A 144,179-nucleotide genomic window follows, 5' to 3' on the forward strand; every position below is an offset into this window, starting at 1 on the left:
GTTAAACCATTAAGTTCAGGGTCAGAATTAGTTAACACATTAAGTTCAGGGTCAGACTTCGTTAACACATTAAGTTGAGGGTCAGAATTAGTTAACACGTTAAGTTCAGGGTCATACTTCGTTAACACTTTAAGTTCAGGGTCAGAATAAGTTAACATGTTAAATTTCAGGGTCAGAATTAGTTAACACATTAAGTTCAGGGTCAGAATTAGTTAACATATTAAGTTCAGGGTCAGACTTCATTAACGCATTAAGTTAAGGGGCAGACTTCGTTAACACATTAAGTTCAGGGTCAGAATTGTTTAACACATTAAGTTCCGGGTCAGAATTCGTTAACACATTAAGTTCAGAGTCAAAATTAGTTAACACATTAAGTTCAGGGTAAGAATTAGCACATTAAGTTCAGGGTCAGAATTATTTAACACATTAAATTCAGAGTCAGAATTAGTTAACACGTTAAATTCCGGGTCAGATTTAGTTAACACATTAAGTTCAGAGTCAGACTTAGTTAACACATTAAGTTCAGGGTCAGAATTGTTTAACACATTAAGTTCAGGGTCAGAATTAGTTAACACATTAAGTTCAGGGTCAGAAATAGTTAACATGTTAATTTCAGGGTCAGAATTAATTAACATGTCAAGTTTGGTGTTTCAGGCCATTCAATAAAAGATAAAGGGGGAGTGAAAATACGGCTGGCCAAGAAAACAAGGCTGCCATTTTTTACTATACACTTTGTCACTGTATTCTTACAATGACATTCATCCTCTGCATGTAGCCCATCCTATTTGTATAGGAGCAGTGGGCAGCTGTAGCAACCGGGGACCAACTTCAGGTCTTCTTTCCATTGCCTTGCTCAGGGGTACAGACAAGAGTGTTAATCCTAACCTCCATGTCTTTTTGATGGTGGAGGAAAACGGAGCACCCGGAGGAAACCCAGGAAGAACATGCAAACTCCACACAGAAAGGACCTGGGACAGCCTGGGTTTCAAACCCAGGACCTTCTTGCTGTGAGGGAACAGTGCTAACCGCTGGGCCACCGTGCTGCTCTCCTCTAATTATATGTTACCTGTTACCTCTGAAACCAGATACTTTGAGAAGTGTATGCCAGAAGTCAGCATGTCCTGGTTAGGCTAGTGTTTTACAATTAGGCCAACGTCCATTCTGAAGTTCTTTAGCATGACTGAACAAGCAATTCAGGCAACGACCTTATGACCACAGCTCCTGCCTGCCGCATCTGCAATAGAGGCTTTGAACATGGCCCACTCAGACTCCATGTCCCCATCCTCCCTCGGGATACACGAGAACTTCTTCCGGAGGTGGGAGTTGAAGACCTCACGGACAGCGACCCCCGCCAGACATTCCCAGTTCACCCTCACTACACGTTTGGGTTTGCCAGGTTTGTCTGGCAGCCTTCCCCACCATCTGATCCAACTCACCACCAGGTGGTGATCAGTTGACAGCTCTGCTCCTCTCTTCACCCGAATGTCCAAACAAACGGCTGCAGATCTGATGATACGACCACAAAATATATCATCGATCTTCAGCCTAAGGTGTTCTGGTACCAAGTACACTTATGAACTACCTTATGTTGAACATAGTGTTTATTATGGCCAATCCATGACTCGCACTGAAGTCTAATAACAAGGCATCGCTCGGGTTCAGATTGGTGAGTTCCTCCCAATCACGCCTCTCCAGGTTTCTCCATTGTTGCCCACATGAGCATTGAAGTCCCCCAGTAGTCCTGAGGCAGAGCCCTATCCAGGACACCATCCAGAGACTCCAAGAAGGCTGGATACTCCAAACTGCTCTTCGGTGCATAAGTACACACAACAGTCATAGCCTTTCCCCTTTGCCCTTAGTGTGGCCCCTCCCCTGGGGCCAATTTGCCTTGGGCGACCCTACCCAAGCACAGCTCCCAGGATCACTGGCACATTCACGCATTTTAATGCCAGGTCTACGCGGGACCAAAGAAAAACCCTACATAAATGAAATGGAATCCACACGTATCTGGTGATGTGTAAAGGCTGATTCAACAATCTGTTGATGAATTTAACAACGTTCACAAATGTTTTAGATGTAGTATGAACATTAAGCACTAGAAAGAATTCGTAGGGATTTTTCCCATTTATACGATATGAGAAATATTTGTGTGCATCTGATACATATTTGCGAACACATACACATGTTTGACTTTTGTGCATTTGTGAATATTGAGACTATTTTGCTTCCATAATTACATGCCCTTTATAGACTGGTGAGTTATCACGTGTTCTTCTCCTGTCTGTCGAACTCAGGTACAAAAAGGCCACATAACTTCGTATCTTTTACATATTTTTACATTCAATAAAGTTTTGGGGAAAAAAACCAGCTGATGGGCGTTTCTCAAACCTCTCCCAGTCCTCCTTCACCTCCTCCTTTCTTTGAACGCTGTTGTGGCACACGCACATGTCGGAGTCTTCACAATGCTCAGTTTTGGATCAAAACTACAAATACTTTTTCTCTTGGCCTTTCCCTGTGGATTGGTTTCCGTTGGTAAGTCAGTTTTTTTTCTTTCTTCTATCCAGGACTCGAGGCAGACCTGTCACGACTTGTTAGGCTGCAGCACCTACATGAGCAGCCTGCCTGACTGACGTGGCATTCAACTTTCCCTCGTCCCGTCACTTTTCCTCAACCGCGACTGTGTTGCTGACTCGCGTCTTTCATTATATAGCTTCATGATAAGTTCATGATATCTTCATGATAAGTTCATGACATCTTCATGATAAGTTCATGATATCTTCATGATAAGTTCATGATAAGTTCATGATATCTTCATGATAAGTTCATGATACATCTTCATGATAAGGTCATGATATCTTCATGACACACCCTCATGATAAGTTCATGATATCTTCATGATACACCCTCATGACAAGTTCATGGTATCTTCATGATACATCTTCATGATAAGTTCATGATATCTTCATGATACGTTCATGATATCCTCAGTAAAGTTGTTCTATGACAGTTTGCCTCTGAGATGAATGAAATTCATTTAATGTCGCCACCTAACTCGTGTCGTTAAAGGTGAGGTTAGTTTGGCATGTTTAATTCATTTAATTTGATCTTCCTCGTGAAATTAACATTATGATCATTGTATTGAGGTTTTAAATATTTGGCCAAAGACATGAAGGTCAATTTGCGAAGCATGAACGCTGGAGTGTGCCGGACTGATGCGGACACGTCACCACGGATTCCAGTTGCCTCAGAGATCTCGGTCATATGGTACCACCTCCGCTGTCTGGTGGGATAGGAAGTCAAATCACATTTCAGTGGAAGTAGAAAACAGAATGCGCTGCTTCCAGAGGATAAAACCCGCACGAGAAGACATCCCAGTGGGATGAGCATTTCACAAGGACGTTTTTATAGAAGAAAAAGCCAAACTGAAGCTGACGTGGAGCTGAGACTTTATTTGGACTGCATGATGAGTGGAAATTAGACATAAGGATTATTATGGGGGAAAAGTGTGTTCCATTGTAAAATAAACGTGTTGACCACAACTACAACAACCCCAGAGAAGTACGTATGAAAGCAAGCCTCGAATTTGCCCACTTTAAGGGACATTCTGGTACATACAGACAAGTCTACTTGCCAATGACTTGACAGAAAGTTGGACCTCAACACACTTGCCCAAGTTGAGAATGCAAGTGATACATTAGGGCACATTTTGTTAAAATCCATTTTAAGCGAGGCTGACGCTTGAAAATGCAAATAACTGGGTTTGCACATAAATTTTAGGGATCCTTAAGTAACCACGGCGGTCATTTTGACGGTTTTCGGATTTTCAAAGTTTTTGTGGAAAAAAAGATATAGACCTGCCGCTCCGTGAGTGCTCCTAAAATTGCATATATTTACATTAAAGTGAGTTTTAGATCAATCGCACACAAAAATTCATGATAAGATCTACCACGAGCCGTCAAAATGACCGCACGTAATTTGTGCGTGATCGTGCACGATCGTGCATCGAATTTCCTTCGTGAAGTTCGTTGCTTTGTCCTAAAAACACTCTAGCGTCCTCCGGTGCAGAGAAATGATCTAAACTTGATTTTTGATTATGTCCAACATGTCTGGTTACGGACGCTCCATGTCTACCACCGACGCGTTGCAGTACTTACAGGCGTTGGACAGCGGCCATTTTAAATTGTTCGAAAAATAGTATTAAAGTTGTTAAAATGCTAATTTTGGTGTCGGTTGATTCTTAACAGACATACTAACACGTGTAATGGATTAATATCTCAATTGGGTCTTTATCTTGACAGAATAGACCGTGGGCCACGGTCGTTGTTGTACTTTTTAAGTTCCGGCCGTTGTTTGGGGCTGTTTAAATGGTTATTTTCAGTTCCTTTTTTTACATTTCACATTTTATAGACCTTGTTACGTTGGTTGGATTAGCAATATGTGTTTTCAGTTTTGTTTTTCAGGTAATATTTTCACTTTTTCAATTTTGCTATTCAAGTTCGACCATGTTCTGTGAAGTGTTAATTGGTCTAAGTTCTTTTAAAGAGGATTTTAGATCATGTTCACAGCGCTTACTCTAGTATTTACCAGAGAATGAAATGGTACCTGCCTGGGCTGTCTTACACTGACTCTTCTGATAGGGAAACTTCAGTCTAATGTAAAACTTCCAGTGAAGAAGACATCATAGTAAGGTCCCCCCCCCCCCTCCAGCTAAGGTTTCTGCAGATGACAGACGCTCGGATGCTGCTGTTGATGAGGATGAAGAGGAAGATGACAATGAGGTGCTTGTCAAAAAAGATCAGACTTCAACTTCGGTACGTGAGTTTGTCCAGACAGCCAAACAACCAAGGTTTTACATATAGACAAGTAACTTGCAGCATTCTTTTGTATTCACCCTCAGGAGACAGATTGGGTTTCAGATGAAGACTCTGAACCTGCCGATGTAACCTCTCACCCCGATGCTGATTTGACCATCATTTTTGTGACTGGAGAAGGTTGGTTGTCTTTTATCAGTGATCATTTCTTAAGACCTGCCATTTAGTAACATCACCTTTTGCAGAAGGAAAATAGGAAAATCTTTTTTGTTCAGTCTGGTGATGAAGTATAAAATATTGATGATATTCTCAGATACTTCTTGGGGACCGGGTGTGAGGTGCATCTGTGGCTATGACATTATATCATTACATCTTTTATCTGTGAAATGTATTTTTGTCAATACAGAGTTTCCAGCAAATGAAATTGTGAAGTTCCTTGTGGGTTTCACAAACAAGGGGAGCCAGGATTTCACCGTTGAGTCGCTGGAGGCCTCCTTTCGATATCCACAGGACTTCCAGTTCTATATCCAGAATGTAAGGGGGTTCTGATGTGTGATAGCCTACAAATACTAAGGGTGTTTTCACATATAGTTCTTTTAAAAGAAACTGAACTCCATTCTTTATAAGTGAACCAGCAACAAAAGAACATTGTCCTCTTAGTATTCACAATGTAAGTGGAGTCAAGAGAGGGTGCAGGTCTCTTTCTGGTCCACTTCAGGACTGATGGGATCTCACACCACTTCTTGTTCATACCAAATCTGCTTTAGAACAATTGACCTTTCGCAAAGTACCACCCCAGAACGGGGCTTGTCCAATCCTACCTTAGCAAGGGTCTGTCAAGCTTTCAAACACAGCAAAATGCTGAAACGGTGTGCCTATGGGATCTGCAAATCAGATACTATATCTAGTGTGAAAAGTTTGGAGGGGGTGTGATTTTTTTTATTTCTCTTCCCGAAACCCAGAACGCAAGAAGTGCAATGTGGGCAATAGATTTGGCAGTATAGCAGACCCCGAGGCCAGCTTAATCCATCCACAATCAACAAAAATACCTGTCTGCACCAAGCTAAGCTTGCTACTAGCTATTATTGATAGCTAATACAGCTAACGTATTGTTACTGTTACCCACACAATGTGCTGATTTCTTCCTTCATGTTTTGGTGTTTTCCGGCTACTTGCCAGGATAGTTCTGAAATGCTTGACGGGCATAGCAACAGTAACTAAGGGGGGCGGGACTTTGCAAAAGGTCAATTAAGCACCCCAGTTCAATTAAAATGTCTCTCTTCTCGGGCTGGAGGTTAGAAAATGAACTGTTTCAAGAATCTATGCATATCATCTCAAATCGAAACCTGCATAAAAGTCCACCAAATACTTGAGCAAAAAAACCCAAAAAAACTAATTTTGTCAAAATGTCTTGATGCACGCTCAGTAATCCAGGTAAGAAAATCAAAGAAGGTTGAATCAGTTCATCTGGACACAACGTTTATTGACAGACACATTTCATCATCATCTAAATGACCTCTTCAGTCTCACCTGACTGCAGGTATCCCACCCTTATAAACAATACAGTACAATACAGTGGCATAACGACCCAAACCAACCAACATACTGATCAGTACTTAAGGTTTGACTCTCATCATCCACTGGCGCACAAACTAGGAGTCATCAGGACGCTGGACCACCGAGCTGACAACATCCCCCCTGACAAAGTGGCCAGGGAACAGGAGAAATCCCACATTAAACAGGCCCTGGTTAAGTGTGGTTACCCTAACTGGGCGTTTGTCAAAGCCAGGAAGATGCCCGGACAGTGCACCAGCCGATGGAAGAGAGGAGAAGGACAACAGCTGCCTAAGTGTAAACCAGTGGTGATTCCATATGTGGCAGGAGGGTCCAAACAGTTGAGACGCATATTTTCCAAACACCGTGTCTCAGTTGCTTTCAAACCCCAAAACGTTAGATAGATAGATAGATAGATAGATAGATAGATAGATAGATAGATAGATAGAAATAACACAGTTTTGGTGTCCGCACAAGACCTCCAGGACATACTGGAGGTCTTTGCCAAGGCATGCAGAGTCCTGCGTCTAGCATTAAACATCAAGAGGACCCAGGTCCTATATCAGCCTCCACCCAACCAGCCATCTACCCAGCCCACCATAACAGTGGACAGCAACATTCTTGAAAACGTTGATCACTTCCCCTGCCTCAGCAGCTTTCGCCCCTCAAAAGCTGACATCAACTATGAGGTCAACCATCACCTGAGTTGTACCAGTGGCGCTTACGCTAGACTCGGGAAAAGAGTCTTTGAAGACCGAGACCTAAAGGCCCAAACAAAACTCCTGGTCTACAGAGCTGTTGTCTTGTCCACCTTGCTGTATGGAGAAGAATCATGGACCACCTACAGCAGGCACCTGAGAGCCCTGGAACAATACCACCAAAGATCCTTACAAAAGATGCCGAGGATCAGCTGGAAGGACAGACGCACCAACATCAGCATTCTGGAAGAAGCCAACATGACTAGCATCATCACCACAATAATGCAGCACCAACTCTGATGGACAGGCCATGTCATCCGCATGTCCAACACATGTCTCCCCAAACAGATCCTGTCTCCCATCTGAAGGAAGGTCAGCGAGCTCCTGGCAGGCAAAAGAAACGTTTCAAGGACAATATCAAGACCATTCTGAAGAAATTCAACATGACATCGAGCAACCGGGGACACACTGCACTGGATAGGTGCAGCAAGCAATCTGTGCAGGAAGGAGCTGCACGTCGTGAAATGGAGCTCCACTGTGCCACAGAGAAAATCACCACCACCACCACCAACCTCCACCACTTTCACCACAGAAGTAGTGAAGCAAGCTGCCTGTTCATTAGCTACTGTGACAGTGTTGTCCGTCTCTCTGTCTCTCTGTGTCTCTCTCTGTCTCTCTCGCTGTCTTTCTGTGTCTCTCTGTGTGTCTCTCTCGCTGTCTTTCTGTCTCTCTCTGTGTCTCTCTGTGTCTCTCTCGCTGTCTTACTGTGTCTCTCTGTGTCTCTCTCGCTGTCTTACTGTGTCTCTCTTGCTGTCTTACTGTGTCTCTCTGTGTCTCTCTCGCTGTCTTACTGTGTCTCTATGCGTCTCTCTGTGTCTCTCTGTGTCTCTCTGTGTCTCTCTCGCTGTCTTACTGTGTCTCTCTGTGTCTCTCTCACTGTCTTTCTGTGTCTCTCTGTGTCTCTCGCTGTCTTTCTGTGTCTCTCTGTCTCTCGCTGTCTTTCTGTGTCTCTCTCGCTGTCTTACTGTGTCTCTCTGTGTCTCTCTGTGTCTCTGTGTGTCTCTCTGTGTCTCTCTGTCTCTCTGTGTCTCTCTGTGTCTCTCTCTCGCTGTCTTTCTGTGTCTCTGTGTCTCTCTGTGTCTCTTGCTGTCTCTCTGTGTCTCTGTGTCTCTTTCTGTGTCTCTCTCTGTGTCTCTCTGTCAATTCAATTCAATTCAATTCAGTATGTGCTTTATTGGCATGACATACGTTTGTGTACATATTGCCAAAGCATGTAAAACATCAACAACACAACACAACAGTGATTATAATAATAACAGCAACAACAACAATGATTATGATAACAGCAATAACAACAATGATTATAATAATAACAGCAACAACAACAATGATTATGATATCCAACAGCAACAGTAGCAGGAGGTGCCGTCACCCACTGTCTCTCAGGTTGTGGCAGGAAAATATAAATCTTGCTGCAATGCGCCGCCGCTGGCCCCCTCCCAGGACCACCCGCAGCTTACCTGCGTCCTCCATGTCCTGCTACTCTGGAGTCACATGTTCCAGCTCCTGGACTAAAGCCCGGTGCTGCTTTCAAATTTGTCACATTTAAGGAAGAAGTGTACCTTTCTGTCTCTGTGTCTCTTTGTGTCCCTCAATTTTTTTTCTATTCAGTATGTGCTTTATTGGGATGACATACGTTTGTGTACGTAATGCCAAAGCTTGTCATATTTTACAGTCGTTGTCAAACCATTTTTCATGTTTAGGTTGTTTCTTTTTGTTGTTGTGGGTCCTTGGTAGGACCACGTTTGCTGCCGTCTGAAAGATATAATTGATTTCATTGACAGCTTGCTTGGTACTGTCCTTATTAGTTTCAAACGGTTTGTTAATGAAGTTAGTAATCATATTAAGTAATTTGGATGAATTCAGGGTATTGATACATTTTTCTGCTCTGTCTGGAGCCTATCTGTAGGTCTTATTAATTTTGAACAGCTTGCTGGGCTCCTCTATAGGCATTTGAGTCAGGTTAATAGTTTTGAGGAAAATCATAATTTGGTTCTGGTCAGAAAGAGGAGTTTGTTGTCTGACAGTGAATGCGTTGAAGGAGGTGGGGTCCATGTCAGTTATTGCATAGTCAACTACACTAGCTCCGAGACCTGAACAACATGTGAACCTTCCAAAAGAGTCTCCTCTGATCCTCCCATTAACCGTGTACAGACCAGAGGCGCGACAGAGGTGTATTTGGTGAGGGTCTGTCGCTGCTTCCTGTCTCTGACAGTTAAGAGGTGTTCTTCCAAATCATTGTTTGTTTTTAGGGCCCGATAGACTTCTAGTTTGTTTTGAGTTTTGATTTCAGCATTCCAATGCTTCAGATAATTGTTCTTGCTTTGTTTTATAGCTGATTTATCCTCATGTTTGTTTGTTTTATAGTCTGATTTATCCTCATGTTTGTCTGTTTTATAGCTGATTTATCCTCATGTTGGTTCGTTTTATAGTCTGATTTATCCTCATGTTTGTCTGTTTTATAGCTGATTTATCCTCATGTTTGTATATTTTATATTCTGATTTATCCTTATGTTTGTTTGTTTTATAGTCTGATTTATCCTCATGTTGGTTTATTTTATATTCTTAATCATCCTCATGTTTGTTTGTTTTATAGTCTGATTTATCCTCATGTTTGTTTGTTTTATAGCTGATTTATCCTCATATTTGTTTGTGTTATAGCTGATTGATCCTCATGTTTGTTTGTTTTATAGCTGATTTATCCTCATGTTTGTTTGTTTTATAGCGGATTTATCCTCATGTTGGTTTGTTTTATATTCTGATTCATCCTCATGTTGGTTTGTTTTATAGCTGATTTATCCTCATGTTTGTCTGTTTCATAGCTGAATTATCCTCATGTTGGTTTGTTTTATATTCTGATTTATCCTCATGTTTGTTTGTTTTATAGTCTGATTTATCCTCATGTTTGTTTGTTTTATAGTCTGATTTATCCTCATATTTGTTTGTTTTATAACTGATTTATCCTCATGTTGGTTTGTTTTATAGGTGATTTATCCTCATATTTGTATATTTTATATTCTGATTTATCCTCATGTTTGTTTTATAGGTGATTTATCCTCATGTTGGTTTGTTTTATATTCTGATTTATCCTCATGTTTGTTTGTTTTATATTCTGATTTATCCTCATGTTTGTTTGTTTTATAGCTGATTTATCCTCATATTTGTTTGTTTTATAGCTGATTTATCTTCATGTTTGTTTGTTTTATAGCTGATTTATCCTTGTGTGTTTTTTTATAGCTGATTTATCCTCATGTTTGTTTGTTTTATAGCTGATTTATCCTCATGTTGGTTTGTTTTATAGCTGATTTATCCTCATGTTGGTTTGTTTTATAGGTGATTTTTGTTTGTTTTATAGTCTGATTTATCCTCATGTTTGTCTGTTTTATAGCTGATTTATCCTCATGTTTGTTTGTTTTATAGTCTGATTTATCCTCATGTTTGTTTGTTTTATAGCTGATTTATCCTCATATTTGTTTGTTCTATAGCTGATTTATCCCCATGTTGGTTTGTTTTATAGGTGATTTATCCTCATGTTTGTTTGTTTTATAGTCTGATTTATCCTCATGTTGGTTTGTTTTATATTCTGATTCATCCTCATGTTTGTTTGTTTTATAGCTGATTTATCCTCATGTTTGTTTGTTTTATAGCTGATTTATCCTCATGTTGGTTTGTTTTATAGGTGATTTATCCTCATATTTGTTTGTTTTATAGGTGATTTATCCTCATGTTTGTTTGTTTTATATTCTGATTCATCCTCATGTTTGTTTGTTTTATAGCTGATTTATCCTCATGTTTTTTTGTTCTATAGCTGATTTATCCTCATGTTTGTTTGTTTTATAGTCTGATTTATCCTCATGTTTGCATATTTTATATTATGATTTATCCTCATGTTTGTTTGTTTGTTTGTTTTGTTTTATAGCTGATTTATCCTCATGTTGGTTCGTTTTATAGTCTGATTTATCCTCATGTTTGTCTGTTTTATAGCTGATTTATCCTCATGTTGGTTTGTTTTATATTCTGATTCATCCTCATGTTTGTTTGTGTTATAGCTGATTTATCCTCATGTTTGTTTGTTTTATAGCTTATGTATCCTCATGTTTGTTTGTTTTATAGTCTGATTTATCCTCATGTTTGTTTGTTTTGTAGGTGATTTATGCTCATGTTTGTTTGTTTTATAGTCTGATTTATCCCCATGTTTGTTTGTTTTATATTCTGATTTATCCTCATGTTTGTTTGTTTTATAGGTGATTTATCCTCATATTTGTTTGTTTTATAGCTGATTTATCCTCATGTTGGTTTGTTTTATATTCTGATTCATCCTCATGTTTGTTTGTTTTATAGGTGATTTATCCTCATATTTGTTTGTTTTATAGCTGATTTATCCTCATGTTGGTTTGTTTTATAGGTGATTTATCCTCATGTTGGTTTGTTTTATAGGTGATTTATCCTCATATTTGTTTGTTTTATAGGTGATTTATCCTCATGTTTGTTTGTTTTATATTCTGATTCATACTCATGTTTGTTTGTTTTATAGCTGATTTATCCTCATGTTTTTTTGTTCTATAGCTGATTTATCCTCATGTTTGTTTGTTTTATAGTCTGATTATCCTCATGTTTGTCTGTTTTATAAATGATTTATCCTCATGTTTGTTTGTTTTATATTCTGATTTATCCTCATGTTTGTATATTTTATATTCTGATTCATCCTCATGTTTGTTTGTTTTATAGCTGATTTATCCTCATTTTTGTTTGTTTTATAGTCTGATTTATCCTAATGTTTGTTTCTTTTATGGGTGATTTATGCTCATGTTTTTTTTTTTTATGGTCTGATTTATCCCCATGTTTGTTTGTTTTATATTCTGATTTATCCTAATGTTTGTTTGTTCTATAGCGGATTTATCCCCATGTTTGTTTGTTTTATAGGTGATTTATCCTCATGTTTGTTTGTTTTATAGTCTGATTTATCCTCATGTTGGTTTGTTTTATATTCTGATTCATCCTCATGTTTGTTTGTTTTATAGCTGATTTATCCTCGTGTTTGTTTGTTTTATAGCTGATTTATCCTCATGTTGGTTTGTTTTATAGGTGATTTATCTTCATGTTTGTTTGTTTTATAGGTGATTTATCCTCATGTTTGTTTGTCTTATAGTCTGATTTATCCTCATATTTGTCTATTTTATAGCTGATTTATCCTCATGTTGGTTTGTTTTACATTCTGATTTATCCTCATGTTTGTTTGTTTTATAGTCTGATTTATCCTCATGTTTGTTTGTTTTATAGTCTGATTTATCCTCATATTTGTTTGTTTTATAGCTGATTTATCCTCATGTTGGTTTGTTTTATAGGTGATTTATCCTCATGTTTGTATATTTTATATTCTGATTTATACTCATATTTGTTTTATAGGTGATTTATCCCCATGTTTGTTTGTTTTATAGCTGATTTATCCTCATGTTTGTTCGTTTTATAGTCTGATTTATCCTCATGTTTGTGTATTTTATATTCTGATATATCCTCATGTTTGTTTGTTTTATTGCTGATTTATCCTCATGTTTGTTTGTTTTATAGCTGATTTACCCTCACGTTTGTTTGTTTTATAGCTGATTTATCCTCATGTTGGTTCGTTTTGTAGTCTGATTTATCCTCATGTTTGTCTGTTTTATAGCTGATTTATCCTCATGTTGGTTTGTTTTATATTCTGATTTTTTCTCATGTTTGTATATTTTATATTCTGATTCATCCTCATGTTTGTTTGTGTTATAGTCTGATTTATCCTCATGTTGGTTTGTTTTATAGCTGATTTATCCTCATATTTGTTTGTGTTATAGCTGATTTATCCTCATGTTTGTTTGTTTTATAGCTAATTTATCCTCATGTTTGTTTGTTTTATAGCGGATTTATCCGCATGTTGGTTTGTTTTATATTCTGATTCATCCTCATGTTGGTTTGTTTTATAGCTGATTTATCCTCATGTTGGTTTGTTTTATAGGTGATTTATCCTCATGTTTGTTTGTTTTATAGGTGATTTATCCTCATGTTTGTTTGTCTTATAGTCTGATTTATCCTCATGTTTGTCTGTTTCATAGCTGAATTATCCTCATATTTGTTTGTTTTATATTCTGATTTATCCTCATGTTTGTTTGTTTTATAGTCTGATTTATCCTCATGTTTGTTTGTTTTATAGTCTGATTTATCCTCATATTTGTTTGTTTTATAACTGATTTATCCTCATGTTGGTTTGTTTTATAGGTGATTTATCCTCATGTTTGTATATTTTATATTCTGATTTATCCTCATGTTTGTTTTATAGGTGATTTATCCTCATATTGGTTTGTTTTATATTCTGATTTATCCTCATGCTTGTTTGTTTTATATTCTGATTTATCCTCATGTTTGTTTGTTTTATAGCTGATTTATCCTCATATTTGTTTGTTTTATAGCTGATTTATCCTCGTGTGTATTTTTTTATAGCTGATTTATCCTCATGTATGTATATTTTATATTCTGATTTATCCTCATGTTTGTTTGTTTTATAGCTGATTTATCCTCATGTTGGTTTGTTTTATAGCTGATTTATCCTCATGTTGGTTTGTTTTATAGGTGATTTTTGATTGTTTTATAGTCTGATTTATCCTCATGTTTGTCTGTTTTATAGCTGATTTATCCTCATGTTTGTTTGTTTTATAGTCTGATTTATCCTCATGTTTGTTTGTTTTATAGCTGATTTATCCTCATATTTGTTTGTTCTATAGCTGATTTATCCCCATGTTGGTTTGTTTTATAGGTGATTTATCCTCATGTTTGTTTGTTTTATAGGTGATTTTTGTTTGTTTTATAGGTGATTTATCCTCATGTTTGTTTGTCTTATAGTCTGATTTATCCTCATGTTTGTCTGTTTTATAGCTGATTTATCCTCATGTTGGTTTGTTTTATATTCTGATTTATCCTCATGTTGGTTTGTTGTATAGTCTGATTTATCCTCATGTTTGTTTGTTTTATGGTCTGATTTATCCTCATATTTGTTTGTTTTATAGCTGATTTATCCTCATGTTGGTTTGTTTTATAGGTGATTTATCCTCATGTTTGTATATTTTATATTCTGATTTATCCTCATGTTTGTTTTATAGGTGATTTATCCTCATGTTTGTTTGTTTTATAGCTGATTTATCCTCATGTTTGTTTGTTTTATATTCTGATTCATCCTCATGTTTGTTTGTTTTGTAGCTGATTTATCCTCAAGGTTTTTTGTTCTATAGCTGATTTACCCTCATGTTTGTTTGTTTTATAGTCTGATTTATCCTCATGTTTGCATATTTTATATTATGATTTATCCTCATGTTTGTTTGTTTGTTTGTTTTGTTTTATAGCTGATTTATCCTCATGTTGGTTCGTTTTATAGTCTGATTTATCCTCATGTTTGTCTGTTTTATAGCTGATTTATCCTCATGTTGGTTTGTTTTATATTCTGATTTATCCTCATATTTGTTTGTTTTATAGGTGATTTATCCTCATGTTTGTTTGTCTTATAGTCTGATTTATCCTCATGTTTGTCTGTTTTATAGCTGATTTATCCTCATGTTGGTTTGTTTTATATTCTGATTTATCCTCATGTTTGTTTGTTTTATAGTCTGATTTATCCTCATGTTTGTTTGTTTTATGGTCTGATTTATCCTCATATTTGTTTGTTTTATAGCTGATTTATCTTCATGTTTGTTTGTTTTATAGCTGATTTATCCTCATGTTGGTTTGTTTTATAGGTGATTTATCCTCATGTTGGTTTGTTTTATAGGTGATTTATCCTCATGTTTGTTTGTTTTATAGTCTGATTTATCCTCATGTTGGTTTGTTTTATATTCTGATTCATCCTCATGTTTGTTTGTTTTATAGCTGATTTATCCTCGTGTTTGTTTGTTTTATAGCTGATTTATCCTCATGTTGGTTCTTTTTATAGGTGATTTATCTTCATGTTTGTTTGTTTTATAGGTGATTTATCCTCATGTTTGTTTGTCTTATAGTCTGATTTATCCTCATATTTGTCTATTTTATAGCTGATTTATCCTCATGTTGGTTTGTTTTACATTCTGATTTATCCTCATGTTTGTTTGTTTTATAGTCTGATTTATCCTCATGTTTGTTTGTTTTATAGTCTGATTTATCCTCATATTTGTTTGTTTTATAGCTGATTTATCCTCATGTTGGTTTGTTTTATAGGTGATTTATCCTCATGTTTGTATATTTTATATTCTGATTTATACTCATATTTGTTTTATAGGTGATTTATCCCCATGTTTGTTTGTTTTATAGCTGATTTATCCTCATGTTTGTTCGTTTTATAGTCTGATTTATCCTCATGTTTGTGTATTTTATATTCTGATATATCCTCATGTTTGTTTGTTTTATTGCTGATTTATCCTCATGTTTGTTTGTTTTATAGCTGATTTACCCTCACGTTTGTTTGTTTTATAGCTGATTTATCCTCATGTTGGTTCGTTTTGTAGTCTGATTTATCCTCATGTTTGTCTGTTTTATAGCTGATTTATCCTCATGTTGGTTTGTTTTATATTCTGATTTTTTCTCATGTTTGTATATTTTATATTCTGATTCATCCTCATGTTTGTTTGTGTTATAGTCTGATTTATCCTCATGTTGGTTTGTTTTATAGCTGATTTATCCTCATATTTGTTTGTGTTATAGCTGATTTATCCTCATGTTTGTTTGTTTTATAGCTAATTTATCCTCATGTTTGTTTGTTTTATAGCGGATTTATCCGCATGTTGGTTTGTTTTATATTCTGATTCATCCTCATGTTGGTTTGTTTTATAGCTGATTTATCCTCATGTTGGTTTGTTTTATAGGTGATTTATCCTCATGTTTGTTTGTTTTATAGGTGATTTATCCTCATGTTTGTTTGTCTTATAGTCTGATTTATCCTCATGTTTGTCTGTTTCATAGCTGAATTATCCTCATATTTGTTTGTTTTATATTCTGATTTATCCTCATGTTTGTTTGTTTTATAGTCTGATTTATCCTCATGTTTGTTTGTTTTATAGTCTGATTTATCCTCATATTTGTTTGTTTTATAACTGATTTATCCTCATGTTGGTTTGTTTTATAGGTGATTTATCCTCATGTTTGTATATTTTATATTCTGATTTATCCTCATGTTTGTTTTATAGGTGATTTATCCTCATATTGGTTTGTTTTATATTCTGATTTATCCTCATGCTTGTTTGTTTTATATTCTGATTTATCCTCATGTTTGTTTGTTTTATAGGTGATTTTTGATTGTTTTATAGTCTGATTTATCCTCATGTTTGTCTGTTTTATAGCTGATTTATCCTCATGTTTGTTTGTTTTATAGTCTGATTTATCCTCATGTTTGTTTGTTTTATAGCTGATTTATCCTCATATTTGTTTGTTCTATAGCTGATTTATCCCCATGTTGGTTTGTTTTATAGGTGATTTATCCTCATGTTTGTTTGTTTTATAGGTGATTTTTGTTTGTTTTATAGGTGATTTATCCTCATGTTTGTTTGTCTTATAGTCTGATTTATCCTCATGTTTGTCTGTTTTATAGCTGATTTATCCTCATGTTGGTTTGTTTTATATTCTGATTTATCCTCATGTTGGTTTGTTGTATAGTCTGATTTATCCTCATGTTTGTTTGTTTTATGGTCTGATTTATCCTCATATTTGTTTGTTTTATAGCTGATTTATCCTCATGTTGGTTTGTTTTATAGGTGATTTATCCTCATGTTTGTATATTTTATATTCTGATTTATCCTCATGTTTGTTTTATAGGTGATTTATCCTCATGTTTGTTTGTTTTATAGCTGATTTATCCTCATGTTTGTTTGTTTTATATTCTGATTCATCCTCATGTTTGTTTGTTTTGTAGCTGATTTATCCTCAAGGTTTTTTGTTCTATAGCTGATTTACCCTCATGTTTGTTTGTTTTATAGTCTGATTTATCCTCATGTTTGCATATTTTATATTATGATTTATCCTCATGTTTGTTTGTTTGTTTGTTTTGTTTTATAGCTGATTTATCCTCATGTTGGTTCGTTTTATAGTCTGATTTATCCTCATGTTTGTCTGTTTTATAGCTGATTTATCCTCATGTTGGTTTGTTTTATATTCTGATTTATCCTCATATTTGTTTGTTTTATAGGTGATTTATCCTCATGTTTGTTTGTCTTATAGTCTGATTTATCCTCATGTTTGTCTGTTTTATAGCTGATTTATCCTCATGTTGGTTTGTTTTATATTCTGATTTATCCTCATGTTTGTTTGTTTTATAGTCTGATTTATCCTCATGTTTGTTTGTTTTATGGTCTGATTTATCCTCATATTTGTTTGTTTTATAGCTGATTTATCCTCATGTTGGTTTGTTTTATAGGTGATTTATCCTCATGTTTGTATATTTTATATTCTGATTTATCCTCATGTTTGTTTTATAGGTGATTTATCCTCATGTTTGTTTGTTTTATAGCTGATTTATCCTCATGTTTGTTTGTTTGTTTGTTTTGTTTTATAGCTGATTTATCCTCATGTTGGTTCGTTTCATAGTCTGATTTATCCTCATGTTTGTCTGTTTTATAGCTGATTTATCCTCATGTTGGTTTGTTTTATATTCTGATTTATCCTCATGTTTGTATATTTTATATTCTGATTCATCCTCATGTTTGTTTGTGTTATAGCTGATTTATCCTCATGTTTGCTTGTTTTATAGCTTATGTATCCTCATGTTTGTTTGTTTTATAGTCTCATTTATCCTCATGTTTGTTTGTTTTATAGCTTATGTATCCTCATGTTTGTTTGTTTTATAGTCTCATTTATCCTCATGTTGGTTTGTTTTATAGGTGATTTATCCTCATGTTTGTTTGTTTTATAGGTGATTTATCCTCATGTTTGTTTGTCTTATAGTCTGATTTATCCTCATGTTTGTCTGTTTCATAGCTGAATTATCCTCATGTTGGTTTGTTTTATATTCTGATTTATCCTCGCGTTTGTTTGTTTTATAGTCTGATTTATCCTCATGTTTGTTTGTTTTATAGCTGATTTATCCTCATATTTGTTTGTTTTATAGCTGATTTATCTTCATGTTTGTTTGTTTTATAGCTGATTTATCCTCGTGTGTTTTTTTATAGCTGTTTTATCCTCATGTTTGTATATTTTATATTCTGATTTATCCTCATGTGTGTTTGTTTTATAGCTGATTTATCCTCATGTTGGTTTGTTTTATAGCTGATTTATCCTCATGTTGGTTTGTTTTATAGGTGATTTTTGTTTGTTTTATAGTCTGATTTATCCTCATGTTTGTCGGTTTTATAGCTGATTTATCCTCATGTTTGTTTGTTTTATAGTCTGATTTATCCTCATGTTTGTTTGTTTTATAGCTGATTTATCCTCATATTTGTTTGTTCTATAGCTGGTTTATCCCCATGTTGGTTTGTTTTATAGGTGATTTATCCTCATGTTTGTTTGTTTTATAGTCTGATTTATCCTCATGTTGGTTTGTTTTATATTCTGATTCATCCTCATGTTTGTTTGTTTTATAGCTGATTTATCCTCATGTTTGTTTGTTTTATAGCTGATTTATCCTCATGTTGGTTTGTTTTATAGCTGATTTATCCTCATATTTGTTTGTTTTATAGCTGATTTATCCTCATGTTGGTTTGTTTTATTTTCTGATTTATCCTCATGTTTGTTTGTTTTATAGTCTGATTTATCCTTATGTTTGTTTGTTTTATGGGCTGATTTATCCTCATATTTGTTTGTTTTATAGCTGATTTATCCTCATGTTGGTTTGTTTTATAGGTGATTTATCCTCATGTTTGTATATTTTATATTCTGATTTATCCTCATGTTTGTGTTATAGGTGATTTATCCTCATGTTTGTTTGTTTTATAGCTGATTTATCCTCATGTTGGTTCGTTTTATAGTCTGATTTATCCTCATGTTTGTCTGTTTTATAGCTGATTTATCCTCATGTTGGTTTGTTTTATATTCTGATTTATCCTCATGTTTGTATATTTTATATTTTGATTCATCCTCATGTTTGTTTGTGTTATAGCTGATTTATCCTCATGTTTGTTTGTTTTATAGCTTATGTATCATCATTTTTGTTTGTTTTATAGTCTGATTTATCCTCATGTTTGTTTGTTTTGTAGGTGATTTATGCTCATGTTTGTTTGTTTTATAGTCTGATTTATCCCCATGTTTGTTTGTTTTATATTCTGATTTATCCTAATGTTTGTTTGTTCTATAGCTGATTTATCCCCATGTTGGTTTGTTGTATAGGTGATTTATCCTCATGTTTGTATATTTTATATTCTGATTTATACTCATATTTGTTTTATAGGTGATTTATCCCCATGTTTGTTTGTGTTATAGCTGATTTATCCTCATGTTTGTCTGTTTTATAGCTGATTTATCCTCATGTTGGTTTGTTTTATATTCTGATTTATCCTCATGTTTGTATATTTTATATTTTGATTCATCCTCATGTTTGTTTGTGTTATAGCTGATTTATCCTCATGTTTGTTTGTTTTATATTCTGATTTATACTCATATTTGTTTTATAGGTGATTTATCCCCATGTTTGTTTGTGTTATAGCTGATTTATCCTCATGTTTGTCTGTTTTATAGCTGATTTATCCTCATGTTGGTTTGTTTTATATTCTGATTTATCCTCATGTTTGTATATTTTATATTTTGATTCATCCTCATGTTTGTTTGTGTTATAGCTGATTTATCCTCATGTTTGTTTGTTTTATAGCTTATGTATCCTCATGTTTGTTTGTTTTATAGTCTGATTTATCCTCATGTTTGTTTGTTTTATAGCTGATTTATCCTCATGTTGGTTTGTTTTATAGCTGATTTATCCTCATGTTGGTTTGTTTTATAGGTGATTTTTGTTTGTTTTATAGTCTGATTTATCCTCATGTTTGTCTGTTTTATAGCTGATTTATCCTCATGTTTGTTTGTTTTATAGTCTGATTTATCCTCATGTTTGTTTGTTTTATAGCTGATTTATCCTCATATTTGTTTGTTCTATAGCTGATTTATCCCCATGTTGGTTTGTTTTATAGGTGATTTATCCTCATGTTTGTTTGTTTTATAGTCTGATTTATCCTCATGTTGGTTTGTTTTATATTCTGATTCATCCTCATGTTTGTTTGTTTTATAGCTGATTTATCCTCATGTTTGTTTGTTTTATAGCTGATTTATCCTCATGTTGGTTTGTTTTATAGGTGATTTATCCTCATATTTGTTTGTTTTATAGGTGATTTATCCTCATGTTTGTTTGTTTTATATTCTGATTCATCCTCATGTTTGTTTGTTTTATAGCTGATTTATCCTCATGTTTTTTTGTTCTATAGCTGATTTATCCTCATGTTTGTTTGTTTTATAGTCTGATTTATCCTCATGTTTGCATATTTTATATTATGATTTATCCTCATGTTTGTTTGTTTGTTTGTTTTGTTTTATAGCTGATTTATCCTCATGTTGGTTCGTTTTATAGTCTGATTTATCCTCATGTTTGTCTGTTTTATAGCTGATTTATCCTCATGTTGGTTTGTTTTATATTCTGATTCATCCTCATGTTTGTTTGTGTTATAGCTGATTTATCCTCATGTTTGTTTGTTTTATAGCTTATGTATCCTCATGTTTGTTTGTTTTATAGTCTGATTTATCCTCATGTTTGTTTGTTTTGTAGGTGATTTATGCTCATGTTTGTTTGTTTTATAGTCTGATTTATCCCCATGTTTGTTTGTTTTATATTCTGATTTATCCTCATGTTTGTTTGTTTTATAGGTGATTTATCCTCATATTTGTTTGTTTTATAGCTGATTTATCCTCATGTTGGTTTGTTTTATATTCTGATTCATCCTCATGTTTGTTTGTTTTATAGGTGATTTATCCTCATATTTTGTTTGTTTTATAGCTGATTTATCCCCATGTTGGTTTGTTTTATAGGTGATTTATCCTCATGTTGGTTTGTTTTATAGGTGATTTATCCTCATATTTGTTTGTTTTATAGGTGATTTATCCTCATGTTTGTTTGTTTTATATTCTGATTCATACTCATGTTTGTTTGTTTTATAGCTGATTTATCTTCATGTTTGTTTGTTTTATAGGTGATTTATCCTCATGTTTGTTTGTCTTATAGTCTGATTTATCCTCATATTTGTCTATTTTATAGCTGATTTATCCTCATGTTGGTTTGTTTTACATTCTGATTTATCCTCATGTTTGTTTGTTTTATAGTCTGATTTATCCTCATGTTTGTTTGTTTTATAGTCTGATTTATCCTCATATTTGTTTGTTTTATAGCTGATTTATCCTCATGTTGGTTTGTTTTATAGGTGATTTATCCTCATGTTTGTATATTTTATATTCTGATTTATACTCATATTTGTTTTATAGGTGATTTATCCCCATGTTTGTTTGTTTTATAGCTGATTTATCCTCATGTTTGTTCGTTTTATAGTCTGATTTATCCTCATGTTTGTGTATTTTATATTCTGATATATCCTCATGTTTGTTTGTTTTATTGCTGATTTATCCTCATGTTTGTTTGTTTTATAGCTGATTTACCCTCACGTTTGTTTGTTTTATAGCTGATTTATCCTCATGTTGGTTCGTTTTGTAGTCTGATTTATCCTCATGTTTGTCTGTTTTATAGCTGATTTATCCTCATGTTGGTTTGTTTTATATTCTGATTTTTTCTCATGTTTGTATATTTTATATTCTGATTCATCCTCATGTTTGTTTGTGTTATAGTCTGATTTATCCTCATGTTGGTTTGTTTTATAGCTGATTTATCCTCATATTTGTTTGTGTTATAGCTGATTTATCCTCATGTTTGTTTGTTTTATAGCTAATTTATCCTCATGTTTGTTTGTTTTATAGCGGATTTATCCGCATGTTGGTTTGTTTTATATTCTGATTCATCATCATGTTGGTTTGTTTTATAGCTGATTTATCCTCATGTTGGTTTGTTTTATAGGTGATTTATCCTCATGTTTGTTTGTTTTATAGGTGATTTATCCTCATGTTTGTTTGTCTTATAGTCTGATTTATCCTCATGTTTGTCTGTTTCATAGCTGAATTATCCTCATATTTGTTTGTTTTATATTCTGATTTATCCTCATGTTTGTTTGTTTTATAGTCTGATTTATCCTCATGTTTGTTTGTTTTATAGTCTGATTTATCCTCATATTTGTTTGTTTTATAACTGATTTATCCTCATGTTGGTTTGTTTTATAGGTGATTTATCCTCATGTTTGTATATTTTATATTCTGATTTATCCTCATGTTTGTTTTATAGGTGATTTATCCTCATATTGGTTTGTTTTATATTCTGATTTATCCTCATGCTTGTTTGTTTTATATTCTGATTTATCCTCATGTTTGTTTGTTTTATAGCTGATTTATCCTCATATTTGTTTGTTTTATAGCTGATTTATCCTCGTGTGTATTTTTTTATAGCTGATTTATCCTCATGTATGTATATTTTATATTCTGATTTATCCTCATGTTTGTTTGTTTATAGCTGATTTATCCTCATGTTGGTTTGTTTTATAGCTGATTTATCCTCATGTTGGTTTGTTTTATAGGTGATTTTTGATTATTTTATAGTCTGATTTATCCTCATGTTTGTCTGTTTTATAGCTGATTTATCCTCATGTTTGTTTGTTTTATAGTCTGATTTATCCTCATGTTTGTTTGTTTTATAGCTGATTTATCCTCATATTTGTTTGTTCTATAGCTGATTTATCCCCATGTTGGTTTGTTTTATAGGTGATTTATCCTCATGTTTGTTTGTTTTATAGTCTGATTTATCCTCATGTTTGTTTGTTTTATAGCTGATTTATCCTCATGTTTGTTTGTTTTATAGTCTGATTTATCCTCATGTTGGTTTGTTTTATATTCTGATTCATCCTCATGTTTGTTTGTTTTATAGCTGATTTATCCTCATGTTTGTTTGTTTTATAGCTGATTTATCCTCATGTTGGTTTGTTTTATAGGTGATTTATCCTCATATTTGTTTGTTTTATAGCTGATTTATCCTCATATTTGTTTGTTCTATAGCTGATTTATCCCCATGTTGGTTTGTTTTATAGGTGATTTATCCTCATGTTTGTTTGTTTTATAGTCTGATTTATCCTCATGTTGGTTTGTTTTATATTCTGATTCATCCTCATGTTTGTTTGTTTTATAGCTGATTTATCCTCATGTTTGTTTGTTTTATAGCTGATTTATCCTCATGTTGGTTTGTTTTATAGGTGATTTATCCTCATATTTGTTTGTTTTATAGGTGATTTATCCTCATGTTTGTTTGTTTTATATTCTGATTCATCCTCATGTTTGTTTGTTTTATAGCTGATTTATCCTCATGTTTTTTTGTTCTATAGCTGATTTATCCTCATGTTTGTTTGTTTTATAGTCTGATTTATCCTCATGTTTGCATATTTTATATTATGATTTATCCTCATGTTTGTTTGTTTGTTTGTTTTGTTTTATGGCTGATTTATCCTCATGTTGGTTCGTTTTATAGTCTGATTTATCCTCATGTTTGTCTGTTTTATAGCTGATTTATCCTCATGTTGGTTTGTTTTATATTCTGATTCATCCTCATGTTTGTTTGTGTTATAGCTGATTTATCCTCATGTTTGTTTGTTTTATAGCTTATGTATCCTCATGTTTGTTTGTTTTATAGTCTGATTTATCCTCATGTTTGTTTGTTTTGTAGGTGATTTATGCTCATGTTTGTTTGTTTTATAGTCTGATTTATCCCCATGTTTGTTTGTTTTATATTCTGATTTATCCTCATGTTTGTTTGTTTTATAGGTGATTTATCCTCATATTTGTTTGTTTTATAGCTGATTTATCCTCATGTTGGTTTGTTTTATATTCTGATTCATCCTCATGTTTGTTTGTTTTATAGGTGATTTATCCTCATATTTGTTTGTTTTATAGCTGATTTATCCTCATGTTGGTTTGTTTTATAGGTGATTTATCCTCATGTTGGTTTGTTTTATAGGTGATTTATCCTCATATTTGTTTGTTTTATAGGTGATTTATCCTCATGTTTGTTTGTTTTATATTCTGATTCATACTCATGTTTGTTTGTTTTATAGCTGATTTATCTTCATGTTTGTTTGTTTTATAGGTGATTTATCCTCATGTTTGTTTGTCTTATAGTCTGATTTATCCTCATATTTGTCTTTTTTATAGCTGATTTATCCTCATGTTGGTTTGTTTTACATTCTGATTTATCCTCATGTTTGTTTGTTTTATAGTCTGATTTATCCTCATGTTTGTTTGTTTTATAGTCTGATTTATCCTCATATTTGTTTGTTTTATAGCTGATTTATCCTCATGTTGGTTTGTTTTATAGGTGATTTATCCTCATGTTTGTATATTTTATATTCTGATTTATACTCATATTTGTTTTATAGGTGATTTATCCCCATGTTTGTTTGTTTTATAGCTGATTTATCCTCATGTTTGTTCGTTTTATAGTCTGATTTATCCTCATGTTTGTGTATTTTATATTCTGATATATCCTCATGTTTGTTTGTTTTATTGCTGATTTATCCTCATGTTTGTTTGTTTTATAGCTGATTTACCCTCACGTTTGTTTGTTTTATAGCTGATTTATCCTCATGTTGGTTCGTTTTGTAGTCTGATTTATCCTCATGTTTGTCTGTTTTATAGCTGATTTATCCTCATGTTGGTTTGTTTTATATTCTGATTTTTTCTCATGTTTGTATATTTTATATTCTGATTCATCCTCATGTTTGTTTGTGTTATAGTCTGATTTATCCTCATGTTGGTTTGTTTTATAGCTGATTTATCCTCATATTTGTTTGTGTTATAGCTGATTTATCCTCATGTTTGTTTGTTTTATAGCTAATTTATCCTCATGTTTGTTTGTTTTATAGCGGATTTATCCGCATGTTGGTTTGTTTTATATTCTGATTCATCATCATGTTGGTTTGTTTTATAGCTGATTTATCCTCATGTTGGTTTGTTTTATAGGTGATTTATCCTCATGTTTGTTTGTTTTATAGGTGATTTATCCTCATGTTTGTTTGTCTTATAGTCTGATTTATCCTCATGTTTGTCTGTTTCATAGCTGAATTATCCTCATATTTGTTTGTTTTATATTCTGATTTATCCTCATGTTTGTTTGTTTTATAGTCTGATTTATCCTCATGTTTGTTTGTTTTATAGTCTGATTTATCCTCATATTTGTTTGTTTTATAACTGATTTATCCTCATGTTGGTTTGTTTTATAGGTGATTTATCCTCATGTTTGTATATTTTATATTCTGATTTATCCTCATGTTTGTTTTATAGGTGATTTATCCTCATATTGGTTTGTTTTATATTCTGATTTATCCTCATGCTTGTTTGTTTTATATTCTGATTTATCCTCATGTTTGTTTGTTTTATAGCTGATTTATCCTCATATTTGTTTGTTTTATAGCTGATTTATCCTCGTGTGTATTTTTTTATAGCTGATTTATCCTCATGTATGTATATTTTATATTCTGATTTATCCTCATGTTTGTTTGTTTATAGCTGATTTATCCTCATGTTGGTTTGTTTTATAGCTGATTTATCCTCATGTTGGTTTGTTTTATAGGTGATTTTTGATTGTTTTATAGTCTGATTTATCCTCATGTTTGTCTGTTTTATAGCTGATTTATCCTCATGTTTGTTTGTTTTATAGTCTGATTTATCCTCATGTTTGTTTGTTTTATAGCTGATTTATCCTCATATTTGTTTGTTCTATAGCTGATTTATCCCCATGTTGGTTTGTTTTATAGGTGATTTATCCTCATGTTTGTTTGTTTTATAGTCTGATTTATCCTCATGTTTGTTTGTTTTATAGCTGATTTATCCTCATGTTGGTTTGTTTTATAGGTGATTTATCCTCATATTTGTTTGTTTTATAGGTGATTTATCCTCATGTTTGTTTGTCTTATAGTCTGATTTATCCTCATGTTTGTCTGTTTTATAGCTGATTTATCCTCATGTTGGTTTGTTTTATATTCTGATTCATCCTCATGTTTGTTTGTTTTATAGGTGATTTATCCTCATATTTGTTTGTTTTATAGCTGATTTATCCTCATGTTGGTTTGTTTTATAGGTGATTTATCCTCATGTTGGTTTGTTTTATAGGTGATTTATCCTCATATTTGTTTGTTTTATAGGTGATTTATCCTCATGTTTGTTTGTTTTATATTCTGATTCATACTCATGTTTGTTTGTTTTATAGCTGATTTATCTTCATGTTTGTTTGTTTTATAGGTGATTTATCCTCATGTTTGTTTGTCTTATAGTCTGATTTATCCTCATATTTGTCTATTTTATAGCTGATTTATCCTCATGTTGGTTTGTTTTACATTCTGATTTATCCTCATGTTTGTTTGTTTTATAGTCTGATTTATCCTCATGTTTGTTTGTTTTATAGTCTGATTTATCCTCATATTTGTTTGTTTTATAGCTGATTTATCCTCATGTTGGTTTGTTTTATAGGTGATTTATCCTCATGTTTGTATATTTTATATTCTGATTTATACTCATATTTGTTTTATAGGTGATTTATCCCCATGTTTGTTTGTTTTATAGCTGATTTATCCTCATGTTTGTTCGTTTTATAGTCTGATTTATCCTCATGTTTGTGTATTTTATATTCTGATATATCCTCATGTTTGTTTGTTTTATTGCTGATTTATCCTCATGTTTGTTTGTTTTATAGCTGATTTACCCTCACGTTTGTTTGTTTTATAGCTGATTTATCCTCATGTTGGTTCGTTTTGTAGTCTGATTTATCCTCATGTTTGTCTGTTTTATAGCTGATTTATCCTCATGTTGGTTTGTTTTATATTCTGATTTTTTCTCATGTTTGTATATTTTATATTCTGATTCATCCTCATGTTTGTTTGTGTTATAGTCTGATTTATCCTCATGTTGGTTTGTTTTATAGCTGATTTATCCTCATATTTGTTTGTGTTATAGCTGATTTATCCTCATGTTTGTTTGTTTTATAGCTAATTTATCCTCATGTTTGTTTGTTTTATAGCGGATTTATCCGCATGTTGGTTTGTTTTATATTCTGATTCATCATCATGTTGGTTTGTTTTATAGCTGATTTATCCTCATGTTGGTTTGTTTTATAGGTGATTTATCCTCATGTTTGTTTGTTTTATAGGTGATTTATCCTCATGTTTGTTTGTCTTATAGTCTGATTTATCCTCATGTTTGTCTGTTTCATAGCTGAATTATCCTCATATTTGTTTGTTTTATATTCTGATTTATCCTCATGTTTGTTTGTTTTATAGTCTGATTTATCCTCATGTTTGTTTGTTTTATAGTCTGATTTATCCTCATATTTGTTTGTTTTATAACTGATTTATCCTCATGTTGGTTTGTTTTATAGGTGATTTATCCTCATGTTTGTATATTTTATATTCTGATTTATCCTCATGTTTGTTTTATAGGTGATTTATCCTCATATTGGTTTGTTTTATATTCTGATTTATCCTCATGCTTGTTTGTTTTATATTCTGATTTATCCTCATGTTTGTTTGTTTTATAGCTGATTTATCCTCATATTTGTTTGTTTTATAGCTGATTTATCCTCGTGTGTATTTTTTTATAGCTGATTTATCCTCATGTATGTATATTTTATATTCTGATTTATCCTCATGTTTGTTTGTTTATAGCTGATTTATCCTCATGTTGGTTTGTTTTATAGCTGATTTATCCTCATGTTGGTTTGTTTTATAGGTGATTTTTGATTGTTTTATAGTCTGATTTATCCTCATGTTTGTCTGTTTTATAGCTGATTTATCCTCATGTTTGTTTGTTTTATAGTCTGATTTATCCTCATGTTTGTTTGTTTTATAGCTGATTTATCCTCATATTTGTTTGTTCTATAGCTGATTTATCCCCATGTTGGTTTGTTTTATAGGTGATTTATCCTCATGTTTGTTTGTTTTATAGTCTGATTTATCCTCATGTTTGTTTGTTTTATAGCTGATTTATACTCATGTTTGTTTGTTTTATAGTCTGATTTATCCTCATGTTGGTTTGTTTTATATTCTGATTCATCCTCATGTTTGTTTGTTTTATAGCTGATTTATCCTCATGTTTGTTTGTTTTATAGCTGATTTATCCTCATGTTGGTTTGTTTTATAGGTGATTTATCCTCATATTTGTTTGTTTTATAGCTGATTTATCCTCATATTTGTTTGTTCTATAGCTGATTTATCCCCATGTTGGTTTGTTTTATAGGTGATTTATCCTCATGTTTGTTTGTTTTATAGTCTGATTTATCCTCATGTTGGTTTGTTTTATATTCTGATTCATCCTCATGTTTGTTTGTTTTATAGCTGATTTATCCTCATGTTTGTTTGTTTTATAGCTGATTTATCCTCATGTTGGTTTGTTTTATAGGTGATTTATCCTCATATTTGTTTGTTTTATAGGTGATTTATCCTCATGTTTGTTTGTTTTATATTCTGATTCATCCTCATGTTTGTTTGTTTTATAGCTGATTTATCCTCATGTTTTTTTGTTCTATAGCTGATTTATCCTCATGTTTGTTTGTTTTATAGTCTGATTTATCCTCATGTTTGCATATTTTATATTATGATTTATCCTCATGTTTGTTTGTTTGTTTGTTTTGTTTTATAGCTGATTTATCCTCATGTTGGTTCGTTTTATAGTCTGATTTATCCTCATGTTTGTCTGTTTTATAGCTGATTTATCCTCATGTTGGTTTGTTTTATATTCTGATTCATCCTCATGTTTGTTTGTGTTATAGCTGATTTATCCTCATGTTTGTTTGTTTTATAGCTTATGTATCCTCATGTTTGTTTGTTTTATAGTCTGATTTATCCTCATGTTTGTTTGTTTTGTAGGTGATTTATGCTCATGTTTGTTTGTTTTATAGTCTGATTTATCCCCATGTTTGTTTGTTTTATATTCTGATTTATCCTCATGTTTGTTTGTTTTATAGGTGATTTATCCTCATATTTGTTTGTTTTATAGCTGATTTATCCTCATGTTGGTTTGTTTTATATTCTGATTCATCCTCATGTTTGTTTGTTTTATAGGTGATTTATCCTCATATTTGTTTGTTTTATAGCTGATTTATCCTCATGTTGGTTTGTTTTATAGGTGATTTATCCTCATGTTGGTTTGTTTTATAGGTGATTTATCCTCATATTTGTTTGTTTTATAGGTGATTTATCCTCATGTTTGTTTGTTTTATATTCTGATTCATACTCATGTTTGTTTGTTTTATAGCTGATTTATCTTCATGTTTGTTTGTTTTATAGGTGATTTATCCTCATGTTTGTTTGTCTTATAGTCTGATTTATCCTCATATTTGTCTATTTTATAGCTGATTTATCCTCATGTTGGTTTGTTTTACATTCTGATTTATCCTCATGTTTGTTTGTTTTATAGTCTGATTTATCCTCATGTTTGTTTGTTTTATAGTCTGATTTATCCTCATATTTGTTTGTTTTATAGCTGATTTATCCTCATGTTGGTTTGTTTTATAGGTGATTTATCCTCATGTTTGTATATTTTATATTCTGATTTATACTCATATTTGTTTTATAGGTGATTTATCCCCATGTTTGTTTGTTTTATAGCTGATTTATCCTCATGTTTGTTCGTTTTATAGTCTGATTTATCCTCATGTTTGTGTATTTTATATTCTGATATATCCTCATGTTTGTTTGTTTTATTGCTGATTTATCCTCATGTTTGTTTGTTTTATAGCTGATTTACCCTCACGTTTGTTTGTTTTATAGCTGATTTATCCTCATGTTGGTTCGTTTTGTAGTCTGATTTATCCTCATGTTTGTCTGTTTTATAGCTGATTTATCCTCATGTTGGTTTGTTTTATATTCTGATTTTTTCTCATGTTTGTATATTTTATATTCTGATTCATCCTCATGTTTGTTTGTGTTATAGTCTGATTTATCCTCATGTTGGTTTGTTTTATAGCTGATTTATCCTCATATTTGTTTGTGTTATAGCTGATTTATCCTCATGTTTGTTTGTTTTATAGCTAATTTATCCTCATGTTTGTTTGTTTTATAGCGGATTTATCCGCATGTTGGTTTGTTTTATATTCTGATTCATCATCATGTTGGTTTGTTTTATAGCTGATTTATCCTCATGTTGGTTTGTTTTATAGGTGATTTATCCTCATGTTTGTTTGTTTTATAGGTGATTTATCCTCATATTTGTTTGTCTTATAGTTTGATTTATCCTCATGTTTGTCTGTTTCATAGCTGAATTATCCTCATATTTGTTTGTTTTATATTCTGATTTATCCTCATGTTTGTTTGTTTTATAGTCTGATTTATCCTCATGTTTGTTTGTTTTATAGTCTGATTTATCCTCATATTTGTTTGTTTTATAACTGATTTATCCTCATGTTGGTTTGTTTTATAGGTGATTTATCCTCATGTTTGTATATTTTATATTCTGGTTTATCCTCATGTTTGTTTTATAGGTGATTTATCCTCATATTGGTTTGTTTTATATTCTGATTTATCCTCATGCTTGTTTGTTTTATATTCTGATTTATCCTCATGTTTGTTTGTTTTATAGCTGATTTATCCTCATATTTGTTTGTTTTATAGCTGATTTATCCTCGTGTGTATTTTTTTATAGCTGATTTATCCTCATGTATGTATATTTTATATTCTGATTTATCCTCATGTTTGTTTGTTTATAGCTGATTTATCCTCATGTTGGTTTGTTTTATAGCTGATTTATCCTCATGTTGGTTTGTTTTATAGGTGATTTTTGATTGTTTTATAGTCTGATTTATCCTCATGTTTGTCTGTTTTATAGCTGATTTATCCTCATGTTTGTTTGTTTTATAGTCTGATTTATCCTCATGTTTGTTTGTTTTATAGCTGATTTATCCTCATATTTGTTTGTTCTATAGCTGATTTATCCCCATGTTGGTTTGTTTTATAGGTGATTTATCCTCATGTTTGTTTGTTTTATAGTCTGATTTATCCTCATGTTTGTTTGTTTTATAGCTGATTTATCCTCATGTTGGTTTGTTTTATAGGTGATTTATCCTCATATTTGTTTGTTTTATAGGTGATTTATCCTCATGTTTGTTTGTCTTATAGTCTGATTTATCCTCATGTTTGTCTGTTTTATAGCTGATTTATCCTCATGTTGGTTTGTTTTATATTCTGATTTATCCTCATGTTGGTTTGTTTTATAGTCTGATTTATCCTCATGTTTGTTTGTTTTATGGTCTGATTTATCCTCATATTTGTTTGTTTTATAGCTGATTTATCCTCATGTTGGTTTGTTTTATAGGTGATTTATCCTCATGTTTGTATATTTTATATTCTGATTTATCCTCATGTTTGTTTTATAGGTGATTTATCCTCATGTTTGTTTGTTTTATAGCTGATTTATCCTCATGTTTGTTTGTTTTATATTCTGATTCATCCTCATGTTTGTTTGTTTTGTAGCTGATTTATCCTCAAGGTTTTTTGTTCTATAGCTGATTTACCCTCATGTTTGTTTGTTTTATAGTCTGATTTATCCTCATGTTTGCATATTTTATATTATGATTTATCCTCATGTTTGTTTGTTTGTTTGTTTTGTTTTATAGCTGATTTATCCTCATGTTGGTTCGTTTTATAGTCTGATTTATCCATATGTTTGTCTGTTTTATAGCTGATTTATCCTCATGTTGGTTTGTTTTATATTCTGATTTATCCTCATGTTTGTATATTTTATATTCTGATTCATCCTCATGTTTGTTTGTGTTATAGCTGATTTATCCTCATGTTTGCTTGTTTTATAGCTTATGTATCCTCATGTTTGTTTGTTTTATAGTCTCATTTATCCTCATGTTTGTTTGTTTTGTAGGTGATTTATGCTCATGTTTGTTTGTTTTATAGTCTGATTTATCCCCATGTTTGTTTGTTTTATATTCTGATTTATCCTCATGTTTGTTTGTTTTATAGCGGATTTATCCTCATGTTGGTGTGTTTTATAGGTGATTTATCCTCATGTTTGTTTGTTTTATAGTCTGATTTATCCTCATGTTTGTTTGTTTTATATTCTGATTCATCCTCATGTTTGTTTGTTTTATAGCTGATTTATCCTCATGTTTTTTTGTTTTATAGCTGATTTATCCTCATGTTGGTCTGTTTATAGGTGATTTATCCTCATGTTTGTTTGTTTTATAGGTGATTTATCCTCATGTTGGTTTGTTTTATAATCTGATTTATCCTCATGTTTGTTTGTTTTATAGTCTGATTTATCCTCATGTTTGTCTGTTTTATAGCTGATTTATCCTCATGTTGGTTTGTTTTATATTCTGATTTATCCTCATGTTGGTTTGTTGTATAGTCTGATTTATCCTCATGTTTGTTTGTTTTATGGTCTGATTTATCCTCATATTTGTTTGTTTTATAGCTGATTTATCCTCATGTTGGTTTGTTTTATAGGTGATTTATCCTCATGTTTGTATATTTTATATTCTGATTTATCCTCATGTTTGTTTTATAGGTGATTTATCCTCATGTTTGTTTGTTTTATAGCTGATTTATCCTCATGTTTGTTTGTTTTATATTCTGATTCATCCTCATGTTTGTTTGTTTTGTAGCTGATTTATCCTCAAGGTTTTTTGTTCTATAGCTGATTTACCCTCATGTTTGTTTGTTTTATAGTCTGATTTATCCTCATGTTTGCATATTTTATATTATGATTTATCCTCATGTTTGTTTGTTTGTTTGTTTTGTTTTATAGCTGATTTATCCTCATGTTGGTTCGTTTTATAGTCTGATTTATCCTCATGTTTGTCTGTTTTATAGCTGATTTATCCTCATGTTGGTTTGTTTTATATTCTGATTTATCCTCATATTTGTTTGTTTTATAGGTGATTTATCCTCATGTTTGTTTGTCTTATAGTCTGATTTATCCTCATGTTTGTCTGTTTTATAGCTGATTTATCCTCATGTTGGTTTGTTTTATATTCTGATTTATCCTCATGTTTGTTTGTTTTATAGTCTGATTTATCCTCATGTTTGTTTGTTTTATGGTCTGATTTATCCTCATATTTGTTTGTTTTATAGCTGATTTATCCTCATGTTGGTTTGTTTTATAGGTGATTTATCCTCATGTTTGTATATTTTATATTCTGATTTATCCTCATGTTTGTTTTATAGGTGATTTATCCTCATGTTTGTTTGTTTTATAGCTGATTTATCCTCATGTTTGTTTGTTTGTTTGTTTTGTTTTATAGCTGATTTATCCTCATGTTGGTTCGTTTCATAGTCTGATTTATCCTCATGTTTGTCTGTTTTATAGCTGATTTATCCTCATGTTGGTTTGTTTTATATTCTGATTTATCCTCATGTTTGTATATTTTATATTCTGATTCATCCTCATGTTTGTTTGTGTTATAGCTGATTTATCCTCATGTTTGCTTGTTTTATAGCTTATGTATCCTCATGTTTGTTTGTTTTATAGTCTCATTTATCCTCATGTTTGTTTGTTTTATAGCTTATGTATCCTCATGTTTGTTTGTTTTATAGTCTCATTTATCCTCATGTTGGTTTGTTTTATAGGTGATTTATCCTCATGTTTGTTTGTTTTATAGGTGATTTATCCTCATGTTTGTTTGTCTTATAGTCTGATTTATCCTCATGTTTGTCTGTTTCATAGCTGAATTATCCTCATGTTGGTTTGTTTTATATTCTGATTTATCCTCGCGTTTGTTTGTTTTATAGTCTGATTTATCCTCATGTTTGTTTGTTTTATAGCTGATTTATCCTCATATTTGTTTGTTTTATAGCTGATTTATCTTCATGTTTGTTTGTTTTATAGCTGATTTATCCTCGTGTGTTTTTTTATAGCTGTTTTATCCTCATGTTTGTATATTTTATATTCTGATTTATCCTCATGTGTGTTTGTTTTATAGCTGATTTATCCTCATGTTGGTTTGTTTTATAGCTGATTTATCCTCATGTTGGTTTGTTTTATAGGTGATTTTTGTTTGTTTTATAGTCTGATTTATCCTCATGTTTGTCGGTTTTATAGCTGATTTATCCTCATGTTTGTTTGTTTTATAGTCTGATTTATCCTCATGTTTGTTTGTTTTATAGCTGATTTATCCTCATATTTGTTTGTTCTATAGCTGGTTTATCCCCATGTTGGTTTGTTTTATAGGTGATTTATCCTCATGTTTGTTTGTTTTATAGTCTGATTTATCCTCATGTTGGTTTGTTTTATATTCTGATTCATCCTCATGTTTGTTTGTTTTATAGCTGATTTATCCTCATGTTTGTTTGTTTTATAGCTGATTTATCCTCATGTTGGTTTGTTTTATAGCTGATTTATCCTCATATTTGTTTGTTTTATAGCTGATTTATCCTCATGTTGGTTTGTTTTATTTTCTGATTTATCCTCATGTTTGTTTGTTTTATAGTCTGATTTATCCTTATGTTTGTTTGTTTTATGGGCTGATTTATCCTCATATTTGTTTGTTTTATAGCTGATTTATCCTCATGTTGGTTTGTTTTATAGGTGATTTATCCTCATGTTTGTATATTTTATATTCTGATTTATCCTCATGTTTGTGTTATAGGTGATTTATCCTCATGTTTGTTTGTTTTATAGCTGATTTATCCTCATGTTGGTTCGTTTTATAGTCTGATTTATCCTCATGTTTGTCTGTTTTATAGCTGATTTATCCTCATGTTGGTTTGTTTTATATTCTGATTTATCCTCATGTTTGTATATTTTATATTTTGATTCATCCTCATGTTTGTTTGTGTTATAGCTGATTTATCCTCATGTTTGTTTGTTTTATAGCTTATGTATCATCATTTTTGTTTGTTTTATAGTCTGATTTATCCTCATGTTTGTTTGTTTTGTAGGTGATTTATGCTCATGTTTGTTTGTTTTATAGTCTGATTTATCCCCATGTTTGTTTGTTTTATATTCTGATTTATCCTAATGTTTGTTTGTTCTATAGCTGATTTATCCCCATGTTGGTTTGTTGTATAGGTGATTTATCCTCATGTTTGTATATTTTATATTCTGATTTATACTCATATTTGTTTTATAGGTGATTTATCCCCATGTTTGTTTGTGTTATAGCTGATTTATCCTCATGTTTGTCTGTTTTATAGCTGATTTATCCTCATGTTGGTTTGTTTTATATTCTGATTTATCCTCATGTTTGTATATTTTATATTTTGATTCATCCTCATGTTTGTTTGTGTTATAGCTGATTTATCCTCATGTTTGTTTGTTTTATATTCTGATTTATACTCATATTTGTTTTATAGGTGATTTATCCCCATGTTTGTTTGTGTTATAGCTGATTTATCCTCATGTTTGTCTGTTTTATAGCTGATTTATCCTCATGTTGGTTTGTTTTATATTCTGATTTATCCTCATGTTTGTATATTTTATATTTTGATTCATCCTCATGTTTGTTTGTGTTATAGCTGATTTATCCTCATGTTTGTTTGTTTTATAGCTTATGTATCCTCATGTTTGTTTGTTTTATAGTCTGATTTATCCTCATGTTTGTTTGTTTTATAGCTGATTTATCCTCATGTTGGTTTGTTTTATAGCTGATTTATCCTCATGTTGGTTTGTTTTATAGGTGATTTTTGTTTGTTTTATAGTCTGATTTATCCTCATGTTTGTCTGTTTTATAGCTGATTTATCCTCATGTTTGTTTGTTTTATAGTCTGATTTATCCTCATGTTTGTTTGTTTTATAGCTGATTTATCCTCATATTTGTTTGTTCTATAGCTGATTTATCCCCATGTTGGTTTGTTTTATAGGTGATTTATCCTCATGTTTGTTTGTTTTATAGTCTGATTTATCCTCATGTTGGTTTGTTTTATATTCTGATTCATCCTCATGTTTGTTTGTTTTATAGCTGATTTATCCTCATGTTTGTTTGTTTTATAGCTGATTTATCCTCATGTTGGTTTGTTTTATAGGTGATTTATCCTCATATTTGTTTGTTTTATAGGTGATTTATCCTCATGTTTGTTTGTTTTATATTCTGATTCATCCTCATGTTTGTTTGTTTTATAGCTGATTTATCCTCATGTTTTTTTGTTCTATAGCTGATTTATCCTCATGTTTGTTTGTTTTATAGTCTGATTTATCCTCATGTTTGCATATTTTATATTATGATTTATCCTCATGTTTGTTTGTTTGTTTGTTTTGTTTTATAGCTGATTTATCCTCATGTTGGTTCGTTTTATAGTCTGATTTATCCTCATGTTTGTCTGTTTTATAGCTGATTTATCCTCATGTTGGTTTGTTTTATATTCTGATTCATCCTCATGTTTGTTTGTGTTATAGCTGATTTATCCTCATGTTTGTTTGTTTTATAGCTTATGTATCCTCATGTTTGTTTGTTTTATAGTCTGATTTATCCTCATGTTTGTTTGTTTTGTAGGTGATTTATGCTCATGTTTGTTTGTTTTATAGTCTGATTTATCCCCATGTTTGTTTGTTTTATATTCTGATTTATCCTCATGTTTGTTTGTTTTATAGGTGATTTATCCTCATATTTGTTTGTTTTATAGCTGATTTATCCTCATGTTGGTTTGTTTTATATTCTGATTCATCCTCATGTTTGTTTGTTTTATAGGTGATTTATCCTCATATTTGTTTGTTTTATAGCTGATTTATCCCCATGTTGGTTTGTTTTATAGGTGATTTATCCTCATGTTGGTTTGTTTTATAGGTGATTTATCCTCATATTTGTTTGTTTTATAGGTGATTTATCCTCATGTTTGTTTGTTTTATATTCTGATTCATACTCATGTTTGTTTGTTTTATAGCTGATTTATCTTCATGTTTGTTTGTTTTATAGGTGATTTATCCTCATGTTTGTTTGTCTTATAGTCTGATTTATCCTCATATTTGTCTATTTTATAGCTGATTTATCCTCATGTTGGTTTGTTTTACATTCTGATTTATCCTCATGTTTGTTTGTTTTATAGTCTGATTTATCCTCATGTTTGTTTGTTTTATAGTCTGATTTATCCTCATATTTGTTTGTTTTATAGCTGATTTATCCTCATGTTGGTTTGTTTTATAGGTGATTTATCCTCATGTTTGTATATTTTATATTCTGATTTATACTCATATTTGTTTTATAGGTGATTTATCCCCATGTTTGTTTGTTTTATAGCTGATTTATCCTCATGTTTGTTCGTTTTATAGTCTGATTTATCCTCATGTTTGTGTATTTTATATTCTGATATATCCTCATGTTTGTTTGTTTTATTGCTGATTTATCCTCATGTTTGTTTGTTTTATAGCTGATTTACCCTCACGTTTGTTTGTTTTATAGCTGATTTATCCTCATGTTGGTTCGTTTTGTAGTCTGATTTATCCTCATGTTTGTCTGTTTTATAGCTGATTTATCCTCATGTTGGTTTGTTTTATATTCTGATTTTTTCTCATGTTTGTATATTTTATATTCTGATTCATCCTCATGTTTGTTTGTGTTATAGTCTGATTTATCCTCATGTTGGTTTGTTTTATAGCTGATTTATCCTCATATTTGTTTGTGTTATAGCTGATTTATCCTCATGTTTGTTTGTTTTATAGCTAATTTATCCTCATGTTTGTTTGTTTTATAGCGGATTTATCCGCATGTTGGTTTGTTTTATATTCTGATTCATCATCATGTTGGTTTGTTTTATAGCTGATTTATCCTCATGTTGGTTTGTTTTATAGGTGATTTATCCTCATGTTTGTTTGTTTTATAGGTGATTTATCCTCATGTTTGTTTGTCTTATAGTCTGATTTATCCTCATGTTTGTCTGTTTCATAGCTGAATTATCCTCATATTTGTTTGTTTTATATTCTGATTTATCCTCATGTTTGTTTGTTTTATAGTCTGATTTATCCTCATGTTTGTTTGTTTTATAGTCTGATTTATCCTCATATTTGTTTGTTTTATAACTGATTTATCCTCATGTTGGTTTGTTTTATAGGTGATTTATCCTCATGTTTGTATATTTTATATTCTGATTTATCCTCATGTTTGTTTTATAGGTGATTTATCCTCATATTGGTTTGTTTTATATTCTGATTTATCCTCATGCTTGTTTGTTTTATATTCTGATTTATCCTCATGTTTGTTTGTTTTATAGCTGATTTATCCTCATATTTGTTTGTTTTATAGCTGATTTATCCTCGTGTGTATTTTTTTATAGCTGATTTATCCTCATGTATGTATATTTTATATTCTGATTTATCCTCATGTTTGTTTGTTTATAGCTGATTTATCCTCATGTTGGTTTGTTTTATAGCTGATTTATCCTCATGTTGGTTTGTTTTATAGGTGATTTTTGATTGTTTTATAGTCTGATTTATCCTCATGTTTGTCTGTTTTATAGCTGATTTATCCTCATGTTTGTTTGTTTTATAGTCTGATTTATCCTCATGTTTGTTTGTTTTATAGCTGATTTATCCTCATATTTGTTTGTTCTATAGCTGATTTATCCCCATGTTGGTTTGTTTTATAGGTGATTTATCCTCATGTTTGTTTGTTTTATAGTCTGATTTATCCTCATGTTTGTTTGTTTTATAGCTGAATTATCCTCATGTTTGTTTGTTTTATAGTCTGATTTATCCTCATGTTGGTTTGTTTTATATTCTGATTCATCCTCATGTTTGTTTGTTTTATAGCTGATTTATCCTCATGTTTGTTTGTTTTATAGCTGATTTATCCTCATGTTGGTTTGTTTTATAGGTGATTTATCCTCATATTTGTTTGTTTTATAGCTGATTTATCCTCATATTTGTTTGTTCTATAGCTGATTTATCCCCATGTTGGTTTGTTTTATAGGTGATTTATCCTCATGTTTGTTTGTTTTATAGTCTGATTTATCCTCATGTTGGTTTGTTTTATATTCTGATTCATCCTCATGTTTGTTTGTTTTATAGCTGATTTATCCTCATGTTTGTTTGTTTTATAGCTGATTTATCCTCATGTTGGTTTGTTTTATAGGTGATTTATCCTCATATTTGTTTGTTTTATAGGTGATTTATCCTCATGTTTGTTTGTTTTATATTCTGATTCATCCTCATGTTTGTTTGTTTTATAGCTGATTTATCCTCATGTTTTTTTGTTCTATAGCTGATTTATCCTCATGTTTGTTTGTTTTATAGTCTGATTTATCCTCATGTTTGCATATTTTATATTATGATTTATCCTCATGTTTGTTTGTTTGTTTGTTTTGTTTTATGGCTGATTTATCCTCATGTTGGTTCGTTTTATAGTCTGATTTATCCTCATGTTTGTCTGTTTTATAGCTGATTTATCCTCATGTTGGTTTGTTTTATATTCTGATTCATCCTCATGTTTGTTTGTGTTATAGCTGATTTATCCTCATGTTTGTTTGTTTTATAGCTTATGTATCCTCATGTTTGTTTGTTTTATAGTCTGATTTATCCTCATGTTTGTTTGTTTTGTAGGTGATTTATGCTCATGTTTGTTTGTTTTATAGTCTGATTTATCCCCATGTTTGTTTGTTTTATATTCTGATTTATCCTCATGTTTGTTTGTTTTATAGGTGATTTATCCTCATATTTGTTTGTTTTATAGCTGATTTATCCTCATGTTGGTTTGTTTTATATTCTGATTCATCCTCATGTTTGTTTGTTTTATAGGTGATTTATCCTCATATTTGTTTGTTTTATAGCTGATTTATCCTCATGTTGGTTTGTTTTATAGGTGATTTATCCTCATGTTGGTTTGTTTTATAGGTGATTTATCCTCATATTTGTTTGTTTTATAGGTGATTTATCCTCATGTTTGTTTGTTTTATATTCTGATTCATACTCATGTTTGTTTGTTTTATAGCTGATTTATCTTCATGTTTGTTTGTTTTATAGGTGATTTATCCTCATGTTTGTTTGTCTTATAGTCTGATTTATCCTCATATTTGTCTTTTTTATAGCTGATTTATCCTCATGTTGGTTTGTTTTACATTCTGATTTATCCTCATGTTTGTTTGTTTTATAGTCTGATTTATCCTCATGTTTGTTTGTTTTATAGTCTGATTTATCCTCATATTTGTTTGTTTTATAGCTGATTTATCCTCATGTTGGTTTGTTTTATAGGTGATTTATCCTCATGTTTGTATATTTTATATTCTGATTTATACTCATATTTGTTTTATAGGTGATTTATCCCCATGTTTGTTTGTTTTATAGCTGATTTATCCTCATGTTTGTTCGTTTTATAGTCTGATTTATCCTCATGTTTGTGTATTTTATATTCTGATATATCCTCATGTTTGTTTGTTTTATTGCTGATTTATCCTCATGTTTGTTTGTTTTATAGCTGATTTACCCTCACGTTTGTTTGTTTTATAGCTGATTTATCCTCATGTTGGTTCGTTTTGTAGTCTGATTTATCCTCATGTTTGTCTGTTTTATAGCTGATTTATCCTCATGTTGGTTTGTTTTATATTCTGATTTTTTCTCATGTTTGTATATTTTATATTCTGATTCATCCTCATGTTTGTTTGTGTTATAGTCTGATTTATCCTCATGTTGGTTTGTTTTATAGCTGATTTATCCTCATATTTGTTTGTGTTATAGCTGATTTATCCTCATGTTTGTTTGTTTTATAGCTAATTTATCCTCATGTTTGTTTGTTTTATAGCGGATTTATCCGCATGTTGGTTTGTTTTATATTCTGATTCATCATCATGTTGGTTTGTTTTATAGCTGATTTATCCTCATGTTGGTTTGTTTTATAGGTGATTTATCCTCATGTTTGTTTGTTTTATAGGTGATTTATCCTCATGTTTGTTTGTCTTATAGTCTGATTTATCCTCATGTTTGTCTGTTTCATAGCTGAATTATCCTCATATTTGTTTGTTTTATATTCTGATTTATCCTCATGTTTGTTTGTTTTATAGTCTGATTTATCCTCATGTTTGTTTGTTTTATAGTCTGATTTATCCTCATATTTGTTTGTTTTATAACTGATTTATCCTCATGTTGGTTTGTTTTATAGGTGATTTATCCTCATGTTTGTATATTTTATATTCTGATTTATCCTCATGTTTGTTTTATAGGTGATTTATCCTCATATTGGTTTATTTTATATTCTGATTTATCCTCATGCTTGTTTGTTTTATATTCTGATTTATCCTCATGTTTGTTTGTTTTATAGCTGATTTATCCTCATATTTGTTTGTTTTATAGCTGATTTATCCTCGTGTGTATTTTTTTATAGCTGATTTATCCTCATGTATGTATATTTTATATTCTGATTTATCCTCATGTTTGTTTGTTTATAGCTGATTTATCCTCATGTTGGTTTGTTTTATAGCTGATTTATCCTCATGTTGGTTTGTTTTATAGGTGATTTTTGATTGTTTTATAGTCTGATTTATCCTCATGTTTGTCTGTTTTATAGCTGATTTATCCTCATGTTTGTTTGTTTTATAGTCTGATTTATCCTCATGTTTGTTTGTTTTATAGCTGATTTATCCTCATATTTGTTTGTTCTATAGCTGATTTATCCCCATGTTGGTTTGTTTTATAGGTGATTTATCCTCATGTTTGTTTGTTTTATAGTCTGATTTATCCTCATGTTTGTTTGTTTTATAGCTGATTTATCCTCATGTTGGTTTGTTTTATAGGTGATTTATCCTCATATTTGTTTGTTTTATAGGTGATTTATCCTCATGTTTGTTTGTCTTATAGTCTGATTTATCCTCATGTTTGTCTGTTTTATAGCTGATTTATCCTCATGTTGGTTTGTTTTATATTCTGATTCATCCTCATGTTTGTTTGTTTTATAGGTGATTTATCCTCATATTTGTTTGTTTTATAGCTGATTTATCCTCATGTTGGTTTGTTTTATAGGTGATTTATCCTCATGTTGGTTTGTTTTATAGGTGATTTATCCTCATATTTGTTTGTTTTATAGGTGATTTATCCTCATGTTTGTTTGTTTTATATTCTGATTCATACTCATGTTTGTTTGTTTTATAGCTGATTTATCTTCATGTTTGTTTGTTTTATAGGTGATTTATCCTCATGTTTGTTTGTCTTATAGTCTGATTTATCCTCATATTTGTCTATTTTATAGCTGATTTATCCTCATGTTGGTTTGTTTTACATTCTGATTTATCCTCATGTTTGTTTGTTTTATAGTCTGATTTATCCTCATGTTTGTTTGTTTTATAGTCTGATTTATCCTCATATTTGTTTGTTTTATAGCTGATTTATCCTCATGTTGGTTTGTTTTATAGGTGATTTATCCTCATGTTTGTATATTTTATATTCTGATTTATACTCATATTTGTTTTATAGGTGATTTATCCCCATGTTTGTTTGTTTTATAGCTGATTTATCCTCATGTTTGTTCGTTTTATAGTCTGATTTATCCTCATGTTTGTGTATTTTATATTCTGATATATCCTCATGTTTGTTTGTTTTATTGCTGATTTATCCTCATGTTTGTTTGTTTTATAGCTGATTTACCCTCACGTTTGTTTGTTTTATAGCTGATTTATCCTCATGTTGGTTCGTTTTGTAGTCTGATTTATCCTCATGTTTGTCTGTTTTATAGCTGATTTATCCTCATGTTGGTTTGTTTTATATTCTGATTTTTTCTCATGTTTGTATATTTTATATTCTGATTCATCCTCATGTTTGTTTGTGTTATAGTCTGATTTATCCTCATGTTGGTTTGTTTTATAGCTGATTTATCCTCATATTTGTTTGTGTTATAGCTGATTTATCCTCATGTTTGTTTGTTTTATAGCTAATTTATCCTCATGTTTGTTTGTTTTATAGCGGATTTATCCGCATGTTGGTTTGTTTTATATTCTGATTCATCATCATGTTGGTTTGTTTTATAGCTGATTTATCCTCATGTTGGTTTGTTTTATAGGTGATTTATCCTCATGTTTGTTTGTTTTATAGGTGATTTATCCTCATGTTTGTTTGTCTTATAGTCTGATTTATCCTCATGTTTGTCTGTTTCATAGCTGAATTATCCTCATATTTGTTTGTTTTATATTCTGATTTATCCTCATGTTTGTTTGTTTTATAGTCTGATTTATCCTCATGTTTGTTTGTTTTATAGTCTGATTTATCCTCATATTTGTTTGTTTTATAACTGATTTATCCTCATGTTGGTTTGTTTTATAGGTGATTTATCCTCATGTTTGTATATTTTATATTCTGATTTATCCTCATGTTTGTTTTATAGGTGATTTATCCTCATATTGGTTTGTTTTATATTCTGATTTATCCTCATGCTTGTTTGTTTTATATTCTGATTTATCCTCATGTTTGTTTGTTTTATAGCTGATTTATCCTCATATTTGTTTGTTTTATAGCTGATTTATCCTCGTGTGTATTTTTTTATAGCTGATTTATCCTCATGTATGTATATTTTATATTCTGATTTATCCTCATGTTTGTTTGTTTATAGCTGATTTATCCTCATGTTGGTTTGTTTTATAGCTGATTTATCCTCATGTTGGTTTGTTTTATAGGTGATTTTTGATTGTTTTATAGTCTGATTTATCCTCATGTTTGTCTGTTTTATAGCTGATTTATCCTCATGTTTGTTTGTTTTATAGTCTGATTTATCCTCATGTTTGTTTGTTTTATAGCTGATTTATCCTCATATTTGTTTGTTCTATAGCTGATTTATCCCCATGTTGGTTTGTTTTATAGGTGATTTATCCTCATGTTTGTTTGTTTTATAGTCTGATTTATCCTCATGTTTGTTTGTTTTATAGCTGATTTAAACTCATGTTTGTTTGTTTTATAGTCTGATTTATCCTCATGTTGGTTTGTTTTATATTCTGATTCATCCTCATGTTTGTTTGTTTTATAGCTGATTTATCCTCATGTTTGTTTGTTTTATAGCTGATTTATCCTCATGTTGGTTTGTTTTATAGGTGATTTATCCTCATATTTGTTTGTTTTATAGCTGATTTATCCTCATATTTGTTTGTTCTATAGCTGATTTATCCCCATGTTGGTTTGTTTTATAGGTGATTTATCCTCATGTTTGTTTGTTTTATAGTCTGATTTATCCTCATGTTGGTTTGTTTTATATTCTGATTCATCCTCATGTTTGTTTGTTTTATAGCTGATTTATCCTCATGTTTGTTTGTTTTATAGCTGATTTATCCTCATGTTGGTTTGTTTTATAGGTGATTTATCCTCATATTTGTTTGTTTTATAGGTGATTTATCCTCATGTTTGTTTGTTTTATATTCTGATTCATCCTCATGTTTGTTTGTTTTATAGCTGATTTATCCTCATGTTTTTTTGTTCTATAGCTGATTTATCCTCATGTTTGTTTGTTTTATAGTCTGATTTATCCTCATGTTTGCATATTTTATATTATGATTTATCCTCATGTTTGTTTGTTTGTTTGTTTTGTTTTATAGCTGATTTATCCTCATGTTGGTTCGTTTTATAGTCTGATTTATCCTCATGTTTGTCTGTTTTATAGCTGATTTATCCTCATGTTGGTTTGTTTTATATTCTGATTCATCCTCATGTTTGTTTGTGTTATAGCTGATTTATCCTCATGTTTGTTTGTTTTATAGCTTATGTATCCTCATGTTTGTTTGTTTTATAGTCTGATTTATCCTCATGTTTGTTTGTTTTGTAGGTGATTTATGCTCATGTTTGTTTGTTTTATAGTCTGATTTATCCCCATGTTTGTTTGTTTTATATTCTGATTTATCCTCATGTTTGTTTGTTTTATAGGTGATTTATCCTCATATTTGTTTGTTTTATAGCTGATTTATCCTCATGTTGGTTTGTTTTATATTCTGATTCATCCTCATGTTTGTTTGTTTTATAGGTGATTTATCCTCATATTTGTTTGTTTTATAGCTGATTTATCCTCATGTTGGTTTGTTTTATAGGTGATTTATCCTCATGTTGGTTTGTTTTATAGGTGATTTATCCTCATATTTGTTTGTTTTATAGGTGATTTATCCTCATGTTTGTTTGTTTTATATTCTGATTCATACTCATGTTTGTTTGTTTTATAGCTGATTTATCTTCATGTTTGTTTGTTTTATAGGTGATTTATCCTCATGTTTGTTTGTCTTATAGTCTGATTTATCCTCATATTTGTCTATTTTATAGCTGATTTATCCTCATGTTGGTTTGTTTTACATTCTGATTTATCCTCATGTTTGTTTGTTTTATAGTCTGATTTATCCTCATGTTTGTTTGTTTTATAGTCTGATTTATCCTCATATTTGTTTGTTTTATAGCTGATTTATCCTCATGTTGGTTTGTTTTATAGGTGATTTATCCTCATGTTTGTATATTTTATATTCTGATTTATACTCATATTTGTTTTATAGGTGATTTATCCCCATGTTTGTTTGTTTTATAGCTGATTTATCCTCATGTTTGTTCGTTTTATAGTCTGATTTATCCTCATGTTTGTGTATTTTATATTCTGATATATCCTCATGTTTGTTTGTTTTATTGCTGATTTATCCTCATGTTTGTTTGTTTTATAGCTGATTTACCCTCACGTTTGTTTGTTTTATAGCTGATTTATCCTCATGTTGGTTCGTTTTGTAGTCTGATTTATCCTCATGTTTGTCTGTTTTATAGCTGATTTATCCTCATGTTGGTTTGTTTTATATTCTGATTTTTTCTCATGTTTGTATATTTTATATTCTGATTCATCCTCATGTTTGTTTGTGTTATAGTCTGATTTATCCTCATGTTGGTTTGTTTTATAGCTGATTTATCCTCATATTTGTTTGTGTTATAGCTGATTTATCCTCATGTTTGTTTGTTTTATAGCTAATTTATCCTCATGTTTGTTTGTTTTATAGCGGATTTATCCGCATGTTGGTTTGTTTTATATTCTGATTCATCATCATGTTGGTTTGTTTTATAGCTGATTTATCCTCATGTTGGTTTGTTTTATAGGTGATTTATCCTCATGTTTGTTTGTTTTATAGGTGATTTATCCTCATATTTGTTTGTCTTATAGTTTGATTTATCCTCATGTTTGTCTGTTTCATAGCTGAATTATCCTCATATTTGTTTGTTTTATATTCTGATTTATCCTCATGTTTGTTTGTTTTATAGTCTGATTTATCCTCATGTTTGTTTGTTTTATAGTCTGATTTATCCTCATATTTGTTTGTTTTATAACTGATTTATCCTCATGTTGGTTTGTTTTATAGGTGATTTATCCTCATGTTTGTATATTTTATATTCTGGTTTATCCTCATGTTTGTTTTATAGGTGATTTATCCTCATATTGGTTTGTTTTATATTCTGATTTATCCTCATGCTTGTTTGTTTTATATTCTGATTTATCCTCATGTTTGTTTGTTTTATAGCTGATTTATCCTCATATTTGTTTGTTTTATAGCTGATTTATCCTCGTGTGTATTTTTTTATAGCTGATTTATCCTCATGTATGTATATTTTATATTCTGATTTATCCTCATGTTTGTTTGTTTATAGCTGATTTATCCTCATGTTGGTTTGTTTTATAGCTGATTTATCCTCATGTTGGTTTGTTTTATAGGTGATTTTTGATTGTTTTATAGTCTGATTTATCCTCATGTTTGTCTGTTTTATAGCTGATTTATCCTCATGTTTGTTTGTTTTATAGTCTGATTTATCCTCATGTTTGTTTGTTTTATAGCTGATTTATCCTCATATTTGTTTGTTCTATAGCTGATTTATCCCCATGTTGGTTTGTTTTATAGGTGATTTATCCTCATGTTTGTTTGTTTTATAGTCTGATTTATCCTCATGTTTGTTTGTTTTATAGCTGATTTATCCTCATGTTGGTTTGTTTTATAGGTGATTTATCCTCATATTTGTTTGTTTTATAGGTGATTTATCCTCATGTTTGTTTGTCTTATAGTCTGATTTATCCTCATGTTTGTCTGTTTTATAGCTGATTTATCCTCATGTTGGTTTGTTTTATATTCTGATTTATCCTCATGTTGGTTTGTTTTATAGTCTGATTTATCCTCATGTTTGTTTGTTTTATGGTCTGATTTATCCTCATATTTGTTTGTTTTATAGCTGATTTATCCTCATGTTGGTTTGTTTTATAGGTGATTTATCCTCATGTTTGTATATTTTATATTCTGATTTATCCTCATGTTTGTTTTATAGGTGATTTATCCTCATGTTTGTTTGTTTTATAGCTGATTTATCCTCATGTTTGTTTGTTTTATATTCTGATTCATCCTCATGTTTGTTTGTTTTGTAGCTGATTTATCCTCAAGGTTTTTTGTTCTATAGCTGATTTACCCTCATGTTTGTTTGTTTTATAGTCTGATTTATCCTCATGTTTGCATATTTTATATTATGATTTATCCTCATGTTTGTTTGTTTGTTTGTTTTGTTTTATAGCTGATTTATCCTCATGTTGGTTCGTTTTATAGTCTGATTTATCCATATGTTTGTCTGTTTTATAGCTGATTTATCCTCATGTTGGTTTGTTTTATATTCTGATTTATCCTCATGTTTGTATATTTTATATTCTGATTCATCCTCATGTTTGTTTGTGTTATAGCTGATTTATCCTCATGTTTGCTTGTTTTATAGCTTATGTATCCTCATGTTTGTTTGTTTTATAGTCTCATTTATCCTCATGTTTGTTTGTTTTGTAGGTGATTTATGCTCATGTTTGTTTGTTTTATAGTCTGATTTATCCCCATGTTTGTTTGTTTTATATTCTGATTTATCCTCATGTTTGTTTGTTTTATAGCGGATTTATCCTCATGTTGGTGTGTTTTATAGGTGATTTATCCTCATGTTTGTTTGTTTTATAGTCTGATTTATCCTCATGTTTGTTTGTTTTATATTCTGATTCATCCTCATGTTTGTTTGTTTTATAGCTGATTTATCCTCATGTTTTTTTGTTTTATAGCTGATTTATCCTCATGTTGGTCTGTTTATAGGTGATTTATCCTCATGTTTGTTTGTTTTATAGGTGATTTATCCTCATGTTGGTTTGTTTTATAATCTGATTTATCCTCATGTTTGTTTGTTTTATAGTCTGATTTATCCTCATGTTTGTTTGTTTTATAGTCTGATTTATCCTCATATTTGTTTGTTTTATAACTGATTTATCCTCATGTTGGTTTGTTTTATAGGTGATTTATCCTCATGTTTGTATATTTTATATTCTGATTTATCCTCATGTTTGTTTTATAGGTGATTTATCCTCATATTTGTTTGTTTTATAGCTGATTTATCCTCATGTTTGTTTGTTTTATAGCTGATTTATCCTCATATTTGTTTGTTTTATAGCTGATTTATCTTCATGTTTGTTTGTTTTATAGCTGATTTATTCTCGTGTGTATTTTTTTATAGCTGATTTATCCTCATGTTTGTATATTTTATATTCTGATTTATCCTCATGTTTGTTTGTTTTATAGCTGATTTATCCTCATGTTGGTTTGTTTTATAGGTGATTTATCCTCATATTTGTTTGTTTTATAGGTGATTTATCCTCATGTTTGTCTGTTTTATAGCTGATTTATCCTCATGTTGGTTTGTTTTATATTCTGATTTATCCTCATGTTTGTTTGTTTTATAGTCTGATTTATCCTCATGTTTGTTTGTTTTATGGTCTGATTTATCCTCATATTTGTTTGTTTTATAGCTGATTTATCCTCATGTTGGTTTGTTTTATAGGTGATTTATCCTCATGTTTGTATATTTTATATTCTGATTTATCCTCATGTTTGTTTTATAGGTGATTTATCCTCATGTTTGTTTGTTTTATAGCTGATTTATCCTCATGTTTGTTTGTTTGTTTGTTTTGTTTTATAGCTGATTTATCCTCATGTTGGTTCGTTTCATAGTCTGATTTATCCTCATGTTTGTCTGTTTTATAGCTGATTTATCCTCATGTTGGTTTGTTTTATATTCTGATTTATCCTCATGTTTGTATATTTTATATTCTGATTCATCCTCATGTTTGTTTGTGTTATAGCTGATTTATCCTCATGTTTGCTTGTTTTATAGCTTATGTATCCTCATGTTTGTTTGTTTTATAGTCTCATTTATCCTCATGTTTGTTTGTTTTATAGCTTATGTATCCTCATGTTTGTTTGTTTTATAGTCTCATTTATCCTCATGTTGGTTTGTTTTATAGGTGATTTATCCTCATGTTTGTTTGTTTTATAGGTGATTTATCCTCATGTTTGTTTGTCTTATAGTCTGATTTATCCTCATGTTTGTCTGTTTCATAGCTGAATTATCCTCATGTTGGTTTGTTTTATATTCTGATTTATCCTCGCGTTTGTTTGTTTTATAGTCTGATTTATCCTCATGTTTGTTTGTTTTATAGCTGATTTATCCTCATATTTGTTTGTTTTATAGCTGATTTATCTTCATGTTTGTTTGTTTTATAGCTGATTTATCCTCGTGTGTTTTTTTATAGCTGTTTTATCCTCATGTTTGTATATTTTATATTCTGATTTATCCTCATGTGTGTTTGTTTTATAGCTGATTTATCCTCATGTTGGTTTGTTTTATAGCTGATTTATCCTCATGTTGGTTTGTTTTATAGGTGATTTTTGTTTGTTTTATAGTCTGATTTATCCTCATGTTTGTCGGTTTTATAGCTGATTTATCCTCATGTTTGATTGTTTTATAGTCTGATTTATCCTCATATTTGTTTGTTTTATAGCTGATTTATCTTCATGTTTGTTTGTTTTATAGGTGATTTATCCTCATGTTTGTTTGTCTTATAGTCTGATTTATCCTCATATTTGTCTATTTTATAGCTGATTTATCCTCATGTTGGTTTGTTTTACATTCTGATTTATCCTCATGTTTGTTTGTTTTATAGTCTGATTTATCCTCATGTTTGTTTGTTTTATAGTCTGATTTATCCTCATATTTGTTTGTTTTATAGCTGATTTATCCTCATGTTGGTTTGTTTTATAGGTGATTTATCCTCATGTTTGTATATTTTATATTCTGATTTATACTCATATTTGTTTTATAGGTGATTTATCCCCATGTTTGTTTGTTTTATAGCTGATTTATCCTCATGTTTGTTCGTTTTATAGTCTGATTTATCCTCATGTTTGTGTATTTTATATTCTGATATATCCTCATGTTTGTTTGTTTTATTGCTGATTTATCCTCATGTTTGTTTGTTTTATAGCTGATTTACCCTCACGTTTGTTTGTTTTATAGCTGATTTATCCTCATGTTGGTTCGTTTTGTAGTCTGATTTATCCTCATGTTTGTCTGTTTTATAGCTGATTTATCCTCATGTTGGTTTGTTTTATATTCTGATTTTTTCTCATGTTTGTATATTTTATATTCTGATTCATCCTCATGTTTGTTTGTGTTATAGTCTGATTTATCCTCATGTTGGTTTGTTTTATAGCTGATTTATCCTCATATTTGTTTGTGTTATAGCTGATTTATCCTCATGTTTGTTTGTTTTATAGCTAATTTATCCTCATGTTTGTTTGTTTTATAGCGGATTTATCCGCATGTTGGTTTGTTTTATATTCTGATTCATCATCATGTTGGTTTGTTTTATAGCTGATTTATCCTCATGTTGGTTTGTTTTATAGGTGATTTATCCTCATGTTTGTTTGTTTTATAGGTGATTTATCCTCATGTTTGTTTGTCTTATAGTCTGATTTATCCTCATGTTTGTCTGTTTCATAGCTGAATTATCCTCATATTTGTTTGTTTTATATTCTGATTTATCCTCATGTTTGTTTGTTTTATAGTCTGATTTATCCTCATGTTTGTTTGTTTTATAGTCTGATTTATCCTCATATTTGTTTGTTTTATAACTGATTTATCCTCATGTTGGTTTGTTTTATAGGTGATTTATCCTCATGTTTGTATATTTTATATTCTGATTTATCCTCATGTTTGTTTTATAGGTGATTTATCCTCATATTGGTTTGTTTTATATTCTGATTTATCCTCATGCTTGTTTGTTTTATATTCTGATTTATCCTCATGTTTGTTTGTTTTATAGCTGATTTATCCTCATATTTGTTTGTTTTATAGCTGATTTATCCTCGTGTGTATTTTTTTATAGCTGATTTATCCTCATGTATGTATATTTTATATTCTGATTTATCCTCATGTTTGTTTGTTTATAGCTGATTTATCCTCATGTTGGTTTGTTTTATAGCAGATTTATCCTCATGTTGGTTTGTTTTATAGGTGATTTTTGATTGTTTTATAGTCTGATTTATCCTCATGTTTGTCTGTTTTATAGCTGATTTATCCTCATGTTTGTTTGTTTTATAGTCTGATTTATCCTCATGTTTGTTTGTTTTATAGCTGATTTATCCTCATATTTGTTTGTTCTATAGCTGATTTATCCCCATGTTGGTTTGTTTTATAGGTGATTTATCCTCATGTTTGTTTGTTTTATAGTCTGATTTATCCTCATGTTTGTTTGTTTTATAGCTGATTTATCCTCATGTTGGTTTGTTTTATAGGTGATTTATCCTCATATATGTTTGTTTTATAGGTGATTTATCCTCATGTTTGTTTGTCTTATAGTCTGATTTATCCTCATGTTTGTCTGTTTTATAGCTGATTTATCCTCATGTTGGTTTGTTTTATATTCTGATTTATCCTCATGTTGGTTTGTTTTATAGTCTGATTTATCCTCATGTTTGTTTGTTTTATGGTCTGATTTATCCTCATATTTGTTTGTTTTATAGCTGATTTATCCTCATGTTGGTTTGTTTTATAGGTGATTTATCCTCATGTTTGTATATTTTATATTCTGATTTATCCTCATGTTTGTTTTATAGGTGATTTATCCTCATGTTTGTTTGTTTTATAGCTGATTTATCCTCATGTTTGTTTGTTTTATATTCTGATTCATCCTCATGTTTGTTTGTTTTGTAGCTGATTTATCCTCAAGGTTTTTTGTTCTATAGCTGATTTACCCTCATGTTTGTTTGTTTTATAGTCTGATTTATCCTCATGTTTGCATATTTTATATTATGATTTATCCTCATGTTTGTTTGTTTGTTTGTTTTGTTTTATAGCTGATTTATCCTCATGTTGGTTCGTTTTATAGTCTGATTTATCCTCATGTTTGTCTGTTTTATAGCTGATTTATCCTCATGTTGGTTTGTTTTATATTCTGATTTATCCTCATGTTTGTATATTTTATATTCTGATTCATCCTCATGTTTGTTTGTGTTATAGCTGATTTATCCTCATGTTTGCTTGTTTTATAGCTTATGTATCCTCATGTTTGTTTGTTTTATAGTCTCATTTATCCTCATGTTTGTTTGTTTTGTAGGTGATTTATGCTCATGTTTGTTTGTTTTATAGTCTGATTTATCCCCATGTTTGTTTGTTTTATATTCTGATTTATCCTCATGTTTGTTTGTTTTATAGCGGATTTATCCTCATGTTGGTGTGTTTTATAGGTGATTTATCCTCATGTTTGTTTGTTTTATAGTCTGATTTATCCTCATGTTTGTTTGTTTTATATTCTGATTCATCCTCATGTTTGTTTGTTTTATAGCTGATTTATCCTCATGTTTTTTTGTTTTATAGCTGATTTATCCTCATGTTGGTCTGTTTATAGGTGATTTATCCTCATGTTTGTTTGTTTTATAGGTGATTTATCCTCATGTTGGTTTGTTTTATAATCTGATTTATCCTCATGTTTGTTTGTTTTATAGTCTGATTTATCCTCATATTTGTTTGTTTTATAGCTGATTTATCCTCATGTTGGTTTGTTTTATAGGTGATTTATCCTCATGTTTGTATATTTTATATTCTGATTTATACTCATATTTGTTTTATAGGTGATTTATCCTCATGTTTGTTTGTTTTATAGCTTATGTATCCTCATGTTTGTTTGTTTTATAGTCTGATTTATCCTCATATTTGTTTGTTTTATAACTGATTTATCCTCATGTTGGTTTGTTTTATAGGTGATTTATCCTCATGTTTGTATATTTTATATTCTGATTTATCCTCATGTTTGTTTTATAGGTGATTTATCCTCATATTATTTGTTTTATATTCTGATTTATCCTCATGTTTGTTTGTTTTATATTCTGATTTATCCTCATGTTTGTTTGTTTTATAGCTGATTTATCCTCATATTTGTTTGTTTTATAGCTGATTTATCTTCATGTTTGTTTGTTTTATAGCTGATTTATTCTCGTGTGTATTTTTTTATAGCTGATTTATCCTCATGTTTGTATATTTTATATTCTGATTTATCCTCATGTTTGTTTGTTTTATAGCTGATTTATCCTCATGTTGGTTTGTTTTATAGGTGATTTATCCTCATATTTGTTTGTTTTATAGGTGATTTATCCTCATGTTTGTTTGTCTTATAGTCTGATTTATCCTCATGTTTGTGTGTTTTATAGCTGATTTATCCTCATGTTGGTTTGTTTTATATTCTGATTTATCCTCATGTTTGTTTGTTTTATAGTCTGATTTATCCTCATGTTTGTTTGTTTTATGGTCTGATTTATCCTCATATTTGTTTGTTTTATAGCTGATTTATCCTCATGTTGGTTTGTTTTATAGGTGATTTATCCTCATGTTTGTATATTTTATATTCTGATTTATCCTCATGTTTGTTTTATAGGTGATTTATCCTCATGTTTGTTTGTTTTATATTCTGATTTATCCTCATGTTTGTTTGTTTTATAGCGGATTTATCCTCATGTTGGTGTGTTTTATAGGTGATTTATCCTCATGTTTGTTTGTTTTATAGTCTGATTTATCCTCATGTTTGTTTGTTTTATATTCTGATTCATCCTCATGTTTGTTTGTTTTATAGCTGATTTATCCTCATGTTTTTTTGTTTTATAGCTGATTTATCCTCATGTTGGTCTGTTTATAGGTGATTTATCCTCATGTTTGTTTGTTTTATAGGTGATTTATCCTCATGTTGGTTTGTTTTATAATCTGATTTATCCTCATGTTTGTTTGTTTTATAGTCTGATTTATCCTCATATTTGTTTGTTTTATAGCTGATTTATCCTCATGTTGGTTTGTTTTATAGGTGATTTATCCTCATGTTTGTATATTTTATATTCTGATTTATACTCATATTTGTTTTATAGGTGATTTATCCTCATGTTTGTTTGTTTTATAGCTTATGTATCCTCATGTTTGTTTGTTTTATAGTCTGATTTATCCTCATATTTGTTTGTTTTATAACTGATTTATCCTCATGTTGGTTTGTTTTATAGGTGATTTATCCTCATGTTTGTATATTTTATATTCTGATTTATCCTCATGTTTGTTTTATAGGTGATTTATCCTCATATTATTTGTTTTATATTCTGATTTATCCTCATGTTTGTTTGTTTTATATTCTGATTTATCCTCATGTTTGTTTGTTTTATAGCTGATTTATCCTCATATTTGTTTGTTTTATAGCTGATTTATCTTCATGTTTGTTTGTTTTATAGCTGATTTATTCTCGTGTGTATTTTTTTATAGCTGATTTATCCTCATGTTTGTATATTTTATATTCTGATTTATCCTCATGTTTGTTTGTTTTATAGCTGATTTATCCTCATGTTGGTTTGTTTTATAGGTGATTTATCCTCATATTTGTTTGTTTTATAGGTGATTTATCCTCATGTTTGTTTGTCTTATAGTCTGATTTATCCTCATGTTTGTCTGTTTTATAGCTGATTTATCCTCATGTTGGTTTGTTTTATATTCTGATTTATCCTCATGTTTGTTTGTTTTATAGTCTGATTTATCCTCATGTTTGTTTGTTTTATGGCCTGATTTATCCTCATATTTGTTTGTTTTATAGCTGATTTATCCTCATGTTGGTTTGTTTTATAGGTGATTTATCCTCATGTTTGTATATTTTATATTCTGATTTATCCTCATGTTTGTTTTATAGGTGATTTATCCTCATGTTTGTTTGTTTTATATTCTGATTTATCCTCATGTTTGTTTGTTTTATAGCGGATTTATCCTCATGTTGGTGTGTTTTATAGGTGATTTATCCTCATGTTTGTTTGTTTTATAGTCTGATTTATCCTCATGTTTGTTTGTTTTATATTCTGATTCATCCTCATGTTTGTTTGTTTTATAGCTGATTTATCCTCATGTTTTTTTGTTTTATAGCTGATTTATCCTCATGTTGGTCTGTTTATAGGTGATTTATCCTCATGTTTGTTTGTTTTATAGGTGATTTATCCTCATGTTGGTTTGTTTTATAATCTGATTTATCCTCATGTTTGTTTGTTTTATAGTCTGATTTATCCTCATATTTGTTTGTTTTATAGCTGATTTATCCTCATGTTGGTTTGTTTTATAGGTGATTTATCCTCATGTTTGTATATTTTATATTCTGATTTATACTCATATTTGTTTTATAGGTGATTTATCCTCATGTTTGTTTGTTTTATAGCTTATGTATCCTCATGTTTGTTTGTTTTATAGTCTGATTTATCCTCATATTTGTTTGTTTTATAACTGATTTATCCTCATGTTGGTTTGTTTTATAGGTGATTTATCCTCATGTTTGTATATTTTATATTCTGATTTATCCTCATGTTTGTTTTATAGGTGATTTATCCTCATATTATTTGTTTTATATTCTGATTTATCCTCATGTTTGTTTGTTTTATATTCTGATTTATCCTCATGTTTGTTTGTTTTATAGCTGATTTATCCTCATATTTGTTTGTTTTATAGCTGATTTATCTTCATGTTTGTTTGTTTTATAGCTGATTTATTCTCGTGTGTATTTTTTTATAGCTGATTTATCCTCATATTTGTTTGTTTTATAGCTGATTTATCCTCATATTTGTTTGTTCTATAGCTGGTTTATCCCCATGTTGGTTTGTTTTATAGGTGATTTATCCTCATGTTTGTTTGTTTTATAGTCTGATTTATCCTCATGTTGGTTTGTTTTATATTCTGATTCATCCTCATGTTTGTTTGTTTTATAGCTGATTTATCCTCATGTTTGTTTGTTTTATAGCTGATTTATCCTCATGTTGGTTTGTTTTATAGCTGATTTATCCTCATATTTGTTTGTTTTATAGCTGATTTATCCTCATGTTGGTTTGTTTTATTTTCTGATTTATCCTCATGTTTGTTTGTTTTATAGTCTGATTTATCCTTATGTTTGTTTGTTTTATGGTCTGATTTATCCTCATATTTTTTTGTTTTATAGCTGATTTATCCTCATGTTGGTCTGTTTATAGGTGATTTATCCTCATGTTTGTTTGTTTTATAGGTGATTTATCCTCATGTTGGTTTGTTTTATAATCTGATTTATCCTCATGTTTGTTTGTTTTATAGTCTGATTTATCCTCATGTTTGTTTGTTTTATAGTCTGATTTATCCTCATATTTGTTTGTTTTATAACTGATTTATCCTCATGTTGGTTTGTTTTATAGGTGATTTATCCTCATGTTTGTATATTTTATATTCTGATTTATCCTCATGTTTGTTTTATAGGTGATTTATCCTCATATTATTTGTTTTATATTCTGATTTATCCTCATGTTTGTTTGTTTTATATTCTGATTTATCCTCATGTTTGTTTGTTTTATAGCTGATTTATCCTCATATTTGTTTGTTTTATAGCTGATTTATCTTCATGTTTGTTTGTTTTATAGCTGATTTATTCTCGTGTGTATTTTTTTATAGCTGATTTATCCTCATGTTTGTATATTTTATATTCTGATTTATCCTCATGTTTGTTTGTTTTATAGCTGATTTATCCTCATGTTGGTTTGTTTTATAGGTGATTTATCCTCATATTTGTTTGTTTTATAGGTGATTTATCCTCATGTTTGTTTGTCTTATAGTCTGATTTATCCTCATGTTTGTCTGTTTTATAGCTGATTTATCCTCATGTTGGTTTGTTTTATATTCTGATTTATCCTCATGTTTGTTTGTTTTATAGTCTGATTTATCCTCATGTTTGTTTGTTTTATGGTCTGATTTATCCTCATATTTGTTTGTTTTATAGCTGATTTATCCTCATGTTGGTTTGTTTTATAGGTGATTTATCCTCATGTTTGTATATTTTATATTCTGATTTATCCTCATGTTTGTTTTATAGGTGATTTATCCTCATGTTTGTTTGTTTTATAGCTGATTTATCCTCATGTTTGTTTGTTTGTTTGTTTTGTTTTATAGCTGATTTATCCTCATGTTGGTTCGTTTCATAGTCTGATTTATCCTCATGTTTGTCTGTTTTATAGCTGATTTATCCTCATGTTGGTTTGTTTTATATTCTGATTTATCCTCATGTTTGTATATTTTATATTCTGATTCATCCTCATGTTTGTTTGTGTTATAGCTGATTTATCCTCATGTTTGCTTGTTTTATAGCTTATGTATCCTCATGTTTGTTTGTTTTATAGTCTCATTTATCCTCATGTTTGTTTGTTTTATAGCTTATGTATCCTCATGTTTGTTTGTTTTATAGTCTCATTTATCCTCATGTTGGTTTGTTTTATAGGTGATTTATCCTCATGTTTGTTTGTTTTATAGGTGATTTATCCTCATGTTTGTTTGTCTTATAGTCTGATTTATCCTCATGTTTGTCTGTTTCATAGCTGAATTATCCTCATGTTGGTTTGTTTTATATTCTGATTTATCCTCGCGTTTGTTTGTTTTATAGTCTGATTTATCCTCATGTTTGTTTGTTTTATAGCTGATTTATCCTCATATTTGTTTGTTTTATAGCTGATTTATCTTCATGTTTGTTTGTTTTATAGCTGATTTATCCTCGTGTGTTTTTTTATAGCTGTTTTATCCTCATGTTTGTATATTTTATATTCTGATTTATCCTCATGTGTGTTTGTTTTATAGCTGATTTATCCTCATGTTGGTTTGTTTTATAGCTGATTTATCCTCATGTTGGTTTGTTTTATAGGTGATTTTTGTTTGTTTTATAGTCTGATTTATCCTCATGTTTGTCGGTTTTATAGCTGATTTATCCTCATGTTTGATTGTTTTATAGTCTGATTTATCCTCATATTTGTTTGTTTTATAGCTGATTTATCTTCATGTTTGTTTGTTTTATAGGTGATTTATCCTCATGTTTGTTTGTCTTATAGTCTGATTTATCCTCATATTTGTCTATTTTATAGCTGATTTATCCTCATGTTGGTTTGTTTTACATTCTGATTTATCCTCATGTTTGTTTGTTTTATAGTCTGATTTATCCTCATGTTTGTTTGTTTTATAGTCTGATTTATCCTCATATTTGTTTGTTTTATAGCTGATTTATCCTCATGTTGGTTTGTTTTATAGGTGATTTATCCTCATGTTTGTATATTTTATATTCTGATTTATACTCATATTTGTTTTATAGGTGATTTATCCCCATGTTTGTTTGTTTTATAGCTGATTTATCCTCATGTTTGTTCGTTTTATAGTCTGATTTATCCTCATGTTTGTGTATTTTATATTCTGATATATCCTCATGTTTGTTTGTTTTATTGCTGATTTATCCTCATGTTTGTTTGTTTTATAGCTGATTTACCCTCACGTTTGTTTGTTTTATAGCTGATTTATCCTCATGTTGGTTCGTTTTGTAGTCTGATTTATCCTCATGTTTGTCTGTTTTATAGCTGATTTATCCTCATGTTGGTTTGTTTTATATTCTGATTTTTTCTCATGTTTGTATATTTTATATTCTGATTCATCCTCATGTTTGTTTGTGTTATAGTCTGATTTATCCTCATGTTGGTTTGTTTTATAGCTGATTTATCCTCATATTTGTTTGTGTTATAGCTGATTTATCCTCATGTTTGTTTGTTTTATAGCTAATTTATCCTCATGTTTGTTTGTTTTATAGCGGATTTATCCGCATGTTGGTTTGTTTTATATTCTGATTCATCATCATGTTGGTTTGTTTTATAGCTGATTTATCCTCATGTTGGTTTGTTTTATATTCTGATTTTTTCTCATGTTTGTATATTTTATATTCTGATTCATCCTCATGTTTGTTTGTGTTATAGTCTGATTTATCCTCATGTTGGTTTGTTTTATAGCTGATTTATCCTCATATTTGTTTGTGTTATAGCTGATTTATCCTCATGTTTGTTTGTTTTATAGCGGATTTATCCTCATGTTGGTGTGTTTTATAGGTGATTTATCCTCATGTTTGTTTGTTTTATAGTCTGATTTATCCTCATGTTTGTTTGTTTTATATTCTGATTCATCCTCATGTTTGTTTGTTTTATAGCTGATTTATCCTCATGTTTTTTTGTTTTATAGCTGATTTATCCTCATGTTGGTCTGTTTATAGGTGATTTATCCTCATGTTTGTTTGTTTTATAGGTGATTTATCCTCATGTTGGTTTGTTTTATAATCTGATTTATCCTCATGTTTGTTTGTTTTATAGTCTGATTTATCCTCATGTTTGTTTGTTTTATAGTCTGATTTATCCTCATATTTGTTTGTTTTATAACTGATTTATCCTCATGTTGGTTTGTTTTATAGGTGATTTATCCTCATGTTTGTATATTTTATATTCTGATTTATCCTCATGTTTGTTTTATAGGTGATTTATCCTCATATTATTTGTTTTATATTCTGATTTATCCTCATGTTTGTTTGTTTTATATTCTGATTTATCCTCATGTTTGTTTGTTTTATAGCTGATTTATCCTCATATTTGTTTGTTTTATAGCTGATTTATCTTCATGTTTGTTTGTTTTATAGCTGATTTATTCTCGTGTGTATTTTTTTATAGCTGATTTATCCTCATGTTTGTATATTTTATATTCTGATTTATCCTCATGTTTGTTTGTTTTATAGCTGATTTATCCTCATGTTGGTTTGTTTTATAGGTGATTTATCCTCATATTTGTTTGTTTTATAGGTGATTTATCCTCATGTTTGTTTGTCTTATAGTCTGATTTATCCTCATGTTTGTCTGTTTTATAGCTGATTTATCCTCATGTTGGTTTGTTTTATATTCTGATTTATCCTCATGTTTGTTTGTTTTATAGTCTGATTTATCCTCATGTTTTTTTGTTTTATGGTCTGATTTATCTTCATATTTGTTTGTTTTATAGCTGATTTATCCTCATGTTGGTTTGTTTTATAGGTGATTTATCCTCATGTTTGTATATTTTATATTCTGATTTATCCTCATGTTTGTTTTATAGGTGATTTATCCTCATGTTTGTTTGTTTTATAGCTGATTTATCCTCATGTTTGTTTGTTTGTTTGTTTTGTTTTATAGCTGATTTATCCTCATGTTGGTTCGTTTCATAGTCTGATTTATCCTCATGTTTGTCTGTTTTATAGCTGATTTATCCTCATGTTGGTTTGTTTTATAGCTTATGTATCCTCATGTTTGTTTGTTTTATAGTCTCATTTATCCTCATGTTTGTTTGTTTTATAGCTTATGTATCCTCATGTTTGTTTGTTTTATAGTCTCATTTATCCTCATGTTGGTTTGTTTTATAGGTGATTTATCCTCATGTTTGTTTGTTTTATAGGTGATTTATCCTCATGTTTGTTTGTCTTATAGTCTGATTTATCCTCATGTTTGTCTGTTTCATAGCTGAATTATCCTCATGTTGGTTTGTTTTATATTCTGATTTATCCTCGCGTTTGTTTGTTTTATAGTCTGATTTATCCTCATGTTTGTTTGTTTTATAGCTGATTTATCCTCATATTTGTTTGTTTTATAGCTGATTTATCTTCATGTTTGTTTGTTTTATAGCTGATTTATCCTCGTGTGTTTTTTTATAGCTGTTTTATCCTCATGTTTGTATATTTTATATTCTGATTTATCCTCATGTGTGTTTGTTTTATAGCTGATTTATCCTCATGTTGGTTTGTTTTATAGCTGATTTATCCTCATGTTGGTTTGTTTTATAGGTGATTTTTGTTTGTTTTATAGTCTGATTTATCCTCATGTTTGTCGGTTTTATAGCTGATTTATCCTCATGTTTGATTGTTTTATAGTCTGATTTATCCTCATGTTTGTTTGTTTTATAGCTGATTTATCCTCATATTTGTTTGTTCTATAGCTGGTTTATCCCCATGTTGGTTTGTTTTATAGGTGATTTATCCTCATGTTTGTTTGTTTTATAGTCTGATTTATCCTCATGTTGGTTTGTTTTATATTCTGATTCATCCTCATGTTTGTTTGTTTTATAGCTGATTTATCCTCATGTTTGTTTGTTTTATAGCTGATTTATCCTCATGTTGGTTTGTTTTATAGCTGATTTATCCTCATATTTGTTTGTTTTATAGCTGATTTATCCTCATGTTGGTTTGTTTTATTTTCTGATTTATCCTCATGTTTGTTTGTTTTATAGTCTGATTTATCCTTATGTTTGTTTGTTTTATGGTCTGATTTATCCTCATATTTGTTTGTTTTATAGCTGATTTATCCTCATGTTGGTTTGTTTTATAGGTGATTTATCCTCATGTTTGTATATTTTATATTCTGATTTATCCTCATGTTTGTGTTATAGGTGATTTATCCTCATGTTTGTTTGTTTTATAGCTGATTTATCCTCATGTTGGTTCGTTTTATAGTCTGAATTATCCTCATGTTTGTCTGTTTTATAGCTGATTTATCCTCATGTTGGTTTGTTTTATATTCTGATTTATCCTCATGTTTGTATATTTTATATTTTGATTCATCCTCATGTTTGTTTGTGTTATAGCTGATTTATCCTCATGTTTGTTTGTTTTATAGCTTATGTATCATCATGTTTGTTTGTTTTATAGTCTGATTTATCCTCATGTTTGTTTGTTTTGTAGGTGATTTATGCTCATGTTTGTTTGTTTTATAGTCTGATTTATCCCCATGTTTGTTTGTTTTATATTCTGATTTATCCTAATGTTTGTTTGTTCTATAGCTGATTTATCCCCATGTTGGTTTGTTGTATAGGTGATATATCCTCATGTTTGTATATTTTATATTCTGATTTATACTCATATTTGTTTTATAGGTGATTTATCCCCATGTTTGTTTGTGTTATAGCTGATTTATCCTCATGTTTGTCTGTTTTATAGCTGATTTATCCTCATGTTGGTTTGTTTTATATTCTGATTTATTCTCATGTTTGTATATTTTATATTTTGATTCATCCTCATGTTTGTTTGTGTTATAGCTGATTTATCCTCATGTTTGTTTGTTTTATAGCTTATATATCCTCATGTTTGTTTGTTTTATAGTCTGATTTATACTCATGTTTGTTTGTTTTGTAGGTGATTTATGTTCATGTTTGTTTGTTTTATAGTCTGATTTATCCCCATGTTTGTTTGTTTTATATTCTGATTTATCCTAATGTTTGTTTGTTCTATAGCTGATTTATCCCCATGTTGGTTTGTTTTATAGGTGATTTATCCTCATGTTTGTTTGTTTTGTAGGTGATTTATGCTCATGTTTGTTTGTTTTATAGTCTGATTTATCCCCATGTTTGTTTGTTTTATATTCTGATTTATCCTAATGTTTGTTTGTTCTATAGCTGATTTATCCCCATGTTGGTTTGTTTTATAGGTGATTTATCCTCATGTTTGTTTGTTTTATAGTCTGATTTATCCTCATGTTGGTTTGTTTTATATTCTGATTCATCCTCATGTTTGTTTGTTTTATGGTCTGATTTATCCTCATATTTGTTTGTTTTATAGCTGATTTATCCTCATGTTGGTTTGTTGAATAGGTGATTAATCCTCATGTTTGTATATTTTATATTCTGATTTATCCTCATGTTTGTGTTATAGGTGATTTATCCTCACGTTTGTTTGTTTTATAGCTGATTTATCCTCATGTTTGTTTGTTTTATATTCTGATTCATCCTCATGTTTGTTTGTTTTATAGCTGATTTATCCTCATGTTTTTTTGTTCTATAGCTGATTTATCCTCATGTTTGTTTGTTTTATAGTCTGATTTATCCTCATGTTTGCATATTTTATATTATGATTTATCCTCATGTTTGTTTGTTTGTTTGTTTTGTTTTATAGCTGATTTATCCTCATGTTGGTTCGTTTTATAGTCTGATTTATCCTCATGTTTGTCTGTTTTATAGCTGATTTATCCTCATGTTGGTTTGTTTTATATTCTGATTTATCCTCATGTTTGTATATTTTATATTTTGATTCATCCTCATGTTTGTTTGTGTTATAGCTGATTTATCCTCATGTTTGTTTGTTTTATAGCTTATGTATCCTCATGTTTGTTTGTTTTATAGTCTGATTTATCCTCATGTTTGTTTGTTTTGTAGGTGATTTATGCTCATGTTTGTTTGTTTTATAGTCTGATTTATCCCCGTGTTTGTTTGTTTTATATTCTGATTTATCCTATTGTTTGTTTGTTCTATAGCTGATTTATCCTCATGTTTGTTTGTTTTATAGCTGATTTATCCTCATATTTGTTTGTTTTATAGCTGATTTATCTTCATGTTTGTTTGTTTTATAGCTGATTTATCCTCATGTTTGTTTGTCTTATAGTCTGATTTATCCTCATATTTGTCTATTTTATAGCTGATTTATCCTCATGTTAATTTGTTTTACATTCTGATTTATCCTCATGTTTGTTTGTTTTATAGTCTGATTTATCCTCATGTTTGTTTGTTTTATAGTCTGATTTATCCTCATATTTGTTTGTTTTATAGCTGATTTATCCTCATGTTGGTTTGTTTTATAGGTGATTTATCCTCATGTTTGTATATTTTATATTCTGATTTATCCTCATATTTGTTTTATAGGTGATTTATCCCCATGTTTGTTTGTTTTATAGCTGATTTATCCTCATGTTTGTTCGTTTTATAGCTGATTTATCCTCATGTTTGTTTGTTTTATAGCTGATTTACCCTCACGTTTGTTTGTTTTATAGCTGATTTATCCTCATGTTGGTTCGTTTTATAGTCTGATTTATCCTCATGTTTGTCTGTTTTATAACTGATTTATCCTCATGTTGGTTTGTTTTATATTCTGATTTTTCCTCATGTTTGTATATTTTATATTCTGATTCATCCTCATGTTTGTTTGTGTTATAGTCTGATTTATCCTCATGTTGGTTTGTTTTATAGCTGATTTATCCTCATATTCGTTTGTGTTATAGCTGATTTATCCTCATGTTTGTTTGTTTTATAGCTAATTTATCCTCATGTTTGTTTGTTTTATAGCAGATTTATCCGCATGTTGGTTTGTTTTATATTCTGATTCATCCTCATGTTGGTTTGTTTTATAGCTGATTTATCCTCATGTTGGTTTGTTTTATAGGTGATTTATCCTCATGTTTGTTTGTTTTATAGGTGATTTATCCTCATGTTTGTTTGTCTTATAGTCTGATTTATCCTCATGTTTGTCTGTTTCATAGCTGAATTATCCTCATGTTGGTTTGTTTTATATTCTGATTTATCCTCATGTTTGTTTGTTTTATAGTCTGATTTATCCTCATATTTGTTTGTTTTATAACTGATTTATCCTCATGTTGGTTTGTTTTATAGGTGATTTATCCTCATGTTTGTATATTTTATATTCTGATTTATCCTCATGTTTGTTTTATAGGTGATTTATCCTCATATTATTTGTTTTATATTCTGATTTATCCTCATGTTAGTCTGTTTTATAGCTGATTTATCCTCATGTTGGTTTGTTTTATTTTCTGATTTATCCTCATGTTTGTTTGTTTTATAGTCTGATTTATCCTCATGTTTGTTTGTTTTATGGTCTGATTTATCCTCATATTTGTGTGTTTTGTAGCTGATTTATCCTCATGTTGGTTTGTTTTATAGGTGATTTATCCTCATGTTTGTATATTTTATATTCTGATTTATCCTCATGTTTGTTTGTGTTATAGCTGATTTATCCTCATGTTTGTTTGTTTTATAGCTTATGTATCCTCATGTTTGTTTGTTTTATATTCTGATTCATCCTCATGTTTGTTTGTTTTATAGCTGATTTATCCTCATGTTTTTTTGTTCTATAGCTGATTTATCCTCATGTTTGTTTGTTTTATAGTCTGATTTATCCTCATGTTTGCATATTTTATATTATGATTTATCCTCATGTTTGTTTGTTTGTTTGATTTGTTTTATAGCTGATTTATCCTCATGTTGGTTCGTTTTATAGTCTGATTTATCCTCATGTTTGTCTGTTTTATAGCTGATTTATCCTCATGTTGGTTTGTTTTATATTCTGATTTATCCTCATGTTTGTATATTTTATATTTTGATTCATCCTCATGTTTGTTTGTGTTATAGCTGATTTATCCTCATGTTTGTTTGTTTTATAGCTTATGTATCCTCATGTTTGTTTGTTTTATAGTCTGATTTATCCTCATGTTTGTTTGTTTTGTAGGTGATTTATGCTCATGTTTGTTTGTTTTATAGTCTGATTTATCCCCATGTTTGTTTGTTTTATATTCTGATTTATCCTAATGTTTGTTTGTTCTATAGCTGATTTATCCCCATGTTGGTTTGTTTTATAGGTGATTTATCCTCATGTTTGTTTGTTTTATAGTCTGATTTATCCTCATGTTGGTTTGTTTTATATTCTGATTCATCCTCATGTTTTTTTGTTTTATACTCTGATTTATCCTCATGTTTGTTTGTTTTATAGCTGATTTATCCTCATATTTGTTTGTGTTATAGCTGATTTATCCTCATGTTTGTTTGTTTTATAGCTGATTTATCCTCATGTTTGTTTGTTTTATAGCTGATTTATCCTCATGTTTGTTTGTTTTATAGCTGATGTATCCTCATGTTTGTTTGTTTTATAGTCTGATTTATCCCCATGGTTGTTTGTTTTATATTCTGATTTATCCTCATGTTTGTATAGTTTATATTCTTATTCATCCTCATGTTTGTTTGTGTTATAGCTGATTTATCCTCATGTTTGTTTGTTTTATAGCTTATGTATCCTCATGTTTGTATGTTTTATAGTCTGATTTATCCTAATGTTTGTTTGTTTTATAAGTGATTAATGCTCATGTTTTTTTTTTTTATAGTCTGATTTATCCCCATGTTTGTTTGTTTTATATTCTGATTTATCCTAATGTTTGTTTGTTCTATAGCTGATTTATCCCCATGTTGGTTTGTTTTATAGGTGATTTATCCTCATGTTTGTTTGTTTTATAGTCTGATTTATCCTCATGTTGGTTTGCTTTATATTCTGATTAATCCTCATGTTGGTTTGTTTTATAGGTGATTTATCTTCATGTTTGTTTGTTTTATAGGTGATTTATGCTCATGTTGGTTTGTTTTATATTCTGATTCATCCTCATGTTTTGTTTGTTTTATAGCTGATATATCCTCATGTTTGTTTGTTTTATATCTGATTTATCCTCATGTTGGTTTGTTTTATAGCTGATTTATCCTCATGTTTGTTTGTTTTATAGCTGATTTATCCACATGTTTGTTTGTTTTATAGCTGATTTATCCCCATGTTTGTTTGTTTTATATTCTGATTTATCCTCATGTTTGTTTGTTTTGTAGCGAATTTATCCTCATGTTTGTTTGTTTTATAGCTGATTTATCCTCATATTTGTTTGTTTTATAGCTGATTTATCCTCATGTTTGTTTGTTTTATAGCTGATTTATAATCATGTTTGTTTGTTTTATAGCTGATTTATCCTCATGTTTGTATATTTTATATTCTGATTTATCCTCATGTTTGTTTGTTTTATAGTCTGATTTATCCTCATATTGGTTTATTTTATATTCCGAATCATCCTCATGTTTGTTTGTTTTTTAGCGAATTTATCCTCATGTTTGTTTGTTTTATAGCTGATTTATCCTCATATTTGTTTGTTTTATAGCTGATTTATCCTCATGTTTGTTTGTTTTATAGCTGATTTATAATCATGTTTGTTTGTTTTATAGCTGATTTATCCTCATGTTTGTATATTTTATATTCTGATTTATCCTCATATTTGTTTGTTTTATAGCTGATTTATCCTCATGTTTGTTTGTTTTATAGTCTGATTTATCCTCATGTTGGTTTGTTTTATAGGTGATTTATCACCATGTTTGTTTGATTTATAGCTGATTTATCCTCATATTTGTTTGTTTTATAGCTGATTTATCCCGATGTTGGTTTGTTTTATATTTGATTTATCCTCATGTTTGTTTGTTTTATGGTCTGATTTATCCTCATGTTTGTTTGTTTTATAGCTGATTTATCCTCATGTTTGTTTGTGTTATAGCTGATTTATCCTCATGTTTGTTTGTTTTATAGTCTGATTTATCCTCATGTTGGTTTGTTTATAGGTGATTTATCCTCATGTTTGTTTGTTTTATAGCTGATTTATCCTCATATTTGTTTGTTTCATAGCTGATTTATCCTCATGTTTGTTTGTTTTATAGCTGATGTATCCTCATGTTTGTTTGTTTTATAGTCTGATTTATCCCCATGGTTGTTTGTTTTATATTCTGATTTATCCTCATGTTTTTTTGTTTTATAGCTGATTTATCCTCATATTTGTTTGTTTTATAGCTGATTTATCCTCATGTTTGTTTGTTTTATAGCTGATTTATCCTCATGTGTGTTTGTTTTATAGCTGATTTATTCTCATGTTTGCATATTTTATATTCTGATTTATCCTCATGCTTGTTTGTTTTATAGCTGATTTATCCTCATATTTGTTTGTTTCATAGTCTGATTTATCCTCATGTTTGTTTGTTTTATAGTCAGATTTATCTTCATGTTTGTATTTTTTATATCCTGATTTATCCTCATGTTTGTTTGTTTTATAGCAGATTTATCCTCATGTTTGTTTGTTTTATAGTCAGATTTATCTTCATGTTTGTATTTTTTATATCCTGATTTATCCTCATGTTTGTTTGTTTTATTGCAGATTTATCCTCATGTTTGTTTGTTTTATAGCTGATTTATCCTCATATTTGTTTGTTTTATAGCTGATTTATCCTCATGTTTGTTTGTTTTATAGTCTGATTCATCCTCATGTTTGCATATTTTATATTCTGATTTATCCTCATGTTTGTTTGTTTTATAGCTGATTTATCCTCATGTTTGTTTGTTTTATAGCTGATTTATCCTCTTGTTTTTTTGTTTCATAGTCTGATTTATCCTCATGTTTGTTTGTTTTATAGGTGATTTATCCTCATGTTTGTTTTTTTATAGTCTGATTTATCCCCATGTTTGTTTGTTTTATATTCTGATTTATCCTCATGTTTGTTTGTTTTATAGCTGATTTATCCTCATATTTGTTTGTTTTATAGCTGATTTATCCTCATGTTTGTTTGTTTTATAGCTGATTTATCCTCATTTTTGTTTGTTTTATAGTCTGATTTATCCTCATGTTTGCATATTTTATATTCTAATTTATCCTCATGTTTGTTTGTTTTATAGGTGATTTATCCTCACGTTTGTTTGTTTTATAGCTGATTTATCCTCATGTTTGTTTGTTTTATAGCTGATTCATCCTCATGTTTGTTTGTGTTATAGCTGATTTATCCTCATGTTTGTTTGTTTTATAGTCTGATTTATCCTCATGTTGGTTTGTTTATAGGTGATTTATCCTCATGTTTGTTTGTTTTATAGCTGATTTATCCTCATATTTGTTTGTTTCATAGCTGATTTATCCTCATGTTTGTTTGTTTTATAGCTGATGTATCCTCATGTTTGTTTGTTTTATAGTCTGATTTATCCCCATGGTTGTTTGTTTTATATTCTGATTTATCCTCATGTTTTTTTGTTTTATAGCTGATTTATCCTCATATTTGTTTGTTTTATAGCTGATTTATCCTCATGTTTGTTTGTTTTATAGCTGATTTATCCTCATGTGTGTTTGTTTTATAGCTGATTTATTCTCATGTTTGCATATTTTATATTCTGATTTATCCTCATGCTTGTTTGTTTTATAGCTGATTTATCCTCATATTTGTTTGTTTCATAGTCTGATTTATCCTCATGTTTGTTTGTTTTATAGTCAGATTTATCTTCATGTTTGTATTTTTTATATCCTGATTTATCCTCATGTTTGTTTGTTTTATAGCAGATTTATCCTCATGTTTGTTTGTTTTATAGTCAGATTTATCTTCATGTTTGTATTTTTTATATCCTGATTTATCCTCATGTTTGTTTGTTTTATAGCAGATTTATCCTCATGTTTGTTTGTTTTATAGCTGATTTATCCTCATATTTGTTTGTTTTATAGCTGATTTATCCTCATGTTTGTTTGTTTTATAGTCTGATTCATCCTCATGTTTGCATATTTTATATTCTGATTTATCCTCATGTTTGTTTGTTTTATAGCTGATTTATCCTCATGTTTGTTTGTTTTATAGCTGATTTATCCTCTTGTTTTTTTGTTTCATAGTCTGATTTATCCTCATGTTTGTTTGTTTTATAGGTGATTTATCCTCATGTTTGTTTTTTTATAGTCTGATTTATCCCCATGTTTGTTTGTTTTATATTCTGATTTATCCTCATGTTTGTTTGTTTTATAGCTGATTTATCCTCATATTTGTTTGTTTTATAGCTGATTTATCCTCATGTTTGTTTGTTTTATAGCTGATTTATCCTCATTTTTGTTTGTTTTATAGTCTGATTTATCCTCATGTTTGCATATTTTATATTCTAATTTATCCTCATGTTTGTTTGTTTTATAGGTGATTTATCCTCACGTTTGTTTGTTTTATAGCTGATTTATCCTCATGTTTGTTTGTTTTATAGCTGATTCATCCTCATGTTGGTTCGTTTTATAGTCTGATTTATCCTCATGTTTGTTTGTTTTATAGGTGATTTATGCTCATGTTGGTTTGTTTTATATTCTGATTCATCCTCATGTTTTGTTTGTTTTATAGCTGATATATCCTCATGTTTGTTTGTTTTATATCTGATTTATCCTCATGTTGGTTTGTTTTATAGCTGATTTATCCTCATGTTTTTTTGTTTTATAGCTGATTTATCCACATGTTTGTTCGTTTTATAGCTGATTTATCCCCATGTTTGTTTGTTTTATATTCTGATTTATCCTCATGTTTGTTTGTTTTGTAGCGAATTTATCCTCATGTTTGTTTGTTTTATAGCTGATTTATCCTCATATTTGTTTGTTTTATAGCTGATTTATCCTCATGTTTGTTTGTTTTATAGCTGATTTATAATCATGTTTGTTTGTTTTATAGGTGATTTATCCTCATGTTTGTATATTTTATATTCTGATTTATCCTCATGTTTGTTTGTTTTATAGTCTGATTTATCCTCATATTGGTTTATTTTATATTCCGAATCATCCTCATGTTTGTTTGTTTTTTAGCGAATTTATCCTCATGTTTGTTTGTTTTATAGCTGATTTATCCTCATATTTGTTTGTTTTATAGCTGATTTATCCTCATGTTTGTTTGTTTTATAGCTGATTTATAATCATGTTTGTTTGTTTTATAGCTGATTTATCCTCATGTTTGTATATTTTATATTCTGATTTATCCTCATATTTGTTTGTTTTATAGCTGATTTATCCTAATGTTTGTATATTTCATATTCTGATTTATCCTCATGTTTGTTTGTTTTATAGCGGATTTATCCTCATGTTTGTTTGTTTTATAGTCTGATTTATCCTCATATTGGTTTATTTTATATTCCGAATCATCCTCATGTTTGTTTGTTTTATAGCTGATTTATCCTCATTTGTTTGTTTTATAGCTGATTTATCCTCATGTTTGTTTGTTTTATAGTCTGATTCATCCTCATGTGTGTTTGTTTTATAGCTGATTTATCCTCATGTTTTTTAGTTTTATAGCTGATTTACCCTCATATTTGTTTGCTTTATAGCTGATTTATCCTCATGTTTGTATATTTTATATTCTGATTTATCCTCATGTTTGTTTGTTTTATAGCTGATTTATCCTCATGTTTCTTTGTTTTATAGTCTGATTTATCCCCATGTTTTTTTGTTTTATAGTCTGATTTATCCTCATGTTGGTTTGTTTTATAGCTGATTTATCCTCATGTTTGTTTGTTTTATAGCTGATTTATCCTCATGTTGGTTTGTTTTATAGCTGATTTATCCTCATGTGTGTTTGTTTTATAGTCTGATTTATCCTCATGTTGGTTTGTTTTATGGTTTGATTTATCCTCATGTTTTTTTGTTTTATAATAAATATGGTCCGTAGTCCGGTGATTTGGGAGGAAGCCAAGTTGACCTCTGCTCGGGACATTGTGTTCGTTAAGGAGGGTTAGAATTCGATTGTTCAAAATGCTATTAAACACCTCCGTCAGACTACTGCTCATGCAAATGCCTCTGAAATTATTAGGGTCCGATTTACAAGCCCTTTGCTCCAGAGTTCAGGAAAATATCCCGAACTTAGAACGATGGTGAATAATTTGAGTACTGCCCTTTGCAGCTCAGGTGTGCTGTTTTTAAGCATCTCGCTTCTGATGCTGTCAAGGCCACAAGCTTTATTGGGTTTTAAGGATTTGAGCTTGTGTACCAATTCTTCTTTTGTTATTGGACAATCCAGTGGGTTTTAGTTGTCTTTTATAGTGCGTTCAAGCAGCTGTAATTTCTGTTTGATCAGATTATAATTGGAATTTGAGTGTTCTTGTTGGATTTCCGAATAGATATATTCAAGATGATTTTTTCAAATTTCTCCATGTTGGATAGGCAGGTCTTGTGGTTTTGTAGAGCTCAAATTATTCCACATTTCCCAAAATTGGTTTTGATTCAGGGAATTTTCTATTTCCTGTAGGGTTCTATCTACATGGCTTTGTTTTTTTTTCATTCTTAATGTGTGTTTATATAGTTTTAATTTTTGCTATATTTCTTTCTTATATTCATATGTTGAGGTTGGTAGTATTTCAGGTATGACAGTTTACGCAGTTGTTACTCTGTGTCTCTCTCTGTCTGTCTGTGTCTGTGTGTGTGTGTGTGTGTGTCTGTGTGTGTGTGTGTGTGTGTGTGTGTGTGTGTGTGTGTGTGTGTGTGTGTGTGTGTGTGTGTGTGTGTTAACCCCCAAAACCTGTAACTCAGTGCACAGTAAATAGTGATGGAGGGCTGTGAAATTAAAATGACAAAAGTTGTTTGAGATCACTAAAGTATTGGTAGGGGAAAATTCAGTAGTCCCTTTACATTGGTAGGGACATGTCCCTGCGGTCCATGCCCAAATCTGCGCCTGTGGGTGTGGGTTTGTTTTGCATGTTCACATGTGTACAAAAAAGTGCTTAGTCAAGGTCTAAATCCACTTTAGAGTCAAGGTCTAAATCCACTAGTCAAGGTCTAAATCCACTTTATAGTCAAGGTCTAAATCCACTTCATAGTCAAGGTCTAAATCCATTTTATAGTCAAGGTCTAAATCCACTTGTCAAGGTCTAAATCCACTTTATAGTCAAGGTCTAAATCCACTTTATAGCCAAGGTGTAAATCAAATAGTCAATGTCTAAATCCACTAGTCAAGGTCTAAATCCACTTTATAGTCAAGGTCTAAATCCACTTAATAGTCAAGGTCTAAATCCACATTATAGTCAAGGTCTAAATCCACTTAATAGTCAAGGTCTAAATCCACGTTATAGTCAAGGTCTAAATCCACTTAATAGTCAAGGTCTAAATCCACTTTATAGGCTGAAATATAACAAAGTGTGAAAACACCCTACACTCTTCCTTGATGCTTTTTAAAAAATGTTCTGCTATTCCTCTTTTCACAAATTAAATGACTGAAATACATGTAAATGTATGTGTGTGTGTGTGTGTGTGTGTGTGTGTGTGTGTGTGTGTGTGTGTGTGTGTGTGTGTGTGTGTATTGTAGCGAATTCGGCGACTAAAGGGTCAGACCCATTAGTCAAGGACCAGCGTGTCTACCTATCCATGCACGTTACAATATATATATGTGTGTGTGTGTGTGTGTGTGTGTGTGTGTGTGTGTGTGTGTGTGTGTGTGTGTGTGTGTGTGTGTGTGTGTGTGTGTGTGTGTGTGTGTGTGTGTGTGTGTATATTGCTGAGCAGCCACTCAGCCCTCCTGTAGGCCTGCTATACTGAGAGGAAAAGGTTTCAGTTTTGTTGGTAAAACAGGATTTATTATGAAACAAAACAGATTTATTAGGAAATCTTGTATGGAAATTGATGTTGAAGGCTAACAACCAAAATCCAATCAGCAAGTGTCTGTAACGTGTTTGCCTTTAATTTGCAGTTGATGATAATGGAAAGGGTTATTTTGTGTAGATCTCAGACCAGGTATGAAAAACTCTTTTCTATGTAATGAAAAGTAATGGAAGTGATTTATTTTGCTGTACAGTTCACAGCCTTGCCCCTTACTGCCGTGATACAGCCTCAGAAACAGGCCTCGTTTGAGTACTCCTTCATCCCGGCTCCGCCCATGGCAGGGCGTCCTTTTGGCCTCGTCATCCTCCTCAACTATCTTGACAGCGAGGTAAGAAAGATGTCTGTGGTTTTACCGCCTCTTCTGGAGTGGTTTTACCGCCTCTTCTGGAGTGGTTTTACCGCCTCTTCTGGAGTGGTTTTACCGCCTCTTCTGGAGTGGTTTTACCGCCTCTTCTGAAGTGTTTTACCGCCTCTTCTGAAGTGGTTTTACCGCCTCTTCTGAAGTGGTTTTACCGCCTCTTCTGGAGTGGTTTTACCGCCTCTACTTAAGTGTTTTACCGCCTCTTCTGGAGTGGTTTTACCGCCTCTTCTGAAGTGGTTTTACTGCCTCTTCTGGAGTGGTTTTACCGCCTCTTCTGAAGTGGTTTTACCGCCTCTTCTGGAGCGGTTTTACAGCCTCTTCTGGAGTGGTTTTACCGCCTCTTCTGGAGTGGTTTTACCGCCTCTTCTGGAGTGGTTTTACCGCCTCTTTTGGAGTGGTTTTACCACCTCTTCTGGAGTGGTTTACAACAGCCATGGGAACACGTTGAGTCAAACATGTGTCCAAAGCACACCTGAAAACAACTGAAGTGACCAAAGTGCTGAAAATCAGTAATAAAAAGAACAAATAAGTAAAAACAAGGACAGAAATAACAGGGAAAAACTGCAAACACATTACAAATCCAGCACAGGACCACCCAATACATATGCTTTTATTCATCAGTCCGCAGTAGAAGTGAAGAAGAAGTAGTAGAAGTGAAGGCAGGCTGGAGTAGAAGTGAAGAAGAAGTAGTAGACGTGAAGGCAGGCTGGAGTGCCACGAATGAAGCTGTTGCAGCACTTCACAGTGAGCAGTGATCTGAGCGTGACTGATGAAGCAGCTTCAGCTGTGCAGAAATACCACTCCCTCATTAACATGCATATACGGCACTTTCTCAATAACATGTCATGCATATACTGCAGTCCCTCATTAACATGCATATACTGCACTCCCGCATTAACATGCATATACTGCTCTCCCTCATTAACATGCATATACTGCACTCCAGTTCCCTCTTACTTACATATTATTTAGGAAAAACATGCCTAACTGCACGTGGGTGTTGCATCCTGCTCCAGTAAGTAGAAATTACTGACTGGTAAAAGTAACAAATGGAATGACACAGAGGCAGAGAGCAAGGCTGCCACAAATACAGCTGCACTTTTTGCTAGCCTGAAAAGTGGCATCGAGGGAGAGAGTGGACAGAATGAAAATCTGCAATGAAATGAAGTTGGCTGTAAACAGTTTCAACTGATTAAAGGTGACCCAAGAATATTGTCATTTGCAGTGTTCAGTATTGAAGTTAATGGCATAATTTGAGATACTTTATTGATCCCTGTGGGCAAATTCTGCTCTGCATTTAAGCCATCCTAGCTGTGTAGCTAGCAGGAGGGGGAAGCAAGGGGCAGCCGTCATGCAGCGTCCGGGACCCAACCCCAGTTGGTCTTGCCATGACTCGGTCAGGGCACAGACAGGAGTATTAACCCTAACATGCATGGCTTTTATATTTACATTGGCATATAAAGTACATTTATCAAAGAAGGCTCTGGAATAACATTTAAAATGCCAATTCCAGAGATTTGTTACGACTTAAACAAATTGTGCTGAAAAAATGGCCCTACCTTAAGTTGAGCACAAAAGGAATTGTGGTGGATTATATGAGCAGTGTTAAGACCAAAGGTGGTCCCAGCACACCTTTTTTGAGGCCCATACACCACAGGATCACTGCACTCTTTGGAGAACTGACGGAGTCAGTTATTGGTGCAACTGCCAGAAGAGATATGGAGGACACTGCCAGCCCTGAAAGTGTCTCAACTTTCTGATGGTAGTTCACGTTTTTGTTACTCTTTGAATAAAATAGAGCAGCACGGGGGTGCAGTGATTAGCGCGGTTTTCTCACAGCAAGCAGGTCCTGGGTTTGAGCCCTGGGGTAGTCCAATCTTGGGGGTCATCCCAGATCGTCCTCTGTGTGGAGTTTGTGTGTTCTCCCCGTGTCTGCGTGGGTTTCCTTCGGGGGCTCCGGTTTCCTCCCACAGTCCAAAGACATGTAGATCAGGTCAATTGGCCGTACTAAATTGCCCCTAGGTATGAATATGTGTGTGTGTGTGTGTGTGTGTGTGTGTGTGTGTGTGTGTGTGTGTGTGTGTGTGTGTGTGTGTGTGTGTGTGTGTGTGTGTGTGTGTGTGTGGGCCCTGTGATGGCCTGGCGGCCTGTCCTGGGTGACTCCCTACCTGCTGCCCAATGATTGCTGGGATAGGCTCCAGCATCCCCGCAACCCTGAGAGCAGGATAAGCGGTGCAGATAAAGGATGGATGGATGGATGGATGAATAAAATAGGCTAATGGGATTTTTTATTTATAGGAGCCAAGTTTACAATCTTCAGAGGTGCTGGAAAAACAAGATACGTCAATACATGACAGTAAAACTCAAACCATTCCCAAACTATTTTATCCTTAGTTGTACTCACTTGTTGTTGCTGTTGTTGTTGTTATTGTACAAATGTCCTTTAACGTCATGCCATAATACAACATGATAAGCGGGCAGGTCCATTCCTTGGGTGTAGGGTTAGAATGAGGTAGAAGTCTATTTGATGGATAGTGCCTTTCTTAGGCTATGAGATGTTCCAAGTAGTGAGATCTTCTGTACTTATTGTATTCTGATGTTAATACACCCATTGGGTGTATTATTATTATTGTTATTATTGTTATTGCTATTATTATTATTATTGTGTGCATGATTAGGATTTTAGCCCAAATCCAGCATTTCACAGGTTGTTGAAATGGTGCGATCAGATTTATACTGTCTCCGACCAGATGTGAGTTTCAGCGTATGAAATATGCCATAGATGAAACTGATGAATCACAACATTTCTAGAGAAATTTGCATACACTCATTCTATCATCATTATTGTTTGTATGCAGCTTTGATGAATAAAGGCCATTGAATGCAAGGTAGGGGGGACATAGCAAAATGGACACACAAAACCAAAGAAATATGAAGCGCAAGGAGTTATCATGAGAAAACGACCCAAAAACATGAGACCAGAAGACACACTTGTCTTGTGCCACAGTTTTACATTCCACGGTGTCGGATGGACAGCCACCTACACCTTTCTGTGGACATTCTGTGGAAGTTTAGACCCGTCACTGAAATCTGCACCAACAGGCTGCTTAATATCCCAAATTCATCAGAACCCCTGGATGAGGTTTCCAGTTCAAGTTGTTTTATTTATCAAATGCACAACAAAACAGCTTGGCAGGCATTGCTGGCAATGAAATGCTTAGGCATCAGTACAACCTCAAATAAAGCTAATGGAAACGGATGAGCCGCTGTGGTGACCCCTAACGGGAGCAGCCAAAAGTAGTGGTGGTAGTAGTAGTATATGCTGAATACAGAGCTGCCAGGGAAGAGGAAAAGAGGAAGGCCAAGAGGAGGTTTATGGATGTGGTAAGGGAGGACATGCAGGTGGCTGGTGTGACAGAGGAAGATGCAGAGGACAGGAAGAGGTGGAAACGGATGATCTGCTGTGGTGACCCCTAACGGGAGCAGCCAAAAGTAGTGGTGGTAGTAGTAGTATATGCTGAATACGGAGCTGCCAGGGAAGAGGAAAAGAGGAAGGCCAAGAGGAGGTTTATGGATGTGGTAAGGGAGGACATGCAGGTGGCTGGTGTGACAGAGGAAGATGTAGAGGACGGGAAGAGGTGAAAGAAGTACTACTACTACAGTATGACATAAAAGATTAAATAGAAACTAAAATATCTGAAAATTAAATCAACCAAAAAAAAAAATTACAGTATTTACAGTCCAGCTTGAGAAATTAAAACCAAGTTAAAATAGCTAAAAATAGACTAAAAGTACGCTAAAAGCTAAAATTCACAGTGTTTACAGGCCGGAGAAGAACAAACTTAACTTTAAACCAAAGTCACACATTAGATGAAGTTGTAGAAGCAGGTTCTACTGCCAAACAAATGACTGAGATGGAAAATACACCCATAAATGAATGTATGCTTTCATTCAGTTCCTTATCTGGCAACATGACTGGAGTTTACACTGAGCCTAAAGGTGTGAAGCAAGACAAAACGGTACATGAGTACATGATGAAACTGTTGCAAGAAAACGAGCTGGTTACACGTCATAGTCTGAATGCATGGTGCATTGTATTAATTAAAAATATAATAATAATGACATGTTCTAGTTGGAGGAACTCAACTGTCCAATTATTTTAAAATGCCATCTCACATTTAGATCAACACTTGATGATGTTATTCAATAAGACAGGTCCGAGAGAAAAAGTTACAATACACTTTCAATAATAAGCCTTTGCTAACAAGCTGTGGGTTTATGTTCTCCAGGTAAATGCGTTTCAGACTGCCATTTACAACCAGACTGTTACTGTCACTGAGGTGGAGGAGGGACTCGATGGAGAAACGTAAGTTTCACTCCTGCAATTTTCTTTTGCATGAATAGTAATAATAACTTATTTATATGGCACTTTTCTAAAACAATGTTACAAAGTGCTTCACAAAAAATAAATAAATAAATAAAACCAGACAAGGCAAGCATAAGAGTAAGATTAAATAAGTAAGAGTAAAAATAAAAAACAGTATAAATAAATAAAAACAAATATCAAACATTTGTAAAAGTTTTCATAAAAAGTAAAGTTTTAAGACAAGATTTAAAAGAAGCTAGAGACTTGGTTTGTCTTAGTTCAACAGGAAGAGAGTGCCATAGCGTGGGGGCTCTAACAGCAAAAGCCCGACCACCCTTTGTAACAAACTGAGACCTGGGAATAGCCAGCAGGGCTTCATCTGCAGACCTTAATGGTTGAGAGGGTGTATACCAGGTCAATAAATCAGAAATATATGTAGGAGCAAGACTGTTTAAGACCTTAAAAGTGAGCAATAAAATTTTAAAATCAATTCAAAATATAACAGTGGGCCAGTATAGGGAGGTAAGCGCAGCAGTGATTTGGCCATGCCTCTTTGTCCCGGTAATGAGCCAAGCACCGGTGTATTGTACCAACTGCAGACAGTGGAGGGAGCCCTTGCTGATGCCCAAGTAAAGTGCATTACAATAATCAAGCCAAGAATAACTTATACAACTTTTTGCGGATCTGCAATTGATAAGAATTACCTATTTTTGGAGATTAGCTTGAGCTGGAGAAAGCATGACCGAACAACATGTTTGATTTGATTATCAAAACTGAGGTTAGCATTGAATATTACCCCAAGATTCCTAGCAGCCTGCTTAACAATACCTGACAGACCACCAAGATTAGTAACAAAAGGGCTGACTGGATTTGGGGTACCGAAAAGAATGACCTCAGACTTATCATCATTAAATTTGAGAATTTTTTCGGTAAATAACATGTGATTTACATGTAAAGATGTCACACAAAATAAAAACATCATAGAATTGGAGATTTGAAATTAAAAAACCTGAAATAGGATTGGAAAATTGTTCATACATCAAATGTATTGCTGGACAATTTCCAATTGGGATTTCAGGCCCACTACAGGACTTCAACTGCACTTATTAAGGTTTAAAATGACATTGGTCTACTATACACAGACTCTGCTGAAACCTCTGTCTTAATGCTACTTCATCTTAGTGTTGCTTGCGACACTGTAGATCATGCACTACTTCTATGCAGACGAGAAATAGATTGGGCATTTCATAAGTTTTCTAAATTGGTTCAAATTTTGCAGAATATGGACTACTTTGTTTCAGTTTGTTGCCATGCATCTGATTGCAAGTAAATGACATGTATGGTTCCCCAAGTCTCAGTCCTCAGGCCATTACTATTTAACCTTTAAATGTTCCCGTTAGGTCATGTTATGCGACACAACAAAGTCTCTTACCACAACTGTGCAGACGATACTCAAATATACTACATAGCTATCTCACTGAGGGATTATAGTGCCTAGCAAACACTTTGTCAGTGCTTGGGACAAATTAATGACTGGATGTCACAGAATTTTCTCCAATAAGCATAGATAAAACTGAGACCGTTATTTCCAGCTCAAGGAGAGAGAGGTTGGAAGTTAATGCTCACCTTAAATCCCTGTTGGTCAAGACTACAAGTAAAATCAGAAATCTGGGTGTAATTATAGACTCAGAACTACGTTTTGATAGCCACATAAAGACGGTAACAAAGTCAGTTTATTAACATCGTAAAAACATAGCAAGAATAAAAGGATTCATGTCTAAAGAAGACTTAGAGAAACTTATCCATGCCTTTATTTCCAGTAGATAAGACTATTGTAATAGTCTTTATTCTAGTCTCCCCAAAAAAGCTATCAAACAGCTACAACTCGTGCAGAACGCTGCTGCTAGAGCTCTGACAAGGTCTAAAAAGACTGAACGTAGAACTCTAGCTCTCAGATCCCTTCACTGGCTTCAGGTGAATCGCAGATTGGCTTTAAAATACTGCTCCTTGTTTATAAATCCCTCAGTGGTTCAGGGCTGAAATATATGTCTGGCGTGCTTTCAGAATATGATCCTTCCAGACCTCTTAGGTCATCGAAGGCTGCTCTGCTAGTAGTGTCCAGGTTACAAACAAAACAAGCTGAGGCAGCATTCTCACAACTGGAACAAACTAGCTGACGAGATTAGAGTGTGAGCTCATTAAACCCAGCTAAATACTTTCATTTCCACTACTGCATTTCACTAAATAATCACTAACTCTGTTTGACTGTGGTATTTTTGTTATCCTTTAATTTCTCTTTAATCCATTGTCTGATTCTTTTGATATTCTCTTGTTGATCTTTTTATCTTGTTCTGTATTTGTATCTTTAATGTGATTTAATGTATCTTTAATGTGAAGTCTGGGAAATATTATATAATTTCTTTGACATCTTTTGTTCCACATATTGTTTAAAAAAGTGGTGTGTGTGTGTGTGTGTGTGTGTGTGTGTGTGTGTGTGTGTGTGTGTGTGTGTGTGTGTGTGTGTGTGTGTGTGTGTGTGTGTGTGTGTGTGTGTGTGTGTGTGTGTGTGTGTGTGTGTGTGTGGATAATATAACATTTTGATAATTTGTGTAAGTACCTTGTGTTTCCTGATGATTTCTCTTTGGTGATGTCTGCAGAATTTTCATGTACATATTCCTGATCGGACTGTTGGTGCTGATGCTCTTTGGCATGTACCAGATTCTTGAATCGAGAACGGTATGCATTTTTCTTTTATAATCATGCTGTATTCTCTGCACTTGCCAGTGGCAGGGATCTTGTATCAGCCGAGATGTCCCCTGAAGCGAGGGCAGTGGGTTATTTGTTCATATTTAATAAGGGCAAAGGGATGTCAGGCAAAGGTAGCATTTGCTTTACTTTCCAATTAAATTTAAAACAATAAGAGGATATGGGATTGGATTTGTTTTATGAAGAATTATGTGATCCCTTTTCAAATGCCATTAAACTATTGCCTTGGATAAGATTAAACTGACATCATGTCATGTAAATGGGTACAAAAATGGTTTTCAAGTGTTATTGTATTTCACCCCGATGTTCTACAGAAAAAGAGACTTCCAATGAAAATAGAAAGAGGCACTGAAGGATTGAACAATGTGGACATCAGCTGGATTCCTCAGGAAACCCTTCATGCCATGAGTATGTTAACACTTGTAAGGTTTCTCAAGTAGGCACTTGTTTCATCTACCCAGTCACAGCATCACACTTCCTGCAACCTCCTCAAAGTTTTGTGATGTTTGACTGGCCATCGCTGTACTTGTGTGCCTTTGATGTCTGCTCTGCATGACAATAGCAGCAGAAAAATGGTTGATCCTCTCTTCTTCTCTTAGACAAACCATCTCCCAAAACATCTCCACGGAAACGAGCTAAGAGGGCAGCTGGTGCCGACCAGTAAGCCAGCTAGTATCCAGCTAGCCATCGTCACGGTCTGTCAGGTTTTCAGAGGGCATTTTCTCATCAACCACAGTACCCTAACTCCCATCCGCAGCTGCTCAAGATTCCTGGAACCCAGTTTCCAGCTCAAGCAATATGGGGAATACAGTCACCATCTGTGTGCCTCTCACCTGTGAGCTCCTTCTTTACAGTCAAAGCTCCTTAGTGTGCAAGGCCAATGACGTTGCTGGACACTGGTTTTCTGGCCAGAATGTGGCCGTTCACACAGACTCCCGCCTGAATGCTGATATGATTGAATTTTTAGTCGCTTTTTAAAAAGGGACTTATTTTTTGATCAGGGAAGGAAACAATTGATATCAGAGGTATTGATTTAAATCAACATCTCACCATCTGTGCTGTGATGTCATGAGGGTACATTGAATTTTACATTCATTGTATTTTTTATTCCTATGATTTCATGGACAGAAATGGCCATTGTGACTTCACAGCATTCAAAAGTCATTCAGTTAAGATGGATCATCAAATTCTTACCCCACATGTCCAAACTGTTGTGCCTTATAATGACTTTACTGACAGTGCTCTGCTGAAACGTTGTAGCATTGATCAAAGCAATTTGTTCTTGGAATGTGTAGAATTTGCTTGATATTTTGCTAATAGTACCTAAATGTTTTTGATACACAACAATGTACATTGAGTTTGGTCCAATTCTAAACTGATGCAATAACAGTATTATAAGGGGGGGGGGGACAAAATATACCCTTGCTGCTCAGTGAAAGGCTCCACTCTTAACTTCTCCTTTGTTCATGGTGCAAGATGAAAATGGCTTAAGACATAATCGTGTTCTCAAACTGCACACCACGATTTGTTAAACACTTTTCAACTTATTTTTAAGTGCTGGACAGGAGGATATTTACTCAAAACTAATGTTCTGATGATTTGATGGTCCATGCCAGCATCAAGACACCTATTTTCCTGAGGACACTATCAGAGGGACATGTTTTGACATTTAAGATTGATTCACTGTTCAATGTACAGTGTAATGCATTTTCTCAAGTTTGAAATGATCACGGTAGAAACCCAGCTGATAATGTCATGGGTGTCTCTGAAGCAACTGTTAGGATGTTAGGATGTTTTCATTACCACTTTCCCTGTATTTGTTAAAGAAATCAAACCTTCATTATATTTGAATGTTTTTTTTCATAGTTTCTACCTTGCTCTTAAATACATGACACCATCAAAAAGGTGACACAAACTGTGTGTGGCGCAACTTCCACTGGATTATATGGCCTACTTTATCATTATCCTCGAGTCACTATCACTTCAGCAGAACATGTTATCAGGGATGATCCTAAGGTTCCTTCTAAGATGATGGCGAGGTCCTGGGTACAGAGAGTATTTCACATACAGAGAAAAGAAAGGATTGCAATGTTATAGTGCGTCAAGAGCCGTCTTGAGCTGAGAGATACGTCAGCTGCAGTCAGCCGAATCAGAATCAGAGGCCTACCAAGTGCTGTTCATGTCAAAAGCCCGGCCAACTGATGGTCACACGGCTCTAACACTATGTGAATTCATAAAGGACTTTGATGAACGGCTTAGAGGGCTCGAGGTACGCTGCGCTCGACTTGAAATGGGATATAGCATTTATGCCGAGGAAGACTGCCGTTGTCGTAGGTAAGGCTTTGCAAGTGTCAGACTTTGGATGGATGACAAGGGAAACGTCACTGATTTTTACCTGAGCTGTTTGAAGAGTTTTTTGTTATCCTCCACATCTTATTTAATCTAATTTGTCTTGCGCAGTTTTTCCATCACAAACACATGCTAGTGAAGACAGGTGTCATGTTCGCGAGACCGCACTACCGCCAGAATCAGGGCACATTTCTGAAGAGACATTGAGTGTCTGTAAATACCACGTGCATGATGGTGTGATGTTGTGGAAAATCCATGGGCTAATCAAAAATAACGAAGCCAATGGTCCACCACGTCTATAGGCCACTGATGACTTGAGAGAATCCTGGAGTGTAGGAGAAGACTGAGGTTGTTTAGCCTTCACTAAAGCTTATTTCAGCCCGCTGGGGTGGATCTTAAAATTAAATGATCAAGCTCCATATCATCTGACATTAAATTTGCAATGCGCTACCCACTTACTTCTAACATTGTTGTTGCCCTATCTTAAACTATAAGTATTCGTTAAAGGAGCTTCGTAGAAGGAATATGCAAAACATTTTCTAATGCAAGGTGTGATATTTATAAGTGGGTTGCTATTTCTGAGCGGCATGCTGGCACAATGGTTAGAGCGGTCGCCTCACAGCAAGAAGGTTCCGGGGTTGAGCCCCGGGGTAGTCCAACCTCGAGGGTCATCCCGGGTCGTCCTCTGTGTGGACTTGGCATATTCTCCCCGTGTCTGCGTGGATTTCCTCCGGGTGCTCCGGTTTCCTCCCACATGTAGGTCAGGTGAATCGACCATACTAAATTGTCCCTAGGTGTGAATGTGTGTGTGTGTGTGAGCCCTGTGATGGCCTGGCGGTCTGTCCAGGGTGTCTCCCCACCTGCCGTCCAATGACTGCTGGGAAAGGCTCCAGCATCTCCGCAACCCTGAGAGCAGGATAAGCAGTTCGGATAATGGATGGATGGATGGGTTGCTATTTCTAAGTTAATCTATCTAAAAACAAAATCACTTTAATCAAAAATAAAATAGAGCAGAGTAAAAAATAAAGCCCAGCCACTGAGGATCCATAAGCCAGTGCATTCTTAGTGCCGGTCCCAAGCCCAGTTAAATGGGGAGGGTTGCATCAGGAAGGGCATCCTTTGCCAAATCAAATATGCGGATCATAAATAAGATTTCCAAACCAGGTCAGTCAAGGTCCGGGTTACCAACAACAGCCACTGGTACTGTTAACCAGCAGGGTGCTGGTGGAAACTATGCTACTGTTGGGTGAAGGAGAAGGAGAGGGGGAAGGCATGTCCAGAGGCAGCAGGAGAGGAGGAAGGGTAGAAGTGTGGAGGTGAGAGTCGGAACTTTGAATGTTGGCACTATGACTAGTAAAGGGAGAGAGCTGGCTGACATGATGGAAAGAAGAAAGGTTGGGACACGGTGTGCAAGAGCCCAGGTGGAAGGGGAGTAAGGCCAGGAGTATCGGAGGTGGGTACAAACTCTTCTACCATGGTGCGAATGGGAGGTGAAATGGGGTAGGGGTCATTCTGAAGGAAGAGCATGTCAAGAGCGTGCTGGAGGTGAAGACAGTGTCAGACAGAGTGATGAGTATGAAGCTGGAAATCGAAGGTGTGTTGCTGACGGTTATCAGCACACAAGCCCCGCAAGTCGGGTGTGAAATGGATGAAAAAGAAGAATTCTGGAGTGAGTTGCATGATGTGTTGGAGAGCGTACCCAAGGAGGAGAGAGTGGTGATTGGAGCAGACTTCAATGGACATGTTGGTGAAGGGAACAGAGGTGATGAGGAGGTGACAGGTAGCTATGGTGTCAAGGAGAGAAATGTGGAAGGACAGATGGTGCATTTAACAAAAAGGAAGGAAATGGCTGAGGTGAATACATATTTCAAGAAGAGGGTGACGTACAAGAGTGGAGGAAAGTGCACACAGGTGGACTATATCTTATGTAGAAGGCGTGATCTAAAAGGGATTGGAGACTGCAAGGTGGTGACGGGAGAATCAGATGCTGGTCTGTAGGATGACTTTGGAGACCAAGAAGAGGAAGCGAGTGAAGACACAGCCGAAGATAAAATGGTGGAAGTTGAAGAAGGAAGACTGTTGTGTGGAGTTCAGGCAGGAGTTAAGACAGGCACTGAGTGGTAGTGAAGAGTTGCCAGATGGCTGGACAAGCACTGCAGAAATAGTGAGGTAGACAGCTAGGAAGGTACTTGGTGTGTCATCAGGATAGAGGAAGGAAGACAAGGAGACTTGGTGGTGGAATGAGGAAGTTCAGTCAATTATACAGAGGAAAAGGTTGGCAAAGAAGAAGTGGGATAGTCAGAGAGATGAAGAAAGTAGACAGGAGTACAAGGAGATGCAGCGTAAAGCAAAGAGAGAGGTGGCAAAGGCAAAGTAAAAGGTGTATGGTGAGTTGTATGACAGGTTAGACACTAAGGAAGGAGAAAAGGACTTGTACCGATTGGCTAGACAGAGAGACCGAGCTGTGAAGGATGTGCAGCAAGTTAGGGTGATGAAGGATAGAGATGGAAATGTGCTGACGGGCGAAGAGAGTGTGCTGAGAAGGTGGAAGGAGTACTTTGATGGGCTGATGAATGAAGAAAATGAGAGAGAGAGAGAAGGTTGGATGATGTAGGGATAGTGAACCAGGAAGTGCAGTGGATTAGCAAGGAGGAAGTGAGGGCAGCTATGAAGAGGATGAAGAGTGGAAAGGCAGTTGGTTCTGATGACATACCTGTGGAGGCATGGAGGTGTTTAGGAGAGATGGCAGTGGGTTTTTTAACTAGACTGTTTAACACAATCTTGGAAAGTGAGAGGATGCCTGAGGAGTGGAGAAGAAGCCTACAGGTACCGATTTTCTAGAATAAGGGCGATGTGCATGTAACCTGCACGACAGGGGAATGGGCCTATGCTTGCGCAGAGACAGTTTACAGTCTAATGTCTAAGTTCAGTGGAGATTGGTGTAGGTTTTTTTCTAGACCAGATTCTAGTACTCACCCCAAAGACAACACACACACTCGTGGGTATAGTTTACAATAAAAAAAACCTATTTATTTCAACAGTTCAAAGTAAAGTTATTTCAATATCAATACTAAATTAGATGTGTTATATACATATATATATATATATATATATATATACACTACCGTTCAAAAGTTTGGGATCACCCAAACAATTTTGTGTTTTCCATGAAAAGTCACACTTATTCACCACCATATGTTGTGAAATGAATAGAAAATAGAGTCAAGACATTGACAAGGTTAGAAATAATGATTTGTATTTGAAATAAGATTTTTTTTACATCAAACTTTGCTTTCGTCAAAGAATCCTCCATTTGCAGCAATTACAGCATTGCAGACCTTTGGCATTCTAGCTGTTAATTTGTTGAGGTAATCTGGAGAAATTGCACCCCACGCTTCCAGAAGCAGCTCCCACAAGTTGGATTGGTTGGATGGGCACTTCTTGCGTACCATACGGTCAAGCTGCTCCCACAACAGCTCAATGGGGTTCAGATCTGGTGACTGCGCTGGCCACTCCATTACCGATAGAATACCAGCTGCCTGCTTCTGCTCTAAATAGTTCTTGCACAATTTGGGGGTGTGTTTAGGGTCATTGTCCTGTTGTAGGATGAAATTGGCTCCAATCAAGCGCTGTCCACTGGGTATGGCATGGCGTTGCAAAATGGAGTGATAGCCTTCCTTATTCAGAATCCCTTTTACCCTGTACAAATCTCCCACCTTACCAGCACCAAAGCAACCCCAGACCATCACATTACCTCCACCATGCTTAACAGATGGCGTCAGGCATTCTTCCAGCATCTTTTCATTTGTTCTGCGTCTCACAAACATTCTTCTTCGTGATCCAAACACCTCAAACTTGGATTCATCCGTCCACAACACTTTTTTCCAGTCTTCCTCTGTCCAATGTCTGTGTTCTTTTGCCCATCTTAATCTTTTTCTTTTATTGGTCAGTCTCAGATATGGCTTTTTCTTTGCCACTCTGCCCTGACACCCAGAATCCCGCAGCCGCCTCTTCACTGTAGATGTTGACACTGGTGTTTTGCGGGTACTATTTAATGAAGATGCCAGTTGGGGACCTGTGAGGCGTCTGTTTCTCAAACTAGAGACTCTAATGTACTTATCTTCTTGCTCAGTTGTGCAACGCGGCCTCCCACTTCTTTTTCTACTCTGGTTAGAGCCTGTTTGTGCTGTCCTCTGAAGGGAGTAGTACACACCGGTGTAGGAAATCTTCAATTTCTTAGCAATTTCTCGCATGGAATAGCCTTCATTTCTAAGAACAAGAATAGACTGTCGAGTTTCAGATGAAAGTTCTCTTTTTCTGGCCATTTTGAGCGTTTAATTGACCCCACAAATGTGATGCTCCAGAAACTCAATCTGCTCAAAGGAAGGTCAGTTTTGTAGCTTCTGTAACGAGCTAAACTGTTTTCAGATGTGTGAACATGATTGCACAAGGGTTTTCTAATCATCAATTAGCCTTCTGAGCCAATGAGCAAACACATTGTACCATTAGAACACTGGAGTGATAGTTGCTTGAAATGGGCCTCTATACACCTATGTAGATATTGCACCAAAAACCAGACATTTGCAGCTAGAATAGTCATTTACCACATTAGCAATGTATAGAGTGTATTTCTTTAAAGTTAAGACTAGTTTAAAGTTATCTTCATTGAAAAGTACAGTGCTTTTCCTTCAAAAATATGGACATTTCAATGTGATCCCAAACTTTTGAACGGTAGTGTATATATATATATTACTCTATTATACTTTTTAAAAGTTCTTCCTAATATTCTATTTATTGTCTATATCTATCTATATTCTATTTCATACCCTTCTAATATATTACTTATGCAGCCATATTCTACACTAACAAATTAAAGAAAATAATCCAAAATAAAGTATGAGTGCACTCAAAGAAAATAATAAAGAAAAGAAAAGGGGGAATGATTCAGTCTTCCAATCTGTGCAAGGTGCAATGTCCAGATCCTTCCACAATCACAGGGGCAAGTTAATGTAGAGGCAATGATGATGAATCCAAATCCAGGGCGATGATGGGGGCAATCCAAAGGGGGTATCCAAGTGTTCCAAACGGTGTAGCAAGGGGGGTTGTTCGGGGTACTAAAAAAACCAGTCAGGATTCCAGCAGCGTACAAAACACAAGAGAAAAGAGTCTTCCTTCTTCCTTCAACGGGAGATCATCTGTCAAGGAAGCTTCGTGGGAGGGATCTTTTTTGTCGTAGTTCAAATGTCCTGTAGCTCAAATATCCGTAGCTCAAATATCAATAATTCAGGTATCCATAGTCAAAGTTGTCCGTATTTCTAAATATCCGTATTTCTCTTCTCTATTGTCGACGGTTGTTTGCATGGTTTAAACTCTGTAGCTCGTGTGCCTCCTAGAGGCTACTCGTGGAACTTACATACGTCACAGGGTACATGTAATCATGTGGGTTACACAATGTTTGGTTTGACAATGTTGATGGAGAAGTATAGAGAAGGCCAGAAGGAGTTGCATTGTGTCTTTGTAGATTTAGAGAAAGCATACGACAGGGTGCCGAGAGAGGAGGTGTGGTATTGTATGAGGAAGTCAGGAGTTGCAGAGAAGTATGTAGGAGTGCTGCAGGATATGTATGACGGAAGTGTGACAGTAGTGAGGTGTGTGGTTGGAATGACAGATGGGTTCAAGGTAGAGGTGGGATTACATCAAAGATCGGCTATGAGCCCTTTCTTGTTTGCAATGGTGATGGACAGGTTGACGGACAAGATCAGGCAAGAGTCTCTGTGGACTATGATGTTTGCGGATGACATTGTGATCTGTAGCGAGAGTAGGGTGCAGGTTGAGGAGAGCCTGGAGAGGTGGAGGTATGCACTGGAGAGAAAAGGAATGAAAGTCAGTAGGAGCAAGACGGAATACCTATGCTTGAATGAGAGGGAGGACAGTGGAATGGTCAGAATGCAAGGAGTGTTGGTGACGAAGGCATATGAGTTTAAATACTTGGGGTCAACTGTCCAACCTAATGGGGAGTGCAGTAGTGGGTGGAGAAGAGTGTCAGGAGTGATTTGCATTAGAAGGGCACCAGCAAGAGTTGAAGGGAAGGTTTACAGGATGGTAGTGAGACCAGCTATGTTATATGGTTTGGAGACAGTGACACTGATGAAAAGACAGGAGGCGGAGCTGGAGGTGGCAGAGATGAAGATGATAAGATTTTCACTGGGAGTGATGAAGAAGGACAGGATTAGGAATTATTATATTAGAGGGACAGCTCAAGTTGGATGGTTTGGAGACAAAGCAAGAGAGGCAAGATTGAGATGGCTTGGACATGTGTGGAGGAGAGAAGCTGGGTATATTGGGAGAAGGATGCTGAAGATGGAGCTGCCAGGGAAGAGGAAAAGAGGAAGGCCAAAGGGGAGATTTATGGATGTGGTGAGGGAAGACATGCAGGTGGCTGGTGTGACAGAGGAAGATGCAGAAGACAGGAAGAAATGGAAATGGGTGATCTGCTGTGGCGACCCCTAACAGGAGCAGCCGAAAGCAGTAGTAGTAAACTGAGTGTCATCAGTATAAAAATGGTAAAGAGGCAGCATGTATATAGAAAACAAAAAGGGGCCAAGAACTGAGCCTTGAAGAGACACCACAGCTCAACTGAGCCATCAAGGAAGCAGAGTTACCCAGAACAACAGAGAAAAGTTCTTTTGGAGAGATAAAGGCAGCACTTGAGTCTAAAAGAAGTAAAATCGAGCGATCGCCTCTGTTTGCAGTCAGTAGTAGGTCATTAGTAACCTTAACTGTCTTGTTACTATGAAACCAGACTGGAAACTGTTAAAAACACTATTAGTGTTCATAAAACCAGTCAGTTGAGATGAAATTACTCTCTCCAGCAACTTAGATAAAAAAGACAATTTGGAGATTGGTCTGTAGTTATTTAAGGACAGGGGATCCAAATTAATTTTCTTCAGCAATGGATGAACAATGGTATCTTTAAACTGTCTGCAAAACAACCAAAGGCCGGAGAATTATTAAGAATTTGCAGAATAACGGGGCTTACAGTTGAAAATACCTCCTTGAGTAGCTTAGTGGGAATGATTCTAAGGTACAGGAGGAGGATTTCATATTGGAGACTGTACTCTCTAACCCTGAAATTGTAATTGGTTGAAACTGGGAAAAAGAGGCAGAATTAACATGGGGAACGGAAATAATACAAGGGCCATGCTCGATTTGGGATCTGATATTCTCCACCTTATTTACAAAATGAGTGAGACATTTTTCGGACAGCTCAACATCAGGTTCCAAAAAAAGAAGTAGCGGGACCATTCATAATGGAATCGATTACCCTAAAGAGAGGGACGATTCATAATGGGATCAATGACCCTAAAGAGAGGGACTGTTCATAATGGAATCAATGACCCTAAAGAGAGGGACCATTCATAATGGAATCGATTACCCTAAAGAGAGGGACCATTCATAATGGAATCAATTACCCTAAAGAGAGGGACCATTCATAATGGAATCAATTGCCCTAAAGAGAGGGACCATTCACAATGGAATCAATTGCCCTAAAGAGAGGGACTGTTCATAATGGAATCAATTACCCTAAAGAGAGGGACCATTCATAATGGAATGAATTACCCTAAAGAGAGGGACTATTCATAATGGAATCAATTGCCCTTAAGAGAGGGACCGTTCATAATGGAATCAATTGCCCTAAAGAGAGGGACCATTCACAATGGAATCAATTGCCCTAAAGAGAGGGACCGTTCATAATGGAATCAATTACCCTAAAGAGAGGGACTATTCATAATGGAATCAATTGCCCTTAAGAGAGGGACCGTTCATAATGGAATCAATTGCCCTAAAGAGAGGGACCGTTCATAATGGAATCAATTACCCTAAAGAGAGGGACCGTTCATAATGGAATCAATTACCCTAAAGAGAGGGACCATTCATAATGGAATCAATTACCCTAAAGAGAGGGACTATTCATAATGGAATCAATTGCCCTTAAGAGAGGGACCGTTCATAATGGAATCAATTGCCCTAAAGAGAGGGACCGTTCATAATGGAATCAATTACCCTAAAGAGAGGGACCGTTCATAATGGAATCAATTGCCCTAAAGAGAGGGACCGTTCATAATGGAATCAATTACCCTAAAGAGAGGGACCGTTCATAATGGAATCAATTACCCTAAAGAGAGGGACCATTCATAATGGAATCAATTACCCTAAAGAGAGGGACCATTCATAATTGAATCAACTGCCCTGGTGTTCAGTCTTTACACCAGGGGTTCTGTGTTTAGTCTTTACACCAGGGTTTCTGTGTTAAGTCTTTACACCAGGTATTCTGTGTTTAGTCTTTAAATCAGGGTTTCTTTGTTTCGTCTTCAAATCAGCGTTTCTTTGTTTAGTCTTTACATCAAGGTTTTGGTGTTTAGTCTTAACATAAGGGTTTCTGTGTTTAGTCTTTACACCAGGGTTTCTGCGTTTAGTCTGTACACCAGGGTTTGTGTTTAGTCTTTACACCATGGTTTCTGTGTATAGTCTTTACACCAGGGTTTGTGTTTAGTCTGTACACCAGGGTTTGTGTTTAGTCTTTACACTATGGTTTCTGTGTTTAGTCTTTACACCAGGGTTTTTGTTTAGTCTTTACACAAGGGTTTCTGTGTTTAGTCTTTACACAAGGGTTTCTGTGTTTAGCTTTACACCAGTGTTTCTGTGTTTAGTCTTTACACCAGGGTTTCTGTGTTTAGTCTTTACACCAGGGTTTCTGTGTTTAGTCTTTACACCAGGGTTTGTGATTAGTCTTTACACCATGGTTTCTGTGATTAGTCTTTACACCAGGGTTTGTATTTAGTCTTTACACCAGGGTTTCTGTGTTTAGGCTTTACAACATGGTTTCTGTGTTCAGTCTTTACACCAGGGTTTCTGTGTTTAGGCTTTACACCAGGGATTGTGTTTAATCTTTACACCAGGGATTGTGTTTAATCTTTACACCAGGCTTTCTGTGTTTAGGCTTTACACCAGGGTTTCTGTGTTTAGTCTTTACACCAGGGATTCTGTGTTTAGTCTTTAAATCAGGGTTTCTTTGTTTCGTCTTTAAATCAGCGTTTCTTTGTTTAGTCTTTACATCAGGGATTTGATGTTTAGTCTTAACATAAGGGTTTCTGTGTTTAGTCTTTACTCCAGGGTTTCTGTGTTTAGTCTGTACACCAGGGTTTGTGTGTTTAGTCTTTACACCAGGGTTTGTATTTAGTCTGTACACCAGGGTTTGTGTTTAGTCTTTACACTATGGTTTCTGTGTTTAGTCTTTACACCAGGGTGTGTGTTTAGTCTTTACACCAGGGTTTTTGTGTTTAGTCTTTACACCGGGGTTTGTGTTTAGTCTTTACACCAGGGTTTCTGTGTTTAGTCTTTACACCAGGGTTTCTGTGTTTAGGCTTTACACCAGGGTTTGTGTGTTTAGGCTTTACACCAGGGTTTGTGTGTTCAGTCTTTACACCAGGGGTTCTGTGTTTAGGTTTTACACCAGGGTTTCTGTGTTTAGTCTTTAAACCAGGGTTTCTTTGTTAAGTCTTTACACCAGCGTTTCTGTGTTTAGTCTCTACATCAGGTTTTCCGTGTTTAGGCTTTACACCAGGGTTACTGTGTTTAGGCTTTACACCAGGGATTGTGTTTAATCTTTACACCAGGCTTTCTGTGTTTGGTCTTAACACCAGTGTTTCTGTATTTAGGCTTTACACCAGGGTTTCTGTGTTCAGTCTTTACACCAGGGTTTTTGCTTGAGTCTCTACATCAGGTTTTCCGTGTTTAGGCTTTACACCAGGGTTTCTGTGTTTAGGCTTTACACCAGGGATTGTGTTTAATCTTTACACCAGGCTTTTTGTGTTTATTCTTAACACCAGTGTTTCTGGGTTTAGGCTTTACACCAGGGTTTCTGTGTTCAGTCTTTACACCAGGGGTTCTGTGTTTAGGCTTTACACCAGGTATTCTGTGTTTAGTCTTTAAATCAGGGTTTCTTTGTTTTGTCTTCAAATCAGCGTTCCTTTGTTTAGTCTTTACATCAAGGTTTTGGTGTTTAGTCTTAACATAAGGGTTTCTGTGTTTAGTCTTTACACCAGGGTTTCTGTGTTTAGTCTGTACACCAGGCTTTGTGTTTAGTCTTTACACCAGGGTTTTTGTTTAGTCTTTACACAGGGGTTTCTGTGTTTAGTCTTTACACAAGGGTTTCTGTGTTTAGCTTTACACCAGTGTTTCTGTGTTTAGTCTTTACACCAGGGTTTCTGTGTTTAGTCTTTACACCAGGGTTTCTGTGTTTAGGCTTTACACCAGGGTTTGTGTTTAGGCTTTACACCAGGGTTTGTGTTTAGGCTTTACACCAGGGTTTCTGTGTTTATTCTTTAAATCAGGGTTTCTTTGTTTTGTCTTCAAATCAGCGTTCTTTTGTTTAGTCTTTACATCAAGGTTTTGGTGTTTAGTCTTAACATAAGGGTTTCTGTGTTTAGTCTTTACACCATGGTTTCTGTGTTTAGTCTGTACACCAGGGTTTGTGTTTAGTCTCTACACCATGGTTTCTGTGTTTAGTCTTTACACCAGGGTTTGTGTTTAGTCTGTACACCAGGGTTTGTGTTTAGTCTTTACACCAGGGTTTTTGTTTAGTCTTTACACAGGGGTTTCTGTGTTTAGTCTTTACACAAGGGTTTCTGTGTTTAGCTTTACACCAGTGTTTCTGTGTTTAGTCTTTACACCAGGGTTTCTGTGTTTAGTCTTTACACCAGGGTTTCTGTGTTTAGGCTTTACACCAGGGTTTGTGTTTAGGCTTTACACCAGGGTTTGTGTTTAGGCTTTACACCAGGGTTTCTGTGTTTATTCTTTAAATCAGGGTTTCTTTGTTTTGTCTTCAAATCAGCGTTCTTTTGTTTAGTCTTTACATCAAGGTTTTGGTGTTTAGTCTTAACATAAGGGTTTCTGTGTTTAGTCTTTACACCAGGGTTTCTGTGTTTAGTCTGTACACCAGGGTTTGTGTTTAGTCTTTACACCATGGTTTCTGTGTTTAGTCTTTACACCAGGGTTTGTGTTTAGTCTGTACACCAGGGTTTGTGTTTAGTCTTTACACCAGGGTTTTTGTTTAGTCTTTACACAGGGGTTTCTGTGTTTAGTCTTTACACAAGGGTTTCTGTGTTTAGCTTTACACCAGTGTTTCTGTGTTTAGTCTTTACACCAGGGTTTCTGTGTTTAGTCTTTACACCAGGGTTTCTGTGTTTAGGCTTCACACCAGGGTTTGTGTTTAGGCTTTACACCAGGGTTTGTGTTTAGGCTTTACACCAGGGTTTCTGTGTTTAGTCTTTAAACCAGGGTTTCTTACTTAAGTCTTTACACCAGCGTTTCTGTGTTTAGTCTCTACATCAGGTTTTCTGTGTTTAGGCTTTACACCAGGGTTTCTTTGTTTAGGCTTTACACCAGGGATTGTGTTTAATCTTTACAGCAGGCTTTCGGTGTTTAGTCTTAACACCAGTGCTTCTGTATGTAGGCTTTACACCAGGGTTTCTGTGTTCAGTCTTTACACCAGGGGTTCTGTGTTTAGTCTTTAAATAAGGATTTCTTTGTTTCGTCTTTAAATCATCGTTTCTTTGTTTAGTCTTTACATCAGGTTTTTGGTGTTTATTCTTAACATAAGGGTTTCTGTGTTTAGTCTTCACACCAGGGTTTCTGTGTTTAGTCTGTACACCGGGGTTTGTGTTTATTCTTTACACCAGGAGTTCTGTGTTTAGTCTTTACACCAGGATTTCTGTGTTTAGGCTTTACACCAGGGGTTGTGTTTAGGCTTTACACCAGGGTTTGTGTTTAGGCTTTACACCAGGGTTTCTGTGTTCAGTCTTTACACCAGGGGTTCTGTGTTTAGGCTTTACACCAGGGTTTCTGTGTTTAGTCTTTAAACCAGGGTTTCTTTGTTAAGTCTTTACACCAGCGTTTCAGTGTTTAGTCTGTACATCAGGTTTTCCGTGTTTAGGCTTTACACCAGGGCTTCTGTGTTTAGGCTTTACAGCAGGGATTGTGTTTATTATTTACAGCAGGCTTTCTGTGTTTAGTCTTAACACCAGTGTTTCTGTGTTTAGACTTTACACCAGGGTTTCTATGTTCATTCTTTACACCAGGGGTTCTGTGTTTAGGCTTTACACCAGGGTTTCTGTGTTTAGTCTTTACACCAGGGATTCTGTGTTTAGTCTTTAAATCAGGGTTTCTTTGTTTAGTCTTTACATCAGGGTTTTGGTGTTTAGTCTTAACATAAGGGTTTCTGTGTTTAGTCTTTACACCAGGGTTTGTGTTTAGTCTGTACACCAGGGTTTGTGTTTAGTCTTTACACTATGGTTTCTGTGTTTAATCTTTACACCAGGGTTTTTGTTTAGTCTTTACACCAGGGTTTCTGTGTTTATTCTTTACACCAGGGTTTTTGTGTTTAGTCTTTACACCAGGGTTTCTGTGTTTAGTCTTTACACCAGGGCTTCTGTGTTTAGGCTTTACACCAGGGTTTGTGTTTAGGCTTTACACCAGGGTTTGTGTTTAGGCTTTACACCAGGGTTTCTGTGTTCAGTCTTTACACCAGGGGTTCTGTCTTTAGGCTTTACACCAGGGTTTCTGTGTTTAGTCTTTAAACCAGGGTTTCTTTGTTAAGTCTTTACACCAGCGTTTCTGTGTTTAGTCGCTACATCAGGTTTTCCGTGTTTAGGCTTTACACCAGGGTTTCTGTGTTTAGTCTTTACAGTGGGTATCTGTGTTTAGGCTTTACACCAGGCTTTCTGTGTTTAGTCTTTACACAAGGGTTTCTGTGTTTAGGCTTTACACCAGTGTCTCTGTGTTTAGTCTTTACACCAGGGTTTCCGTGTTTAATCTTTACACCAGGATTTGTGTTAAGGCTTTACACCAGGGTTTCTGTTTTTAGTCTTTACACCAGGGTTTCTTTGTTTACGCTTTACACCAGTGTTTCTGTGTTTAGTCTTTACACCAGGTTTTGTGTTTAGTCTTTACAACAGTGTTTCTGTGTTTAGACTTTTCACTAGGGTATCTGTGTTTAGTCTTTATGTCATGGTTTCTGTGTTTAGTTTGTACACTAGGGTTTCTGTGTTTATTCTTTACACCAGGGTTTTTGTCTTGAGTCTTTACACCAGGGTGTGTGTTTAGTCTTTACACCAGGGTTTTTGTGTTTAGTCTGTACATCGGGGTTTGTGTTTAGTCTTTACACCAGGGCTTCTGTGTTTAGGCTTTACACCAGGGTTTCTGTGTTTAGTCTTTACAGTGGGTATCTGTGTTTAGGCTTTACACCAGGGGTTCTGTGTTTAGGCTTTACACCAGGGTTTCTGTGTTTAGTCTTTAAACCAGGGTTTCTTTGTTAAGTCTTTACACCAGCGTTTCAGTGTTTAGTCTGTACATCAGGTTTTCCGTGTTTAGGCTTTACACCAGGGCTTCTGTGTTTAGGCTTTACAGCAGGGATTGTGTTTATTCTTTACAGCAGGCTTTCTATGTTTAGTCTTAACACCAGTGTTTCTGTGTTTAGACTTTACACCAGGGTTTCTATGTTCATTCTTTACACCAGGGGTTCTGTGTTTAGGCTTTACACCAGGGTTTCTGTGTTTAGTCTTTACACCAGGGATTCTGTGTTTAGTCTTTAAATCAGGGTTTCTTTGTTTCGTCTTTAAATCAGCGTTTCTTTGTTTAGTCTTTACATCAGGGTTTTGGTGTTTAGTCTTAACATAAGGGTTTCTGTGTTTAGTCTTTACACCAGGGTTTCTGTGTTTAGTCTGTACACCAGGGTTTGTGTTTAGTCTTTTCACCATGGTTTCTGTGTTTAGTCTTTACACCAGGGTTTGTGTTTAGTCTGTACACCAGGGTTTGTGTTTAGTCTTTACACTATGGTTTCTGTGTTTAATCTTTACACCAGGGTTTTTGTTTAGTCTTTACACCAGGGTTTCTGTGTTTATTCTTTACACCAGGGTTTTTGTCTTGAGTCTTTACACCAGGGTTTCTGTGTTTAGTCTTTACACCAGGGCTTCTGTGTTTAGGCTTTACACCAGGGTTTGTGTTTAGGCTTTACACCAGGGTTTGTGTTTAGGCTTTACACCAGGGTTTCTGTGTTCAGTCTTTACACCAGGGGTTCTGTCTTTAGGCTTTACACCAGGGTTTCTGTGTTTAGTCTTTAAACCAGGGTTTCTTTGTTAAGTCTTTACACCAGCGTTTCTGTGTTTAGTCGCTACATCAGGTTTTCCGTGTTTAGGCTTTACACCAGGGTTTCTGTGTTTAGTCTTTACAGTGGGTATCTGTGTTTAGGCTTTACACCAGGCTTTCTGTGTTTAGTCTTTACACAAGGGTTTCTGTGTTTAGGCTTTACACCAGTGTCTCTGTGTTTAGTCTTTACACCAGGGTTTCCGTGTTTAATCTTTACACCAGGATTTGTGTTAAGGCTTTACACCAGGGTTACTGTTTTTAGTCTTTACACCAGGGTTTCTTTGTTTACGCTTTACACCAGTGTTTCTGTGTTTAGTCTTTACACCAGGTTTTGTGTTTAGTCATTACAACAGTGTTTCTGTGTTTATACTTTTCACTAGGGTATCTGTGTTTAGTCTTTATGTCATGGTTTCTGTGTTTAGTTTGTACACTAGGGTTTCTGTGTTTATTCTTTACACCAGGGTTTTTGTCTTGAGTCTTTACACCAGGGTGTGTGTTTAGTCTTTACACCATGGTTTTTGTGTTTAGTCTGTACACCGGGGTTTGTGTTTAGTCTTTACACCAGGGTTTCTGTGTTTAGTCTTTACACCAGGGCTTCTGTGTTTAGGCTTTACACCAGGATTTGTGTTTAGGCTTTACACCAGGGTTTGTGTTTAGTCTGTACACCAGGGTTTGTGTTTAGTCTTTACACTATGGTTTCTGTGTTTAATCTTTACACCAGGGTTTTTGTTTAGTCTTTACACCAGGGTTTCTGTGTTTATTCTTTACACCAGGGTTTTTGTCTTGAGTCTTTACACCAGGGTGTGTGTTTAGTCTTTACACCAGGGTTTTTGTGTTTAGTCTTTACACCAGGGTTTCTGTGTTTAGTCTTTACACCAGGGCTTCTGTGTTTAGGCTTTACACCAGGGTTTGTGTTTAGGCTTTACACCAGGGTTTGTGTTTAGGCTTTACACCAGGGTTTCTGTGTTCAGTCTTTACACCAGGGGTTCTGTCTTTAGGCTTTACACCAGGGTTTCTGTGTTTAGTCTTTAAACCAGGGTTTCTTTGTTAAGTCTTTACATCAAGGTTTTGGTGTTTAGTCTTAACATAAGGGTTTCTGTGTTTAGTCTTTACACCAGGGTTTCTGTGTTTAGTCTGTACACCAGGGTTTGTGTTTAGTCTTTACACCATGGTTTCTGTGTTTAGTCTTTACACCAGGGTTTGTGTTTAGTCTGTACACCAGGGTTTGTGTTTAGTCTTTACACCAGGGTTTTTGTTTAGTCTTTACACAGGGGTTTCTGTGTTTAGTCTTTACACAAGGGTTTCTGTGTTTAGCTTTACACCAGTGTTTCTGTGTTTAGTCTTTACACCAGGGTTTCTGTGTTTAGTCTTTACACCAGGGTTTCTGTGTTTAGGCTTTACACCAGGGTTTGTGTTTAGGCTTTACACCAGGGTTTGTGTTTAGGCTTTACACCAGGGTTTCTGTGTTTATTCTTTAAATCAGGGTTTCTTTGTTTTGTCTTCAAATCAGCGTTCTTTTGTTTAGTCTTTACATCAAGGTTTTGGTGTTTAGTCTTAACATAAGGGTTTCTGTGTTTAGTCTTTACACCAGGGTTTCTGTGTTTAGTCTGTACACCAGGGTTTGTGTTTAGTCTTTACACCATGGTTTCTGTGTTTAGTCTTTACACCAGGGTTTGTGTTTAGTCTGTACACCAGGGTTTGTGTTTAGTCTTTACACCAGGGTTTTTGTTTAGTCTTTACACCAGGGTTTCTGTGTTTAGGCTTCACACCAGGGTTTGTGTTTAGGCTTTACACCAGGGTTTGTGTTTAGGCTTTACACCAGGGTTTCTGTGTTTAGTCTTTAAACCAGGGTTTCTTACTTAAGTCTTTACACCAGCGTTTCTGTGTTTAGTCTCTACATCAGGTTTTCTGTGTTTAGGCTTTACACCAGGGTTTCTTTGTTTAGGCTTTACACCAGGGATTGTGTTTAATCTTTACAGCAGGCTTTCGGTGTTTAGTCTTAACACCAGTGCTTCTGTATGTAGGCTTTACACCAGGGTTTCTGTGTTCAGTCTTTACACCAGGGGTTCCGTGTTTAGTCTTTAAATAAGGATTTCTTTGTTTCGTCTTTAAATCATCGTTTCTTTGTTTAGTCTTTACATCAGGTTTTTGGTGTTTATTCTTAACATAAGGGTTTCTGTGTTTAGTCTTCACACCAGGGTTTCTGTGTTTAGTCTGTACACCGGGGTTTGTGTTTATTCTTTACACCAGGAGTTCTGTGTTTAGTCTTTACACCAGGGTTTCTGTGTTTAGGCTTTACACCAGGGGTTGTGTTTAGGCTTTACACCAGGGTTTGTGTTTAGGCTTTACACCAGGGTTTCTGTGTTCAGTCTTTACACCAGGGGTTCTGTGTTTAGGCTTTACACCAGGGTTTCTGTGTTTAGTCTTTAAACCAGGGTTTCTTTGTTAAGTCTTTACACCAGCGTTTCAGTGTTTAGTCTGTACATCAGGTTTTCCGTGTTTAGGCTTTACACCAGGGCTTCTGTGTTTAGGCTTTACAGCAGGGATTGTGTTTATTATTTACAGCAGGCTTTCTGTGTTTAGTCTTAACACCAGTGTTTCTGTGTTTAGACTTTACACCAGGGTTTCTATGTTCATTCTTTACACCAGGGGTTCTGTGTTTAGGCTTTACACCAGGGTTTCTGTGTTTAGTCTTTACACCAGGGATTCTGTGTTTAGTCTTTAAATCAGGGTTTCTTTGTTTAGTCTTTACATCAGGGTTTTGGTGTTTAGTCTTAACATAAGGGTTTCTGTGTTTAGTCTTTACACCAGGGTTTCTGTGTTTAGTCTGTACACCAGGGTTTGTGTTTAGTCTTTTCACCATGGTTTCTGTGTTTAGTCTTTACACCAGGGTTTGTGTTTAGTCTGTACACCAGGGTTTGTGTTTAGTCTTTACACTATGGTTTCTGTGTTTAATCTTTACACCAGGGTTTTTGTTTAGTCTTTACACCAGGGTTTCTGTGTTTATTCTTTACACCAGGGTTTTTGTCTTGAGTTTTTACACCAGGGTGTGTGTTTAGTCTTTACACCAGGGTTTTTGTGTTTAGTCTTTACACCAGGGTTTCTGTGTTTAGTCTTTACACCAGGGCTTCTGTGTTTAGGCTTTACACCAGGGTTTGTGTTTAGGCTTTACACCAGGGTTTGTGTTTAGGCTTTACACCAGGGTTTCTGTGTTCAGTCTTTACACCAGGGGTTCTGTCTTTAGGCTTTACACCAGGGTTTCTGTGTTTAGTCTTTAAACCAGGGTTTCTTTGTTAAGTCTTTACACCAGCGTTTCTGTGTTTAGTCGCTACATCAGGTTTTCCGTGTTTAGGCTTTACACCAGGGTTTCTGTGTTTAGTCTTTACAGTGGGTATCTGTGTTTAGGCTTTACACCAGGCTTTCTGTGTTTAGTCTTTACACAAGGGTTTCTGTGTTTAGGCTTTACACCAGTGTCTCTGTGTTTAGTCTTTACACCAGGGTTTCCGTGTTTAATCTTTACACCAGGATTTGTGTTAAGGCTTTACACCAGGGTTTCTGTTTTTAGTCTTTACACCAGGGTTTCTTTGTTTACGCTTTACACCAGTGTTTCTGTGTTTAGTCTTTACACCAGGTTTTGTGTTTAGTCTTTACAACAGTGTTTCTGTGTTTAGACTTTTCACTAGGGTATCTGTGTTTAGTCTTTATGTCATGGTTTCTGTGTTTAGTTTGTACACTAGGGTTTCTGTGTTTATTCTTTACACCAGGGTTTTTGTCTTGAGTCTTTACACCAGGGTGTGTGTTTAGTCTTTACACCAGGGTTTTTGTGTTTAGTCTGTACATCGGGGTTTGTGTTTAGTCTTTACACCAGGGCTTCTGTGTTTAGGCTTTACACCAGGGTTTCTGTGTTTAGTCTTTACAGTGGGTATCTGTGTTTAGGCTTTACACCAGGGGTTCTGTGTTTAGGCTTTACACCAGGGTTTCTGTGTTTAGTCTTTAAACCAGGGTTTCTTTGTTAAGTCTTTACACCAGCGTTTCAGTGTTTAGTCTGTACATCAGGTTTTCCGTGTTTAGGCTTTACACCAGGGCTTCTGTGTTTAGGCTTTACAGCAGGGATTGTGTTTATTCTTTACAGCAGGCTTTCTGTGTTTAGTCTTAACACCAGTGTTTCTGTGTTTAGACTTTACACCAGGGTTTCTATGTTCATTCTTTACACCAGGGGTTCTGTGTTTAGGCTTTACACCAGGGTTTCTGTGTTTAGTCTTTACACCAGGGATTCTGTGTTTAGTCTTTAAATCAGGGTTTCTTTGTTTCGTCTTTAAATCAGCGTTTCTTTGTTTAGTCTTTACATCAGGGTTTTGGTGTTTAGTCTTAACATAAGGGTTTCTGTGTTTAGTCTTTACACCAGGGTTTCTGTGTTTAGTCTGTACACCAGGGTTTGTGTTTAGTCTTTTCACCATGGTTTCTGTGTTTAGTCTTTACACCAGGGTTTGTGTTTAGTCTGTACACCAGGGTTTGTGTTTAGTCTTTACACTATGGTTTCTGTGTTTAATCTTTACACCAGGGTTTTTGTTTAGTCTTTACACCAGGGTTTCTGTGTTTATTCTTTACACCAGGGTTTTTGTCTTGAGTCTTTACACCAGGGTTTCTGTGTTTAGTCTTTACACCAGGGCTTCTGTGTTTAGGCTTTACACCAGGGTTTGTGTTTAGGCTTTACACCAGGGTTTGTGTTTAGGCTTTACACCAGGGTTTCTGTGTTCAGGCTTTACACCAGGGGTTCTGTCTTTAGGCTTTACACCAGGGTTTCTGTGTTTAGTCTTTAAACCAGGGTTTCTTTGTTAAGTCTTTACACCAGCGTTTCTGTGTTTAGTCGCTACATCAGGTTTTCCGTGTTTAGGCTTTACACCAGGGTTTCTGTGTTTAGTCTTTACAGTGGGTATCTGTGTTTAGGCTTTACACCAGGCTTTCTGTGTTTAGTCTTTACACAAGGGTTTCTGTGTTTAGGCTTTACACCAGTGTCTCTGTGTTTAGTCTTTACACCAGGGTTTCCGTGTTTAATCTTTACACCAGGATTTGTGTTAAGGCTTTACACCAGGGTTTCTGTTTTTAGTCTTTACACCAGGGTTTCTTTGTTTACGCTTTACACCAGTGTTTCTGTGTTTAGTCTTTACACCAGGTTTTGTGTTTAGTCTTTACAACAGTGTTTCTGTGTTTATACTTTTCACTAGGGTATCTGTGTTTAGTCTTTATGTCATGGTTTCTGTGTTTAGTTTGTACACTAGGGTTTCTGTGTTTATTCTTTACACCAGGGTTTTTGTCTTGAGTCTTTACACCAGGGTGTGTGTTTAGTCTTTACACCATGGTTTTTGTGTTTAGTCTGTACACCGGGGTTTGTGTTTAGTCTTTACACCAGGGTTTCTGTGTTTAGTCTTTACACCAGGGCTTCTGTGTTTAGGCTTTACACCAGGATTTGTGTTTAGTCTTTAAACCAGGGTTTCTTTGTTAAGTCTTTACACCAGCGTTTCAGTGTTTAGTCTGTACATCAGGTTTTCCGTGTTTAGGCTTTACACCAGGGCTTCTGTGTTTAGGCTTTACAGCAGGGATTGTGTTTATTCTTTACAGCAGGCTTTCTGTGTTTAGTCTTAACACCAGTGTTTCTGTGTTTAGACTTTACACCAGGGTTTCTATGTTCATTCTTTACACCAGGGGTTCTGTGTTTAGGCTTTACACCAGGGTTTCTGTGTTTAGTCTTTACACCAGGGATTCTGTGTTTAGTCTTTAAATCAGGGTTTCTTTGTTTCGTCTTTAAATCAGCGTTTCTTTGTTTAGTCTTTACATCAGGGTTTTGGTGTTTAGTCTTAACATAAGGGTTTCTGTGTTTAGTCTTTACACCAGGGTTTCTGTGTTTAGTCTGTACACCAGGGTTTGTGTTTAGTCTTTTCACCATGGTTTCTGTGTTTAGTCTTTACACCAGGGTTTGTGTTTAGTCTGTACACCAGGGTTTGTGTTTAGTCTTTACACTATGGTTTCTGTGTTTAATCTTTACACCAGGGTTTTTGTTTAGTCTTTACACCAGGGTTTCTGTGTTTATTCTTTACACCAGGGTTTTTGTCTTGAGTCTTTACACCAGGGTTTCTGTGTTTAGTCTTTACACCAGGGCTTCTGTGTTTAGGCTTTACACCAGGGTTTGTGTTTAGGCTTTACACCAGGGTTTGTGTTTAGGCTTTACACCAGGGTTTCTGTGTTCAGTCTTTACACCAGGGGTTCTGTCTTTAGGCTTTACACCAGGGTTTCTGTGTTTAGTCTTTAAACCAGGGTTTCTTTGTTAAGTCTTTACACCAGCGTTTCTGTGTTTAGTCGCTACATCAGGTTTTCCGTGTTTAGGCTTTACACCAGGGTTTCTGTGTTTAGTCTTTACAGTGGGTATCTGTGTTTAGGCTTTACACCAGGCTTTCTGTGTTTAGTCTTTACACAAGGGTTTCTGTGTTTAGGCTTTACACCAGTGTCTCTGTGTTTAGTCTTTACACCAGGGTTTCCGTGTTTAATCTTTACACCAGGATTTGTGTTAAGGCTTTACACCAGGGTTACTGTTTTTAGTCTTTACACCAGGGTTTCTTTGTTTACGCTTTACACCAGTGTTTCTGTGTTTAGTCTTTACACCAGGGTTTCTGTGTTTAGTCTTTACACCAGGGATTCTGTGTTTAGTCTTTAAATCAGGGTTTCTTTGTTTCGTCTTTAAATCAGCGTTTCTTTGTTTAGTCTTTACATCAGGGTTTTGGTGTTTAGTCTTAACATAAGGGTTTCTGTGTTTAGTCTTTACACCAGGGTTTCTGTGTTTAGTCTGTACACCAGGGTTTGTGTTTAGTCTTTTCACCATGGTTTCTGTGTTTAGTCTTTACACCAGGGTTTGTGTTTAGTCTGTACACCAGGGTTTGTGTTTAGTCTTTACACTATGGTTTCTGTGTTTAGTCTTTACACCAGGGTTTTTGTTTAGTCTTTACACCAGGGTTTCTGTGTTTATTCTTTACACCAGGGTTTTTGTCTTGAGTCTTTACACCAGGGTTTCTGTGTTTAGTCTTTACACCAGGGCTTCTGTGTTTAGGCTTTACACCAGGGTTTGTGTTTAGGCTTTACACCAGGGTTTGTGTTTAGGCTTTACACCAGGGTTTCTGTGTTCAGTCTTTACACCAGGGGTTCTGTCTTTAGGCTTTACACCAGGGTTTCTGTGTTTAGTCTTTAAACCAGGGTTTCTTTGTTAAGTCTTTACACCAGCGTTTCTGTGTTTAGTCGCTACATCAGGTTTTCCGTGTTTAGGCTTTACACCAGGGTTTCTGTGTTTAGTCTTTACAGTGGGTATCTGTGTTTAGGCTTTACACCAGGCTTTCTGTGTTTAGTCTTTACACAAGGGTTTCTGTGTTTAGGCTTTACACCAGTGTCTCTGTGTTTAGTCTTTACACCAGGGTTTCCGTGTTTAATCTTTACACCAGGATTTGTGTTAAGGCTTTACACCAGGGTTACTGTTTTTAGTCTTTACACCAGGGTTTCTTTGTTTACGCTTTACACCAGTGTTTCTGTGTTTAGTCTTTACACCAGGTTTTGTGTTTAGTCTTTACAACAGTGTTTCTGTGTTTATACTTTTCACTAGGGTATCTGTGTTTAGTCTTTATGTCATGGTTTCTGTGTTTAGTTTGTACACTAGGGTTTCTGTGTTTATTCTTTGCACCAGGGTTTTTGTCTTGAGTCTTTACACCAGGGTGTGTGTTTAGTCTTTACACCATGGTTTTTGTGTTTAGTCTGTACACCGGGGTTTGTGTTTAGTCTTTACACCAGGGTTTCTGTGTTTAGTCTTTACACCAGGGCTTCTGTGTTTAGGCTTTACACCAGGATTTGTGTTTAGGCTTTACACCAGGGTTTGTGTTTAGTCTGTACACCAGGGTTTGTGTTTAGTCTTTACACTATGGTTTCTGTGTTTAATCTTTACACCAGGGTTTTTGTTTAGTCTTTACACCAGGGTTTCTGTGTTTATTCTTTACACCAGGGTTTTTGTCTTGAGTCTTTACACCAGGGTGTGTGTTTAGTCTTTACACCAGGGTTTTTGTGTTTAGTCTTTACACCAGGGTTTCTGTGTTTAGTCTTTACACCAGGGCTTCTGTGTTTAGGCTTTACACCAGGGTTTGTGTTTAGGCTTTACACCAGGGTTTGTGTTTAGGCTTTACACCAGGGTTTCTGTGTTCAGTCTTTACACCAGGGGTTCTGTCTTTAGGCTTTACACCAGGGTTTCTGTGTTTAGTCTTTAAACCAGGGTTTCTTTGTTAAGTCTTTACACCAGCGTTTCTGTGTTTAGTCGCTACATCAGTTTTTCCGTGTTTAGGCTTTACACCAGGGTTTCTGTGTTTAGTCTTTACAGTGGGTATCTGTGTTTAGGCTTTACACCAGGCTTTCTGTGTTTAGTCTTTACACAAGGGTTTCTGTGTTTAGGCTTTACACCAGTGTCTCTGTGTTTAGTCTTAACACCAGGGTTTCCGTGTTTAATCTTTACACCAGGATTTGTGTTAAGGCTTTACACCAGGGTTTCTTTTTTTAGTCTTTACACCAGGGTTTCTTTGTTTACGCTTTACACCAGTGTTTCTGTGTTTAGTCTTTACACCAGGTTTTGTGTTTAGTCTTTACAACAGTGTTTCTGTGTTTAGACTTTTCACTAGGGTATCTGTGTTTAATCTTTATGTCATGGTTTCTGTGTTTAGTTTGTACACTAGGGTTTCTGTGTTTATTCTTTACACCAGGGTTTTTGTCTTGAGTCTTTACACCAGGGTGTGTGTTTAGTCTTTACACCAGGGTTTTTGTGTTTAGTCTGTACACCGGGGTTTGTGTTAAGTCTTTACACCAGGGCTTCTGTGTTTAGGCTTTACACCAGGGTTTCTGTGTTTAGTCTTTACAGTGGGTATCTGTGTTTAGGCTTTACACCAGGGGTTCTGTGTTTAGGCTTTACACCAGGGTTTCTATGTTTAGTCTTTAAACCAGGGTTTCTTTGTTAAGTCTTTACACCAGCGTTTCAGTGTTTAGTCTGTACATCAGGTTTTCCGTGTTTAGGCTTTACACCAGGGCTTCTGTGTTTAGGCTTTACAGCAGGGATTGTGTTTATTCTTTACAGCAGGCTTTCTGTGTTTAGTCTTAACACCAGTGTTTCTGTGTTTAGACTTTACACCAGGGTTTCTATGTTCATTCTTTACACCAGGGGTTCTGTGTTTAGGCTTTACACCAGGGTTTCTGTGTTTAGTCTTTACACCAGGGATTCTGTGTTTAGTCTTTAAATCAGGGTTTCTTTGTTTCGTCTTTAAATCAGCGTTTCTTTGTTTAGTCTTTACATCAGGGTTTTGGTGTTTAGTCTTAACATAAGGGTTTCTGTGTTTAGTCTTTACACCAGGGTTTCTGTGTTTAGTCTGTACACCAGGGTTTGTGTTTAGTCTTTTCACCATGGTTTCTGTGTTTAGTCTTTACACCAGGGTTTGTGTTTAGTCTGTACACCAGGGTTTGTGTTTAGTCTTTACACTATGGTTTCTGTGTTTAGTCTTTACACCAGGGTTTTTGTTTAGTCTTTACACTAGGGTTTCTGTGTTTATTCTTTACACCAGGGTTTTTGTCTTGAGTCTTTACACCAGGGTTTCTGTGTTTAGTCTTTACACCAGGGCTTCTGTGTTTAGGCTTTACACCAGGGTTTGTGTTTAGGCTTTACACCAGGGTTTGTGTTTAGGCTTTACACCAGGGCTTCTGTGTTTAGGCTTTACACCAGGGTTTGTGTTTAGGCTTTACACCAGGGTTTGTGTTTAGGCTTTACACCAGGGTTTCTGTGTTCAGTCTTTACACCAGGGGTTCTGTCTTTAGGCTTTACACCAGGGTTTCTGTGTTTAGTCTTTAAACCAGGGTTTCTTTGTTAAGTCTTTACACCAGCGTTTCTGTGTTTAGTCGCTACATCAGGTTTTCCGTGTTTAGGCTTTACACCAGGGTTTCTGTGTTTAGTCTTTACAGTGGGTATCTGTGTTTAGGCTTTACACCAGGCTTTCTGTGTTTAGTCTTTACACAAGGGTTTCTGTGTTTAGGCTTTACACCAGTGTCTCTGTGTTTAGTCTTTACACCAGGGTTTCCGTGTTTAATCTTTACACCAGGATTTGTGTTAAGGCTTTACACCAGGGTTTCTGTTTTTAGTCTTTACACCAGGGTTTCTTTGTTTACGCTTTACACCATTGTTTCTGTGTTTAGTCTTTACACCAGGTTTTGTGTTTAGTCTTTACAACAGTGTTTCTGTGTTTATACTTTTCACTAGGGTATATGTGTTTAGTCTTTATGTCATGGTTTCTGTGTTTAGTTTGTACACTAGGGTTTCTGTGTTTATTCTTTACACCAGGGTTTTTGTCTTGAGTCTTTACACCAGGGTGTGTGTTTAGTCTTTACACCATGGTTTTTGTGTTTAGTCTGTACACCGGGGTTTGTGTTTAGTCTTTACACCAGGGTTTCTGTGTTTAGTCTTTACACCAGGGCTTCTGTGTTTAGGCTTTACACCAGGATTTGTGTTTAGGCTTTACACCAGGGTTTGTGTTTAGGCTTTACACCAGGGTTTCTCTGTTCAGTCTTTACACCAGGGGTTCTGTGTTTAGGCTTTACACCAGGGTTTCTGTGTTTAGTCTTTACACCAGGGATTCTGTGTTTAGTCTTTAAATCAGGGTTTCTTTGTTTCGTCTTTAAATCAGCGTTTCTTTGTTTAGTCTTTACATCAGGGTTTTGGTGTTTAGTCTTAACATAAGGGTTTCTGTGTTTAGTCTTTACACCAGGGTTTCTGTGTTTAGTCTGTACACCAGGGTTTGTGTTTAGTCTTTTCACCATGGTTTCTGTGTTTAGTCTTTACACCAGGGTTTGTGTTTAGTCTGTACACCAGGGTTTGTGTTTAGTCTTTACACTATGGTTTCTGTGTTTAATCTTTACACCAGGGTTTTTGTTTAGTCTTTACACCAGGGTTTCTGTGTTTATTCTTTACACCAGGGTTTTTGTCTTGAGTCTTTACACCAGGGTTTCTGTGTTTAGTCTTTACACCAGGGCTTCTGTGTTTAGGCTTTACACCAGGGTTTGTGTTTAGGCTTTACACCAGGGTTTGTGTTTAGGCTTTACACCAGGGTTTCTGTGTTCAGGCTTTACACCAGGGGTTCTGTCTTTAGGCTTTACACCAGGGTTTCTGTGTTTAGTCTTTAAACCAGGGTTTCTTTGTTAAGTCTTTACACCAGCGTTTCTGTGTTTAGTCGCTACATCAGGTTTTCCGTGTTTAGGCTTTACACCAGGGTTTCTGTGTTTAGTCTTTACAGTGGGTATCTGTGTTTAGGCTTTACACCAGGCTTTCTGTGTTTAGTCTTTACACAAGGGTTTCTGTGTTTAGGCTTTACACCAGTGTCTCTGTGTTTAGTCTTTACACCAGGGTTTCCGTGTTTAATCTTTACACCAGGATTTGTGTTAAGGCTTTACACCAGGGTTTCTGTTTTTAGTCTTTACACCAGGGTTTCTTTGTTTACGCTTTACACCAGTGTTTCTGTGTTTAGTCTTTACACCAGGTTTTGTGTTTAGTCTTTACAACAGTGTTTCTGTGTTTATACTTTTCACTAGGGTATCTGTGTTTAGTCTTTATGTCATGGTTTCTGTGTTTAGTTTGTACACTAGGGTTTCTGTGTTTATTCTTTACACCAGGGTTTTTGTCTTGAGTCTTTACACCAGGGTGTGTGTTTAGTCTTTACACCATGGTTTTTGTGTTTAGTCTGTACACCGGGGTTTGTGTTTAGTCTTTACACCAGGGTTTCTGTGTTTAGTCTTTACACCAGGGCTTCTGTGTTTAGGCTTTACACCAGGATTTGTGTTTAGTCTTTAAACCAGGGTTTCTTTGTTAAGTCTTTACACCAGCGTTTCAGTGTTTAGTCTGTACATCAGGTTTTCCGTGTTTAGGCTTTACACCAGGGCTTCTGTGTTTAGGCTTTACAGCAGGGATTGTGTTTATTCTTTACAGCAGGCTTTCTGTGTTTAGTCTTAACACCAGTGTTTCTGTGTTTAGACTTTACACCAGGGTTTCTATGTTCATTCTTTACACCAGGGGTTCTGTGTTTAGGCTTTACACCAGGGTTTCTGTGTTTAGTCTTTACACCAGGGATTCTGTGTTTAGTCTTTAAATCAGGGTTTCTTTGTTTCGTCTTTAAATCAGCGTTTCTTTGTTTAGTCTTTACATCAGGGTTTTGGTGTTTAGTCTTAACATAAGGGTTTCTGTGTTTAGTCTTTACACCAGGGTTTCTGTGTTTAGTCTGTACACCAGGGTTTGTGTTTAGTCTTTTCACCATGGTTTCTGTGTTTAGTCTTTACACCAGGGTTTGTGTTTAGTCTGTACACCAGGGTTTGTGTTTAGTCTTTACACTATGGTTTCTGTGTTTAATCTTTACACCAGGGTTTTTGTTTAGTCTTTACACCAGGGTTTCTGTGTTTATTCTTTACACCAGGGTTTTTGTCTTGAGTCTTTACACCAGGGTTTCTGTGTTTAGTCTTTACACCAGGGCTTCTGTGTTTAGGCTTTACACCAGGGTTTGTGTTTAGGCTTTACACCAGGGTTTGTGTTTAGGCTTTACACCAGGGTTTCTGTGTTCAGTCTTTACACCAGGGGTTCTGTCTTTAGGCTTTACACCAGGGTTTCTGTGTTTAGTCTTTAAACCAGGGTTTCTTTGTTAAGTCTTTACACCAGCGTTTCTGTGTTTAGTCGCTACATCAGGTTTTCCGTGTTTAGGCTTTACACCAGGGTTTCTGTGTTTAGTCTTTACAGTGGGTATCTGTGTTTAGGCTTTACACCAGGCTTTCTGTGTTTAGTCTTTACACAAGGGTTTCTGTGTTTAGGCTTTACACCAGTGTCTCTGTGTTTAGTCTTTACACCAGGGTTTCCGTGTTTAATCTTTACACCAGGATTTGTGTTAAGGCTTTACACCAGGGTTACTGTTTTTAGTCTTTACACCAGGGTTTCTTTGTTTACGCTTTACACCAGTGTTTCTGTGTTTAGTCTTTACACCAGGTTTTGTGTTTAGTCTTTACAACAGTGTTTCTGTGTTTATACTTTTCACTAGGGTATCTGTGTTTAGTCTTTATGTCATGGTTTCTGTGTTTAGTTTGTACACTAGGGTTTCTGTGTTTATTCTTTACACCAGGGTTTTTGTCTTGAGTCTTTACACCAGGGTGTGTGTTTAGTCTTTACACCATGGTTTTTGTGTTTAGTCTGTACACCGGGGTTTGTGTTTAGTCTTTACACCAGGGTTTCTGTGTTTAGTCTTTACACCAGGGCTTCTGTGTTTAGGCTTTACACCAGGATTTGTGTTTAGGCTTTACACCAGGGTTTGTGTTTAGTCTGTACACCAGGGTTTGTGTTTAGTCTTTACACTATGGTTTCTGTGTTTAATCTTTACACCAGGGTTTTTGTTTAGTCTTTACACCAGGGTTTCTGTGTTTATTCTTTACACCAGGGTTTTTGTCTTGAGTCTTTACACCAGGGTGTGTGTTTAGTCTTTACACCAGGGTTTTTGTGTTTAGTCTTTACACCAGGGTTTCTGTGTTTAGTCTTTACACCAGGGCTTCTGTGTTTAGGCTTTACACCAGGGTTTGTGTTTAGGCTTTACACCAGGGTTTGTGTTTAGGCTTTACACCAGGGTTTCTGTGTTCAGTCTTTACACCAGGGGTTCTGTCTTTAGGCTTTACACCAGGGTTTCTGTGTTTAGTCTTTAAACCAGGGTTTCTTTGTTAAGTCTTTACACCAGCGTTTCTGTGTTTAGTCGCTACATCAGTTTTTCCGTGTTTAGGCTTTACACCAGGGTTTCTGTGTTTAGTCTTTACAGTGGGTATCTGTGTTTAGGCTTTACACCAGGCTTTCTGTGTTTAGTCTTTACACAAGGGTTTCTGTGTTTAGGCTTTACACCAGTGTCTCTGTGTTTAGTCTTAACACCAGGGTTTCCGTGTTTAATCTTTACACCAGGATTTGTGTTAAGGCTTTACACCAGGGTTTCTTTTTTTAGTCTTTACACCAGGGTTTCTTTGTTTACGCTTTACACCAGTGTTTCTGTGTTTAGTCTTTACACCAGGTTTTGTGTTTAGTCTTTACAACAGTGTTTCTGTGTTTAGACTTTTCACTAGGGTATCTGTGTTTAATCTTTATGTCATGGTTTCTGTGTTTAGTTTGTACACTAGGGTTTCTGTGTTTATTCTTTACACCAGGGTTTTTGTCTTGAGTCTTTACACCAGGGTGTGTGTTTAGTCTTTACACCAGGGTTTTTGTGTTTAGTCTGTACACCGGGGTTTGTGTTAAGTCTTTACACCAGGGCTTCTGTGTTTAGGCTTTACACCAGGGTTTCTGTGTTTAGTCTTTACAGTGGGTATCTGTGTTTAGGCTTTACACCAGGGGTTCTGTGTTTAGGCTTTACACCAGGGTTTCTATGTTTAGTCTTTAAACCAGGATTTCTTTGTTAAGTCTTTACACCAGCGTTTCAGTGTTTAGTCTGTACATCAGGTTTTCCGTGTTTAGGCTTTACACCAGGGCTTCTGTGTTTAGGCTTTACAGCAGGGATTGTGTTTATTCTTTACAGCAGGCTTTCTGTGTTTAGTCTTAACACCAGTGTTTCTGTGTTTAGACTTTACACCAGGGTTTCTATGTTCATTCTTTACACCAGGGGTTCTGTGTTTAGGCTTTACACCAGGGTTTCTGTGTTTAGTCTTTACACCAGGGATTCTGTGTTTAGTCTTTAAATCAGGGTTTCTTTGTTTCGTCTTTAAATCAGCGTTTCTTTGTTTAGTCTTTACATCAGGGTTTTGGTGTTTAGTCTTAACATAAGGGTTTCTGTGTTTAGTCTTTACACCAGGGTTTCTGTGTTTAGTCTGTACACCAGGGTTTGTGTTTAGTCTTTTCACCATGGTTTCTGTGTTTAGTCTTTACACCAGGGTTTGTGTTTAGTCTGTACACCAGGGTTTGTGTTTAGTCTTTACACTATGGTTTCTGTGTTTAGTCTTTACACCAGGGTTTTTGTTTAGTCTTTACACCAGGGTTTCTGTGTTTATTCTTTACACCAGGGTTTTTGTCTTGAGTCTTTACACCAGGGTTTCTGTGTTTAGTCTTTACACCAGGGCTTCTGTGTTTAGGCTTTACACCAGGGTTTGTGTTTAGGCTTTACACCAGGGTTTGTGTTTAGGCTTTACACCAGGGCTTCTGTGTTTAGGCTTTACACCAGGGTTTGTGTTTAGGCTTTACACCAGGGTTTGTGTTTAGGCTTTACACCAGGGTTTCTGTGTTCAGTCTTTACACCAGGGGTTCTGTCTTTAGGCTTTACACCAGGGTTTCTGTGTTTAGTCTTTAAACCAGGGTTTCTTTGTTAAGTCTTTACACCAGCGTTTCTGTGTTTAGTCGCTACATCAGGTTTTCCGTGTTTAGGCTTTACACCAGGGTTTCTGTGTTTAGTCTTTACAGTGGGTATCTGTGTTTAGGCTTTACACCAGGCTTTCTGTGTTTAGTCTTTACACAAGGGTTTCTGTGTTTAGGCTTTACACCAGTGTCTCTGTGTTTAGTCTTTACACCAGGGTTTCCGTGTTTAATCTTTACACCAGGATTTGTGTTAAGGCTTTACACCAGGGTTTCTGTTTTTAGTCTTTACACCAGGGTTTCTTTGTTTACGCTTTACACCATTGTTTCTGTGTTTAGTCTTTACACCAGGTTTTGTGTTTAGTCTTTACAACAGTGTTTCTGTGTTTATACTTTTCACTAGGGTATATGTGTTTAGTCTTTATGTCATGGTTTCTGTGTTTAGTTTGTACACTAGGGTTTCTGTGTTTATTCTTTACACCAGGGTTTTTGTCTTGAGTCTTTACACCAGGGTGTGTGTTTAGTCTTTACACCATGGTTTTTGTGTTTAGTCTGTACACCGGGGTTTGTGTTTAGTCTTTACACCAGGGTTTCTGTGTTTAGTCTTTACACCAGGGCTTCTGTGTTTAGGCTTTACACCAGGATTTGTGTTTAGGCTTTACACCAGGGTTTGTGTTTAGGCTTTACACCAGGGTTTCTCTGTTCAGTCTTTACACCAGGGGTTCTGTCTTTAGGCTTTACACCAGGGTTTCTGTGTTTAGTCTTTAAACCAGGGTTTCTTTGTTAAGTCTTTACACCAGCGTTTCTGTGTTTAGTCGCTACATCAGGTTTTCCGTGTTTAGGCTTTACACCAGGGTTTCTGTGTTTAGTCTTTACAGTGGGTATCTGTGTTTAGGCTTTACACCAGGCTTTCTGTGTTTAGTCTTTACACAAGGGTTTCTGTGTTTAGGCTTTACACCAGTGTCTCTGTGTTTAGTCTTTACACCAGGGTTTCCGTGTTTAATCTTTACACCAGGATTTGTGTTAAGGCTTTACACCAGGGTTTCTGTTTTTAGTCTTTACACCAGGGTTTCTTTGTTTACGCTTTACACCAGTGTTTCTGTGTTTAGTCTTTACACCAGGTTTTGTGTTTAGTCTTTACAACAGTGTTTCTGTGTTTAGACTTTTCACTAGGGTATCTGTGTTTATTCTTTATGTCATGGTTTCTGTGTTTACTTTGTACACTAGGGTTTCTGTGTTTAGTCTTTACACCAGGGCTTCTGTGTTTAGTCTTTACACTGGGGTTTCTGTGTTTAGTCTTTACACCAGGTTTTCCGTGTTTAGTCTTTAAATCAGGGTGTGTTTGTTTAGTCTTTACATCATGGTTTCTTTATTTAGTCTTTACATCAGGGTTTTGGTGTTTAGTCTTAACATAAAGGTTTCTGTCTTTAGTCTACACCAGGGTTACTATGTTTAGTGTTTACACCAGGGTTTGTGTTTAGTCTTTAACACCATGGTTTCTGTGTTTAGTCTTTACACCAGGGTTTCTGTATTTAGTCTTTACACCAGGGTTTGTGTTTAGTCTTTAACACCATGGTTTCTGTGTTTAGTCTTTACACCAGGGTTTCTGTATTTAGTCTTTACACCAGCGTTTCTATGTTTAGTCTTTACACCAGGGTTTGTGATTTGTCTTTACACCAGGTTTTCCGTGTTTAGGCTTTACACCAGGGTTTCTGTGTTAAGTATTTACACCAGGGTTTCTGTGTTTAGTCTTTACACCAGGGTTTCTGTGTTTAGTCTTTACACCAGGGTTTCTGTGTTTAGGCTTTACACCAGGGGTTGTGTTTAGGCTTTACACCAGGGTTTCTTTGTTCAGTCTTTACACCAGGGGTTCTGTGTTTAGGCTTTACACCAGGGTTTCTGTGTTTAGTCTTTAAACGAGGGTTTCTTTGTTAAGTCTTTACACCAGGGTTTCTGTGTTTAGTCTCTACATCAGGTTTTCCGTGTTTAGGCTTTACACCAGGGTGTCTGTGTTTAGGCTTTACACCAGGGTTTCTGTGTTCAGTCTTTACACCAGGGGTTCTGTGTTTAGTCTTTACACCAGGGATTCTGTGTTTAGTCTTTAAATCAGGGTTTCTTTGTTACGTCTTTAAATCAGCGTTTCTTTGTTTAGTCTTTACATCAGATTTTTGGTGTTTAGTCTTAACATAAGGGTTTCTGTGTTTAGTCTTTACACCGGGGTTTCTGTGTTTATTCTTTACACCAGGGTTTGTGTTTAGTCTTTACACCATGGTTTCTGTGTTTAGTCTTTACACCAGGGTTTGTGTTTAGTCTGTACACCAGGGTTTGTCTTTAGTCTTTACACTATGGTGTCTGCGTTTAGTCTTTACACCAGGGTTTTTGTTTAGTCTTTACACAAGGGTTTCTGCGTTTAGTCTTTACACAAGGGTTTGTGTTTAGGCTTTACACCAGGGTTTCTGTGTTCAGTCTTTACACCAGGGGTTCTGTCTTTAGGCTTTACACCAGGGTTTCTGTGTTTAGTCTTTAAACCAGGGTTTCTTGGTTAAGTCTTTACACCAGCGTTTCTGTGTTTAGTCGATACATCAGGTTTTCCGTGTTTAGGCTTTACACCAGGGTTTCTGTGTTTAGTCTTTACAGTGGGTATCTGTGTTTAGGCTTTACACCAGGCTTTCTGTGTTTAGTCTTTACACAAGGGTTTCTGTGTTTAGGCTTTACACCAGTGTCTCTGTGTTTAGTCTTTACAACAGGGTTTCCGTGTTTAATCTTTACACCAGGATTTGTGTTAAGGCTTTACACCAGGGTTTCTGTTTTTAGTCTTTACACCAGGGTTTCTTTGTTTACGCTTTACACCAGTGTTTCTGTGTTTAGTCTTTACACCAGTTTTTGTGTTTAGTCTTTATAACAGTGTTTCTGTGTTTAGACTTTTCACTAGGGTATCTGTGTTTAGTCTTTATGTCATGGTTTCTTTGTTTAGTTTGTACTCTAGGGTTTCTGTGTTTATTCTTTACACCAGGGTTTTTGTCTTGAGTCTTTACACCAGGGTGTGTGTTTAGACTTTACACCAGGGTTTTTGTGTTTAGTCTGTACACCGGGGTTTGTGTTTAGTCTTTACACCAGGGTTTCTGTGTTTAGTCTTTACACCAGGGCTTCTGTGTTTAGGCTTTACACCAGGGTTTGTGTTTAGGCTTTACACCAGGGTTTGTGTTTAGGCTTTACACCAGGGTTTCTCTGTTCAGTCTTTACACCAGGGGTTCTGTCTTTAGGCTTTACACCAGGGTTTCTGTGTTTAGTCTTTAAACCAGGGTTTCTTTGTTAAGTCTTTACACCAGGGTTTCTGTTTTTAGTCTTTACACCAGGGTTTCTTTGTTTACGCTTTACACCAGTGTTTCTGTGTTTAGTCTTTACACCAGGATTTGTGTTAAGGCTTTACACCAGGGTTTCTGTTTTTAGTCTTTACACCAGGGTTTCTTTGTTTACGCTTTACACCAGTGTTTCTGTGTTTAGTCTTTACACCAGTTTTTGTGTTTAGTCTTTACAACAGTGTTTCTGTGTTTAGACTTTTCACTAGGGTATCTGTGTTTAGTCTTTATGTCATGGTTTCTTTGTTTACTTTGTACACTAGGGTTTCTGTGTTTAGTCTTTACACCAGGGCTTCTGTGTTTAGTCTTTACACTGGGGTTTCTGTGTTTAGTCTTTACACCAGGTTTTCCGTGTTTAGTCTTTAAATCAGGGTGTCTTTGTTTAGTCTTTACATCATGGTTTCTTTATTTAGTCTTTACATCAGGGTTTTGGTGTTTAGTCTTAACATAAAGGTTTCTGTCTTTAGTCTACACCAGGGTTACTATGTTTAGTGTTTACACCAGGGTTTGTGTTTAGTCTTTAACACCATGGTTTCTGTGTTTAGTCTTTACACCAGGGTTTCTGTATTTAGTCTTTACACCAGGATTTGTGTTTAGTCTTTAACACCATGGTTTCTGTGTTTAGTCTTTACACCAGGGTTTCTGTATTTAGTCTTTACACCAGCGTTTCTATGTTTAGTCTTTACACCAGGGTTTGTGATTTGTCTTTACACCAGGTTTTCCGTGTTTAGGCTTTACACCAGGGTTTCTGTGTTTAGTCTTTACACCAGGGTTTCTGTGTTTAGTCTTTACACCAGGGTTTCTGTGTTTAGGCTTTACACCAGGGGTTGTGTTTAGGCTTTACACCAGGGTTTCTTTGTTCAGTCTTTACACCAGGGGTTCTGTGTTTAGGCTTTACACCAGGGTTTCTGTGTTTAGTCTTTAAACGAGGGTTTCTTTGTTTAGTCTTTACACCAGGGTTTCTGTGTTTAGTCTCTACATCAGGTTTTCCGTGTTTAGGCTTTACACCAGGGTTTCTGTGTTTAGGCTTTACACCAGGGTTTCTTTGTTCAGTCTTTACACCAGGGGTTCTGTGTTTAGTCTTTACACCAGGGATTCTGTGTTTAGTCTTTAAATCAGGGTTTCTTTGTTACGTCTTTAAATCAGCGTTTCTTTGTTTAGTCTTTACATCAGGTTTTTGGTGTTTAGTCTTAACATAAGGGTTTCTGTGTTTAGTCTTTACACCGGGGTTTCTGTGTTTAGTCTTTACACCAGGGTTTGTGTTTAGTCTTTACACCATGGTTTCTGTGTTTAGTCTTTACACCAGGGTTTGTGTTTAGTCTGTACACCAGGGTTTGTGTTTAGTCTTTACACTATGGTTTCTGTGTTTAGTCTTTACACCAGGGTTTTCGTTTAGTCTTTACACAAGGGTTTCTGTGTTTAGTCTTTACACAAGGGTTTGTGTTTAGGCTTTACACCAGGGTTTCTGTGTTCAGTCTTTACACCAGGGGTTCTGTCTTTAGGCTTTACACCAGGGTTTCTGTGTTTAGTCTTTAAACCAGGGTTTCTTTGTTAAGTCTTTACACCAGCGTTTCTGTGTTTAGTCGCTACATCAGATTTTCCGTGTTTAGGCTTTACACCAGGGTTTCTGTGTTTAGTCTTTACAGTGGGTATCTGTGTTTAGGCTTTACACCAGGCTTTCTGTGTTTAGTCTTTACACAAGGGTTTCTGTGTTTAGGCTTTACACCAGTGTCTCTGTGTTTAGTCTTTACACCAGGGTTTCCGTGTTTAATCTTTACACCAGGATTTGTGTTAAGGCTTTACACCAGGGTTTCTGTTTTTAGTCTTTACACCAGGGTTTCTTTGTTTACGCTTTACACCAGTGTTTCTGTGTTTAGTCTTTACACCAGGTTTTGTGTTTAGTCTTTATAACAGTGTTTCTGTGTTTAGACTTTTCACTAGGGTATCTGTGTTTAGTCTTTATGTCATGGTTTCTGTGTTTAGTTTGTACTCTAGGGTCTGTGTTTATTCTTTACACCAGGGTTTTTGTCTTGAGTCTTTACACCAGGGTGTGTGTTTAGTCTTTACACCAGGGTTTCTGTGTTTAGTCTGTACACCGGGGTTTGTGTTTAGTCTTTACACCAGGGTTTCTGTGTTTAGTCTTTACACCAGGGCTTCTGTGTTTAGGCTTTACACCAGGGTTTGTGTTTAGGCTTTACACCAGGGTTTGTGTTTAGGCTTTACACCAGGGTTTCTGTGTTCAGTCTTTACACCAGGGGTTCTGTCTTTAGGCTTTACACCAGGGTTTCTGTGTTTAGTCTTTAAACCAGGGTTTCTTTGTTAAGTCTTTACACCAGCGTTTCTGTGTTTAGTCGCTACATCAGGTTTTCCGTGTTTAGGCTTTACACCAGGGTTTCTGTGTTTAGTCTTTACAGTGGGTATCTGTGTTTAGGCTTTACACCAGGCTTTCTGTGTTTAGTCTTTACACAAGGGTTTCTGTGTTTAGGCTTTACACCAGTGTCTCTGTGTTTAGTCTTTACACCAGGGTTTCCGTGTTTAATCTTTACACCAGGATTTGTGTTAAGGCTTTACACCAGGGTTTCTGTTTTTAGTCTTTACACCAGGGTTTCTTTGTTTACGCTTTACACCAGTGTTTCTGTGTTTAGTCTTTACACCAGGTTTTGTGTTTAGTCTTTACAACAGTGTTTCTGTGTTTAGACATTTCACTAGGGTATCTGTGTTTAGTCTTTATGTCATGGTTTCTGTGTTTAGTCTTTACACCAGGGCTTCTGTGTTTAGGCTTTACACCAGGGTTTGTGTTTAGGCTTTACACCGGGGTTTGTGTTTAGTCTTTACACCAGGGTTTCTGTGTTTAGTCTTTACACCAGGGCTTCTGTGTTTAGGCTTTACACCAGGGTTTGTGTTTAGGCTTTACACCAGGGTTTGTGTTTAGGCTTTACACCAGGGTTTCTCTGTTCAGTCTTTACACCAGGGGTTCTGTCTTTAGGCTTTACACCAGGGTTTCTGTGTTTAGTCTTTAAACCAGGGTTTCTTTGTTAAGTCTTTACACCAGGGTTTCTGTTTTTAGTCTTTACACCAGGGTTTCTTTGTTTACGCTTTACACCAGTGTTTCTCTGTTTAGTCTTTACACCAGGATTTGTGTTAAGGCTTTACACCAGGGTTTCTGTTTTTAGTCTTTACACCAGGGTTTCTTTGTTTACGCTTTACACCAGTGTTTCTGTGTTTAGTCTTTACACCAGGTTTTGTGTTTAGTCTTTACAACAGTGTTTCTGTGTTTAGACTTTTCACTAGGGTATCTGTGTTTATTCTTTATGTCATGGTTTCTGTGTTTACTTTGTACACTAGGGTTTCTGTGTTTAGTCTTTACACCAGGGCTTCTGTGTTTAGTCTTTACACTGGGGTTTCTGTGTTTAGTCTTTACACCAGGTTTTCCGTGTTTAGTCTTTAAATCAGGGTGTCTTTGTTTAGTCTTTACATCATGGTTTCTTTATTTAGTCTTTACATCAGGGTTTTGGTGTTTAGTCTTAACATAAAGGTTTCTGTCTTTAGTCTACACCAGGGTTACTATGTTTAGTGTTTACACCAGGGTTTGTGTTTAGTCTTTAACACCATGGTTTCTGTGTTTAGTCTTTACACCAGGGTTTCTGTATTTAGTCTTTACACCAGGGTTTGTGTTTAGTCTTTAACACCATGGTTTCTGTGTTTAGTCTTTACACCAGGGTTTCTGTATTTAGTCTTTACACCAGCGTTTCTATGTTTAGTCTTTACACCAGGGTTTGTGATTTGTCTTTACACCAGGTTTTCCGTGTTTAGGCTTTACACCAGGGTTTCTGTGTTTAGTCTTTACACCAGGGTTTCTGTGTTTAGTCTTTACACCAGGGTTTCTGTGTTTAGGCTTTACACCAGGGGTTGTGTTTAGGCTTTACACCAGGGTTTCTTTGTTCAGTCTTTACACCAGGGGTTCTGTGTTTAGGCTTTACACCAGGGTTTCTGTGTTTAGTCTTTAAACGAGGGTTTCTTTGTTAAGTCTTTACACCAGGGTTTCTGTGTTTAGTCTCTACATCAGGTTTTCCGTGTTTAGGCTTTACACCAGGGTTTCTGTGTTTAGGCTTTACACCAGGGTTTCTGTGTTCAGTCTTTACACCAGGGGTTCTGTGTTTAGTCTTTACACCAGGGATTCTGTGTTTAGTCTTTAAATCAGGGTTTCTTTGTTACGTCTTTAAATCAGCGTTTCTTTGTTTAGTCTTTACATCAGGTTTTTGGTGTTTAGTCTTAACATAAGGGTTTCTGTGTTTAGTCTTTACACCGGGGTTTCTGTATTTAGTCTTTACACCAGGGTTTGTGTTTAGTCTTTACACCATGGTTTCTGTGTTTAGTCTTTACACCAGGGTTTGTGTTTAGTCTGTACACCAGGGTTTGTGTTTAGTCTTTACACTATGGTTTCTGTGTTTAGTCTTTACACCAGGGTTTTCGTTTAGTCTTTACACAAGGGTTTCTGTGTTTAGTCTTTACACAAGGGTTTGTGTTTAGGCTTTACACCAGGGTTTCTGTGTTCAGTCTTTACACCAGGGGTTCTGTCTTTAGGCTTTACACCAGGGTTTCTGTGTTTAGTCTTTAAACCAGGGTTTCTTTGTTAAGTCTTTACACCAGCGTTTCTGTGTTTAGTCGCTACATCAGATTTTCCGTGTTTAGGCTTTACACCAGGGTTTCTGTGTTTAGTCTTTACAGTGGGTATCTGTGTTTAGGCTTTACACCAGGCTTTCTGTGTTTAGTCTTTACACAAGGGTTTCTGTGTTTAGGCTTTACACCAGTGTCTCTGTGTTTAGTCTTTACACCAGGGTTTCCGTGTTTAATCTTTACACCAGGATTTGTGTTAAGGCTTTACACCAGGGTTTCTGTTTTTAGTCTTTACACCAGGGTTTCTTTGTTTACGCTTTACACCAGTGTTTCTGTGTTTAGTCTTTACACCAGGTTTTGTGTTTAGTCTTTATAACAGTGTTTCTGTGTTTAGACTTTTCACTAGGGTATCTGTGTTTAGTCTTTATGTCATGGTTTCTGTGTTTAGTTTGTACTCTAGGGTCTGTGTTTATTCTTTACACCAGGGTTTTTGTCTTGAGTCTTTACACCAGGGTGTGTGTTTAGTCTTTACATCAGGGTTTTTGTGTTTAGTCTGTACACCGGGGTTTGTGTTTAGTCTTTACACCAGGGTTTCTGTGTTTAGTCTTTACACCAGGGCTTCTGTGTTTAGGCTTTACACCAGGGTTTGTGTTTAGGCTTTACACCAGGGTTTGTGTTTAGGCTTTACACCAGGGTTTCTGTGTTCAGTCTTTACACCAGGGGTTCTGTCTTTAGGCTTTACACCAGGGTTTCTGTGTTTAGTCTTTAAACCAGGGTTTCTTTGTTAAGTCTTTACACCAGCGTTTCTGTGTTTAGTCGCTACATCAGGTTTTCCGTGTTTAGGCTTTACACCAGGGTTTCTGTGTTTAGTCTTTACAGTGGGTATCTGTGTTTAGGCTTTACACCAGGCTTTTTGTGTTTAGTCTTTACACAAGGGTTTCTGTGTTTAGGCTTTACACCAGTGTCTCTGTGTTTAGTCTTTACACCAGGGTTTCCGTGTTTAATCTTTACACCAGGATTTGTGTTAAGGCTTTACACCAGGGTTTCTGTTTTTAGTCTTTACACCAGGGTTTCTTTGTTTACGCTTTACACCAGTGTTTCTGTGTTTAGTCTTTACACCAGGTTTTGTGTTTAGTCTTTACAACAGTGTTTCTGTGTTTAGACATTTCACTAGGGTATCTGTGTTTAGTCTTTATGTCATGGTTTCTGTGTTTAGTTTGTACACTAGGGTTTCTGTGTTTAGTCTTTACACCAGGGCTTCTGTGTTTAGTCTTTACACTGGGGTTTCTGTGTTTAGTCTTTACACCAGGTTTTCCGTGTTTAGTCTTTAAATCAGGGTGTCTTTGTTTAGTCTTTACATCATGGTTTCTTTATTTAGTCTTTACATCAGGGTTTTGGTGTTTAGTCTTAACATAAAGGTTTCTGTCTTTAGTCTACACCAGGGTTACTATGTTTAGTGTTTACACCAGGGTTTGTGTTTAGTCTTTAACACCATGGTTTCTTTGTTTAGTCTTTACACCAGGGTTTCTGTATTTAGTCTTTACACCAGGGTTTGTGTTTAGTCTTTAACACAATGGTTTCTGTGTTTAGTCTTTACACCAGGGTTTCTGTATTTAGTCTTTACACCAGGGTTTCTATGTTTAGTCTTTACACAAGGGTTTGTGATTTGTCTTTACACCAGGGTTTCTGTGTTAAGTCTTTACACCAGGGTTTCTGTGTTAAGTATTTACACCAGGGTTTCTGTGTTTAGTCTTTACACAAGGGTTTCTGTGTTTAGTCTTTACACCAGGGTTTCTTTGTTTAGGCTTTACACCAGGGGTTGTGTTTAGGCTTTACACCAGGGTTTCTGTGTTCAGTCTTTACACCAGCGGTTCTGTGTTTAGGCTTTACACCAGGGTTTCTGTGTTTAGTCTTTAAACGAGGGTTTCTTTGTTAAGTCTTTACACCAGGGTTTCTGTGTTTAGTCTCTACATCAGGTTTTCCGTGTTTAGGCTTTACACCAGGGTTTCTGTGTTTAGGCTTTACACCAGGGTTTCTGTGTTCAGTCTTTACACCAGGGGTTCTGTGTTTAGTCTTTACACCAGGGATTCTGTGTTTAGTCTTTAAATCAGGGTTTCTTTGCTTCGTCTTTAAATCAGCGTTTATTTGTTTAGTCTTTACATCAGGTTTTTGGTGTTTAGTCTTAACATAAGGGTTTCTGTGTTTAGTCTTTACACCGGGGTTTCTGTGTTTAGTCTTTACACCAGGGTTTGTGTTTAGTCTGTACGCCAGGGTTTGTGTTTAGTCTTTACACTATGGTTTCTGTGTTTAGTCTTTACACCAGGGTTTTTGTTTAGTCTTTACACCAGGGTTTCTGTGTTTAGTCTCTACATCAGGTTTTCCGTGTTTAGGCTTTACACCAGGGTTTCTGTGTTTAGGCTTTACACCAGGGTTTCTGTGTTCAGTCTTTACACCAGGGGTTCTGTGTTTAGTCTTTACACCAGGGATTCTGTGTTTAGTCTTTAAATCAGGGTTTCTTTGTTACGTCTTTAAATCAGCGTTTCTTTGTTTAGTCTTTACATCAGGTTTTTGGTGTTTAGTCTTAACATAAGGGTTTCTGTGTTTAGTCTTTACACCGGGGTTTCTGTGTTTAGTCTTTACACCAGGGTTTGTGTTTAGGCTTTACACCAGGGTTTCTCTGTTCAGTCTTTACACCAGGGGTTCTGTCTTTAGGCTTTACACCAGGGTTTCTGTGTTTAGTCTTTAAACCAGGGTTTCTTTGTTAAGTTTTTACACCAGCGTATCTGTGTTTAGTCGCTACATCAGGTTTTCCGTGTTTAGGCTTTACACCAGGGTTTCCGTGTTTAGTCTTTACAGTGGGTATCTGTGTTTAGGCTTTACACCAGGCTTTCTGTGTTTAGTCTTTACACAAGGGTTTCTGTGTTTAGGCTTTACACCAGTGTCTCTGTGTTTAGTCTTTACACCAGGGTTTCCGTGTTTAATCTTTACACCAGGATTTGTGTTAAGGCTTTACACCAGGGTTTCTGTTTTTAGTCTTTACACCAGGGTTTCTTTGTTTACGCTTTACACCAGTGTTTCTGTGTTTAGTCTTTACACCAGGTTTTGTGTTTAGTCTTTACAACAGTGTTTCTGTGTTTAGACTTTTCACTAGGGTATCTGTGTTTATTCTTTATGTCATGGTTTCTGTGTTTACTTTGTACACTAGGGTTTCTGTGTTTAGTCTTTACACCAGGGCTTCTGTGTTTAGTCTTTACACTGGGGTTTCTGTGTTTAGTCTTTACACCAGGTTTTCCGTGTTTAGTCTTTAAATCAGGGTGTCTTTGTTTAGTCTTTACATCATGGTTTCTTTATTTAGTCTTTACATCAGGGTTTTGGTGTTTAGTCTTAACATAAAGGTTTCTGTCTTTAGTCTACACCAGGGTTACTATGTTTAGTGTTTACACCAGGGTTTGTGTTTAGTCTTTAACACCATGGTTTCTGTGTTTAGTCTTTACACCAGGGTTTCTGTATTTAGTCTTTACACCAGGGTTTGTGTTTAGTCTTTAACACCATGGTTTCTGTGTTTAGTCTTTACACCAGGGTTTCTGTATTTAGTCTTTACACCAGCGTTTCTATGTTTAGTCTTTGCACCAGGGTTTGTGATTTGTCTTTACACCAGGTTTTCCGTGTTTAGGCTTTACACCAGGGTTTCTGTGTTAAGTATTTACACCAGGGTTTCTGTGTTTAGTCTTTACACCAGGGTTTCTGTGTTTAGTCTTTACACCAGGGTTTCTGTGTTTAGGCTTTACACCAGGGGTTGTGTTTAGGCTTTACACCAGGGTTTCTTTGTTCAGTCTTTACACCAGGGGTTCTGTGTTTAGGCTTTACACCAGGGTTTCTGTGTTTAGTCTTTAAACGAGGGTTTCTTTGTTAAGTCTTTACACCAGGGTTTCTGTGTTTAGTCTCTGCATCAGGTTTTCCGTGTTTAGGCTTTAAACCAGGGTGTCTGTGTTTAGGCTTTACACCAGGGTTTCTGTGTTCAGTCTTTACACCAGGGGTTCTGTGTTTAGTCTTTACACCAGGGATTCTGTGTTTAGTCTTTAAATCAGGGTTTCTTTGTTACGTCTTTAAATCAGCGTTTCTTTGTTTAGTCTTTACATCAGGTTTTTGGTGTTTAGTCTTAACATAAGGGTTTCTGTGTTTAGTCTTTACACCGGGGTTTCTGTGTTTAGTCTTTACACCAGGGTTTGTGTTTAGTCTTTACACCATGGTTTCTGTGTTTAGTCTTTACACCAGGGTTTGTGTTTAGTCTGTACACCAGGGTTTGTCTTTAGTCTTTACACTATGGTGTCTGCGTTTAGTCTTTACACCAGGGTTTTTGTTTAGTCTTTACACAAGGGTTTCTGCGTTTAGTCTTTACACAAGGGTTTGTGTTTAGGCTTTACACCAGGGTTTCTGTGTTCAGTCTTTACACCAGGGGTTCTGTCTTTAGGCTTTACACCAGGGTTTCTGTGTTTAGTCTTTAAACCAGGGTTTCTTTGTTAAGTCTTTACACCAGCGTTTCTGTGTTTAGTCGATACATCAGGTTTTCCGTGTTTAGGCTTTACACCAGGGTTTCTGTGTTTAGTCTTTACAGTGGGTATCTGTGTTTAGGCTTTACACCAGGCTTTCTGTGTTTAGTCTTTACACAAGGGTTTCTGTGTTTAGGCTTTACACCAGTGTCTCTGTGTTTAGTCTTTACACCAGGGTTTCCGTGTTTAATCTTTACACCAGGATTTGTGTTAAGGCTTTACACCAGGGTTTCTGTTTTTAGTCTTTACACCAGGGTTTCTTTGTTTACGCTTTACACCAGTGTTTCTGTGTTTAGTCTTTACACCAGTTTTTGTGTTTAGTCTTTATAACAGTGTTTCTGTGTTTAGACTTTTCACTAGGATATCTGTGTTTAGTCTTTATGTCATGGTTTCTTTGTTTAGTTTGTACTCTAGGGTTTCTGTGTTTATTCTTTACACCAGGGTTTTTGTCTTGAGTCTTTACACCAGGGTGTGTGTTTAGACTTTACACCAGGGTTTTTGTGTTTAGTCTGCACACCGGGGTTTGTGTTTAGTCTTTACACCAGGGTTTCTGTGTTTAGTCTTTACACCAGGGCTTCTGTGTTTAGGCTTTACACCAGGGTTTGTGTTTAGGCTTTACACCAGGGTTTGTGTTTAGGCTTTACACCAGGGTTTCTCTGTTCAGTCTTTACACCAGGGGTTCTGTCTTTAGGCTTTACACCAGGGTTTCTGTGTTTAGTCTTTAAACCAGGGTTTCTTTGTTAAGTCTTTACACCAGGGTTTCTGTTTTTAGTCTTTACACCAGGGTTTCTTTGTTTACGCTTTACACCAGTGTTTCTGTGTTTAGTCTTTACACCAGGATTTGTGTTAAGGCTTTACACCAGGGTTTCTGTTTTTAGTCTTTACACCAGGGTTTCTTTGTTTACGCTTTACACCAGTGTTTCTGTGTTTAGTCTTTACACCAGGTTTTGTGTTTAGTCTTTACAACAGTGTTTCTGTGTTTAGACTTTTCACTAGGGTATCTGTGTTTATTCTTTATGTCATGGTTTCTGTGTTTACTTTGTACACTAGGGTTTCTGTGTTTAGTCTTTACACCAGGGCTTCTGTGTTTAGTCTTTACACTGGGGTTTCTGTGTTTAGTCTTTACACCAGGTTTTCCGTGTTTAGTCTTTAAATCAGGGTGTCTTTGTTTAGTCTTTACATCATGGTTTCTTTATTTAGTCTTTACATCAGGGTTTTGGTGTTTAGTCTTAACATAAAGGTTTCTGTCTTTAGTCTACACCAGGGTTACTATGTTTAGTGTTTACACCAGGGTTTGTGTTTAGTCTTTAACACCATGGTTTCTGTGTTTAGTCTTTACACCAGGGTTTCTGTATTTAGTCTTTACACCAGGGTTTGTGTTTAGTCTTTAACACCATGGTTTCTGTGTTTAGTCTTTACACCAGGGTTTCTGTATTTAGTCTTTACACCAGGGTTTCTATGTTTAGTCTTTACACAAGGGTTTGTGATTTGTCTTTACACCAGGGTTTCTGTGTTAAGTCTTTACACCAGGGTTTCTGTGTTAAGTATTTACACCAGGGTTTCTGTGTTTAGTCTTTACACAAGGGTTTCTGTGTTTAGTCTTTACACCAGGGTTTCTTTGTTTAGGCTTTACACCAGGGGTTGTGTTTAGGCTTTACACCAGGGTTTCTGTGTTCAGTCTTTACACCAGGGGTTCTGTGTTTAGGCTTTACACCAGGGTTTCTGTGTTTAGTCTTTAAACGAGGGTTTCTTTGTTAAGTCTTTACACCAGGGTTTCTGTGTTTAGTCTCTACATCAGGTTTTCCGTGTTTAGGCTTTACACCAGGGTTTCTGTGTTTAGGCTTTACACCAGGGTTTCTGTGTTCAGTCTTTACACCAGGGGTTCTGTGTTTAGTCTTTACACCAGGGATTCTGTGTTTAGTCTTTAAATCAGGGTTTCTTTGCTTCGTCTTTAAATCAGCGTTTCTTTGTTTAGTCTTTACATCAGGTTTTTGGTGTTTAGTCTTAACATAAGGGTTTCTGTGTTTAGTCTTTACACCGGGGTTTCTGTGTTTAGTCTTTACACCAGGGTTTGTGTTTAGTCTGTACGCCAGGGTTTGTGTTTAGTCTTTACACTATGGTTTCTGTGTTTAGTCTTTACACCAGGGTTTTTGTTTAGTCTTTACACCAGGGTTTCTGTGTTTAGTCTCTACATCAGGTTTTCCGTGTTTAGGCTTTACACCAGGGTTTCTGTGTTTAGGCTTTACACCAGGGTTTCTGTGTTCAGTCTTTACACCAGGGGTTCTGTGTTTAGTCTTTACACCAGGGATTCTGTGTTTAGTCTTTAAATCAGGGTTTCTTTGTTACGTCTTTAAATCAGCGTTTCTTTGTTTAGTCTTTACATCAGGTTTTTGGTGTTTAGTCTTAACATAAGGGTTTCTGTGTTTAGTCTTTACACCGGGGTTTCTGTGTTTAGTCTTTACACCATGGTTTGTGTTTAGTCTTTACACCATGGTTTCTGTGTTTAGTCTTTACACCAGGGTTTGTGTTTAGTCTGTACACCAGGGTTTGTGTTTAGCCTTTACACTATGGTTTCTGTGTTTAGTCTTTACACCAGGGTTTTTGTTTAGTCTTTACACAAGGGTTTCTGTGTTTAGTCTTTACACAAGGGTTTGTGTTTAGGCTTTACACCAGGGTTTCTGTGTTCAGTCTTTACACCAGGGGTTCTGTCTTTAGGCTTTACACCAGGGTTTCTGTGTTTAGTCTTTAAACCAGGGTATCTTTGTTAAGTCTTTACACCAGCGTTTCTGTGTTTAGTCGCTACATCAGGTTTTCCGTGTTTAGGCTTTACACCAGGGTTTCTGTGTTTAGTCTTTACAGTGGGTATCTGTGTTTAGGCTTTACACCAGGCTTTCTGTGTTTAGTCTTTACACAAGGGTTTCTGTGTTTAGGCTTTACACCAGTGTCTCTGTGTTTAGTCTTTACACCAGGGTTTCCGTGTTTAATCTTTACACCAGGATTTGTGTTAAGGCTTTACACCAGGGTTTCTGTTTTTAGTCTTTACACCAGGGTTTCTTTGTTTACGCTTTACACCAGTGTTTCTGTGTTTAGTCTTTACACCAGGTTTTGTGTTTAGTCTTTATAACAGTGTTTCTGTGTTTAGACTTTTCACTAGGGTATCTGTGTTTAGTCTTTATGTCATGGTTTCTGTGTTTAGTTTGTACTCTAGGGTCTGTGTTTATTCTTTACACCAGGGTTTTTGTCTTGAGTCTTTACACCAGGGTGTGTGTTTAGTCTTTACACCAGGGTTTTTGTGTTTAGTCTGTACACCGGGGTTTGTGTTTAGTCTTTACACCAGGGATTCTGTGTTTAGTCTTTACACCAGGGCTTCTGTGTTTAGGCTTTACACCAGGGTTTGTGTTTAGGCTTTACACCAGGGTTTGTGTTTAGGCTTTACACCAGGGTTTCTGTGTTCAGTCTTTACACCAGGGGTTCTGTCTTTAGGCTTTACACCAGGGTTTCTGTGTTTAGTCTTTAAACCAGGGTTTCTTTGTTAAGTCTTTACACCAGCGTTTCTGTGTTTAGTCGCTACATCAGGTTTTCCGTGTTTAGGCTTTACACCAGGGTTTCTGTGTTTAGTCTTTACAGTGGGTATCTGTGTTTAGGCTTTACACCAGGCTTTCTGTGTTTAGTCTTTACACAAGGGTTTCTGTGTTTAGGCTTTACACCAGTGTCTCTGTGTTTAGTCTTTACACCAGGGTTTCCGTGTTTAATCTTTACACCAGGATTTGTGTTAAGGCTTTACACCAGGGTTTCTGTTTTTAGTCTTTACACCAGGGTTTCTTTGTTTACGCTTTACACCAGTGTTTCTGTGTTTAGTCTTTACACCAGGTTTTGTGTTTAGTCTTTACAACAGTGTTTCTGTGTTTAGACATTTCACTAGGGTATCTGTGTTTAGTCTTTATGTCATGGTTTCTGTGTTTAGTTTGTACACTAGGGTTTCTGTGTTTAGTCTTTACACCAGGGCTTCTGTGTTTAGTCTTTACACTGGGGTTTCTGTGTTTAGTCTTTACACCAGGTTTTCCGTGTTTAGTCTTTAAATCAGGGTGTCTTTGTTTAGTCTTTACATCATGGTTTCTTTATTTAGTCTTTACATCAGGGTTTTGGTGTTTAGTCTTAACATAAAGGTTTCTGTCTTTAGTCTACACCAGGGTTACTATGTTTAGTGTTTACACCAGGGTTTGTGTTTAGTCTTTAACACCATGGTTTCTGTGTTTAGTCTTTACACCAGGGTTTCTGTATTTAGTCTTTACACCAGGGTTTGTGTTTAGTCTTTAACACCATGGTTTCTGTGTTTAGTCTTTACACCAGGGTTTCTGTATTTAGTCTTTACACCAGGGTTTCTATGTTTAGTCTTTACACAAGGGTTTGTGATTTGTCTTTACACCAGGGTTTCTGTGTTAAGTCTTTACACCAGGGTTTCTGTGTTAAGTATTTACACCAGGGTTTCTGTGTTTAGTCTTTACACAAGGGTTTCTGTGTTTAGTCTTTACACCAGGGTTTCTTTGTTTAGGCTTTACACCAGGGGTTGTGTTTAGGCTTTACACCAGGGTTTCTGTGTTCAGTCTTTACACCAGGGGTTCTGTGTTTAGGCTTTACACCAGGGTTTCTGTGTTTAGTCTTTAAACGAGGGTTTCTTTGTTAAGTCTTTACACCAGGGTTTCTGTGTTTAGTCTCTACATCAGGTTTTCCGTGTTTAGGCTTTACACCAGGGTTTCTGTGTTTAGGCTTTACACCAGGGTTTCTGTGTTCAGTCTTTACACCAGGGGTTCTGTGTTTAGTCTTTACACCAGGGATTCTGTGTTTAGTCTTTAAATCAGGGTTTCTTTGCTTCGTCTTTAAATCAGCGTTTCTTTGTTTAGTCTTTACATCAGGTTTTTGGTGTTTAGTCTTAACATAAGGGTTTCTGTGTTTAGTCTTTACACCGGGGTTTCTGTGTTTAGTCTTTACACCAGGGTTTGTGTTTAGTCTGTACGCCAGGGTTTGTGTTTAGTCTTTACACTATGGTTTCTGTGTTTAGTCTTTACACCAGGGTTTTTGTTTAGTCTTTACACCAGGGTTTCTGTGTTTAGTCTCTACATCAGGTTTTCCGTGTTTAGGCTTTACACCAGGGTTTCTGTGTTTAGGCTTTACACCAGGGTTTCTGTGTTCAGTCTTTACACCAGGGGTTCTGTGTTTAGTCTTTACACCAGGGATTCTGTGTTTAGTCTTTAAATCAGGGTTTCTTTGTTACGTCTTTAAATCAGCGTTTCTTTGTTTAGTCTTTACATCAGGTTTTTGGTGTTTAGTCTTAACATAAGGGTTTCTGTGTTTAGTCTTTACACCGGGGTTTCTGTGTTTAGTCTTTACACCAGGGTTTGTGTTTAGTCTTTACACCATGGTTTCTGTGTTTAGTCTTTACACCAGGGTTTGTGTTTAGTCTGTACACCAGGGTTTGTGTTTAGCCTTTACACTATGGTTTCTGTGTTTAGTCTTTACACCAGGGTTTTTGTTTAGTCTTTACACAAGGGTTTCTGTGTTTAGTCTTTACACAAGGGTTTGTGTTTAGGCTTTACACCAGGGTTTCTGTGTTCAGTCTTTACACCAGGGGTTCTGTCTTTAGGCTTTACACCAGGGTTTCTGTGTTTAGTCTTTAAACCAGGGTTTCTTTGTTAAGTCTTTACACCAGCGTTTCTGTGTTTAGTCGCTACATCAGGTTTTCCGTGTTTAGGCTTTACACCAGGGTTTCTGTGTTTAGTCTTTACAGTGGGTATCTGTGTTTAGGCTTTACAACAGGCTTTCTGTGTTTAGTCTTTACACAAGGGTTTCTGTGTTTAGGCTTTACACCAGTGTCTCTGTGTTTAGTCTTTACACCAGGGTTTCCGTGTTTAATCTTTACACCAGGATTTGTGTTAAGGCTTTACACCAGGGTTTCTGTTTTTAGTCTTTACACCAGGGTTTCTTTGTTTACGCTTTACACCAGTGTTTCTGTGTTTAGTCTTTACACCAGGTTTTGTGTTTAGTCTTTATAACAGTGTTTCTGTGTTTAGACTTTTCACTAGGGTATCTGTGTTTAGTCTTTATGTCATGGTTTCTGTGTTTAGTTTGTACTCTAGGGTCTGTGTTTATTCTTTACACCAGGGTTTTTGTCTTGAGTCTTTACACCAGGGTGTGTGTTTAGTCTTTACACCAGGGTTTTTGTGTTTAGTCTGTGCACCGGGGTTTGTGTTTAGTCTTTACACCAGGGATTCTGTGTTTAGTCTTTACACCAGGGCTTCTGTGTTTAGGCTTTACACCAGGGTTTGTGTTTAGGCTTTACACCAGGGTTTGTGTTTAGGCTTTACACCAGGGTTTCTGTGTTCAGTCTTTACACCAGGGGTTCTGTCTTTAGGCTTTACACCAGGGTTTCTGTGTTTAGTCTTTAAACCAGGGTTTCTTTGTTAAGTCTTTACACCAGCGTTTCTGTGTTTAGTCGCTACATCAGGTTTTCCGTGTTTAGGCTTTACACCAGGGTTTCTGTGTTTAGTCTTTACAGTGGGTATCTGTGTTTAGGCTTTACACCAGGCTTTCTGTGTTTAGTCTTTACACAAGGGTTTCTGTGTTTAGGCTTTACACCAGTGTCTCTGTGTTTAGTCTTTACACCAGGGTTTCCGTGTTTAATCTTTACACCAGGATTTGTGTTAAGGCTTTACACCAGGGTTTCTGTTTTTAGTCTTTACACCAGGGTTTCTTTGTTTACGCTTTACACCAGTGTTTCTGTGTTTAGTCTTTACACCAGGTTTTGTGTTTAGTCTTTACAACAGTGTTTCTGTGTTTAGACATTTCACTAGGGTATCTGTGTTTAGTCTTTATGTCATGGTTTCTGTGTTTAGTTTGTACACTAGGGTTTCTGTGTTTAGTCTTTACACCAGGGCTTCTGTGTTTAGTCTTTAACACCATGGTTTCTGTGTTTAGTCTTTACACCAGGGTTTCTGTATTTAGTCTTTCCACCAGGGTTTGTGTTGAGTCTTTAACACCATGGTTTCTGTGTTTAGTCTTTACACCAGGGTTTCTGTATTTAGTCTTTACACCAGGGTTTCTATGTTTAGTCTTTACACCAGGGTTTGTGATTTGTCTTTACACCAGGGTTTCTGTGTTAAGTCTTTACACCAGGGTTTCTGTGTTAAGTATTTACACCAGGGTTTCTGTGTTTAGTCTTTACACAAGGGTTTCTGTGTTTAGTCTTTACACCAGGGTTTCTGTGTTTAGGCTTTACACCAGGGGTTGTGTTTAGGCTTTACACCAGGGTTTCTGTGTTCAGTCTTTACACCAGGGGTTCTGTGTTTAGGCTTTACACCAGGGTTTCTGTGTTTAGTCTTTAAACGAGGGTTTCTTTGTTAAGTCTTTACACCAGGGTTTCTGTGTTTAGTCTCTACATCAGGTTTTCCGTGTTTAGGCTTTACACCAGGGTTTCTGTGTTTAGGCTTTACACCAGGGTTTCTGTGTTCAGGCTTTACACCAGGGGTTCTGTGTTTAGTCTTTACACCAGGGATTCTGTGTTTAGTCTTTAAATCAGGGTTTCTTTGTTTCGTCTTTAAATCAGCGTTTCTTTGTTTAGTCTTTACATCAGGTTTTTGGTGTTTAGTCTTAACATAAGGGTTTCTGTGTTTAGTCTTTACACCGGGGTTTCTGTGTTTAGTCTTTACACCAGGGTTTGTGTTTAGTCTGTACGCCAGGGTTTGTGTTTAGTCTTTACACTATGGTTTCTGTGTTTAGTCTTTACACCAGGGTTTTTGTTTAGTCTTTACACCAGGGTTTCTGTGTTTATTCTTTACACCAGGGATTTTGTCTTGAGTCTTTACACCAGGGTGTGTGTTTAGTCTTTACACCAGGGTTTTTGTGTTTAGTCTGTACACCGGGGTTTGTGTTTAGTCTTTACACCAGGGTTTGTGTTTAGTCTTTACACCAGGGTTTGTGTTTAGTCTTTTCACCATGGTTTCTGTGTTTAGTCTTTTCACCATGGTTTCTGTGTTTAGTCGCTACATCAGGTTTTCCGTGTTTAGGCTTTACACCAGGCTTTCTGTGTTTAGTCTTAACACAAGGGTTTCTGTGTTTAGGCTTTACACCAGTGTTTCTGTGTTTAGTCTTTACACCAGGGTTTCCGTGTTTAATCTTTACACCAGGATTTGTGTTAAGGCTTTACACCGGGGTTTCTGTTTTTAGTCTTTACACCAGGGTTTCTTTGTTTACGCTTTACACTAGTGTTTCTGTGTTTAGTCTTTACACCAGGTTTTGTGTTTAGTCTTTACAACAGTGTTTCTGTGTTTAGACGTTTCACTAGGGTATCTGTGTTTAGTCTTTATGTCATGGTTTCTGTGTTTAGTTTGTACACTAGGGTTTCTGTGTTTAGTCTTTACACCAGGGCTTCTGTGTTTAGTCTTTACACTGGGGTTTCTGTGTTTAGTCTTTACACCAGGTTTTCCGTGTTTAGTCTTTAAATCAGGGTGTCTTTGTTTAGTCTTTACATCAGGGTTTCTTTATTTAGTCTTTACATCAGGGTTTTGGTGTTTAGTCTTAACATAAAGGTTTCTGTCTTTAGTCTACACCAGGGTTACTATGTTTAGTGTTTACACCAGGGTTTGTGTTTAGTCTTTAACACCATGGTTTCTGTGTTTAGTCTTTACACCAGGGTTTCTGTATTTAGTCTTTACACCAGGGTTTGTGTTTAGTCTTTAACACCATGGTTTCTGTGTTTAGTCTTTACACCAGGGTTTCTGTATTTAGTCTTTACACCAGGGTTTCTATGTTTAGTCTTTACACCAGGGTTTGTGATTTGTCTTTACACCAGGGTTTCTGTGTTAAGTCTTTACACCAGGGTTTCTGTGTTAAGTATTTACACCAGGGTTTCTGTGTTTAGTCTTTACACCAGGGTATCTGTGTTTAGTCTTTACACCAGGGTTTCTGTGTTTAGGCTTTACACCAGGGTTTCTGTGTTTAGTCTGTACACCAGGGTTTGTGATTAGTCTTTACACCATGGTTTCTGTGTTTAGTCTTTACACCAGGGTTTCTGTATTTAGTCTTTACACCAGGGTTTCTATGTTTAGTCTTTACACCAGGGTTTGTGATTTGTCTTTACACCAGGGTTTCTGTGTTTAGTCTTTACACCAGGGTATCTGTGTTTAGTCTTTACACCAGGGTTTCTGTGTTTAGTCTTTACACCAGGGTTTCTGTGTTTAGGCTTTACACCAGGGGTTGTGTTTAGGCTTTACACCAGGGATTCTGTGTTCAGTCTTTACACCAGGGGTTCTGTGTTTAGGCTTTACACCAGGGTTTCTGTGTTTAGTCTTTAAACCAGGGTTTCTTTGTTAAGTCTTTACACCAGGGTTTCTGTGTTTAGTCTCTACATCAGGTTTTCCGTGTTTAGGCTTTACACCAGGGTTTCTGTGTTCAGTCTTTACACCAGGGGTTCTGTGTTTAGTATTTACACCAGGGATTCTGTGTTTAGTCTTTAAATCAGGGTTTCTTTGTTTCGTCTTTACACCGGGGTTTCTGTGTTTAGTCTGTACACCAGGGTTTGTGATTAGTCTTTACACCATGGTTTCTGTGTTTAGTCTTTAAACCAGGGTTTCTTTGTTATGTCTTTACACCAGCGTTTCTGTGTTTAGTCTCTACATCAGGTTTTCCGTGTTTAGGCTTCACACCAGGGTTTCTGTGTTTAGTCTTTACAGTGGGTATCTGTGTTTAGTCTTTACACCAGGGTTTCTGTGTTCAGTCTTTACACCAGAGGTTCTGTCTTTAGGCTTTACACCAGGGTTTCTGTGTTTAGTCTTTACACCAGGGATTCTGTGTTTAGTCTTTAAATCCGGGTTTCTTTGTTTCGTCTTTAAATCAGCGTTTCTTATTTTAGTCTTTACATCAGGGTTTTGATGTTTAGTCTTAACATAAGGGTTTCTGTGTTTAGTCTTTATACCAGGAGTTCTGTGTTTAGTCTTTACACCAGGGTTTCTGTGTTTAGGCTTTACACCAGGGGTTGTGTTTAGGCTTTACACCAGGGTTTGTGTTTTGGCTTTACACCAGGGGTTCTGTGTTCAGTCTTTACACCAGGGGTTCTGTGTTTAGGCTTTACACCAGGGTTTCTGTGTTTAGTCTTTAAACCAGGGTTTCTTTGTTAAGGCTTTACACCAGCGTTTCAGTGTTTAGTCTGTACATCAGGTTTTCCGTGTTTAGGCTTTACACCAGGGCTTCTGTGTTTAGGCTTTACACCAGGGATTGTGTTTAATCTTTACAGCAGGCTTTCTGTGTTTAGTCTTAACACCAGTGTTTCTGTGTTTAGGCTTTACACCAGGGTTTCTGTGTTGAGTCTTTACACCAGGGGTTCTGTGTTTAGGCTTTACACCAGGGTTTCTGTGTTTAGTCTTTACACCAGGGATTCTGTGTTTAGTCTTTAAATCAGGGTTTCTTTGTTTCGTCTTTAAATCAGCGTTTCTTTGTTTAGTCTTTAAATCAGGGTTTTGGTGTTTAGTCTTAACATAAGGGTTTCTGTGTTTAGTCTTTACACCAGGGTTTCTGTGTTTAGTCTTTACACCAGGGTTTCTGTATTTAGTCTTTACACCAGGGTTTCTATGTTTAGTCTTTACACCAGGGTTTGTGATTTTTCTTTACACCAGGGTTTCTGTGTTAAGTATTTACACCAGGGTTTCTGTGTTTAGTCTTTACACCAGGGTATCTGTGTTTAGTCTTTACACCAGGGTTTCTGTGTTTAGTCTTTACACCAGGGTTTCTGTGTTTAGGCTTTACACCAGGGGTTGTGTTTAGGCTTTACACCAGGGTTTCTGTGTTCAGTCTTTACACCAGGGGTTCTGTGTTTAGGCTTTACACCAGGGTTTCTGTGCTTAGTCTTTAAACCAGGGGTTCTGTGTTTAGTCTTTACACCAGGGATTCTGTGTTTAGTCTTTAAATCAGGGTTTCTTTGTTTCGTCTTTAAATCAGCGTTTCTTTGTTTAGTCTTTACACCAGGGTTTCTGTGTTTAGGCTTTACACCAGGGTTTCTGTGTTCAGTCTTTACACCAGGGGTTCTGTGTTTAGTCTTTACACCAGGGATTCTGTGTTTAGTCTTTAAATCAGGGTTTCTTTGTTTCGTCTTTAAATCAGCGTTTCTTTGTTTAGTCTTTACATCAGGTTTTTGGTGTTTAGTCTTAACATAAGGGTTTCTGTGTTTAGTCTTTACACCGGGGTTTCTGTGTTTAGTCTTTACACCAGGGTTTGTGTTTAGTCTGTACGCCAGGGTTTGTGTTTAGTCTTTACACTATGGTTTCTGTGTTTAGTCTTTACACCAGGGTTTTTGTTTAGTCTTTACACCAGGGTTTCTGTGTTTAGTCTCTACATCAGGTTTTCCGTGTATAGGCTTTACACCAGGGTTTCTGTGTTTAGGCTTTACACCAGGGTTTCTGTGTTCAGTCTTTACACCAGGGGTTCTGTGTTTAGTCTTTACACCAGGGATTCTGTGTTTAGTCTTTAAATCAGAGTTTCTTTGTTACGTCTTTAAATCAGCGTTTCTTTGTTTAGTCTTTACATCAGGTTTTTGGTGTTTAGTCTTAACATAAGGGTTTCTGTGTTTAGTCTTTACACCGGGGTTTCTGTGTTTAGTCTTTACACCAGGGTTTGTGTTTAGTCTTTACACCATGGTTTCTGTGTTTAGTCTTTACACCAGGGTTTGTGTTTAGTCTGTACACCAGGGTTTGTGTTTAGCCTTTACACTATGGTTTCTGTGTTTAGTCTTTACACCAGGGTTTTTGTTTAGTCTTTACACAAGGGTTTCTGTGTTTAGTCTTTACACAAGGGTTTGTGTTTAGGCTTTACACCAGGGTTTCTGTGTTCAGTCTTTACACCAGGGGTTCTGTCTTTAGGCTTTACACCAGGGTTTCTGTGTTTAGTCTTTAAACCAGGGTTTCTTTGTTAAGTCTTTACACCAGCGTTTCTGTGTTGAGTCGCTACATCAGGTTTTCCGTGTTTAGGCTTTACACCAGGGTTTCTGTGTTTAGTCTTTACAGTGGGTATCTGTGTTTAGGCTTTACACCAGGCTTTCTGTGTTTAGTCTTTACACAAGGGTTTCTGTGTTTAGGCTTTACACCAGTGTCTCTGTGTTTAGTCTTTACACCAGGGTTTCCGTGTTTAATCTTTACACCAGGATTTGTGTTAAGGCTTTACACCAGGGTTTCTGTTTTTAGTCTTTACACCAGGGTTTCTTTGTTTACGCTTTACACCAGTGTTTCTGTGTTTAGTCTTTACACCAGGTTTTGTGTTTAGTCTTTATAACAGTGTTTCTGTGTTTAGACTTTTCACTAGGGTATCTGTGTTTAGTCTTTATGTCATGGTTTCTGTGTTTAGTTTGTACTCTAGGGCCTGTGTTTATTCTTTACACCAGGGTTTTTGTCTTGAGTCTTTACACCAGGGTGTGTGTTTAGTCTTTACACCAGGGTTTTTGTGTTTAGTCTGTACACCGGGGTTTGTGTTTAGTCTGTACACAAGGGTTTGTGTTTAGTCTTTCCACCAGGGTTTGTGTTGAGTCTTTAACACCATGGTTTCTGTGTTTAGTCTTTACACCAGGGTTTCTGTGTTCAGTCTTTACACCAAGGGTTCTGTGTTTAGGCTTTACACCAGGGTTTCTGTGTTTAGTCTTTAAACCAAGGTTTCTTTGTTAAGTCTTTACACCAGCGTTTCTGTGTTTAGTCGCTACATCAGGTTTTCCGTGTTTAGGCTTTACACCAGGCTTTCTGTGTTTAGTCTTTACACAAGGGTTTCTGTGTTTAGGCTTTACACCAGTGTTTCTGTGTTTAGTCTTTACACCAGGGTTTCCGTGTTTAATCTTTACACCAGGATTTGTGTTAAGGCTTTACACCGGGGTTTCTGTTTTTAGTCTTTACACCAGGGTTTCTTTGTTTACGCTTTACACCAGTGTTTCTGTGTTTAGTCTTTACACCAGGTTTTGTGTTTAGTCTTTACAACAGTGTTTCTGTGTTTAGACTTTTCACTAGGGTATCTGTGTTTAGTCTTTATGTCATGGTTTCTGTGTTTAGTTTGTACACTAGGGTTTCTGTGTTTAGTCTTTACACCAGGGCTTCTGTGTTTAGTCTTTACACTGGGGTTTCTGTGTTTAGTCTTTACACCAGGTTTTCCGTGTTTAGTCTTTAAATCAGGGTGTCTTTGTTTAGTCTTTACATCATGGTTTCTTTATTTATTCTTTACATCAGGGTTTTGGTGATTAGTCTTAACATAAAGGTTTCTGTCTTTAGTCTACACCAGGGTTACTATGTTTAGTGTTTACACCAGGGTTTTTGTTTAGTCTTTAACACCATGGTTTCTGTGTTTAGTCTTTACACCAGGGTTTCTGTATTTAGTCTTTACACCAGGGTTTGTGTTTAGTCTTTAACACCATGGTTTCTGTGTTTAGTCTTTACACCAGGGTTTCTGTGTTTAGTCTTTACACCAGGGCTTCTGTGTTTAGGCTTTACACCAGGGTTTGTGTTTAGGCTTTACACCAGGGTTTGTGTTTAGGCTTTACACCAGGGTTTCTGTGTTCAGTCTTTACACCAGGGGTTCTGTGTTTAGGCTTTACACCAGGGTTTCTGTGTTTAGTCTTTAAACCAAGGTTTCTTTGTTAAGTCTTTACACCAGCGTTTCTGTGTTTAGTCGCTACATCAGGTTTTCCGTGTTTAGGCTTTACACCAGGCTTTCTGTGTTTAGTCTTTACACCAGGGTATCTGTGTTTAGTCTTTACACCAGGGTTTCTGTGTTTAGGCTTTACACCAGGGTTTCTGTGTTTAGTCTGTACACCAGGGTTTGTGATTAGTCTTTCCACCATGGTTTCTGTGTTTAGTCTTTACACCAGGGTTTCTGTATTTAGTCTTTACACCAGGGTTTCTATGTTTAGTCTTTACACCAGGGTTTGTGATTTGTCTTTACACCAGGGTTTCTGTGTTAAGTATTTACACCAGGGTTTCTGTGTTTAGTCTTTACACCAGGGTATCTGTGTTTAGTCTTTACACCAGGGTTTCTGTGTTTAGTCTTTACACCAGGGTTTCTGTGTTTAGGCTTTACACCAGGGGTTGTGTTTAGGCTTTACACCTGGGATTCTGTGTTCAGTCTTTACACCAGGGGTTCTGTGTTTAGGCTTTACACCAGGGTTTCTGTGTTTAGTCTTTAAACCAGGGTTTCTTTGTTAAGTCTTTACACCAGGGTTTCTGTGTTTAGTCTCTACATCAGGTTTTCCGTGTTTAGGCTTTACACCAGGGTTTCTGTGTTCAGTCTTTACACCAGGGGTTCTGTGCTTAGTATTTACACCAGGGATTCTGTGTTTAGTCTTTAAATCAGGGTTTCTTTGTTTCGTCTTTACACCGGGGTTTCTGTGTTTAGTCTGTACACCAGGGTTTGTGATTAGTCTTTACACCATGGTTTCTGTGTTTAGTCTTTAAACCAGGGTTTCTTTGTTATGTCTTTACACCAGCGTTTCTGTGTTTAGTCTCTACATCAGGTTTTCCGTGTTTAGGCTTCACACCAGGGTTTCTGTGTTTAGTCTTTACAGTGGGTATCTGTGTTTAGTCTTTACACCAGGGTTTCTGTGTTCAGTCTTTACACCAGAGGTTCTGTCTTTAGGCTTTACACCAGGGTATCTGTGTTTAGTCTTTACACCAGGGATTCTGTGTTTAGTCTTTAAATCCGGGTTTCTTTGTTTCGTCTTTAAATCAGCGTTTCTTATTTTAGTCTTTACATCAGGGTTTTGATGTTTAGTCTTAACATAAGGGTTTCTGTGTTTAGTCTTTATACCAGGAGTTCTGTGTTTAGTCTTTACACCAGGGTTTCTGTGTTTAGGCTTTACACCAGGGGTTGTGTTTAGGCTTTACACCAGGGTTTGTGTTTTGGCTTTACACCAGGGGTTCTGTGTTCAGTCTTTACACCAGGGGTTCTGTGTTTAGGCTTTACACCAGGGTTTCTGTGTTTAGTCTTTAAACCAGGGTTTCTTTGTTAAGGCTTTACACCAGCGTTTCAGTGTTTAGTCTGTACATCAGGTTTTCCGTGTTTAGGCTTTACACCAGGGCTTCTGTGTTTAGGCTTTACACCAGGGATTGTGTTTAATCTTTACAGCAGGCTTTCTGTGTTTAGTCTTAACACCAGTGTTTCTGTGTTTAGGCTTTACACCAGGGTTTCTGTGTTGAGTCTTTACACCAGGGGTTCTGTGTTTAGGCTTTACACCAGGGTTTCTGTGTTTAGTCTTTACACCAGGGATTCTGTGTTTAGTCTTTAAATCAGGGTTTCTTTGTTTCGTCTTTAAATCAGCGTTTCTTTGTTTAGTCTTTAAATCAGGGTTTTGGTGTTTAGTCTTAACATAAGGGTTTCTGTGTTTAGTCTTTACACCAGGGTTTCTGTGTTTAGTCTTTACACCAGGGTTTCTGTATTTAGTCTTTACACCAGGGTTTCTATGTTTAGTCTTTACACCAGGGTTTGTGATTTGTCTTTACACCAGGGTTTCTGTGTTAAGTATTTACACCAGGGTTTCTGTGTTTAGTCTTTACACCAGGGTATCTGTGTTTAGTCTTTACACCAGGGTTTCTGTGTTTAGTCTTTACACCAGGGTTTCTGTGTTTAGGCTTTACACCAGGGGTTGTGTTTAGGCTTTACACCAGGGTTTCTGTGTTCAGTCTTTACACCAGGGGTTCTGTGTTTAGGCTTTACACCAGGGTTTCTGTGTTTAGTCTTTAAACCAGGGTTTCTTTGTTAAGTCTTTACACCAGGGTTTCTGTGTTTAGTCTCTACATCAGGTTTTTCCGTGTTTAGGCTTTACACCAGGGTTTCTGTGTTTAGGCTTTACAACAGGGTTTCTGTGTTCAGTCTTTACACCAGGGGTTCTGTGTTTAGTCTTTACACCAGGGATTCTGTGTTTAGTCTTTAAATCAGGGTTTCTTTGTTTCGTCTTTAAATCAGCGTTTCTTTGTTTAGTCTTTACATCAGGTTTTTGGTGTTTAGTCTTAACATAAGGGTTTCTGTGTTTAGTCTTTACACCGGGGTTTCTGTGTTTAGTCTGTACACCAGGGTTTGTGATTAGTCTTTACACCATGGTTTCTGTGTTTAGTCTTTAAACCAGGGTTTCTTTGTTAAGTCTTTACACCAGCGTTTCTGTGTTTAGTCTCTACATCAGTTTTTCCGTGTTTAGGCTTCACACCAGGGTTTCTGTGTTTAGTCTTTACAGTGGGTATCTGTGTTTAGTCTTTACACCAGGGTTTCTGTGTTCAGTCTTTACACCAGAGGTTCTGTCTTTAGGCTTTACACCAGGGTTTCTGTGTTTAGTCTTTGCACCAGGGGTTCTGTGTTTAGTCTTTAAATCAGGGTTTCTTTGTTTCGTCTTTAAATCAGCGTTTCTTCTTTTAGTCTTTACATCAGGGTTTCTGTGTTTAGTCTTTATACCAGGAGTTCTGTGTTTAGTCTTTACACCAGGGTTTCTGTGTTTAGGCTTTACACCAGGGGTTGTGTTTAGGCTTTACACCAGGGTTTGTGTTTTGGCTTTACACCAGGGTTTCTGTGTTCAGTCTTTACACCAGGGGTTCTGTGTTTAGGCTTTACACCAGGGTTTCTGTGTTTAGTCTTTAAACCAGGGTTTCTTTGTTAAGGCTTTACACCAGCGTTTCAGTGTTTAGTCTGTACATCAGGTTTTCCGTGTTTAGGCTTTACACCAGGGCTTCTGTGTTTAGGCTTTACACCAGGGATTGTGTTTAATCTTTACAGCAGGCTTTCTGTGTTTAGTCTTAACACCAGTGTTTCTGTGTTTAGGCTTTACACCAGGGTTTCTGTGTTGAGTCTTTACACCAGGGGTTCTGTGTTTAGGCTTTACACCAGGGTTTCTGTGTTTAGTCTTTACACCAGGGATTCTGTGTTTAGTCTTTAAATCAGGGTTTCTTTGTTTCGTGTTTAAATCAGCGTTTCTTTGTTTAGTCTTTAAATCAGGGTTTCGGTGTTTAGTCTTAACATAAGGGTTTCTGTGTTTAGTCTTTACACCAGGGTTTCTGTGTTTAGTCTGTACACCAGGGTATGTGTTTAGTCTTTTCACCATGGTTTCTGTGTTTAGTCTTTACACCAGGGTTTGTGTTTAGTCTGTACACCAGGGTTTGTGTTTAGTCTTTACACTATGGTTTCTGTGTTTAATCTTTACACCAGGGTTTTTGTTTAGTCTTTACACCAGGGTTTCTGTGTTTATTCTTTACACCAGGGTTTTTGTCTTGAGTCTTTACACCAGGGTGTGTGTTTAGTCTTTACACCAGGGTTTCTGTGTTTAGTCTTTACACCAGGGTTTGTGATTAGTCTTTACACCATGGTTTCTGTGTTTAGGCTTTACACCAGGGTTTGTGTTTAGGCTTTACACCAGGGTTTGTGTTTAGGCTTTACACCAGGGTTTCTGTGTTCAGTCTTTACACCAGGGGTTCTGTGTTTAGGCTTTACACCAGGGTTTCTGTGTTTAGTCTTTAAACCAAGGTTTCTTTGTTAAGTCTTTACACCAGCGTTTCTGTGTTTAGTCGCTACATCAGGTTTTCCGTGTTTAGGCTTTACACCAGGCTTTCTGTGTTTAGTCTTTACACCAGGGTTTCTGTGTTTAGTCTTTACACCAGGGTTTCTGTGTTTAGGCTTTACACCAGGGGTTGTGTTTAGGCTTTACACCTGGGATTCTGTGTTCAGTCTTTACACCAGGGGTTCTGTGTTTAGGCTTTACACCAGGGTTTCTGTGTTTAGTCTTTAAACCAGGGTTTCTTTGTTAAGTCTTTACACCAGGGTTTCTGTGTTTAGTCTCTACATCAGGTTTTCCGTGTTTAGGCTTTACACCAGGGTTTCTGTGTTCAGTCTTTACACCAGGGGTTCTGTGCTTAGTATTTACACCAGGGATTCTGTGTTTAGTCTTTAAATCAGGGTTTCTTTGTTTCGTCTTTACACCGGGGTTTCTGTGTTTAGTCTGTACACCAGGGTTTGTGATTAGTCTTTACACCATGGTTTCTGTGTTTAGTCTTTAAACCAGGGTTTCTTTGTTATGTCTTTACACCAGCGTTTCTGTGTTTAGTCTCTACATCAGGTTTTCCGTGTTTAGGCTTCACACCAGGGTTTCTGTGTTTAGTCTTTACAGTGGGTATCTGTGTTTAGTCTTTACACCAGGGTTTCTGTGTTCAGTCTTTACACCAGAGGTTCTGTCTTTAGGCTTTACACCAGGGTATCTGTGTTTAGTCTTTACACCAGGGATTCTGTGTTTAGTCTTTAAATCCGGGTTTCTTTGTTTCGTCTTTAAATCAGCGTTTCTTATTTTAGTCTTTACATCAGGGTTTTGATGTTTAGTCTTAACATAAGGGTTTCTGTGTTTAGTCTTTATACCAGGAGTTCTGTGTTTAGTCTTTACACCAGGGTTTCTGTGTTTAGGCTTTACACCAGGGGTTGTGTTTAGGCTTTACACCAGGGTTTGTGTTTTGGCTTTACACCAGGGGTTCTGTGTTCAGTCTTTACACCAGGGGTTCTGTGTTTAGGCTTTACACCAGGGTTTCTGTGTTTAGTCTTTAAACCAGGGTTTCTTTGTTAAGGCTTTACACCAGCGTTTCAGTGTTTAGTCTGTACATCAGGTTTTCCGTGTTTAGGCTTTACACCAGGGCTTCTGTGTTTAGGCTTTACACCAGGGATTGTGTTTAATCTTTACAGCAGGCTTTCTGTGTTTAGTCTTAACACCAGTGTTTCTGTGTTTAGGCTTTACACCAGGGTTTCTGTGTTGAGTCTTTACACCAGGGGTTCTGTGTTTAGGCTTTACACCAGGGTTTCTGTGTTTAGTCTTTACACCAGGGATTCTGTGTTTAGTCTTTAAATCAGGGTTTCTTTGTTTCGTCTTTAAATCAGCGTTTCTTTGTTTAGTCTTTAAATCAGGGTTTTGGTGTTTAGTCTTAACATAAGGGTTTCTGTGTTTAGTCTT

At 35.2% G+C, this 144,179-nt stretch overlaps 1 protein-coding gene across 1 annotated transcript; it reads left to right on the forward strand.

The window, feature by feature from the left end:
• The first annotated feature begins 2,442 nt into the window (after positions 1 to 2,442).
• Positions 2,443 to 82,122, forward strand: LOC130107861 (translocon-associated protein subunit alpha-like). Its single transcript, XM_056274639.1, has 9 exons — positions 2,443 to 2,532; positions 4,708 to 4,811; positions 4,898 to 4,991; positions 5,218 to 5,345; positions 73,415 to 73,549; positions 77,872 to 77,948; positions 80,606 to 80,684; positions 81,029 to 81,122; positions 81,314 to 82,122. The coding sequence occupies exons 1-9, from the start codon at positions 2,463 to 2,465 to the stop codon at positions 81,376 to 81,378; spliced, it is 846 nt and encodes a 281-aa protein (XP_056130614.1). The 5' UTR covers positions 2,443 to 2,462; the 3' UTR covers positions 81,379 to 82,122.
• Positions 82,123 to 144,179: the final 62,057 nt, after the last annotated feature.

This window comes from Lampris incognitus, chromosome 2 (assembly GCF_029633865.1).
Source record: "Lampris incognitus isolate fLamInc1 chromosome 2, fLamInc1.hap2, whole genome shotgun sequence".
Classification (NCBI taxonomy): Eukaryota; Metazoa; Chordata; class Actinopteri; order Lampriformes; family Lampridae; genus Lampris; species Lampris incognitus.

Coding starts and splice junctions, on each gene's coding strand:
- LOC130107861 (XM_056274639.1), top strand. CDS start 2,463: ATGCTCAGTTTTGGATCAAAACTACAAATACTTTTTCTCTTGGCCTTT. Junction 2,533..4,707: donor CTGTGGATTGGTTTCCGTTG/GTAAGTCAGTTT, acceptor CCCCCCCTCCAG/CTAAGGTTTCTGCAGATGAC. Junction 80,685..81,028: donor AGATTCTTGAATCGAGAACG/GTATGCATTTTT, acceptor GATGTTCTACAG/AAAAAGAGACTTCCAATGAA.